Source organism: Moschus berezovskii, chromosome 2 (assembly GCF_049115385.1).
Source record: "Moschus berezovskii isolate FMDL1 chromosome 2, NW_MosBer_1.0, whole genome shotgun sequence".
Taxonomy (NCBI): Eukaryota; Metazoa; Chordata; class Mammalia; order Artiodactyla; family Moschidae; genus Moschus; species Moschus berezovskii.
In genome coordinates, this window is record NC_142461.1 from 42,168,829 (window position 1) to 42,313,007 (window position 144,179).

General features: G+C 41.7%; 2 protein-coding genes across 9 annotated transcripts; one reads left to right on the forward strand and one right to left on the reverse strand.

Moving 5' to 3' along the window:
• Positions 1 to 1,143: 1,143 nt before the first annotated feature.
• On the reverse strand, positions 1,144 to 3,466 carry LOC129538554 (uncharacterized). The gene is made up of 5 exons (XM_088841280.1): positions 3,257 to 3,466; positions 2,194 to 2,617; positions 1,933 to 2,034; positions 1,478 to 1,845; positions 1,144 to 1,381 (listed from the first exon to the last, which is right to left on the reverse strand). Exons 1-4 carry the CDS (start codon positions 3,464 to 3,466, stop codon positions 1,661 to 1,663), a joined length of 921 nt encoding a protein of 306 aa, XP_088697406.1. The 3' UTR covers positions 1,144 to 1,381; positions 1,478 to 1,660.
• On the forward strand, positions 1,968 to 73,333 carry INO80D (INO80 complex subunit D). 8 transcript variants are annotated; one of them, XM_055397540.2, is made up of 11 exons: positions 1,968 to 2,096; positions 23,240 to 23,332; positions 23,438 to 23,684; positions 28,350 to 29,092; positions 35,844 to 35,952; positions 45,829 to 46,053; positions 49,494 to 49,603; positions 51,149 to 51,282; positions 58,070 to 58,287; positions 59,016 to 59,173; positions 60,545 to 73,333. In XM_055397540.2, exons 3-11 carry the CDS (start codon positions 23,467 to 23,469, stop codon positions 61,723 to 61,725), a joined length of 3,096 nt encoding a protein of 1,031 aa, XP_055253515.1. In that variant the 5' UTR covers positions 1,968 to 2,096; positions 23,240 to 23,332; positions 23,438 to 23,466; the 3' UTR covers positions 61,726 to 73,333. The 8 variants fall into 8 exon arrangements, with proteins under 8 accessions (XP_055253515.1, XP_088684225.1, XP_088684226.1 ...); XM_088828099.1 differs by having other exon boundaries at positions 60,560 to 73,333; XM_088828100.1 differs by having other exon boundaries at positions 23,529 to 23,684.
• The last annotated feature ends 70,846 nt before the right edge of the window (positions 73,334 to 144,179 follow it).

A 144,179-nucleotide genomic window follows, 5' to 3' on the forward strand; every position in this document is an offset into this window, starting at 1 on the left:
TTTTTCAACTCCACTAGATTTCATTAAGGGAACGGATTTCCTTGTTAGGACCAAAGTGTTTGATTTCTAAACATTGAAAAAACAACAAAACTGTAAATAGAACACAACTTTAAAACTGAGGCTTCTGAGATGTTAAGAATCAGTTAATTTTACTTTAATTACTTTAGATTTTTCTAGCAAATAGTAAGGCAAAAACTCCAGAAAAAAAACAAGACTATTCAGGTACTGTATTCAAACTGAGATAATAAAGATGCGGGTGAGAATGAAAATAATTAATATCTTTTATATGCATTAAACGAACTCACTTTAACATTATGGGAATTTTGACACTTGGAAGCTCAAAAAATAAACATTTTAAAGTGAGTCATCAGTTATTTCTAAATGCTTTGTAGTCAATTTTAAATTAAAGGAATTAAATATTCTACTGATACAAGGCACTGATATTACAAATTCATTTCCACTATGTCAGGGAATCTGCATCAGAAAAATAACTTTTAGTACAAGAGTCATCATTCCCTGTAGAAATACAAAAAGATCTTTTGTTCATTTTCTAGTATTCTTCTCTTTCTTTACAAAAAAGCAAAATATCTCTGCAATTTGTTCTCCTCCAGTAAGATTTCTATGGAATTGTTGCAAGTGAGCAGCACCCTTCTGTCCTTCATCTCTCTGTTCTGTTCTCTCAGCTTTGATCCCCTCTATCTACTAACCTTTTGCTTATTGAAGAAAAGCTGATTCATGACATCCATTGCAATATATTAAAAGTAATTCATAGCTTGGCAACACATTGCAAGTTCTGAACATTTCAACTCTAACAAAAGCAGACACACTCATTCTCAATTCTGTGACACAGAAAGTGGACAGCAACATGTGCAATGCACCAAAAATCTAAATTTTAAAGGATATAAACTAAACAACAACAACAAAAATAAATACCTGGATATAATTGTAAGTAAGCAATTTTACTTAAAGAAAATCTAAAGCTGTCTTTAATTTGCAGTTTTCCAGTAATCTTTCTTCACAAGCAGACCATAAGAGCGTTAGGATTATTTCTAGAAACATGGTCAGTTATACTTGAGTTGTATTTAACCCCCCGGTGATCTCTGCTTAATTTACACTGTGAAAAATAAACAGCTGTATCTTGCCTTTCTGGACAGTCAATAGGTTTTATTTGCATTGCTTTGGGAAAAGGAGACAAAAGACATCCCTTTAAAATTGTCTTCCAGCAATCTCAGTTTGGAAGGGAATATATAGCACAAATTTTTTTATATAAGGAAACAAATCTCTATACACAAAAATGTATAAATAAGCAGACAAATAAAGTGGCTAGGAAGTCTCTCGAAGTTCAAATTTATAAACTGACCATCAAACCCAGAACTTACACCTGTAATGGAAAAAAAAATCATTATTAGTCTGAAAAATAATTCAAATACCGCTATCACGAACATGGGGAAAAAATTAAATAGAAAACAGTAATCACCGGAAAACCTGTGTCTTGTAAAAGATTTCTTTCCATCAGAAGATGCAGAAACATTTTCCCCCCTGGAGCAAACGCAAACGTTTCTCAGGCACCCCCAGTTTCTTCCCCGCTTTCTCCCCCAGGCGCCGGTGGAGACGGCCGGTGTGGACTTTTCTCCCGAGATGAGAAGTAGAAATTTGTACTTTATCGGGAGCGGGTGCACTTTTCCCCCCGGCCCCCCTTTGCTCTGCCTCCAAGATGGTAGGAAAGTTGTCGTTTCGGAGGGCAGAGGAGCGGGTCTCTGGTGTTATGTCCTCGCAGTGCCTGTAGTGGTGCTGTAGGAGGCTGCCGCCTCTTCTTGTGCAGCCCCGGCAGCCCTGCCTTCTTGGCTGGAGAGTATATTCAGGGATTTCCCCTTAATAATCACCGACCCTGGGAGCACTTTTTAGTTTCCAAAATAAAAATATGATCCTCACCCCTCTTGCTTGACAGGGAAAGGCTCTCGCCGGAGCCCAGGGGGGAGCAGTAGCAGCGGCAGCCGAGCTTCCTAGTCCATTGCCAGCGCCTCTCACTCTGATCTGTCAGCCCAGCCGAGGGAAAAGGGGGGAAGGAGGAAAAAAAAAAAAAAAGCAGCTGAAAGGTAAGCAGAAGCGGCCCCAGGCCCGGCCCACATCCCCGGGCTCCCGTAGGGCGGCGGGCTGGGCCGCGCAGGCAGGGCGGGCGGCGAGCACGCTTACGTGAGGCCGGGGATTCGCCAGCCCGCGCCAGGCCCCGGGCAGAGAATGAAAGGGTGAGCGGGCCGGCGCCGGGGTGGCGGGGGCTGGGGACTCGGGGGCCTGGGGGGCGCCCACGGGCAGCGACGGCGGGCCGCCGGCCAGGGGTCCAGCCGGGGCCGGAGCGGGGCGAGCGGCGCGGCCTGCGCGGGCCAGGGTAGGGGTGTGGAGCGGGGCGGGGGCGGGGGGTGCCGGTTAGGCCTCGGGCCGGCGGGCCCCGCAGCGGCAGCGCCCTGCCCCCGCACCCCGGGCCTCCCCGCGCCCCTTCGGGTCCCCCGGGGCCTCGGGGCGGGACGGCAGCGCCGCTGGGCCGAATCCTGCGCGGGCCCCCGGGAGGTTCCCCGGCGGGGCGGCAGGCCCGGGGCGGCCGGGACAGGGGCGGCAGGGCCTAGGAGTGGGGAATGGGCGTCCAGCCGCCCCCTCCCCCGAGTCTCTCGCCGACGTCCCCCACCCCCGATTCCGGTAATAGTTGGATTTATTTCTCCCCCTCCTCTGCGCTCCGGGCGGCCCAGGCCGGGGCGGGGCGGGCGGCCTTGCGGGCGTGGGGTGGGGTGGAGGGGCGGTGGAGGAGTCAGGTGCAGCCGCGGCCCGGAAAGTTTCCTTTTAGGCCCGAATTGGGGGCTGGCCTCCTTTCGGGGAGCCCCGGTCCTAGCTCTCGCGACCCCCGAGGGCGTGGGGGAGAGCACTCGGCTATTTTGAAACTCTTTGCCAGTTCCTGTCCGTGGAAGGTACTCCGCCCCTGCACCCCTCGCCCGCGCCCCACCCCGTTCCCCGGTGAGCCCTTCCAGGGCTGCAAACTCCAGCCCCGTCCCCGGGAGCCCCCCGGCTGGGGAGAGGGTCCTCTCTGCCCGTTTGCAAAAGTTTTCCAGGGATTTGTCTTAGCTGATTAGTTAGTGACTGGGCTTGTTGCAGTGGGAAAGGGAGGAGGTACATTCAGGTGGTATTTCTACTGGGCAGGCTTTTCTAATCGCTTTTTCAGCCCTTACCCCAGGAAGCGAGGGTGTTTATTTTCAGACCGAGCACCCACCCTTCCTCCCATCCCGGACTCCCTGAGTCCCGAGCCCCCTTTTCTGGAGAGCCTTGCAGAGGGAAAGATGCAGGGAGGGGGGAGGAGACTGTCAGGGAGGGAGCGGGGGGCTGGATGTCTGGAGCAGCCCCCAGATGGAGGAGTTTTCTGTCCTGTTTGGTCACTGTCCGGGAAAACAAACGCGGGGACTGGACCCAAGGCGGGGACCATGGTTGTCAGGACGGACCCCGCTGGGAAGCACTAAGAATGTGGAGGGAAGTGGAGGTGGGCAGGGCAGCTCGTGAAACAAGGTCTACAGTTTAAGGATCGTCCTTTTATTTTTTTCTGATAGTAACTATTTGGGTTTTTGTGATACTCTTCTGTTCGACCCTAGAAATAGAAAAGTGGGGGATTTTAAAGGAAACTTGTTATTGCCGCAACTCAGAAGGGTCTGTGGGAAGAGCCCTCAGGGAACTGAACACAGTGTGGTTTGGGTATTTTTCCCTCCCTCTATGTGTAAACGGATTTAATTTTAGCTATATTTTGGTGCCGTGAGTTTTGAAAGTTTTTTTTTTTTAATGTGTAAAACTTAAATTTCCAAATCTAGATTTCCCGGTTTTCGGGGATGGGATGTTTCCTGTGGCTCCATTTAACCTCCTGGTGTTCTTTAGTGTGTGGAAGTCAAATGTTAATGTGCCCTGCCCGCCCCCACCCCCCACCAGCCCCCAGCGTGGGATTGTCTGGGGAGGTGGTTTTTCCTCTTTTATTGGCTCTTTTCTTCTCAGCTCTTTTTAAGTGGACCTGGGGCAGGAGGCTGTGCGTAGGTATGCGTGCTCTGCCTGGTAGCAGGCTGTGGAGTTGGCTGGCAGAGGTGTTCCACACTCTGACCACTCGCCCCCAGAGTACTATTATCCAGGAGAAGCTGGCACTTGCAGGGCAGTGGGTAACCCACCACAGGATGAGTGCTGACTTCTGTTCCGCGTGGAAGGGAGATTCCTTCTGTGGAGTTTTACTAAATGTGTCTCCTTTTCCTTTTGTTTGCCTGAAACAAAACTGTTTCTCTACAATGACAGCCATCCAGCCATTTAGTATTTTGCTTAAGAAAGAAAGGCTTGATATTTGAAACTGTGTGGATTTCATACAAAAAGTGTAAATTACATTTAATGGTGATTTAACTTTATTGATTTATTGAAATTGCTTGTTGATTTGGATGTTTTCATATACTTGTGTACCTAAAATTGTTACTTATGTTATAGTTTGTCCTTATTTTTAGAGCATACTGTATGGAAGAAGACAGTCTATGAATCTCTTAGGACATTTTGAGGTTTTTTTAAAAAAATCTCTTTGCTTCCTAATTTGATATTTTTGAGGTATATTGTTGGCTTCATATTCCCAGACTTTCAAAATCTATATATGTACAATTCCCAAAAGTTTTGTACCCCACCACCCCTGCAGTCTTTCCTGATCTAATCATTCCATGGGCTATATTTTTGAAGGAATAGTGGGTTTGATAATTAAAAAGTTACATTGTATTTGAAACTAAAAAGACTTCCAAGGCAAGTACTGAATTAATTTTAAGTGGCTAAAGTAGTATACTTTTTCACTATTAAATATTTAGTTTCAAAAGTAGATGTTTATTTTCATTTATAAATCTGAAGTAATCAAGTTTTCTTTCCTCTGAAAGATTGTGTAAGGAAATTTGTATACCCTACCCCAAACCATTTTTCTCAGTAAATCATGTTAATAGTATTATAGAGAATTGAAGTTACAGTTTAGATGGATTTTAAAATTTCTAAGTCAACGCACCCAAAATTAAACATGTCACTTCAAAAAAAAAACAGAAGGCTGATCCATTCATTCTTACCTGAGTTGTTCCCCCAGAGTTAGCAGCTCTCACTATCCAGGTTTGGCACCATAGTTATGGGTAAGGAGAGGTCGTTTATATCTGGATACAGTTAGACTGCAAAGTTCTCAGACTGGTAGCACCCAGTCTCTTCCCACCACATACCCGGTAATGTGTAAACAATGGATGAATGGGTGATATTGGGTTGGAGTCAGCCAATTGTCCCCAAAGGAGATACTCCACTGCATATACAATGGTGTTCCATCTAAGCCCATTTAATTTGTGCTAATCAGCTCTGTGCTTTGCTAAACAAATAGCAGTGGAGTCTTCTTCTCACTTCCATCAGGTAGAGTTTGTCCCAGAACCTCAGCTGTAGTGACTGGTCCTGACTTTTTTGGGACACTCAGAGAGATACTCTTTTCCCACTTCTCTCTTTTTTCCCCTGATTGCACTTAGGATGCTCGGTTACTTGGTTCGGTTTCTTCCCCTGAATGTGACTTGGTTTTAATACAGATTTTTGGTTGCATTTTATTTGTAGCATAGTACCCTACAGTCAGCCACATTTGAACTGGGCCTTGAGTGCTGATCCCAGCCAGTTCTTGCACTGGGCAGGTTCTTCAGCTTTATCTGTAAAAAGAAAAAAACTTTTTTGATATAAAGATTAGATAAGGTAACTCATGTACTTGACTCTTATGTACTTGACTCTTAACTCACCTAGGCCACTTGACTCTTCTGTGCTCTATACTATTCCCCTTGGCCACTTTGGGCTTCCTTGTGGCTCACCAGCTGGTAAAGAATCCACCTGCAGTTCGGGAGACCTGGGTTCAATCCCTGGGTTGAGAAGATCCCTTGGAGAAGCTAAAGACTACCCACGCCTGGAGAATTACATGGACTGGATAGTCCATGGGGTGGCAAAGAGTTGGACTTGACTGAGCAATTTTCATTTTCACTTTCCGGCCACTTTACTCTTCTATTCTCTTTACTGTCTCTCTTGTTTGACTTTTTTTCTGATTAAAGGTAATATTTGAAAATGAAAGTGAAGTAGCTCAGTAGTGTCTGATTCTTTGTGACCCCATGGGCTGTAGTCTACCAGGCTCCTCAGTCCATGGGATTTTCCAGGCACGAGTACTGGAGTGGGTTGCCATTTCCTTCTCCAGGTGGTCTTACCAACCCAGGGGTTGAACCCGGGTCTCCCGCATTGCAGGTGGATTCTTTACTGTCTGAGCCACCAGGGAAGTCCAAGGTACTATTTACTTATATTCATTCCATTTAATCTGCCTGCAATACAGGAGACCTGGGTTCCATCCCTGGGTGCACAAGATCCCCTGGAGAAGGGAATGGCTACCCACTCCAGTATTCTTGCCTAGGAATTCCTACGGACATGGAGTCTGGTGGGCTGCTGTCAATGGGGTCACAAAGAGTTGGACACTTATTGCATCTAACACTTTCATTCTATTCAAGAGATAACCATGATTAGCATTTTGTGATCTGTGTGTGCATACCATGTGATCTCAGGATCTTCCATTTAACGATGTTGTTCTTTGTATATGGGAGTCAGTGAGGGACAGGGAAGCCTGGTGTGCTACAGTCCGTGGGGTTGCGAAGAGTCGGACATGACTGAGTGACTGAACTGAACTGATAGTTTGTGTTGGTTAAAAGCTTGGGCTGTGGAGTCACATTGGCTTTGAATCCTACTTATGTGACTTGGATAAATTACTTAATCTCATTAAGTCTCAGTTTATTCATCTGTGAAAGGGGGTGATGATAACACCTTCATAGGGCTGTTGTGATTAAATGAGGAACTGCACATAAAGCCTCATATGTGGTCTTTGTATAATATTTTCCTTTAAAGATTTTTAATATTCTCGATGTGAATTTTTTTCAGTGTGAATGAGTGCTTGACTCAGCGTATATAAATAATACTAGTAAGTATTTGAGTACAGATACAATATAATAATTACCTTCATGGGGCAAATAAATATTTTTGTGCCAGTAAAAAATTAGCAGTATATTCACAGAAAGTTTCAGCAGCTCGATGTTAGCCTAGTCTCTACCATTGAACTCTTGAGTTGGTAAATGTAAGGAAGTGGTAAGTAAGTTCACCAGTGGGCAAAGAAGGTGGATATTCTTCTAGCTCCTTTTAAACTTGAAGCTCTATGTGTGCAGGTGTGTGTGTTGCATGGCTTTGAAAAGCTGAATAGTCTGTGGCTGATTTGGTAGGCTCATCTTGGGAAGGTAGGATGCTTATGTGAGGTGATGGTAGGGTTTGCTGAAGCCTGTGCTGTTTCGTTCATTTATCACATCGGCTTCTTTAGTGGTAGCTCTAGGGTTTGGGAAAGATCGAAGGCAGGAGGAGAAGTGGTCAACAGATGATGAGATGGTTGAATGGCATCACCAACTCAGTGGACATGAGTTTGAGCAAACTCTGGGAGATGGGGGGACAGGGAAGCCTGGCGTGCTGCAGTCCATGGAGTCACAAAAAGTTGGATACAACTGAGCAACTGAAAAACAACTGGGCCTTGTAAGAAAAAGATACTTTGTTTGCCCTTGAGGAGTTTTTAGTCTAGTGGAGAAGAAAAATAAAGTTGACATTTACAACATTGCTTGAGGAGGGATAGTTTAGCTTGGAGGAAGGAAAGCCTATTTACTCTGGCCTGGGGCAAGAAATAAGGATTTTTTTTTTTTTTTTTCCAGGGGGGTGGGTTTCTGCCCAGAGCAAATAGGAGGAGTTAGATAGGCATTCCAGGAGGTGGGACCTGACAAAGGAGTATTCTGTATTGCAAATTGTAGGAATTGGGGGAGTAGGAATCTTTAATGGGAGAGGGAGTGGTTGGCTTGGTCAGGTCCTAAGGAGTCTGTACTTAGGTTAAGAGGTTTGGATTTCTCATACATTTATGTAGGTCTTTGGCCAAATAAATTATTTGTATTTTAGAGGATTCAGATCGTAAAAAAGTGGAACAAAGGAGGGTAAGTGGACAGCTGCTGAGAAGAGATTGAAGGTTTGGACCACCGTGATGGCAATGGCAATGGGCTTGGAGAGAAGTCAGTGAAGAGGCTGGTTACAGAGGTAAAGTGGTCTTCTTCGGGTAATCAGATGTGGATTTGGGATCCATCCTTGTATAGATAACTGAAGTTGTAGAAGTAGAAAAATTTGACTTAGTGGTTCTTAGTCTCTTTTGGGACTCTGATAAACTTTCTGGACCCTGCTCCAGTAAAATATATTTATAGATATTTACAGTTTTATATATTTAGCTTGAAACCTGGGGTAATGTAGAACGGACATTAAAATGGAAGCTGGTTAAAGTTTTTGTTTGACAGTCACTGTTTGTGTCACTTTTATCACTGACATTTTATAGATGAGGAAATAGACTTGTAAAATAACTTGCTCAGGATCACATACCTTGTGTTTTAATAGTTTAAATGAGCTACTGACATGGAAGATTTTTGTGAGAAAATTTGGATTTGTATTTTTTTAAAAATTGGAAGATCTGGAAGCCATAGGTCCGTGTGTGTGTGTGTTTTAATTCCAACAACTTGTTGAAACTGGTTTAAGTCTGCTGCCTTTAGATGGGCAAAGTTTGCCAGTCTGCCCTTGGCCCACCTCTGTGGCACATGTAGGCATTTCATCTTGCATCCCTATAAAACAAGATTGAAAGCATCTTTGGGAACATTGACATTTATGTGTGAGCACCACGAGAAAGGAAGCCACTGACTGAGAACCCAAAATAAGATTTTTCAAGAAAGAGAAAGTGGTCAGTGGCGTCACATGCCCAGAGAGGCCAAGTGAGACAAGGATGGAAAAGAACACCTGGGACTGAGCAACAAAGGGGCCATGAATTTCAGACTCTTAGAACAAAAGAACTGTAGCTACAACTTAATTTTTCTTTTTGTCATGCAATATAGGGTTTCTGTAACAATTGAGAGTGACCCCATGGCAGGGATAGAAACTCGGAAAGCATTTGTTGTTAGGGATTCTTAATTGGAGCTAATAAATGCCATAACCCAATCAAACACTGCTCATTCTGCTACTATTTTCATCCCAAGAATGCCAGTGTCTAGATGTTCTATAGAGTGTTGAAAACATTTTTAATATTAGATTTTTAATATGGATAATAATAGGAAACAGTTTTCAGTGGCTTCTGTTACTCTAGCCTCAAGAAGGTGGGAGGGCCTGATTTACTGGAGAATTACACTGTCTCATTCAGAGAACCACCAGCAGCTGGAGACTGCCTTTCAGCCCTGCAGATCTTTGATTAAAATGATAATACCAATAAACCACTACTTAACTGCTTCTAATAGTAGTTAACATTACGTGATTACTATGTGCTGGGTACCATGCATATTGAAATACCTAATTTAATTCTCCTAAGTGACTCAATGAGGTACATACTATTAGAATCCTCTTTACAACTGAGAAAACTGAAACCTAAATAACTTGCCCAAGGTCAGACACCTAGTAATGAGCTGAGCCCGCTTTAAGCCCCATCTCTGATACCCTCTGAAGCCAGTAAGTGCTCTCCACTGCTGCATGAGCTCTCCTTACCTTTCTAATAAATTAGGTAAGAAGCTCAACTAGCATAAAGGTCATTTTAATTGAAATTCATAATGCAGACTTATTTGCACAGTACTATTTGAGCACAGTATTTGGCACACAGTAGACTCACTGGAAAAGAGTCTGATGCTGGGAAGGATTGGGGGCGGAAGGAGAAGGGGACGACAGAGGATGAGATGGCTGGATGGCATCACCGACTCGATGGACATGAGTTTCAGTGAACTCCGGGAGTTGGTGATGGACAGGGAGGCCTGGCGTGCTGTGATTCATGGGGTCGTGGAGAGTCGGACACGACTGAGCGACTGAACTGAACTGAACTGAGACATTCAATAAGCATTTAACTTAGCTTAAAATACTCTCCTTTGCACTTTGTGTTGAATATTGTTTATATTTTGGGATGATAGGCAGATTTTCTCATTGATCTTTGAATCACAGGAGTTGATAGATTTTTATAATTTCTGAGTCTAACACTGATGTGTGGGATATTGCTTTTTTTTAAATTAATATTCTCATCTGTTTAGTTTCACGTTTCTATGCTGCATGTAGTCAAAACATTAAAAAAAAACAACCTTCAAATGGGACACTTTTTAAGTTTTTAAGCTTTTTCAGACTTTTTTAAGCTTTTTCAGACTTTATATGATCTGGGATAAGAAAAATTCTTTTCATTTGTATTAAATATATTAGCTAGTATTCTGAGAATTTAGGCTCACGTTGGATTAGGAAAAAATTGTAAGGTATATTGTAGGTCCGGGCCCTTAAAAAGGGGTAGACTATATAAAATTACAGATGGCAATTAGGAGAAAATAGTGTGGCAGTGAAATGAACATGCTTCTGAAACAGGAGACTCAAAAGAGCAGTAATGACACACAGAGATTTCACATGGAGGTGATACAGTGGCAGTCCCAAAGAGACTAATGTTCATATTTTGCAAATTGGTTTCTAGTTGCTGTTGGAAGACCAAAAGGGCTGTAGGTTGCTTTTGTTAAAAGCTTATCTTTCTTACAGTTTTTCCTACTAATGTCTTATTCCTCTGTATTTGCAAGAAGAAAGAAACTATGGAAGGGAGTTGTTTTAATTTTCTTTAAACTCAGCATATAATATCAAGGGATACCCTTGTAGTTCAGCTGGTAAAGAATCTGCCTACAATGCTGGAGACCTGAGTTCGATCCCTTGGTTGGGACAATCTCCTGGAGAGAGGGAAAGGCTACCCGCTCCAGTATTCTGGCCTGGAGAATTCCATGGACTATGTAGTCTGTGGGGTTGCAAAGAGTTGGACATGACTGAGCGACTTTCACATAATAACAAGGAGGATTTTTGAGAAAGATGTTACAGCTACCCATATTTCCTTCTCTTCAATTCTACTATATGGATATGTTTGCCATGAAAAATTTCTTTCTGTGAGTCTCTTAGGTATTTTTTGCTTTTTTGGTAATAATAAGGGTATATTAAAGGATATATTCTAGTGCTGCTGAGAGTGCTTAACTACCTTAATTCTCTTTAAGGAAGCATAGACTTGTTTGTATTCTTTTTCTAAGCAAGCTATTTCCACAGATGAAGATAGTATCTACTGTAGTGATAAATTTGGTCTGGTTAAGACTTTTTAAGTGATATTCATTGTATATTAAAAGGTGTAGTTCTAAATGGATTAGACAATGGGATAGTGTTTCGGTGGGATCATATTTAAATATAAGGGTCTATAAGACATTTGATTAAGATTACGTGGCCTTCATACATTATATGTTTCCTCAAATTTTATTTTACAATGAATGTCAATGAATGAAGGCCACGTGAACTGCGCCTTTGGTGGAGTAGCAGTAAAGAACTTCAGTGTTGGGAGGCTAGATATACATTAAAAAAATTGTAGGTTCCCTCCCCCCGAAATCTGTTTTAGTAATTTTGTCATGATTACTTCTTTAATTAAAAAAGGGGAACCTTTTTTAAGATAGAGAAGACCATATTAATGGTAGTTCCCAGTTTATAGACAAGTGATTTTGATATTAAATAATATCAAATATTATTTGATTAAACAATACTTCTTTTTTTTTATTTATTTATTTTTTATTTCTAAAAAAGAATTTTATTAAAAAAGCACAAATGCAAAGAAATGAACAGAGGAAAATTTATGCGTCGAACCAGGACTGGTCACTTATGATAATATGCATGCTACAATTCCATTCTCTCCAATCATTCCACCTTCACCCTCTCCCACAGAGTCCCAAAGACTGTTCTAAATGCCTGTCTCTTTTGCAGTCTCTTATACAGGGTTCAGGTTACCATTTTTCTAAATTCCATATATATGCGTTAATATACGGTATTGATGTTCTTCTTTCTGGCTTACTTCACTCTGTATAATTGGCTCCAATTTCATCCACCTCATTAAAACTGATTCAAATGCATTCTTTTTGATGGCTGAGAAATACTCCATTGTGTATATGTACCAAAGCTTTCTTATCCATTCATCTGCAGATGGACATCTAGGTTGCTTCCATGTCCTGGCTATTATAAACAGTGCTGCAATGAACATTGGAGTACATGTGTCTCTTTCAATTCTGGTTTCCTCGGTGTGTATGCCCAGGAGTGCGATCGCTGGATCATATGGCAGTTCTATTTCCAGTTTTCTGAGGAATCTCCACACTGTTCTCCATAGTGGCTGTACTAGTTTGCATTCCCACCAACAGTGGTAGAGGGTTCCCTTCTCTCCACACCCTCTCCAGCACTTATTGCATGTAGACTTTTGGATAGCAGCCATTCTGACTGGTGTGAAATGGTATCTCATTGTGGTTTTGATTTGCATTTCTCTGATGATGAGGGATGTTGAGCATTTTTTCATGTGTTTATTAGCCATCTTTATGTCTTTAAACAATACTTCTTAAGAAGGAAGTTAGATTCGAAGCAGAAAGCCATTTTCCCCGAACATTCTTTCCTTTTATAGTGTATAAAGTAAGTCTGAACACATCAGGGAATTGAAAATAGAGCTGTAAAGATTGAATTGGGCTTAGTAAAAGAGGGATTTGAAAATGGAGAACAGGTAGGTGATTATTTAAAAAGAAGATGGAAAGTTGGCTTTCAGTAGGATTTTTAAAATGCTACAATTCAAAGAAATAGAAAAAATAATCACAAGTTGATGTAAAAAACATGACATTTGGAGAGAAGTTGTTTTTAACATGTTGCAATTAAACACTTTGTAATGGCATAGAGATCATTAGCAAGAGCTTTGGCATCTTGTGGCAAATGCTGAAAGATGGACTAATGGATAAATTAATGAATTCCTAGAGTTAGAAGGAGGTTGAAAAGGCAGATTTTAATGCGTTCTTAAATTTATTAAAAAACATTATTTTAATGTTTTTTAAAAACCATTATTTGCTAAATAGACCTTGGGTGGCAAATTATATGACTCTATTTGGTGAAACTTTTTTTTTAAATATGTATTTATTTTTGGCTGTGCTGGAATTTTGTTGTGCAGGCTTCTCATTGCAGTGGCTTCTCTTGTTGTGGAGCTTGGACTCTAGGTTCACCGGCTTCAAGGCTCACAGGTTTAGTTGCCCTGCAGCATGTGGGATCTTCTAGAACCAGGGATTTGAACTGTCCTCTGAATTGCAAAGCGGTTTCTTAACCACTGGACCTCATGGGAAGCCCATGAAACGTTTGATGTTCATGAGATATACGGCGATATTCAAACATTTTAAAGCTTCTAAATTATACTTTCTCTTGGCCAATGGCTATGGCTGTTAGAAATCACTGTGTAGACTTAAGTACCAATTTAGTGATTTTTAAAAATTAATTATTGGTAGGTGAATCTAGTCACCTGTTTTGGGTAGACAACCTAGAATTGAGTTGCTATCACAGAAGCCATTTATGTAGGCAGTATGTACTTCAGTTCAGTTCAGTCGCTCAGTCATGTCCGACTCTCTGCGACCCCATGAATCACAGCAGGCCAGGCCTCCCTGTCCATCACCAACTCCCGGAGTTCACTCAAACTCATGTCCATCGAGTCAGTGATACCATCCAGCCATCTCATTCTCTGTCGTCCCCTTCTCCTCCCGCCCCCAACCTTTCCCAGCATGAGTCTTTTCCAGTGAGTCAACTCGTCGCATGAGGTGGCCAAAGTATTGCAGTTTCAGCTTTAGCATCAGTCCTTCCAATGAACACCCAGGATCGATCTCCCTTAGAATGGACTGGTTGGATCTCCTTGCAGTCCAAGGGACTCTCAAGAGTCTTCTCCAGCACCACAGTTCAAAAGCATCCATTCTTCGGCGCTCAGCTTTCTTCACAGTCCAACTCTCACATCCATACATGACCACGGGAAAAACCATAGCCTTGACTAGACGGACCTTGGTTGGCAAAGTAATGTCTCTGCTTTTTAATATACTATCTAGGTTGGTCATAACTTTCCTTCCAAGGAGTAAGCGTCTTTTAATTTCATGGCTGCAATCAGCATCTGCAGTGATTTTGGAGCCCAAAAAAATAAAATCTGACACTGTCTCCACTGTTTTTCCATCTATTTGCCATGAAGTGATGGGACCAGATGCCATGATCTTTGTTTTCTGAATGTTGAGCTTCAAGCCAACCTTTTCACTCTCCTCTTTCACTTTCATCAAGAGGCTTTTGAGTTCCTCTTCACTTTCTGCCATAAAGGTGATGTCATCTGTATATCTGAGGTTATTGATATTTCTCCCAGCAATCTTGATTCCAGCTTGTGCTTCTTCCAGCCTAGCGTTCCTCATGATGTACTCTGCATATAAGTTAAATAAGCAGGGTGACAATATACAGCCTTGACGTACTCCTTTTCCTGTTTGGAACCAGTCTGTTGTTCCTTGTACAGTTCTGACTGTGCTTCCTGTACTTACTAAGCTGCTATTTACTTCTGGACACTGTGCTAGGCTTTGGATATAATGAAGAACAAACAGTCCCTCTAGGAGCTTATTTCCTTAGAGGGAAGAGAGCAGAAGAACAAGCAAAGTAGACTCTAATGAGGGTTGAAACAGGTAAATGCACAGAGTACCTCAAAAGAGCATGGAACTAACTCTGCCTTTGGGAATCTGCATGTGGTGACAACTAAGCTGTATTCTGAAGGCTAGGACTGGCCAGAGGAGGGGACACAAAGAGGAAGACATCCATTGTTCTGGACGGAGGGCCTGTCCTTGGTTATGGTGAGACTGGGGGAGCCTGGGTGCTCAGAGCTGTGGGTAAAATCCTCCAGTTACTCACTTCTTTTCTTTTGAGTGCATCTCACTGCATAGATTATGGAGCTTCCCAGGTGGTTCAGTGGTAAAGAATCCACCTGCCCGTGCAGGAGACACAGGAGATGCAGGTTCAATCCCTGGGTCAGGAAGATCCCCTGGAAGAGGAAATGGCAAACACTCCAGTATTCTTGCCTGGAAAATTCCATGGACAGAGTCTGGTGGGCTACAGTCCATGGAGTTGCAAAGAGTCTGACAAGACTAAGCAATTGAGCACACATGCACTGCATAGACTGTAATCTTCTAAGGGAAAAAAAGTTGTCTTTTACTATTAATATTCTCTGTAGCTTCTCAGAAAATGATGGACTTGTCATAAGTGTTTAATAAATAAATGAATGCTTGCCGTTAAAGCTGGAATCACATGGATTTGACATAGTGATTATAAATCAAAGTTAGTACCTTTAATAGCATGTTTATTTGTTAAAATAAATTCAAAATGATCGCAAAAGAATATGTTTGCAAAAATTAGATGTTTGGTTTATGATTTTTTATTTTGGTATATTTTACTATACAGATTTTTAAAAGATATTTCTGGTTAATGATGGCAGAATACTGACATCTCTGTTCTCTCTAAACCAACTAAAAAGAATGAGGAGAATGAGAAACAGAAGAGAAACTCAATCTTTGATAACAAAACCTTGTAATTTGAACGTAAGAATTAGTATTATTTAAGTGCAGTACTATTGCCTGGAGAATCCCATGGATGGAGGAGCCTGGTGGGCTGCAGTCCGTGGGGTCGCTAAGGGTCGGACACGACTGAGCGACTTCACTTTCACTTTTCACTTCCCACTTTCACACACTGGAGAAGGAAATGGCAACCCACTCCAGTGTTCTTGCCTGGAGAGTCCCAGGGACGGGGGAGCCTGGTGGGCTTCCGTCTATGGGGTCACACAGAGTCGGACACGACTGAAGTGACTTAGCAGCAGCAAGTGCAGTGGGAGTTGAACCAGGGCAAGAAAGGATTCAAGGAGAGATGCTGCTGCTAAGTTGCTTCAGTTATGTCCGACTCTGTGCGACCCCATAGACGGCAGCCCACCAGGCTCCTCCGTCCCTGGGATTCTCCAGGCGAGAATACTGGAGTGGACTGCCATTTCCTTCTCTGCAAGGAGAGATGATTTCCTCTATATAACTCAAGCAGAGTGGTGGGAAACACCACGAGAATAAAACCAGTGATCCCCTTACTAGGGATGGCAAGGTTGGTATGCACATGGTGCTCCCTGAGTGGCAAGAGAGGTGGGATTGAATAACAAACTATGTGCGTGCTAAGTCACTTCAGTCATGTCCAACTCTGTGCGACCCTATGGACTGTAGCCCACCAGGCTCCTCTGTCCATGGGATTCTCCAGACAAGACTATTGGAATTGGTTGCCGTGCCCTTCTCCAAACAAGCTGGACAGTTGAACTATTTTTGCAAGAAGTTAAGCATAGAGGAGAAACTGGCAGCATGCAGCTATATAGCTGTGTAACTGGTCAGCTGAAGAGAAATAAAGCCTAAATGATTATCCCCCAAAATCTATGCCATGTGGGCCCTTGTGAGTAGGGGAGACTAGTCCAGCATTGAGTCAAGCCTTAAGGGGGAAATATTGAAGATGATTATTTTCAGAAAGAACTGAGAAAGTAAAAATTATGAATAAATAGTTCCTTATGGTGGGAGGCGGTCTCGAGAGTTGGTGTAAGACATGGCTCCTCTGAAACAGAAGTTTATAGGTAGATACAAAAGCTCAAGAAATAAATGATAAGAGAGAAGAGTAGAGCTAATGGAACCAAAGTATGAAATAAAAGAGAAATGTATAGTTATTATGGAAATGAAGGTCACTTTCAAAGCAGCACATATACCCAATAGCTGAGGATAATGGAGGTAAGCTTGAGAAATTTGAGCAATTCAAAATGGAAAAAGTAAAAATAAAGCCTAGAGACAGAGACAGATACGGAAGACAGTGAATTTAGCATGACTATGATTGATACTCCTAAAAAATACAATAGAATAAATAAAATAGTCTCAAGACATTAAGGAAGCATTTCCCACAATAAAAAAAATGATTTTAAATTCTAAAATGATTTCTAGACTTTATAAATTTAAAAATTAAAAAAAAATTTCCTTTGGCCACATGATGCAGCTTGCAGATCTTAGGTCCCCAACCAAGGGTTGGGCCCAGGTCCTGGCTGTGAAAGCAGCCACTGGATCACCAGAGGATTCCTATGAAGACTTTTATTGTTAGGTTAAAATACGGGGAAAATATGACCTAAGACTTTATGTCCAGGCAAGCTTTAGTTTAAGTGTAATATCAATTGACATATTTTTAAATAGAAAAACTATGGGTTATTTTCAGTAAGTCAGCCCTTGATGGGAAACGTGGAGAATGGAGGTAAGTAAATTATAAACTACTGAATCCAGAGATGGATTGAAAACTAAGTTAAAAGATTAGTGATTACCATCAAATAATTTTGAATATAGGACAAACATTAAAATGTCGTAAGCTATAACAATGTAGAAATAATATAAGGAAAAAATACTGAGTTGGGATAGGTAGTTAACAAAAATGGATTTTTTTCTCATTCATAGCAAGATCTGGAGAAGGCAATGGCAAGCCACTCCAGTACTCTTGCCTAAAAAATCCCATGGATGGAGGAGCCTGGTAGGCTGCAGTCCGTGGGGTCGCTATGGGTCAGACACGACTGAGAGACTTCACTTTCACTTTTCACTTTCACACATTGGAGAAGGAAATGGCAACCCACTCCAGTGTTCTTGCCTGGAGAATCCCAGGGACGGGGGAGCCTGGTGGGCTTCCGTCTATGGGGTCACACCGAGTCGGACACGACTGAAGTGACTTAGCAGTAGCAGCATAGCAAGATCAATCACAGAAATGCTAAGCATACTAACTTTCTTAGTTTGGAGTAAAGAAATGTGATTTAAAGGACTCAGACTGTAAATCTTCCAAGAAAACAGGCTATAAAATGAAATATGTAATAAAAAGAATTGAAAGCTAAACAATACAAAAAATAAGGTAGTAAAATTAAGATGAAACATTTGTCATGTAAGTAAATATTAAATTACAAATAGGATGAACTCATTAAAAGAAAATGACTCAGTTTGGAGGGAAAAAAAAAAAAAACACCTGTTAAGAGCTGCATTGAAAAAGGGACCAGCAAATAATATTTTAGTAAATAATTAGGCTTTGTGGCCACACAGTCTGTTAGAGCTACTCACTTCTCCTGTTACAACATGGAAGCAATCATGTACGATATACAAATGAATGAATAGGACAGTGTTCCAATAAAACTTTATTTACAAAAGCAAGCAATGGGTCAGATTTGTCTTATAAGCCAGAGTTTGTTGACCTGTTATCTTAAATAGTGCTTCAGAAAACTTGAGAGTAAAAGGATAGGCAAAGACTTAACCGGCGAATTCAGGTCCAAAAAATGAAGTCCAGATACTAATATCAGACAAGGTTGAATTCAAGACAAATAACATCAATTGCCTTTTCTAATGATAAAGAGTGACAGTCTAATGATCATGAAATCTCTGTATCACTCAAAAAAGTCCACATTTTTTTTGAGTTTTACACATTCATAAGTGAATGGTCTCTATCTCGTGCCTTTGTTGGCTTTCTGTGAGCTGTAGTTTCTGGGAAGTGAGCAGCTCTCATTCCTGTAACTCTTGTAACCCAGTCATTCGTGTGCCTCCTTCATGAGGATCCAGTGCGGCTGTGGTGCTGTTATCCCTCTGATAGGAACTCTAACTCAGTGTAAAGCCCCAAAGATCTGTTACTTATTTTTATTTTATATTGTACTATATTTTATTTATAGTGTTGTGTTTGTTTCAGGTGTATAGCAAAGTGATACAGTCATATATATATATATATATATATGAATTAACAAAAGCAGTTCCCGTCTTTTGATGGGGAGTTCTTGGTTTATAATATAAATGGCATTGTTTTGAGAGAGGGATAACTTAGGTAAGGCATTGGATTTTTTTTTTCTTTTTGCAGCTTGAGGCAGTTGTAAAATAACTTAATGTAGCTTTTTGCAACTGTGTATTCTGTAGTATTTTTTTCATTTGGTGATATTTTAACAGTTAATGTTTATGGCATTGTGCTTTGTACCATTTATTAAATTTTATAAATAAAAAAAAATCTCTATCAAATAATATAGCTCTAAAATTTATAAAATAAATACAAGGGAAAATAAGGTTATAGTTGGAGATTTTGTTTCATCCCTTGGTAGACAGAAAAAGCAAACTAAATAACAGTGAATGTTAATAGCATGATATATGGTGTAACTAGCAAGGTACCCTAGAAACAACAAATGCTTTTTTCCAGGAGCACCTATTAGTCCCCAAATAAAATGCAGTCAAATCCAAAATCAGAGATATATGCAGGTTATGCTCTTTCTTTTTCTTTTTTCCTTGTGAAATTTGTTTTTATTAGAATATAGGGGATGATTTGAGAAATATCTCCGTGGGTTATGCCCCACCAGGGAGGTGTCAATTCTGATCTTCCTGGGATAGGTTTTGGAACTTCTCAGAGCTGCTTTTCTTGCTGCCAACAGACTCTGAAGGCCCCCCTGCTTGAGTGGCTCCTCCAATGGAAGAGAATTTCCTCTTTTTCTTGGGGACACTCTTGTTTCTGACAGTTCAGGGTCACTAACTGGTTCCTCTTTGAGGAAAGATTTCTTCCTCTTGGGAAGACTTCCATGCTAGCTGTGTCTTCAAGATCGCTACTAACCAGCTTCTCCTTGGAAAAAGAATTCTTCTTGGGTTTGGAAAAAGAGATAGGTCTTTCATTCTATTCTCCCGAGGAGTCTCCTGGGGCTTTTTCTTCACTGGGGTCCTAGCCTCCCAGGAGGCAGCCGAGCCTAGGGAACCAGAGTGTTCCAGCCAGCTCTCTGGGCTCTCTGCAAGGTCCCAGCACTTCTCTTTCCTTATCCTCCACACAGCTGCTGTTTTCTGATGGTAGGAGGGTAGTTGCAGCCAGCTGTTTCCTTCAAGTGTTTCTTCTCCTGTTTCTCCAGCTTCCTAGTAATCTCAGCAGCTGCTCTCTCTGCCTGAACTGTTAACCTCCTTCACGACATCCAGATTCTTCTGTGGTATCTCTCCAGTCTCCTAGGACAGGCGTTCCTCAACTTGTTCGAGTTCTCCCCAAATACTCTTGTGCAACCCTCAGAGAAGCTATCCATTTGTGAGGAAGTACCTTATTTGTTTGCTAGGGGTCTGGAGAGGCAGCCTTTGTTCTTGGCAGTTGCTTGGTCAGTGAAGGTGGGATGGAAAATAAGTCCATGTTTTGGAGTGTTACCCCTTGTCTTCAGGGCTCTGGAAGCTTGGTCCTTTGTTGGGCCCAGGGAATCAGTCAAACACCAGTAAGCTCCTTTTTCTTGTGTGTGTGTGTGTGTGTGTGTGTGTAATCTTAGTTCCCTGACCAAGGATCGAACCTGGGTCCCTTGCAGTGGAGTCCTAATCACTGAACTTCCAGGGAATTCCCAGTGGTCCTTACTCTTAACTAGAACTAAAATGAAGGGAAGCATAAAACTCTGCCATCCGAAAATGTTAGATAACTCTTGGATCAAAGGAGAAATTAAAAAATAAAATCCAAATCAACTAGAAAGTATTGATAATTAGAATGTGTATTACTGCCTATGGGATATAATTAAAACACTACTCAGGAAAATTCATAGATGTAAACAAATTACTAAGCAAGAAAAGAATGAAAAAGAATTAAGCCCAAGAAGTTAAAAAAATATAATGAAAAGAGTGGAAAAAAAGCGGAAAGAGTTAACAAATACAAAAGCAGAAATTGATGAATTAGAAAACACGTAGAGGTGCTGATAATTCCAAGAGGTTTTTTTTTTTTTTTCTTCTTTTTGTGGGGGTAAGTATATTGGTAAAAATATTAAGCAGATAAACTCCTGTTGAACCCAATCATGAACAAAAGGGGAAAGCACACATATCACAAATGTGTATGGACATACATAGAATACAAGAATGAGTCACAGATATTTAGGAAATTAAGTATAAGAGGTCACATTGCTAAATTGTATACAGGTAAATTTGAAAACCTGATCTGCACAAAACACTGCCCAGGCAACCTTCTAAGGAACATTACAACTGCCATGCTTTTTAACTTGTTCAGGAACATAGATTTTAGAAATTGTTTTTTAAAATATTAATACCTAATTCTGCCAAGGCACACACATAGAAAAAATTCTAGACATTCTCAAAATACGAAAATCCTCAATATTAGCAAATATAGCCTAGTCATACATTAGAAGAGTAATGCGTGATGACCAGGTTGCTTTCATCCCAGGAGTGTAAGAAGAGTACAGTATCAGGAAGTACTAAATACTAAATATTTTTAGTACATATTTTTTGAAGTGCAAGAGAAAAATGATCATTTCCCTGAAAACTGAAAAAGAATTTGATAAAAATTAGCTGTCAATTCTGAGTTTGTTTTTTTCTTAATAAAGTAGGAATTGCTTCATACTTCCTTAACATAACACAGAAGTCAGCATTTTACTGCCATTGACTGGAAGCAATTCTTATTTAAAATTAGGAGTAACAGTGGCTATTAACATTGTTTCAATTGTTCTAGCCAATTCAAATAGGGAAAAAGGATGCATGAACATTGGCAAGCAAGGGGGAATCATCAATCTTAATAGACATGATGCCACCTAGGATATGTCAGAGTAAAAAGTGAATGTTACCCTTCATGTGATTTATAAAATATTCTCATACATCTAGATATATAGGCTGCTTTTTTTCATAATGGCAATCAAATTGATTATGTAAATTCCTTTTTTCAGTTATATCCAGCCTATTTATTTCCTGAAGTTCATATAGATTTACTTAACTAATTCATGAAAGATTTATGTTTGCCAGGTGGATGAGCAGGAGAAAGAGAGTGTAAAAATGAAGCCGCATGGGTTTGCTTTGAAATAATTTCCTGTCCTGAACATCCAGACCTTCAGGGCAGCTGAATTTAAATTTTTAGTCCAACTTTTCTTCCTTGCCTCCTAATAAACTGAAAAGGCAAAGTTCTTATTTTTCTTTTACATTGATGCATGATTAGGTTTACTCAGTAATATGTGATATATTTTTTTATTACCCAAGTTAATATTTCAGATTTTTTTCTACTGATGTAAGTGAAATGCTTCTTAACGGTAATATAAATTCTCTACCTTTATCATCAGCAGGTAAAATGTAGTAATAATAAGAACTTTATGAGTAATAACTTATTTGTTCAAGGCATGATACTTAGTATGTTGCATGCTTTGTGTGATTTGATCCCTGAAGCAACCTCATAACTTAGCTACTAATATTATCTCTATTTTACAGATGAGAAAACCACGGTTAAATGGTTTGTCCAAGGTAAATACTGTAGTTACCTTGGCAGATCTCTAACTTAAACAAACATATCTTCTGACTCTTCAAGGATTTGTGTATCTTGCCATTCACTGATATAAGGAGTTTTTTATTTAGTTTCGTAAAGGGGAGAGTGCTTCTCGAGGTTTTCTGTAGCTGATGTCTAAGCTGTTCATCATCTGTCTCTGTGACTTTTGGAGTGTAGAACAAGCAGGTTGGACCACAGCAGCCCTCTATGTCCTGATGTGACCGATTAGTTGTTTCAGTTTCATTGTAGACGGTATGGTGTTATCATAATGTTACTCCTAGACCATTTGTGTGTTGAGAGGTAGTGACTACTGTGTGATTTCTTCCTTCCGTCTTATTAAACTTCCAGAGACTCATCGGCCATGGTAATTATACTATCTGGTGTAACTGGGAGCATTCTGTGGTGCAGAGCACTCAACTGAATCGTGGAAATGTGGTGGTGACTAGTCTTTGGGCTCAAGGCTATAGTCTGGATGGGACAGGTGTGGGGGAGTATTAAAGGGAAAAATAACTTTTAAAAAACAGGGATTTGTTCTTTTTTAATATTTCATAGAAATGTTTGTTACAAATTGCTAAATATTTTGCCAACACATCAGAAAATGTAGAATTTCTTGGGCAAGTTTTGAGTCTGTAGAGCTCAGTCCATTGCCATTTTAAAGAGATTTGAGTTCTGAAAATCGGCATAAGGTAAAACCATCAGTAAAGGAAAAAAAAAAAAAGGACCCGCCACCTTATAACATGAGTTTGGTAGAAGAACCCTGCTATTTTGAGATATTTACAAGACTTAAAGCAAAAATTATTTAGTTCAATTTGGAGTGGTAGGTTAACTTAATATTTTATGTCTTATTATTTGAATTCAATACTGGGATGTTGGGTTACAGTGAAGAATCCATCCCATTAGGAAGCGTGATACCCTAGAATTTTACTTCCCAGGTGAGCAAGCTTTGCTTATTTCTATTTGTTAACTAGGCCTTTTGATATTTTTGTAGACAATCTGCTTCATCTTGATTCTGCAGCATTCCAAACTGTGGTATCCTTGGGGTTCTCTTAACATTGCTATGGTGCAGAAGATTTAAAATCAGGTATGGCTGTGGGGCCCGAAGTCCCTCAGTGAAATTCTCAACTTAAACCTGCCTTATACTCTCTGATTTATCATTTGGGTTTCTTTTTTTGTGGTGGTCTTTTAGCTGATGTTCACAAGGAATAGAGTCACGTGATGTATGAAGGGAAACATATACACTTCTCTGAGGTTGACAATAAGCCCTTGTGCTCATATAGCCCCAAACTGTGCAAGCAGCGGCGACTCAACGGCTACGCTTTCTGTATCAGACACGTTCTGGAGGACAAGACTGCCCCCTTCAAGCAATGTGAATATGTGGCCAAGTATAACAGCCAGCGCTGCACCAACCCCATTCCTAAATCGGAGGACCGCAGGTAAGCGCTGACAGTGGGGAGCAACCTTTGATTGAATCAGCAAGCTTGAAACTTGGTTCTCTTTTGTTTGAAGTATGATATGATGAATTTAAATGTTGAGCTCAGGGGTTAATCTAAGTAAACTTTAGAATCGTTCTAAAGATGAGAGATGGCAATTTTTAGGAAATAGAGTAGTAACTTTGGAGAATTCTTTGTGAAGTATGTTTAAGTGTGTAAAAATTTTTTTTTTGCTTGATATCTTGGTACTGATGTGCTTGGTTTACAGCCTTAGAAAGTATTTTCTGATTTTTCTACTTAGTATTTCATCAGCCTAAATGAGAAAAATGATAGGAACTACTTTGGTGTTACAGTTAATGATAATAATTTTGGAATTTTTATATCTTCACTTGAAAGGTAGCAAATGATATATACTTATTGAAAAAGCATTATTCAAAAGAATGATTACTTGAATCATTCAGAAGATTTATTTCCTCTCAGGCTTCTTTTGGTTAAAAAGAGTTCCATATAAACTATGTTTACTATAATTTAGAACCTGTATTTTCATAGTAAAGTAGGCTTTATGACTGGGATTATGAATTTATACTTTTCTGAGTTAAAGAAAATAATGAGATATTTTTAAAGGAGTTTTATGCTGATTATTAATTTTTCATATCCTTAGAAAAATTTATACTGTATTTCACATATAATCTCTTTTTTTATGTCTCCTTTTGTCAGTTCTCCAGAAACCATGTTGATCATTGTAGGATATTACAGAGAGATGCATGCTTCTTTTCCTGAAAGTTTCAAATACTTGTCTTTAGGTAGAAAATTTGAACTTTTTGCTTCTATAACAAATACATATACAACCTTTATTTTTTGTTTCTATATGTAAACAAATGTCACCTGTGTAAATTGGTTGAAAAGGAACCATGTATTTTGTATGTCATGGTGAGCAACTTATAAACTTTTAGGGTGAAATAAATAATTTGTGTTGATAAATATCCCACCAAAATGAGTACGGTATAATGTGGTGATTTTGAAATACTCTCTCAGAATATCTAATGAGCACTTTAGGTTTCAAATTACAATACCTGAAAGTTAGAAACAGCTGTTTAGTGAGGAAAGGGATAAAATTTTAATCTCAGGTGAAAAAGGTACCAGTGTATTAGGCTAAGCATGTCTGTCCAGTTGGTTTTAGCTGACTAAAAATAATTTCTTACTCTTACCCCTTTTTAACTTTAAGAATGAATGGACTTGGATTTTTTTCACATCAAGATCCATTATAATCACATTTCTATAATTTTGTCTTAAATTCAGTTTATCAGAGGTACAATTTTTGTCAACCTTGGTTTTTTTTTTTTCAATTCAGCTGAAGCAAGTATTATCTTAACAGCAAATAGCAAGAAGTAAATTAAGAGTCACTCTGAATTTCTCCAAAGTATTAATTCTCTGAATTAATGTCTTCACCTTTATATTCAAAGTAATTGTCTTTTCTTTTTTTTTTTTAAGAGTAAGAAAGGAAAGGACTTTTGTGTTGCTGTGTCAAGAGAATCTGGGCTTAAAAGTACTGAGTTATCTATTTTTTCAAAATTGGTCCAAGACCATATGAACACAAATGCTATTAATATTTTTGTGTTTTTGTTGTTGTAGGGCTGTTTGAAAACAGATTAAAGTAGATGTTAGTAGAAAGTAATATTCTTACTTAACCTCAAGAAACCCAGGTTGAATTCATGTCATAATATGTTTAAATCTGTATATAAATGTAATAGTTGTAGCTATACTATATGACACAATGTAGAAAAGATTAATATTCTTTTGAAAATAAGCTTTTATCATTGTTAAGGCAGTTACTCCTTGGACACTTAGGGATTTGAAATGGTTTCTTTTTTTTTTTTTTTTTTAATTGGAGTCTAATTACTTTACAATAATATATTGGTTTGTTTTGCCATACATTGACATGAATCCGCCCCGGGTGTACATGTGTTCCCCTTCTTGAACCCCCCTCCCACCTCCCTCCTCCCCATATTCTCCCTCCAGGTCATCCCCATGCACCAGCCCCGAGCATCCTGTATCATTGAAGTGGTTTTATGTATAGTTTTAGAAAACAAATTCCCAAGGACTTTTAATTGACAAAACTATCTGGTTAGTAGTCAGCTAGAATAAGTACATAACTTACCTGGTATATATTACAAATGCTGACTTATGAAATTCCATCTTTTGGATAGAATAGTGTTAAGTTCAGTTAGAAGTACTAGTATAATTAAAAAGTAATGTCCATTTTCTAATATACTTTTACAGTGGGAAGCTAAGGCCTGGTACTGTAGCCTTGATATTTCAGAGATAAATGGTTATATTAAATTGGTTATTTTTTATAGTATTGTAGATTTAAGTTTGGTGTAGTTTTTATATATATATTTATTTAGTAGTATGTATTTACCAAGAAATTTTGTTTCCTATATTTATTCTTTTCTAAAACAGCTTAAGATATAATTCATATGTGAATCAAGTCACCCATTTGAAGTATACAGTTCAGTATTCTCTAATGTCTTTACAGGAGTGTGTAACTATCAACATAGTCTAATTTCACATTTTCAGCCCCCCAAAGGAACACATTTGCAGGCATTTCCCTGTGTTCTTTTTGACTGGAAGTTCATATTTACATACTTACTTTAAATACATACTTATTTTAAATGCTGTTCATTAAGCAAACTGTTGTAATTCTAATTATGTGGTCACAGTGTGACAGTGGCTAGAGTGGGTTGAGGGTGGGTTTGAAGAAGTACTGTCCCTGTGGATTGGCCTCCGCTGGGTTAGATGATGCACGAATAGTAGCCTCATTTACCAGTCTAGACGGCCCATGTCAATGATCAGAGCAGCTTGATTTCTGAATTTAAAAATGCCCACTTCATTACTCCTCTCTAAAAGTACTAATCCTTTTGTTAATTTGAAAATGAGTAGAAAACAACAAAAACCGTCAACACTTTGTTGGGAAGCTTAATACAAGTATACCTGAAACCCTTTTCCTCATTAGCTGTAGTTTTATGAATCTTTTCTGTTTAGAGTAGGTAGGACCTGGCGCAAACCTTCTAGTTACACACACATACCTGCTCAGTGCAGAGTCTCTTTACAGTCCAGAAAGCTTTTTCTTAGTAGTTGTATTTACAATGAAAGAGTGAGACAAAGCAGCAAAACCATGTGTCCTCATTTTTGGTGAATCTGTTTTTAACAGTTACTAAAACACTTTTCTGTCGCAGCCCAGTGAGTTTGGGAATTTACATTATTTACTTTATTGCCTTTTTTCCCAAACTATGTTCTCTGGAGATATGCTGCAATAAAAATAGGTGCCATTTTAAATAAGTTTGGGAAACAGTGCCACATGGGTACATTTCTACCCTTGGAGTATAATGCACATATCATACAAGATGCTTTGAGAGATTGTTCAGCAGAAACAAATGATATAACTATTATCTCTGTTTAAGCCAGCATTTTCCCAAATTTGTTTAACCATGGCATACTGTCTTTATGGCATACTTGTCAGCATACCTTAGAACTGCATGAGGTATACCAGTTTGGGAAATACTACTTTTCTATTTCCTAGAGAAGGAAATGGCAACCCACTCCAATATTGTTGCCTGGAAAATCTCATGAACACAGGAGCGTGGTGGGCTACAGTCTGTGGAGTTGCAAAGAGTCGGGCATGACTTAGCAACTAAAGGACAAATGACTTTTCTATTGGTTAGAAATCTCTATAGGTTTTCAGTGTAATTTTATTCAAATAACATGCATTCTTAATAAGAGTCTTCAAGAGCTTTGATTTTTTTCTTCTATTTTTTTAATTGAAGTATAGTTGATTTACATGTTAATTTCTGCTGTACAGCACAGTGATTCAGTTATACATATATACATTCTGTTTTATATTCTTTTCTACTATAGTTTATCACAGGATATTAAATATTGTTCCCTGTGCTAAATGAGCTTTGATTTTTAGTTTTAAGTCTTAGCTCTGTCACTTTCTATATAGGTGGTTTTGGGTAAGTTAATTTATATAAAATTTAGCTTCCTCATCTTGTATAAAGGGCATTATTTTGGTACCTATTGCAGGTAGAACTTAGAAGAGATAATTCATGTACTCAACACATGGCTGTTGAGAAACTCATTTAATCTGTAATTGCACCAACTAGTTTTATTATTTTCTCCTCTTCTGTGTGTGTGTGTATAGAACACACAGTAGACATTTGATATTCTTAAGTGTTATGTCATAAGATGTTCGTGAATCTCCAATACTTGAATGGCATTGGGACATGTGAGTTTTTCTCTGGAAGAGAATTTTAAGTGATCCTTTAGATTCCTGATGAGCTACTTTGTATGCTATGAATAGGGAATAACAAAGCCATGTGAGAACCAATAGCTAGGTGTTTATCCAGGACCAGTCATTGTTTGAATGACTTGCTTCTGTCTGGCAGCCTCTTAGTATGTGCAGTTCATTTGTTTGCTTTTGCAAACCTGCACAAACTTTGCAGATTGCTTGAAGGTGATGGAAGTTGTATAAATTACATTATTATATTATTATTATAGTCATGTGTTTTGAGCATACAAGGATTCACATTTTATGATATGTAGCTTTGTATTCTACTTTTCTCAAGATGTATTATGAACAGTCTCCTGTATATGTGTGTATTTTTATAGGTACTGCAACAGCCACTTGCAGGTACTTGGCTTTATCCCGAAAAAAGAGAGGAAGAAAAAGAATGACCCTATAGATGAGGTCAAGGTCAGGCACCAGATGGATACCATGGCCTTTAGCCTGACAGTGCCCACGCTGGCCTTGAAGATGCCCAATGGACTGGATGGAATGTCCCTCTCTCCACCAGGGGCAAGGGTCCCTGTCCACTACCTGGAAACCGAGTTGGAAGACCCCTTTGCTTTCAACGAGGAAGATGATGACCTAAAGAAAGGGGCAACTGTGAGAAAGAAGTTGCAGAGCAAGTTGGCCCAGAATCGGCAGCGCCAGAGAGAGACAGAGATTTTAAAAGTTCGACAAGAGCACTTTAGTCCCCCTCCTGCCCCTTCTCAGCAGCAGCCTCCGCAGCAGCACTCCCACCTGTCACCTTTACCCACTTTAAAACCTCCAGCGCCACCGCAGGGTGTAGTCTGCAAGTCACCTCAACCTCAGAACACCAGCCTACCAATGCAGGGAGTGGCCCCCACCACACACACTATAGCACAAGCAAGGCAGTTGTCTCACAAGAGGCCTCTGCCCCTCCTGCCATCCAGTAGGGCTCCCGCCGTGGACCCGCCCAGGACTGACCGGGTCCTTATGAAAGCCACAGCCTTCTCTCCACACTTCTCTTGTATAAGTCGACTGCAGAGACTGGTGAAACTGTGCACCCAAAAACATCAGTTGGACACTGATCTGTTTCCCCATTTAGGTGAGTTACCGTTTCTTACACTGTGTCATATACGTAAGTAATATAACAAAATGTCCCTTTTTTGCACAAGGTTTTATTTTCATAGCCTTCTTCTACCCCTATGGTCCAATCAAGACTCTGTATTTAGATAAATCACCTTAACATAAACATGCTACTGGATAGAACAGTAATTGGTGAACAGGATACAGAAAAATAGGAGCTGGGAGTTTAGAATTCCAGTTACAGCTTCTAGTAGGGTAGTAGCAATATTGAAAGCAGTTGTGTTTGGTTTTGTACTTCTGTGAGCTCAATCCTTGTGTGTCTAATGAAGTTCTTGACATGTCTTATCACAGAACTTTGAAATAAAGATAGTATTGTTGGCATCTGCTGACAGTTTTCTAAAAAAAAATTCTTTAATGCCCGTTCATGATTTAAAAGCAAAAAGTTACAGGAAACTGTAATGGAGACAGGTATCCATCTTTGTTGCTTCTGAGTTTTCTATCTTAATCAAGAAAATCCTCTGATAGCAAGTTTATACAGATATTCTACATATTCTGTTAATAGTTTGATTGTTTTAATTTTGTTCATTTAAACCTTTGATATATTTGGAATTTATTCTTGTGTTGTGAGCTGTGATTCTAACTTTAGGAAAGATTGTTTGCATGAAATATGACAGCACTAGAAAAATGGGAAAAGATGGGAATAGGAGAAGAAAGATAAATGGTCAATAAACAAATGAAAACCTCAATCCTCCTAACAGATGGGGAAATGCAAATTAAAGTAACAATCAGTTACAATCAGATTAGCAAAAATTATATCCATTGTTAATATGGGATCTCATACGTGGCTGGTGAGTAATGCAACAATATCTACTAATTTAAAGTATATGTATAGCCAGCAAGCTCACTTTTGGAACTCTGTATATTAAAAAAAGTACCAGAATGTAAGGATATGTGTTCCAGGATGTTTACTGCAGCATTGCTTGCAATACTAAAAATCTGCAAACCACCTTTATAACGTGTGGGAAATTTTGAGTAAATTCTGATATGTATACATTTTATGAAGTATTACACAGCTATTTAAAAAAATAAATAAAAATAAAAAGAATGAGTGAAATCTCTTTTACCTGGATGTATCCATAGTATCTTAACAAGCAGAAAAATACCGTGGTATTGTACTGTCCCATTTTTTTAAAATAAGCAAAGTGAATAAACAAGGGACACCAGTATATCTGTTGATCAAGCATGTGAATAAATGTTTGTCTCTTTGTTACAAGCATAGTTAAAGTGTGAATGAATGTACACTATTAGGCTGTTAACATTGGCTGCCATGTGGGATGGAATTGGACAGGATATGTTTTTAGGGAGATGGGAGTGATAACTCATATAGCTTTATATTGTTTCACTTGTTATTAAGCAATGTATGACATTTGGTGGGCTTCCCAGGTGACTCAGTGGTAAAGAATCCACCTGCCAATGCAGGAGACGTAGGTTCCATTCCTGGGTCGGGAAGATCCCCTGGAGAAGAAAATGGCAACCACTCCAGTTTTCTTACCTGGAGAATCCCATGGACAGAGGAGCCTGGTGAGCTACAGTCTATGGGGTCACAAAGAGTGGGACAGGACTTGACTTCTGTTAAAGAAACTAGTGAAGCTTAAAGAAAAAAAATATAAGCAAATATAACACAGCAAACCTTATTAGTACTTATTTGTTAATACCTTGGCATATTCTTTCAGATATATAAAATTAAATTCCTGCTATATGTACAGTATTATAACCTATTTAAAAATTTTTATAATGTATTAAGTTAGTAATGTTTCATACACAACATAATTTGTCACAGCTGAATTCTTTAAATCATTTCCAATTTATTTAATTATAAAGTATTGCAGCTGTATAGCCCTCGCAGTAAAATAATTACCATCACATCTTTAATTTTTCCTTCAAATAGATGCCTGGAAGCAGAATTGCTGATTCCAAGCCTTTTCACTTTTTAAAAAGGTTTTTGATACGTATTGCCAAATTGGCCTTTCAGAATTTTTTCTTCAGTTTACTTTTCTTTCAGCAGTGTATGAGAATGAGTTTCTCTACATCTTTATAGACCTGGATATTAGATATTATTATTATTTTGCCTTTACAAATTTGATAGAAAATTTGGCAGTACATATAATAAAACTTCTGAGGTGTGCTTTAATACCTTAGACCAGTATTTCCTAAATTTTTGGCCTTAGAATCACTTTATTTGCACTTTTCAAAGTTGTTGAGGTCACTGTCGAGATTTGATATATGTGAGTTATATCTGTTGCTAGTTATTGAATTAGAAGTTAAAACAGAAATTTAAAAAATACTAATTCATTTTAAAATAACAATAAACTTACAGCATGTTAACATGTTCTTTTTATGAAAAATAACTTTCCAAAACAAGAACAAATATAATGGGAAGAACAGCATTTTTTGACCTGGTTTAGCAAATCTTTTTGGCCACACCGTGTGGCCTGTGGGATCTTAGTTCCCCGACCAAGGGTTTGAACCTGTGCTCCTGCATTGGAAGCGTGGAGTCTTAACCACTGGACCACGAGGGAAGTCCCTGTTTAGCAAAACTCAGTGTCTGGTATAATAGTAGAAGACAGCTAGATATCTGCATTCAGTGTGTCCTGATTCAATGTGGTTTTGGTTAGTAGATAAAAAGATGGCTTTACACATTTGTTGTAGGAAAAGGAGGGCAGGTATTTTAATAGTTTTTTTTCCAAAAAATTGTAGATATTTGTAATTGGTTCTTCACCATAACTTGACAAGTGGTAGTTTTTAAAGATTAGTTTCAGTGTGAAATCTGAAACCATATCAAGGAATTTTGTATACAGTTACATTAAAATCCATTGATTTGCCTTGTACTTTGAATGAATATCTTACCCATGGATGATATTGTAACATCGTATGTTGGTCATTTGGTAAATACTGGCTTACTGAATTACACACATGTCCCAAATGTTGACATATTTTGTTATATTAAAATTTTAGGTTGCATTCATTAATATTAACACTAATCATATCAGAAAAATCTGACTCTTAAGAGTTTGTCATACCATCAGTGATAAATTCAAGTTTTACTCCAGAATTGAGCTTTGGTTTGTTTTTTATCATTTCATTGTTAAGTCATTGTGGGGAACATATACTGACAACTAGTACAGTTTTTTGCCCCTCTTGATTCATGCTAAGGCATCAGCAGTTTGATCCCCCGTGGTTTGTTGTTGTTTTTACCAACAGTGCAAATGTCACCACAGTAAAAAAGACAAATAATATCTTAATATTGTCTTGAAGGTAGTATTGACTTGTCTCCCCAAAAGGGTTTAAGGGACCTCTGGGGATCTGTAGGCCAAACTTTGAGTAAAAGCTGCTATTCTAGATTAATAATGTAGTTTTGACTCTTGGTTCATACTGCCTTTTTTGGACATACGTATTTTCTATTTTATCTTGTCAATTTTTTCATCCATTTTTATTTAAGCATCTCTCTTTTTTCTTGATAGGTAAGGGCCTTTTACACATATTTCATGTTTGTTGCAAAGCCTCTTCTCCCTCCCATTTGTTATTTGCTTTTAGTACCCATTATAAAGGTTTTCCACTCCAGTACTGTTGCCTGGAGAATCCCATGGACGGAGGAGCATGGTAGGCTACAGTCCATGGGGTCACTAAGAGTCGGACACGACTGAGCGACTTCACTTTCACTTTTCACTTTCCTACATTGGAGAAGGAAATGGCAACCCACTCCAGTATTCTTGCCTGGAGAATCCCAGGGACAGAGGAGCCTGTTGGGCTGCTGTCTATGGGGTCGCACAGAGTCGGACACAACTGACGCGACTTACCAGCAGCAGCAGCAGCAGCAGCATAAAGGTTTTGGAATTTAGAGGTTAAAATTTTTTATGTAAATTCTCTTTCTCTCTCTCTTTTTTTTATTAAGATTTCTTTTTCAATCAGTTTTTTTCCCCTCTCCCTTTGTTTAGGTTGTCTTCATTCCAAGAAAACGTATATATATATGTGTGTGTATATATATATAAAATATGTACATATATATAATATGTATGTATGTGTGTGTATATATAATATGTATATATGTGTATATATATAATATGTGTGTATATATATAAAATATGTATATATATATATATTCACCAACATTTTCTTTAGTCCTTCTGTTATTTCAGTCATCTATTTGGAACTCATTAGGTATTAGTTTTGAGGCAGAGATCTAAGTTTTCTTTGCACATCTGCCTCTCATTCCAGCTTTTACCCCCATCATCTGCTAAATTTTTATTTGTATTTCTATTTATTTCTAGATACTGATAATATTTTAGCTTTTGAAATTTTACATTATGTTGAGGGCTGACTTTCAATCATTTTGAACAGAGCTAAAACTCATAGAAAAGTATTGTCTTTTTATTTTTAGAAAATGTAAATGATTAAGGAACTCAAGTTTTTGTTTTTTTAATTTTTTTTTTAATTGGAGGATAATTGCTTTACACTGTTGTGCGGTCTCTGCCACCAAGTTTTTAAAACAGGTTATTTTGGAGAAACCAGAAATTGTACTGTACTGTTACAACCAAGTCTGCATTCATGTCAGCAAAGAATACTTAAAGAAAAATGCAGTATTTAATTAGCTCCTCCCGTCCTGTTTGAGTTGTTTATCTCAATTAGTTACGTTGAAACTGGTGATAATGAAGCCAAGATCAAAGGTTTGCTTTATTGGACAGTTAATTTTACAACAGGAGAAGCACTTCAATCTCAGTTCTTATGACTTAGATCTTGACTTTTTCAGAGAAAGCATAGGTGACTTAGTAGACATTATTTTGACTTTTACAGAAACTTAAAAAATAACAATTCATGTTCTAATTTTTAAAGGTGCTTTAAGTGTCACTTTGTGTTTGAAAGATCTCACCTTTCAACATCCTGAAGCTAATGATGTCATCACTTTTTTTTTTAATTTACCCTTTAACAAATTGATAGTTATTTTAGTTAGAGAAAGTAACTTTTTAAGATGACCTACGATGAGTTGACTCACTGGAAAAGACTCTGATGCTGGGAGGGATTGGGGGTGGGAGGAGAAGGGGACGACAGAGAATGAGATGGCTGGATGGCATCACCGACTCGATGGACATGAGTTTGCGTGAACTCCGGGAGTTGGTGATGGACAGGGAGGGCTGGCGTGCTGTGATTCATGGGGTCGCAAAGAGTCAGACATGACTGAGCGACTGAACTGAACTGAATACTTTGAATAGTCATCTTGGAACTAGGTTTAGAGTTTCTTTATGCCGGTGGCAGTGTTATTTAATTTTAAGCATTTCTAATTTGCATTTCAATTAACCTTTTCTTAATTTCCTAGTTTGGCATGTGTGAACTAGTGGCTTAGACGATAAAGAATCTGCCTGCAATGCAAGGTTTGGTCCCTGCGTGGGGAAGATTCCCTGGAGAAGGGAATCCATTCCAGTGTTCTTGCCTGGAGAATTCCATGGACAGAGGGGCCTGATGGGCTACATACAGTCCATGGGGTTGCAAAGAGTCGGACATGACTAAGCAATTATATTGGACACTAAACTCATTTAAACTATGGAAGAAATCTGTGAGATCCTAATTGTGTGTAATAAAGACTGTCTCTGATTTTTGAGGGTCTCAAGAAGGAAGACATAGGATACTAGTCATCAGGGTGTCTAATTAAAGTTTCATAGTGGTTTTGAATATGTTAAGTAGTCCACACACTGTTGTATTTTAGGCTGTGCAGGATCAGTATTTATCAAGACCTCTTCAAGATACAAAACTTTTAAAAAGGCAGAACCTTTATGTTGGAAGCTAATAATTATCCAGTCATTAAAAATAATGCATTTAACAAAATGAATAAGCATTATTCATACTCTTATTTCTCTGCTTCTAACCTTGTTTTCAAAACGGAACTCAAAATGTGACAGCTTTTGTTTAACTAAAAGAAACTCCAGTAACATTAGAAATAGAATGTTGCTATCCTACCCCTGAGGACTGGAGGAGAATAGGGCAACAGGATGAGATGGTTGGATGGCATCGCTGACTCAGTGGACATGGATTTGAACAATCTCTGGGAGACAGTGAAGGACAGGGAAGCCTGGCGTGCTGCAGTCCATGGGCTCGCAAAGAGTTGGACACAACTGAGCGACTGAACAACAGTCCTGCCCTTCCCTCTTCCCCTGGGGAACAAAAGACTGGGCATGTTCCTGCCTTGTCAATGGAGTCCTTTCCTCCAGAGATGTTGTTGGGAGAGGGGGATGCAATGTGCCTGCCTTTAACAGTTTATTCTAGGACCCTTCTTTGTTGAGGTATAGCCTGAGTCCAGTGGTACCTTTTGACTTTTTCTTGCCTGAACGTACATTAGGCTTCTTTTCCCATTGTCTTGAATATCTCTTATGTTTTTCTGACATTATTTTAGTGTATATGTTGTGATACTTAAGAAATTCTACCCTTTATTTTTTTCAGACTTGAACTCTGTTGTTTCTTCTCCCTTTGTGAAGCATCCTATAGAAGAAGTTCACCTGAGCCTTTTTGTTACAATGTCATTGTTTTAAATTTGAGTGCATGTTGTACATTCATTATTAATATCTTTGCTAGAAACAGGGATGAAACTCATCAGGAGGCATTTATTCACACTATGGTAGTGTTCTACAGGTATTGGGTTATGTGTTTCAGGTAGTTTTTCATCTAAATTTTAAATAAACATGAATTTTTTCTATCTTGCCACATCCTTTCCCCTGTCCTAGGGTTGGACTGGTCTGAAGAGAGTGGAGAAGAACTTGAGGACTCAGAGCAGGCCTCGCCATACCAGGTGGCCTGGTCCATCCGAGAGACCCTCAGATACGAAAGACACACGTGAGACCTCCTTTTCCTTTTTATTCTTCAATTTCCACTGTAGTAAATGGGTTCTTCCTATATATGCTAATTTTTAAAATGTTACTGGATGTAGTTTTATTGTAATGGAGGTAAAAATAGATTCCACTTGAGAGGAGATGTACTATATTGTTTGAGGAGAGTGATGTTTATGTTTCCTTGGTAAATTTGTTTCAGTACCTTTTTCAGTTATGACTGAAGGAACCAATTGTAATAGATTTTAGAACTGAAGGGGACCTGAGAGGTTATCTGATCCCATTTCCTCATTTTATAGAAGAGGAACTCAAGGCCTTGACAGGTTAAGGAACTTGCCAGTGTCCCTGGCCTACTTGGAGTCCCCCTGTCTGATTTCTCCATGTTTTCTTTGGCCCTATCCACACAGTAGCTGGGAGTAGTTCTTTTTACTTCACCTCCATCTTATGCAAGATTGATCCTTTCTTTAATATTTTAACGTGTTAAAGTAGTTTCCAAAATAGTCTCATTAGCAGTTCTTGGTACCTGCCTTATCAGAAAGCTGTAGGTTGATGCCCAGCCCCTTCAGGTGGCAGTGAGAAGGGTAGTTCTCTTTCGGAGGACTGCCTCAGCATTGTGGGGCTATGCTCTAGGTGCAGTGTGAGAGGACTGAGATTCTTTTCTGTGAGGCGAAAAGGTGACTTACAGATTCAGCTAATTTTTTTTTTTTAAGTTCTGTTGAATAGATGTTCAACAAGATAGAGGGGAGACTATCTGCCCCAGGCCAGTTTAGAATAAGTATCCTTGTATGGATATACATTCTAGGGTCTGGTTTCTGAATTTATAGGTGTACAATGTGATTTGTTAGTATACCCAGATATGATTAGGCTTAAGAAACTGATTCACTCAAGACTAATGTATAAGCCAAAATGCCAGTTGATGGTCAGAAATACAATCATTAAGTGGTACGAATGTTCACTAAGCAAAACTATACGGGAAGCAAGTTGTAGTCAGAAGCTTATTTGGACGTGGAGTTAGAGCAGGAGAGTTAGCTGTATTTATTTATGGTCGTTGTCCTTAACCTTTAATAGCCTAATGTTTCCATTTCCACTCTCGGGACTTAAATCCCATATAGTTGTCCCTGTCTTTGCTGTCTCCGAGTTAGTATTGGAAAATGCTGTATGTTTTTTTCTCTCTCTGAGGTTCTGTTTTATATGTCATTCAAGACTATTTCCTTATCATTAGCATTTCTTGCTTTCAAATGGAAATGCAACTGAGCTTAAGCTTTTTTTCCACATTATAGATAATATCAAACATGTTTCCTAAGGTTGATATTCATATCAGCTTAGCTTGACTTGGGATATTTTGAGTTAATTTGACAAATTGCTCTAAATGAGGTAACATAAGTAAATGCTCAGCATAATACCTGATTCATGAGAACCGACTGGTAAATGATAGCCAAGAATCCTATTTTAATTCTGCAGGTGACCTGAACATTAGTATTGGCAGTATTTGCCTTTGATCAGGAGCAGTTTATATTCCATTTCTTCCTTAGTTGCAGAGTTCTCAGAATTTGTGTTAGACTTGTGACCAGTTGTCATCGTCTTTATCTCTGTAGCATTTTACTTTCTTGGCCAGTTTTGCTAACTTGCTTCTTCCTTGGCTCACCATGATATTCTGCTTTCCTGGCCCTTCTTTCCCTTCAGTATGTAGTTCTCCTTTTTACACGCTGTTGTCTTTAGTTCTTGCCCAGCTGTCCCTTTAGTCTTTTCCTCTTCACTCATTTGTTTGTTCACTCACTCAGCGTATTCTCGTTGAACTCGTATTATGCTTCAGGCAGTGTTCTGCTTCAGGCACAGGGCACTGCATTCTTTCCCTTGGGTGAAACTGGGGTTGCGTTGGTTGATCATCCCTCCTATGCCTGCAGCTGCACGTCTGCATCTACCGCCGTGCTTTCTCAGGAACTCTGTCCTGTACTGCAGATGACCTGTAGAACAACTTCCTTCCAGCTTCTGGTTGTACTCCACTGTAACAGCAAATGGAGAGCTCTAGGAAGCTGGTCCTGCCTAGCCTGTCCATTATATCTTCAAGAAATTTTTGCCCTGTGAGATTTCTCAAAAGGTTTTGCCATTTAAAAGCCCTCAATGCGTTCATTGTGTTTTGGGAAGAAAAATGGACAGTAGTTTGATCATCACATTCGCCTCTGAAGAACCTTTTCGTGAACTTTCTTCCTAAACTAAAATGCTACTTAAAGAAATTTGGGGAGAAAGTTTGGCCTTGTTTTGGCAAAGGTTCCTTGGTTACTTAGTTTAGTTGTAGATGTATATGCCAAAGTGGAGCTCTCAGGATTTTATTCAGAGAAGGCAATGACACCCCACTCCAGTACTCTCGCCTGGAAAATCCCATGGACAGAGGAGCCTGGTGGGCTGCAGTCCATGGGGTCACTAAGAGTCGGACCTGACTGAGAAACTTCACTTTCACTTTCATGCATTGAAGAAGGAAATGGCAACCCACTCCAGTGTTCTTGCCTGGAGAATCCCAGGGACGGGGGAGCCTAGTGGGCTGCTGTCTATTGGGTCGCACAGAGTCAGACATGTTTGAAGTGACTTAGGAGCAGCAGCATCTCAGTAGCAGAAGTAAGTTGGTATCTTAAATGTATTATTAAGGAACAGTAATTACTGCCAGGAACTACTTACCTTTTCACATTCCTAATGATGTCTTCCAACAGAATAAAGTTCTTAATTTTAATGAGTACAATTTACTAGTGGTTTTTTTTTTTCCTTTCTGGTTAATTTATTTGACTCACTTGAGAAATCATTGCTTATGCCAGGATTATGAAGCTATTTTCTCATAATATCTTTTAAAAGATTTATTGTTTTACCGGCAGTCTTTCTAGAATTTATTTTTGTATATATTATATGTGATGTGAGTTAGGACCAAGAATCATTTTTTTCCAATATGACTTTTCTGTTTAAGCAACACTTTGAACACTTGCTTTCCATTGCACTGGACCCCTTGACATATATGTGTTTGTCTATTTGTGCGTTTTCTAATCTCTTCCATTGGCCTCTTTGTCCTTGTGCCAATACCTCAAAGTTTTAATTAAAATAGCTTCATAATAGATTTTAATCTTTTTAAAGAAAGCTTTTGGTTTCATTGCTTTTTCTTCTGTTTTAACTTCTTATTTTTTATTTCATTGCTTTCTTTTCTTTTTTATTTGGCTCTACCAGGCAGCATCTTCCCTGATCAGGGATTGAACCCCTGCCTCCTACACTGGGGTGTGGAGTCTTAACCACTGGTCCTTCAGGAAAGTCCTATTTTGTTGCTTTTTGTTCTTCGTTGTTTTTTCTGTTTGGCTTTAATTTTTTGAAGTTTTTAAGATAATAGCTTAAGTCATGTAAATCTGAGATATTTCTGGCATAGATGCTTGGTGCTATTCATTTTCCTCTAAACACTGTTTTTAGCTGCATCCTACAAATTTTGGTATGACATGTTTTCATTTTTATTAAATTCAAAAGACTTTCTAATACCCACCCCACCTCCTTTTTTTTTTTTTTTTTTATTGCCGTGCAGCCTGTGGGGTCTTAGTTCCCTGACCAGGGGTTGAACCCAGGCCCTTGGCAGTAAGATCTAGAAGTCCTAACCAGTGGACCACCAGGGAACTCTGATACCCCTTCTGATATCTTGTTTGATCTGTGGGTTATTTAGAAGTGATATTTAGTTTACACATATTTGGAAATTTATCAGGAATTGGTTTCTCATTTAATTGATTTAATTGTACTGTGATCAGAGATCACATTTATTTATTTATTTTTTTTTCAGAGATCACATTTAGATTAGAGTGTTCTGTAAATGTCAGGTCAACTTGGTTAGTAGTGTTGAGGTTTTCTCTGATTTTCTTTCTTTTCATCTTTGGTGATTTCCTTTCATTTTGTTCTATCAATTACTGAGACTGGGATGTTGAAATCTCTATTTGACCGTTTTTGTTTTTTTTTTTTAGGAAAATTACACATCTTTATTTTTAAATTATCCTTAAAATTACTACGTTTGCCAATAGAGACAACATAGATATGCTTGAATGTGAAAGATGGGGTTAGGCAATGTAGATGGAGTGCAGGACCTCCAGCTCCTGAGTAAGACTGTTGGTATCATTGTTCGAAAAGTTGTCTTTTGCGGTCTTTTTTCTACCATGAGAGACTAAGCAGAATCCTTTTTTATTATTCAATTCATTTAAACTAAAAAATAAAAATAAAACAAAATGCCCTAAAACATAGCTTATCTATTTTTCCTCCTATATACCTCTGGCTCTGGCATCCATCAGTCGAGTCTTTTGTTAAAGATTCCACGTATAAGGAGAGATCATATGGCATTTATTTCTCTGACTTATTTCATTTAGCATAATGTCCTTGATGTCCCTCCATGTTGTCACGAACGACAGGATTTTTGTTTTTGTGGCTGAATAATATTCTATTATGTACATCTCCTGCAATTTCTTTATCCATTCATCCGTATGTAGGCATTTAGGTTGCTTCCACATCTTGGCTATTGTGAGTAATGATGTAGTGAACCTGGTCATGCTGATATCTCTTTGAGACAGTGATTTCATTTCCATCGATTATATGTCCCCAGAGGTGAGACTGCTGGGTCATGTGGTAGTTCTGTTCTATTTTTAATTTTTTGAATTGTTTAGACTGTTTCCCGAGTGTCTGCTCCAGTTTACATTCCCACCAACAGTGTACAAGGGTTCTCTTCCTCTATAGCCTCACCGACCCTTGTTATTTCTTTTTGATAGTAGGTATTCCAACAGTTTGGAGCTGACATCTTACTGTAGTTTTTATTTTTGTTCTGTTTGATTTTTTGGCTGTGCCCTGCGGCAGGTGGGATCTTAATTCCCCGACCAGGGATCAAACCCATGCCCCTGTATTGGGAGCATGGAATCTTAACCACTGGACCACCAGGGAAGCCCTCTAATTATTTAAACATTTTGTATAATTCACCAGTGAATCCATCTGGTCCTGAATTTTTTCTTTGTGGAAAGTTTTTGCTCTTTTGCTGTTTTAATAAATTAACGTGAATTTTATTTGTAAAATTTCTTGTTGCTCTGAGATTACAGACAAACCTGAAGTCTTAGGAAATCAGGTTCAGAATTTTACTGCTCTGTACATGGGGCTATTAATAGCATCTTAATACCTGTACTTGTATTATGATTTCACACATATTATTTCTCTTAACCATGGGAGATAGAGGAGCCAGCTATGTCTCTCATTTTACCAGTGAGAAAATTTAAAGAAGGAAGGAAACTTAACACTGAGGAATGCTGTAGGTTCAAGCTCTTGTCACTGCTGGTAAATGATAGGACCTGGCCTTTCTCTTCCTAGGTTGGTAATCTTCCTCGACAACTAGGCTGGAAGAATGTACTTGCATGCTCCATGCTGTCGGACTCTTTGCAACCCCATGGACTATAGCCTGCTAGGCTCCTCTGTCCAAGGGATTATCCTGGCAAAAATACTGGAGTGGGTTGCCATTTCCTGCTCTAGGGGATCTTCCCAACCCAGGGATCGAATCCAAGTCTTCTACACTGGCAGGTAGATTCTTTATCACTGAGCCATCTGGGAAGCCCCTTGAAGTATTACTCTCAAGCCGTCTTAGAGTGGAAGGCACCCTGAAGACTTTCTAGTTTAGGACCATACCAAGGATGGTCTGTGGACCTGTGCTAGTCTGCACACCGCCAGTTACTGGGCTGCTGCTGCTAAGTCACTTCAGTCGTGTCTGACTCTGTGTGACCCCATTGACGGCAGCCCACCAGGCTCCCCCGTCTCTGGGATTCTCCAGGCAAGAACACTGGAGTGGGTTGCCATTTCCTTCTCCAATGTGTGAAAGTGAAAAGTGAAAGTGAAGTCGCTCAGTCGTGTCTGACTCGTAGCGACCCCATGGACTGAAGTTATTGGGCTACAGCAAGATAAATATGAAAGTTATGAATAAGCTCTGAAAACTTTTATCACGACATAACATGCCTCTACATCCAGGTGCAGCTTCCCATGGTCAACTTGAGAACCATTCCTTCAGTTCATTTTCTGTGCAGTAATAAGAGTCTTTTTAAATAGCAGTGTTGGCAGTTGATTATTCACCCTACCTTTATTTTCCCTTTAAGACTGAACTGTTTCTCTCCCTCTTTCTATTATGACACTTCCGTTCTCTTAGTTATTTAGATTCAAAGTCATTATTGACTTTCTTATCCTTCATATCCAGTCACCGAATTCTTTTATGATAATGGCCCTTATGTGTCTTGTTCTTCCTATTATCTCTGTGGCCTTTTACTTTTAGTTACTCCAGTTGTTAGCTGTTGACTTTGAAATCTGTATCTCTGCCCTAAATGTGCTCAAGTTTATAATTTCCAACGGTTTTTCTACCACTCCCTTTGATGGCTCCTCTGCGTTTTAAATTATGTAGGTCTGAAATGGAATTTGAGCTGCTCAGGTGGCTCAGTGGTAAAGAACCCTCCTGCTAGTGCAGGAGATACAGGACATGGGGGTTCACTCCCGGATTTGGGAAGATCTCCTGGAGGTGGCAACACACTCTATTATTGCATGTGTGCTGAGTCACTTGAGTCGTGTCCGACTCTTTGCGATCCTATGAACTATATAGCCCACCTGGCTCCTCTGTCCATGGGATTCTCCAGGCAAGAATACTACAGAATCTTGTTGGTTGCCACACCCTCCTCCAAGGGATCCCACCAACCCAGGGATCGAACCTGAGTCTCTTACGTCTCCTGCATTGGCAGGAGGGTTTTTTACCATTAGCTCTACCTGGAAAGCCCTCCAGTATTCTTGCCATGGACAGAGGAGCCTGGTGGGCTGTAGTCTGTGGAGTTGCAAAGAGATGGACTTGACTGTGCATGTATGCACGCAAAATGGAATTTATTTCGTACCCCAAATTTTCTCTTGCTGCTGTTTCCTGGTCTTTGCCAGTGGAACTGCTGGGTGATAATTGTCCCTTCCTTCTTCCTTGCCCAGCTGGCAAATCTTTAATACATGCAGATGACCTCTCATGATCTTCAGTCCTGCTGCTGCCATCCTGGTGTGGGGTCTTTGTTATTTCTTACCTGAAATTTTGTTTGTTTGTTTGTTTTGTTTATTGGCTGTGCTGAGTCTTTGTTGCTGCTAGGACTTTTCTCTAGTTGTGGTGAGCAGGCACTACTCTTGATTGCACTGGCTTCTCTTATAGGTTCTCGGTGCACTGGTTCAGTAGTTGTGGCACATTTGCTTAGTAGTTGCAGTTTGCGGGCTCTGGTGCACAGGCTCAATAGCTGTGGCGCACAAGCTTAGTTGCTCAGAGGCAGGTGGGATCTTCCTGGACCAGGGGTCACATCCATGTCCCCTGCATTAGCAGGCAGATTCTTTACCACTGAGCCACCAGGGAAGCCCTTCCCGGGGGTTTTGTAATAACTTCTTCATTACTCTTTTCTTCTGTCTCTTTCTTCATCTATATCTGCCCCTGTGTAATCTTTCTCACGCACAGCTCAGTTATCATTAGCCGCATTCGTAATAATCTACAGAGTTCTTCATTGCCTGTGGAATACAGGGTAAATTCTTTAATCTGGCCCGTATGTTTGGCCTTACCATCAGTACTCTGCATACCCCACTCCTCAGCCCACCTAAGCTCTTCAGTCCTTGCTGTTCCCCACTGTCCGTCTCTGTATCTTGGCTTATTGCTTTATCCTTATGAGATCCCTTTCTTTTCTCATCTTCAGATTCCACCTTTTCTTCAAGGTTCCGTTCTGTTGTCATCTCTTCTACAAAGCCTTTCATCCAGACGTTAAAAGCATTTTATCTGTACCTCTCCTATGTTACTTCTTGTTCTCTATCTCACATTAAACATACTAACAGCATTTACTGGCCCTACCAGAACTCTCAAATGGAGACCTGCTGTGAGACTTAGGGAGCAGTTAAAAGATTCCTGTGTTCTATCCCATGGAAGTTCTGGGTCAGTAGATCTAGTGTGGGTTTCCCAGGTGGTGCTAGTGATAAAGAATCCGCCTGCAGTGCAGGAGACATAAGAGACATGGGTTTAATCTCTGGGTCCATAATCTCTGTGGCCCCCCCTGGAGGAGGGCATAGCAACCCACTCCAGTATTCTTGCCTGGAGAACCCCATGGATGGAGAGAGGAGCCTGGTGGGTTACAGTTCATAGGGAAGCAAAGAATTGGACATGACTGAAATGACTTAGCACACATGCACACATATCTAGGGTAGGTCTTGGGAAATTGAAATTTTAAATAACCCCTAGCTTTTCACAAAGCATGACAGACATAGAGCAAATATTGAATGTCAAATAGAGGAAAACATTGAAGTGAGATCCTTCAGTTGGTATATCTGTAATAAAAACTGTGCTGAAGAAAACGTGACTTAGGACATATACTAAAACAGAAGTTTACAGAGTAGCTGGTTATGGGCTATTTTGAAGGAAAGAGGAGTGATACCCCTCAAGAAGAGAAGAGAAACCTAGCAGGATTTACTGCAAATTAGTTAGATACTATATGTCGTTTGGAGTGTCACACATGTGTTGTTTATGTTATGATATAAGAGAAGGAAGGTAATACATAACACAGGTTGGTTTTCCAGTCTTATGTGCCTTATTCCTAATAATAAAAAAATAAAAAGAATGAGGTCACATTTGTTCCCTAGGAAAATGACTTTGTTAACTTCCCTGGTGGTTCCATTCCGTTCCGTTCAGTCGCTCAGTCGAGTCCGACTCTTTGCGACCCCGTGGACTGTAGCCTACCATGCTTCTTCGTCCATGGGTTTCTCCAGGCAAGAATACTGGAGTGGGTTACCATTTCCTTCTCCAGGGGATCTTCCCGACCCAGGGATCGAACCCGGGTCTCCCGCATTGGAGGCAGACGCTTTAACCTCTGAGCCACCAGGGAAGTCCTCTCTGGTGGTAGACATTGCTAACTAACCACCGTACTGTTTCTTTTTGAGCCTGATGTACTCTCAGCATCCTTTTCAACATAGTGCTCCAGCCAGGGCCACATCAATCAATCTTATTTTTTTATCAATTATCAGTCAATATTAGCATAAAGACAGAAAGCGCTCAGTTGCTCAGTTGGGTCTGACTCTTTTGCAAGCCCATGGATTCTAGCCCACCAGACTCCTCTGTCCATGGGATTTTCCAGGCAAGTATACAAGAATATTCCCTGGAATATCCTCCAGGGGATATTCCTGACCCAGGGATCGAACCCACATCGCTGGCGTCTTCTGCATTTGCAAGCGGATTCTTTACCACTGCACCACCTAAGGAACCCAAAGACAGAAAAGCCTCTGTGTAATTCCCTGGGATGTGAAATGTTTAGGATATTTCTTTAGTTTGAACAAATGCAGTAGAATGATTGTGATCCCTACAATCAAAAGTCTTTTAGTGCTTAGCAAAAGAAGGTAGTTAAAAACCAGTGCATCTGAAAGGGCAGCGCTTAGATGTATTCACTGCTCCATTTCTGGTATGACCTATCTTTTATGAAATTATGCTGAGTGTTTCATCATAACCTTCATGTCATTTATTCAGACTTTTTAGTAAATAGAGGTAAAGAAATCATTTTCTTCCCCCAGATACCTCCTCACTTAAAATTTAGAAGATACTGATGCATGGAATGTCTTAATTATGACAGACTAAGAAGTTCAAGCCTCTTAGAGCATTGGATTGTCTCTACTGCCCACTTAGTGTTAAAACACTGTACTCATTTTCAGCTGCTCTACTGAAATTCTGTTCCTCTCGTTTCATTGTGTGTGTTCATGAGCCAGCAGTTTCAGTCCTGTACATCCAGCCCCCTTTCCTCAACCTGCTTTTCCCTTTTCTAAAATGCACCTCCCATGTAATCAAGTTTTTTGCTTCTCTCCCTGCACTTTCTAGGTCGGATGATGATGACACGGAGAGTAGGAGCTCCAGGGTGACCCAACTTTGCACTTACTTTCAGCAGAAATATAAGCACCTCTGCCGCCTGGAGCGGGCAGAATCTCGTCAAAAGAAATGCCGGCACACATTTAGGAAGGCCTTGCTGCAGGCGGCTAGTAGAGAACCAGAGTGTACTGGCCAGCTGATCCAGGAACTGCAGAAAGCTACATGCAGTCGAGCCAGGTCAGAGCTCTACACAGCCACCTGTTTCTAAGAACTCACCTTGTCTGTTTTCTTTATTTTTTGAGAGGATAGTCAAGACACAGAGAGTGGTGGACATATTATCCTGAAGTACTTAAGCCCTGTATTTTGGTTTTGTTGCTCAAAGTTCTACAGTGATGGCAAAATAATCCTGCCACAAACTGGCCATAAAAAAAAGAAAAAGTATTACTAGAATTTTGCTGGAGTTCGATTAGAATTTATTTTGTAGAGAATTTGAGAATGCTACCTGTCTTTAAAAAAATACAATGCTTAGAAAATTTCTTGTTAAGTAATTTCTTGTAAAAGTAATACTTATAGTTTTTTTTTTTAACTACCAAAGTGGTATTTTATGTTTTTGACTTGTATAAGCATTTCCATTATATTTTCTGGTAATATATACATTATCCCAAATATCATATTCAGAATGTTTTATTACATTGGATTTCTCTGGGGGAAAAAAAAGCCCTTCTTTTTATAATGAAGATATTTGCTTATTGTGAAAGTTTGAAAAGTATGGAAAATAGCAGAAAATCTCCATAATATCACCATTCACAAAACAGAATGAGCACTATGAATATTTTTATTCTGTTTCCTTCTAGTCTTCTTTTCTGTGTGTGTGTGTGCAAATAAACATATATGTAAAACATTTTGGGGTTTATATACCTAAATATTACCGGTATTACCTCAAGATGATGGGATTATTGATAAAGTTTAAAAAAATTTGTAGTTTGTGTATTTTAATTTTTCAAGGACGATCATAAGTCATTTGAGGGAAAAGGGGTTTAAAATAAACCGAAAACTAAAAGTTAACCGTTGCTTTGTAGCTATTGCTCATATTCCTTACATAACTATACTGTAATTTTTGAAATTCCATATTCATTTTGTGTATTTTGATTTTCGTTATATTTGCTTTAACAAAGTAACCTATTTTCCAGTTGAGTATCTCAAAAAATATTACGCCCTTAAGAATACTCTGCTTCTTGGCATATTTGGAGTGGTTTGAAACTGTGTATGTGTACCTGATATACCTCCATAGTGACTGCGGCCTGCAGGATTTCCTCTCAGTGTTAGAACTCGCAGTCTTCTGTCACGGAGGTAGAGTCTGTACTAGAAGGTATTTAGGGCTTAACTTACTTCTTACGTGGTCAGAGACTCGTCTTCCTCAGAGAAACATTCCCAGATTCCCCTGACTATGTTTGGTCTCCTAATACATATGCTTTTGTGCTCTGTACTCTGCTTCATTGTAGAATTTTATACTTATATTATTGCCTCTCTGTCAGACCAGACGAGGGCAGGGACAATGTATATTTTGTTTCTGATGTCCAGTGTTGATGAATGAATGAACAGAATTGAACAAGTGAGGGTTTGTTTTCTATTTGTTAAAAGAACTCGCTCATTTTGGTATAAGTTTTAAAATAAAGATATCTAACATTTATATGATATAATGCTTTCAAGTGTATAATTTCAGTAGAAATTTTAGTTTTGTCCAGCGTGAAGCAATCTAGATGTAGATCATTGTGTATATTGGGTCTCATATATTGTTACAACTCTGTCAAAGATGTGACATATAAAGAGACTATACTGTGAGTTTGGGACAGTTTGCTATCTGTATGGAAATTGTACTTACGTATGATTTTTAACTGGCAGAACTGACCCCTTCTTATCATCTCCCAAACCACCTTTAGTGATGTTTTTCAGAAAATTTCATGATAACCAAGTGTTACAAGACAGACACCAGATGAACTCAATTACAGATCTCAAATTTATGTGATATCATTTGCTAATGTCCCCCATGATTAATAAAATGTTTTATTGCTCACTGCATTGCTGATAATCATATGCCAGTGTGCCATAATCATTCCTTGGTGATTAGTTCCTTACTCCTTTACATTACATATAAGGTCTTCAAAAATCAACTGAGTTGACGAACTTCCTCTGTATGTAATATTTTTGTTATCAGAGGCCTAGTTCCACAGAAAACATTTAAAAAGTTGCTGTTAAATATTTTAGAAATTGAAACTATAATGGCTACCTTCTAATAGGTATTCTTAAAATATGGTTTATATATAAACTAAACAACCGTAAAATATTCTTTATCTAGTAACTTTGTCTTACTTTGAAGTTTAGGATAAAGTAAGTGAGGGCTGTGTTGTAACACTAGGCCTGGCAGATGGTTGAGTAAATTACTAAAGAATTCAATGAAAGTTACCCATTCTAATTAGAGAGCTACCTTCTATTTAAATCCAGACCAAGAGAAATTGGGCTTCGCTGCCAAAATAGTAAAGCTTCAGTTTTTGGAAATTGTGAACTTAATGACCTACTTCTTCACTCGTGATCCTGACAAACCTAGCAGAACTCTTTAATTGAAGCAGCTTCTAAGGCAGCGCCTTTTTATATGAAAGTTACAACTGTAATAGAAACATTATATGTAACTTAGATTCTATATGACCTTTTCTAATTAATGTAAATCATCTCACTTAAATCCTTAGCAGTATACTAGAAACAAACAATTCAAAAGATTTTTCAATTTTTGATGCCTGACGTGTGACTCAGTGCACCAGGTAGATTCTTTTTCCATACTCAGGCACGTGTAAAGGCCGAATAGTTGATGACATTTGATAGAATTACATAGATAAAATAGTTTTTATACTTCTAAGAATTAAAATTTTTTTAAAAATTTAATGTTTGTATAAAACTATGGAAGGATTACAAACTAATAAAATGAACACATATTCATTAATAGAGCGAGTGGAAGCTGGCAAATTGAGACGGGGGTGGAAAAGAGATTCTTCATTGCCTAGTTTTCTGTTCTGCATCCCATTCCTCGTGTATTAGGTTCATTATTTTGCTGATGTATTGTTTAGATGCTTTCTGAGGTCAAAAATCTAACAATGTTGATAATAGTGGTGACTGACAACCATTTATTCTTTACTGCGTACCATACTCTATACTGTATGTGGTGTTTTAGGTGTGTTATGTCTTTTGATGCTTGCCTGTCAGCTAGAGTACTCTTATCTCCACCCCACAGGTGAGGAAGTTGAGACTTAAGCAAGGCTAAGTAACTTGCCCAAGATCACAGAGCTAGTAAGAGGCAGAGCCGAAATTCAGAACCAGGTCTGTCTGATCTAGTCTCATGGTCTTCACTATTAGTTCTACTGCTTCTTTGTGAAGTAAAAGAAACCAAAATATCACTTAAAAAAAAAAGCCAAAATAGATAGACATAGCTGAGGCCAAATTATAATGGAATTATTTGTTTTGTCAGTTGGGGAAATAGTAGAACTGGTCATTGTAATTCATACTTGCATATTAATTAATCTAGGTAGTTAAAAGTGTGAATGTTATAAAATAGTAACATTATTGAATAATTGCCCTAGATTCTTAAAGCATTTTTTAAAATTCTTATTATGTTTTTCATTCCTTAGCATAAGTCGGACCACGTTGAAGGAGATGGAAGCTGCAGCATGCAGTGGGACCGTGAAGGGTGAACAGTGCACCAACAAAGCCCTTCCATTCACCAGACACTGTTTCCAACGTATCCTCCTAACTAAACTGAGTGCACGTTGAAAAGTACTGGCTCATTGGGGTGATATATTTCATTCTTAGGCCAAGTGAATGATTTTTGAAATCATAGCTATTTAGTATTTAAAATAGTTTTTATATTACTTCTGATTTTCTTGGTGTTTACTCAAAGTTTCTTGCATTTTTTTTGCTCAAAAACTGAATAGCTTTTTTTTTTCCTGCTTATATCATTATAATTCTGTATTCAACAAATATATCAAAAAGAGCAAAATGGACAGCAAGTAGTAGGTTCTTACAGTGGCTATCATTTAAATAATTTTTTTTTTAAATAGGATTCTGGTCCTTCCAGTAGTTCTAGGTAGTTTGTAAGAGATAACCATGACACCCATTGACAGGAAAATCAAATCCCATTATTCAAAGACTGTCTTTAGTCTTCCAAGAAAGTTATACAGTTTTACAGCGTATTTTTGTTGTTGTTTTTTACTGTGGGATTAATATGCTCTTTTTATCGAGTACATTGCTGATCTGAAATGTATGAAAGATAACAGACATCACTAACTAGGAAAGAAGATATCATAAGGCAGAATATACATGAGGAAAACCTTTGTTAAGGAACTTCAGGGTGATCATGAAATCTTATTACTTTCCCTACTATTAAACGTGTTCTTGCCTGGAGAATCCCAGGGACAGGGGAGCCTGGTGGGCTTCCGTCTGTGGGGTCACACAGAGTCGGACACGACTGAAGTGACTTAGCAGCAGCAGCAGTAGCAGCATTTTAAAAATTAATATAGTAGCAATTACTTTTCTTTACTTTCTGATTTTTTCCTTCCGTTCTCTTGGTATTGTATTTTCACAGCTTTTTCAGCAACAGTTTCTATACAGTAAAGGCTTTTTCCTGTATGCTTAATTGTAAAAGCATAAAGGAATAAATGAAAGGTATTCCCTCAATAGATATAAAGTATATCTGTAGAAATGTAGTTAGTGGCTGAAAGTATCAATGCTTAAAAATGATGATGACAAAAAGCTGATGTTCCACTTTTAATAGTACAGTTTTAATTTAAAAATAATTTTTCATAAGTTAGAAGTTCAGGTTTGGTATTGGGAATGTGAAATGAAAAATTCAAATATGGATAGATGAGTTTTTTTGTCATTATATCTTTAACTGTTTATTCTTGATTAGTATCTTAGGCAGAAATTTTCCTTAAAGTTTTGTTGTTGTTTAAACCATCATAGTGTAACTTTGAGGAGTTAAGTGTGTTAGGAAGGAAATGACCCTGCTTCTCTAAATAACAGAAATCAGAATGGCCATAAGGGAGACTCATGTTAGGAGCTCATTAGCAAAACAGACTCCTTTAGAAGTATCTTCTGATAATTGAAGATGATAAATTCACCTGTTACCATTTTCTATAATAGTAGTTGGGTTGGTTCTTTAGCTTTTGTGGAAAACAAAATTTATGATTACTAAGCACAAGTAACTGAAGAAATAAATTTTATATAGAAATTGAAAAGTTAAATTATTTCAGTATATTTTATTCTTAACTTAAAAAAAAAACCCCAGATATCCTCTTAAACCGCTCTCAGCAACTCTTCTCAAGTTGCACAGCCAAGTTCGCAGATGGACAGCAGTGTTCTGTGCCCGTTTTTGACATTACACACCAGACACCTCTGTGTGAAGAACATGCCAAAAAAATGGTAAGTTCAGATTTTATTTTCTGCAATAGAGGCTTTCAAAATTTTTTTTTCATATTTGTATTTTAAAAATTTTATTGAAATATATTTGACTTATGATGATGTGTTGATTTTTTTTCTCTATAGTAAAGTGACTCAGTTATACATGTATATACATTCTTTTTCATATTCTTTTCCATTATGGTTTGTCACGAGATATTGAAATAGTTCTCTGTGCTATACAATAGAGCCTTGTTGTTTATCCATCTTATATATAAAAGTTTGAGGCTTTAAATGGTTTGATAGCTATCCACAGTAGGAAATGTTTTGTGACTTGGTACAAACTATGTGTATATATATATCACTGAAACATGTTTTATGAAGCTCTTTTAGTGCCTCATATTTTGTAGTCTGTTCTATTTCACTAAAAAAAAATGTTGATAATAAACTATTGATTAATTTTATACCCTCATTAAAAAAACAACTAAAAAATATTTAGTAGTTAGATATGGTCATTTTGCTTATTATCTATACCTAGTCTATACTTCTTAAGATACATTTTCTTATACTTAGGCAGATTTTCCAAGATCTTTCTTTACCTCATTTCTCTAGGTTTTTGCTTTACTTGAATATAACTCTGTGCATGTCTTGCTTATCTGGTGAAATTTCAGCCAAAAACCAAACCCTATTATAATTCCATTGAATTTAATTATTGCTTTAGTTAGTGCTGGTGGCATAAGCCCTAATTAATGCAGAATAATTGAGAGGAGAGACAAGTCTGAATCAGTGAACTGTCTGAATTATATAATCACTTAAGATAAAGGCAGTTCCCCATGAGACCACTCCTGAGTTGTGCTGTTTGCAAAGTATTGTGCTAGGTACCCGTGTGCTAAAAAACTGAGTAAGACAGCTCTTACTTGCTATGAGCATATTTCAGTTTGCAGGGCTGCATCATTGGACAGGACTTAGTATTGTAATACCATGATCCTGGCATGACCACTAGCTAAGTGCATATCAAGGATTTTTTAGATCTCATTCTTTTTAGACCTCAGTTGTCATACAGTAAGTTTACTGACTGCTGCTTCCTGAATGTCATTTGGTTTTTAGATTTCCTTTATTGACCATATATTTTGAAATGTTGTATACTAAACTACACATACAAATGTTGAGTAATTATTTTAACTAAAATAATTTAAAATAGAGACATTTTGTTAGCTCGTTGAAGCTTTATCATGGTTAAAGAATGACTTCCATATGTTTTTTGAACCACTTTTGAGGACCTTCATTGGTGGTCTCATGGACCCTTGGTAACATGGGCTCTGTAGCTTTCACACCACTGAAGTAAATGATCACCTTTCTAGCATATTTCTAATAAGACTAGGAAAATATTGTTAAATGGTGGGGGTCTGTACTTCAGAATCTGCTTTATTGATTCAGTGAGTTGATCAGTATAACAATTACGTGAATACTTCTAAAGAAATTGAAAGCAGTTTATTCTTTTCAGCTGGTTAAATATTCTACTTAGACAAATTCAGCTGGGCAAACATAAGGTTGAATTAGTATAATAAACTTAGTCATGAAATAATATTTATTTTATATAATAAAAATATAGTGTAAATAAAATTATATTAATCAGGTTTTTAAAAGGTATTTTCAATGCAACGTTTTTACAGTGATACAAATGGTTTTCTCTTTGGAGGCAGTGGTAGAATCAGACACTAGTTTGAGCTATTTTTAAGTGAAAAATTACATAAGAGAGTATAGCAACACTTGTATTCCATCAGTGCACCGGTGAGAGACTCTCGATGGTAAAAACCATGCTAATCTCATGGCTCTGCTTTCCAACTATGTTCCACTACTACATTATTGTAATAGTCTCCTAATTAGGCTCCCTTCCTTGTGCCATGCCTTCTGCACCCACATGTGTTGCTTGCATATCAACTAGTGTAGACCGTGTACATGGGTCCCACTGTCTTTGATTTACATATAATAAAGGTCTCTCTTTTCACTGTACAGTTCTGTGAATTTTGACAGTGCATACAGTTGCATAAACACCACCATAATCAAGATACACAGTAGTTCATCACCTCCCCCCCAAAAGTCTCTAGTGCTGCCCTTCATAGTCAGCCCTTTTTTATCCCCACTGGTCTACTTCTGTCTCTATTTACGTTTTCCAGTGTCTTATAAATGGAATCGTTCAGTATGTAGCCTTTAGATCGTTTTAGTTCCCTGCTCAAAACCTTCCATTGGCTTCACATCGCATCTAGAATCCAGTTCAAAATTCTTAATTGTGCCTATGAGGCACTTCCTCATCTGGCCCTAGCAACCTCTCCAGCTTCATCTTCCACCCTCTCCTCCCAGCAACACTGGCCTTCTTGCTCTTTCTTAAAACACTTTACGTATGCTTCCATCTCGAGAAGGGCATGGCAGCCCACTCCAGTCTTCATGCCTCCTTTTGCCATGGCAGGCTAGTTGCAAAGGGTCAGACATGACTGAGCAACTCAGCACAGCACAGCACAGCATGCTCCCATCTCAGGGGCTTTGTACTTGTTTTTGTCTTTTCCTGGAATATTCTTTTCCCAGATTCTCCATGTCTCACTCCTTCGTATCATTCAGGTTTCTGATCAAATGTAAGTTCATTTCCACCTCCCCTCTACCCTGCCACTTTTTATGCTTGTTTGTTGTTGTTCATCACTAAATCGTGTCTGACTCTTTTGTGGCCTCATGGACTGTATAGCCCAACAGGCTCCTCTGTCCATGGGATTTCTCAGGCAAGAATGAATGAAAGAAAGTGAAAGTCCCTCAGTCGTGTCTGACTCCTTGCGACCCCATGGGCTATACAGTCCATGGAATTCTCCAGGCCAGAATACTGCAGTGGGTAGCCTTTCCCTTCTCCAGGGATTCTTCCCAACCCAGGGATTGAACCCAGGTCTCCTGCATTGCAGGTGGATTCTTTACCAGCTGAGTCATAGGGGAAGCCCAAGAATACTGGAGTGGGTAGCCTATCCGTTCTCCAGTGGATCTTCCCGACTCAGGAATTGAACCAGGGTCTCCTGCATTGCAGGTGGATTCTTTACCAATTGAGCTATCAGGGAAGCCCAGGCAAGAATACTGGAATAGATTGCCATTTCCTTCACCAGGGGATCTTCCCAAACCAGGGATCGAACCCAAGTCTCCTGCACTGGCAGGCAGGTTCTTTACCACTGGGCTACCAGGGAATCTTCATACTCTATCTATTTTCCTTCCTAACATTTGTATTTACCTAATGTTATTTATTGAGCTTCCCTGGTGGCTCAGATGGTAAAGCGTCTGCCTACAATGCGGGAGACCCGGGTTCAATCCCTGGGTTGCGAAGATCTCCTGGAGAAGGAAATGGCAACCCACTCCAGTATACTCTTGCCTGGAAAATCCCATGGATGGAGAAACCTGTTAGGCTACAGTCCATGGGGCCACAAAGAGTCGGACACGACTGAGCGACTTCACTTTCTTTCTTCACTTAATGTTATTTATTAATTTATTTTCTGAATCCCCCTACTAGAATGTAAACTTCACAAAGGCAGGAATGTTGTTTGTTCATTGCTGTATCTGCAGTGCTTGGAACAAAGATACTCCATAAGTAATTGTTGAATAAATTATTGGTAGGCACGTGGCTTGTGGGGTGGGGGAAGATTCTGAACTAGACTCAGCCACTGGATAGGACAGCCATTGGTAGAAGAGACTCAAGCTGTACGAGGTCCAGGCTGGCAGACAGAACATGGTATTCAACAGGAATGAACTCGTAGAACAGAGGGTAAGGTATTAAATGGGTTGTTGTCCTGCAGAGAAATATTAATAGAAGGGGACAGTTGAGAATGCTGGGAGCGAATGGTGTTCGTAAATAGCCTAGGTAAAGGAACAATTGGCTTTAGGAACGCCTCTAGGACATGGGTGCTCGCCTTTCTGGAGGAGCCAAGTAAGGGGATAGATAGCAAGAGCCAGGCGGGGCCTCAGTCATGGGCGGTTCTATGTGGAGTGTTGCCAGGATACACAGCATAAGCTTAGAAGAGTAAGGAAGAAACCTCGGACCAGAACTAGTAGGGCTTATATATTTTTAACTAGAGCTCTCTGACTTCCTTATATTCAAGACCCACACTGGTCCTAGAGGGAGATCCTGGAGTGCGTGCCAGCTCCTAGTGGGGACTGACAGCTGCTTATTCACTGCATTCAGTTCAGTTCAGTCGCTCAGTCGTGTCCGACTCTCCGCAACCCCATGAATCACAGCACGCCAGGCCTCCCTGTCCATCACCAACTCCCGGAGTGCACTCAAACTCATGTCCACAGAGTCGGTGATGCCATCCAGCCATCTCATTCTCCGTCGTCCCCTTCTCCTCCCGCCCCCAACCTTTCCCAGCATTCACTGCATAGTGGGCATAAAAAATGGACATCAAGTGTTGAACCAAAAGGAATTACAGAGGCTGGAGAGCAGCCTCTTCTGTTGTTTTCTAAATTTGTTTGCAACTTTTGAGTTTGTAATTGTGTTTGGATTCAGGTGTTTGGCTGGGCTTCTTTTAGATTTCTTGGATTTATGTTTAATTTTATTCTTTCTTGGTATGTTTGTTGCTACTGATACTTATTCATCTTCAGATCTTTTCATGTATTTGGTTATAAAAGTTATTACTGAATTCATCAACTCAAAGGTGACATCAATCATAGAAACCACAATTATTTTATATACCACTCATATGGAAAAAATGTTGCACAGTGCATTTCTTATCACTTAAAATTTTTATTTTATACTTATCAAAATAGCTTTTTTTAGATTTAGACAGACATAAATATTTTTATCTTCTGCTTCACTCCTGATTTCAGCTAACTCTTGATATGTGAAAGGCAGTAGATAACATCTGCTATAACACAGCTTTGTTCCCTGTCATTATTTTCCTTTCTCATTTGGTTGTTTCTTTGCCAAAAAAAAAAAAAGGTAGAGGTGGGGATTGTGGTCAGTTGTTTAATAATGAATATTTGCTTCGCTAGTAACAATTTTCTACCTTGCTTTTTTTTGTGCCTTTCTGCATACCCATGTTTTTCCTCTACATGTAAAACCAACAATGCGTAAACCTCAGTTCAAACAAGGAAAGTACAGAGAGCTATGTCCAGCTTTGAACATGTAGGCAGCACCAACTGTAATGACCATCACCTGGCTGACAGAGATAATAATATGCCATTATTGTAAGATGCTCCCCGACTGTAGAGATGGTAAAATGTGCATCTGGGGATTGATGAAATACCGTATTCAGATTTGAGGGTACTAGCTGAAGAAAGCTAGTTGTATTGCAAGTTTCTTGTTTTTGTTGGTTCTTCTTCCTTTCCTTCCTCACTTAGCTGCAGCAGTCTTATGAAGCTGCGTCCCCGTTGTCTTCTCTCTTTACCTTGTCACCCTGGTCCGTGTGAATTATTTGCAAGACTTCCACTGTCGCGACTTCCGCGTCCGCACCTCCATCCTTTTCTTGCATCCTGTGTGCCAGATACCATTTTCTCCTGCCCCCTAGCCATCTTCACACCTCAAACTGTATGTGAGCCCAGCTGAATTCCTTAACTCTGATTCTGTTTATTCTGCTGTGTTCTGTATCCCACGAACGGCATCCTCACCTAACAATCAGCTCAACTAGAAACTCTGGAAACACCTGAGAGGTTTATATTCCCCTCATCCTCACCGCATCCACGAACCTGTCATATCTTGAGAGTTCTCTCTCAGCGAGCCCTTGCTCACTTTGCCCTCAGCTGTTGGTCTTCTAATATCTGTTGAAACCGCCCTCTGATTGGAATTTTTGCCTTCACTCACTTGCCTCTTCTCTTTATTCATTGAGATTGCTACTGCCAGGTTAGTTAATCCCTCTATTATTATTCCTATTATGTTTTGGCTGCTCTGGGTCTTCGTTGCTGCACACAGCCTTTCTGTAATTGTAGAGAGCAGGGGTGCACTTTTGCTGTGGTGCACGGGCTCTGACACATGCGCTGCAGTCGTTGCAGCTCGCAGGCTCACACAGGCCTACTTGTGCTCCGCAGCACACGGGGTCTTCCCAGACCAGGCATTGAACCAACGTCTCCAGAATTGGCAGGCGGGTTTTCATCTACTGTACCATCAGGGAAGTCCAGTTAATCCTTTTAAAACATCTGCTGTCATCAAAAATCATTCCCCATCGCCTATAAAATAAAGTTTAAAATCCTGAGCAGAGTATTCAGAGTCATACAGGATCTGGTGCCAGACTTCCTTACAGCTGACTTTTATATTTGACCCTCCATCATAACCCCAAGCAATAGCTCCATACCCAGTTATTTGCTGTCCTTTTTGTCTCACTTGTTCTATTTCCTTTAGCTTAGAGTGATCTTCCCCCTTATCCCAACAACTGAAAGTCCTGTTTATCCTTTAATCCCATATAACTACAAATAATGAATTTTCCATTTGCATACCCTGAGATGGTATTTATATCATCATTGCCCAGTTTTTCCTATAGTATTTATGTATACTCGTATTCATGTTTTTCCCATGGGATACCAAGTAAGTTCCTCTGGAGCGCAAATCAAGTTTTATTCAGTTCTTTTATACTACAGCACCTGTGACAATGCCTATAAGTGTGGATTGAGCTTTATGTGTATCTTGAATTGATGTGAATTAAATTTTAAAATGAATTACTTATTCATTTAATTATTGTTATACATAGTTTGGGGCACTGTATAAAATAATAAGCGATGTAAGTATTTTTTTCAGATAGCGGTTTGCTTTTTTCCCGAATAATCTGAGTTTGAAAATACCGGTTTATTCATTCCAAAGGATAATTTCTTGAGAGGAGATAGCTCCCGTAAAGTTCAGCACCAGCAGCAGAGGAAACCCAGGAAAAAAACCAAGCCTCCTGCACTTACCAAAAAACACAAGAAGAAGAGAAGGCGTGGACCTCGTCGACCCCAGAAGCCCATCCCCCCTGCGGTGCCCCAGGGGAACCTCAGCATGCCCACCAGCGTCTCACTGCCAGTGGAGGCCTCCCACCTGCGGTCAGTGACTGCGCCAGGACTCACGTCTCCTTTCCGTGTTCTGATTGTTCTCAGAACATCGGCTTCCTTTCCTGCTGGAAGTAGGCTAAAGGCACCCTGCGGTGTATCAGCCTAGACTCTGTAGTTTCCAGTAGGATTTTTACCAGATACCTGATGGGTTTAGATCTGTAGTAAAGTTTTTGATTAAAACCCAAGAGAGCAGATGCTGATATTGGGAATTTAATTGTCTATTCTCAGATTTTCGTGTTTCAACAGAAATTGCATATATGTTCCAACAGAAACAATCCATCAGAAATGTGATGCATTATTAATTTTGACAGGGGTAAGCATTTTGACCCGATGAATGATGCTTCTGTTTCAGCAGCAAATTTCAGTTTTATCGCTTTCATCTTTTTTTAAAAATTATTTTGGCCAGATTGAAAATTCTACCAGAAAGTAATGACACACTTGATAGACCAGATTGTAATTCATCCTACTAGTACACCAAGTTGCAATTCATTCTACTAATTTGCAGTAAAAATAGTATCTCAAAATGGTTCGCTTCTCTTAATACATGGGTGAAAAGTTGCAGAAATATGTGACTGCATATGGTGAGGTCTGCCATTCTGGTTTCAGATCTTAAAGTAGGCGAGGAGATTATTTTGAGTTAGAATATTCCATTACTGCTTCTGGTGACTTGGTGTGAAGGTAAAGTGGGAGTGGTGGGCCAACCGTGTCATCTTCCCCAGGAGCCCGTCCACACCGGAGCTGAGCGCTGATGAGTTGCCAGATGACATTGCCAATGAGATCACCGACATTCCACACGACTTGGAATTAAACCAGGAGGACTTCTCTGACGTCCTTCCGCGGCTACCTGATGACTTACAAGATTTCGATTTTTTTGAAGGTACAGTCAGTATTTTGATTCAAGAAAACTGGTTTTTCAAATGAATTTTTTTAAAAAGGGGAATAGTTTTTTTAAAATATGTTTAAAGTATTCCTCACATGTAACGTGGACAGAAAATATAAAGTGCTGAAGCTATTTTTTTCTCTTTAGAAGGTATACATTTTTTTTTTAAATGATAATATAGGCTTAGTAAATCAGTAGGTTTGGTAGCCAGGTTTATAACTTTATTCCTTTGAGTGGTGGTGGTGGTGGTGGTGTAGTCACTAAATTGAGTCCGACTCTTGAAACCCTCTGGACTATAGCCCACCAGGCTTCTCTGTCCATGGAATTCTCCAGGCAAGAATACTGAAGTGTATTGCCATTCCTTTCTTCAAGGGATCTTTCCGACCCAGGGATTGAACCCGGGTCTCCTGCATTGCAACTGAACCACAAGGGAAGCCCAAAATTAGTAATTTTAGTTTATTTTCTAACCTTTTCTTTTTGACTACGTTGCATGGCTTGTGGGATCTTAGTTCCTTGACCAAGGGTCATGGCAGTGAAAGCGCTGAGTCCTAATCACTGGACCGCCAGGGAATGCCCCTACTTTAGTTTGTTTTTGAATAAAGACATTTTAAACTTGAGTTTATTGAACTTTTCAGAACTTGTCTTCATTTTGATACCCAACCCTGTACTTGAGTTGAAGTGCACTTTTCCACAACAAAGTCTGCTTAACCCCACCAATTGCTTTCAAGGGAAATCTTTTCTACTCTGAGAATGTTTCCTTCACCATTAAAAACTGGCTGTTTTTATAGTGATTACTCTAGTTCCTAACAGTCGATTTTTTTATATTGGAAAGGAAATCAGTGTAACTGCCATTTTATGAAAATTCCTTAGAAATAGGAGACATGTGAGAGGGAAAGAGCAGAGAGTAACGCAGAAACATGGGATAAGGTAACCAACAAACTGAGCTGAGCACTTGCTTTTTTGCTGAGATATTCGTGTGAGTTCTGGGTTCTCGGCTGTCCCTCCAGCTGAAAGAGCCCAAGAGCAGAAGAGCTAACAGGGCTCCTCCTGCACAGCCTTTTATCTGAAATGTGAACCGATCTGGTTCGTTTTCTGTTTTAATGTCTTAATATATAACTTTGGGTAAAAACATACCTGTAATCAGATAGTCACCCCGGGTTTTAAATAGGTAATCCTTAGATTCCTGGGCACTGAACACTGTTGAGATGGCTGTGAGAGTGCTGCCAGTGACCCGAAGGTGTGGTTCAGGCTCACCTGCCCTGCCGTGAATATGTCACTCTTGCTCTCCAACCCAGTCCTTATAGAATGTCGTTCCAGTGCATGGTTTTTGTGGTCAGGATGGTAGAAGCCCCGCTAATTTGTTGATAGCTCTTGTTTACCCAGGAAAGAACGGAGACCTCCTCCCCACCACCGAAGAGGCCGAGGAACTTGAACGGGCCTTGCAGGCCGTGACTTCTCTCGAGTGCCTGAGTACCATTGGGGTGCTCACCCAGTCAGATGGTGTGCCCGTCCAGGAGCTGTCAGACAGAGGAATAGGGGTGTTCTCCACAGGGACGGGAGCATCGGGGATCCCATCCTTGAGCCGAGAGGTCAACACGGACCTGGGGGAGCTGCTGAATGGGCGTATAGTCCACGACAACTTCTCTAGCCTAGAGCTGGATGAGAGCCTGCTCCGTTCAGCTACCTTGTCTAACCCACCTACACCCCTGGCAGGGCAGATCCAGGGGCAGTTCTCTGCCCCCGCCAGCGTCGGCCTTACTTCTGCCACTCTGATGAGCCAGAGTGCCCTTGGGGAGAGAGCCTTCCCAGGACAGTTTCATGGACTTCATGATGGCAGCCATGCCTCCCAGAGGCCACATCCTGCCCAGCTGCTGAGCAAGGCAGATGACCTAATCACCTCACGACAGCAATACAGCAGTGATCACTCACACTCCTCGCCCCATGGAAGCCATTATGACAGCGAGCACGTGCCGTCTCCCTACAGTGACCACATCACCTCTCCCCACACGACATCTTACTCTGGTGATAACATGGCAGCTACCTTCTCAGCAGAGATGCCCGTCATGGCGCAGCACTTGCTCCCGACGCCACTTGAGGTGCCACTCGGAGGGGTCGTGAACCCCAGAACTCACTGGGGCAATCTCCCCGTCAACCTCGGAGACCCCTCTCCGTTCAGCAACCTTCTCGTCGCCGATGGGCATCTTCTTTCCACGTCCCTCTCCACGCCGCCCACCACTTCGAACTCAGAGACCACACAGCCTGCCTTCGCCACCGTGACCCCCAGCAGCTCCAGTGTGCTTCCGGGGTTACCGCAGACCAGCTTCAGTGGCATGGGGCCTTCCGCTGAACTGCTGGCCTCCACCTCCCCCAAGCAGCAACTCCCTCAGTTCAGCGCAGCCTTCGGCCACCAGCTGAGTTCTCACAGTGGCATCCCCAAGGACCTGCAGCCCAGCCACAGCTCGATAGCGCCTCCCACAGGCTTCACAGTAACAGGTGCCACAGCTACAAGTACCAATAACGCGTCTTCTCCCTTTCCCTCCCCTAACTGAGTGTGTCTGTGTGTTTGCAGGCAGGTGGGGAACCTGGTGTTTTCTATCTTCTTTTCCCTCTTTATCACCCACCCCCTGTCCCCTTTTTCCTAAAGAAGATTTTGAAAATAACAGACGGGGACTAGAGGAGAACTCCCCTTCTCCAGTTAAACAAGCTCCCCCTGCGGTGGACCTCGCGTCAGTGTTCACATGTGCTCCTTGGCACTGGTGCTTGTTCCCTCCTGGCGGGTCCACCCTCCCCCCAATGGTTTCCTTAGCGGCTCAGCACAGTGACTGGATAGAATCGACTATCAGCAGCAAGTCCTAGAAGTGGAAGATACCTCAGATTACCAGTGCCCTTTACTATTTCTTAGTATTGCAGATCAATGCTTTCCATTCTAATACCAGGTCTTTACACAGGTGGTTCTAGCTAGAATGAGCCTGTCCATCGAGTTCTGTGTAAGAGATGGCAAACGGTATGCAGAGGCAGATTTAAAGCCTCTGTCTTAGCACCAACTGCTCAACAAACACCACATGAGGCCAGGATTCCATTCCTAATTGTGATCATGTTTAATTAAAAAGAAAAAGAATTAGTCTTTTGACTGCCTGTGTGTATGTGTGCGCCCACGCGTGTATTTCTGTGCAGGGCAGGAAGCAGCTGTCCCATTGTTGTTGGTTTTTTTTTTCTTATTTCCTAATAAGTAGAAGTCTCTTCTCCTTTCCCACATCTCAGAGCCCTAATAAGGTTGGTCATTCTTTCCCACTGAGTTAGCCAACCTTGGTGAATGGGGAAGGGTGGCGGTCTGGCGGCATAAGTAGCACAACCCTTTTCTGCTAAGTTAGCCCAGAACACAAAAAGCTGAATTCACATCAGTGCCCTGCGGATGTGGTGAAGAGCTTGGCCAGAGGGACTGCACGGGTTGCTGCGATTCTGAGGTCTGGTGGTTGGTTGTATTACCTTTTTAGACATGCATTTGTTTCTGAATCCCTCTTCCATGGAATATATTCGCAAGATGTAATTAAAGAAAATATTTCGATGTGAAAAGCAGGATAGTTCAAGATTGGTTTGGAGAGATGGGATCTGTGAACTCCTTGATCCATCTTTTGCTTTGGGATTTTTCATGTTTACAGTAGTGATTCTTTGGTAAAGTTTGTAAAATGTTGATGACACTTGTAGAATCAATGTACCAGTTGTGAAGTGACATGTAATATCTGAAGGATACACATTTTAAAATTTTCTTTCAAAGCAAAATATGGAAATTAGACATAAATCTTACTCACCCTTTGGTACTTTTAAAATAATTTTTTAAGTATTTAGGTTTAAGTTTGGGGAATTTTTTTGAAATACCAGATGCTTGAAGGTTAAAAATCATATTGGATAGTTTAGTAAGTTGGTGACTATGAAATGAATATGTGAGGTTTCTTTTTAACCTGCCTTCTCCCCGACCCCCCACCCTCCGCCCAAGGGTGGAACTAGATTTTAAAGGCATCTGTTCTCTGCTTTTGCTGAGAAGTTTCACTGTCCCTTGAGATACCATTGGCTATTTATACCTGAATCTAGTCTAATTTACATATATATATTTTAAAAGATGCGTAGAGAGAACATATCTATTAATGATGTGATATAATAATTCATTTGTCAGGGAATATTTGATCTTAATTCCTTTTCAATAGGTAAAGATTTGGATGTATTTTCCTACTTCCTCTATGTATTTCTCTTTATGCCATGCTAATTCTAACCAGTCCCTTCTTTTGAAAGCTTTTCTTTCTCTGCTTTTTAAAGGAATGATGGTGATCAGCAGGCATTATGCAGATACCACGTGCCTGAGATTATGGAGGGGAAATGTCACATGACTGTATGAAATCATGATATGCCCTATTTTGTATTTATTGAAGTTTTCTTTTTGTGGGCCAAAAATATGTTTGTAATATATTTAGTTTTTTTTTTAATCATGATAATTGATTGGAAGATTTATTTTTTAATAGCTTTGCCTTTTTTGCAGATCGTGAACTTTCTAAATTATAAAATTATGTCACAAAGCAAAATTATATTTGGTAGCACCGTAAATTTTTATTCTGAATGGTGAGAACAGATAATTTGAATATTTCTCACCTGTGAACCTATGTTAGTAAGCTTTTTAATTTTAATGTACTGTAATGAAATGATTATGAGTAGTTACCTCTGCTCAAAAGTGTCATTTAGTTCACTGAACTCTTCACATCCCATTATAACCATCACACGCGAATTGTCCATTCCTAGTGATTCAGTTCCGTCTCCATTGTGTACTAATCACAGGCTGTAGCAGAGCAGCCCGTTGACTTTCTTTTTTACTGAGGTAAAAGTGGTACATACACATTGACTTTCTTATCAGCCCTTCTTTGACAGTGAAGGGAAAGTCATGGGATGTCGATTTGAATTTTTCTGGCAATTTGTCCCTTGTGGTAGCTGCTTAAAATTCTTCAGTTATCAAAACTGAGTTTGCAGTAAGTTGCACATTTTATTGTTTGCAATTTTCTGTTTTCTGTGCATTTTTAAGCCCTTTCCTGCTTTCTGGTATGGAGGCATGAAATGATCAGGAATGTTGCCAGTTACAGCTTCACACCAAAAACTTTTGAGTAAATTCATTTTTGTGTAGATGCCCACAATAATAGCTGAAGAAAGGGCACCCGTAGAAAGTACCCGTGTAGATTTAAGAAAGTAGCAAAAAAACAAACTTTTCTTCTCACTTTGTCTACTTCAAAAGGAATATCCGAACTTGCGATTCACTTTACTCTTGCTGTTTCTTGTGAGTCCCTTTTTGGAAAGAGAAGAACATCTGTGAACCCAGAGATAACCTTACGTTGTTGTTTTAGCTAATGGAGCAATTTAGTCTCTTAGTAGTAGGTTTGCTATTAACATGTAAAGAAAGGAATGAAATATCTTTTACTCCAGAAATATGAAAATTAGTGTCTTTTAAAATAGGAGTTAATGCTCCAATAAGGCAATACTGGAATCAGAAACAAATTTTATATAAGGTTCTATCTAATTAGGTGGATACTAGCTTTCATTTTAGTGTTAAACATGAGAAATAGTGGCAAAGAAGGTTCACTCTGTTTGTGCAGTTCTTTGGGACCATTTATAAAGGCCAGTTAGATTGTGTTAATGTGATTCAATTTACAAAGTTGCTGCAGTTAATGGATACATTCTGTGCTCTGAGAATCTGAATTCCATGCTAATGTATAATGCTCACGGGCTGTGATCTATAGCATCCGAAGGAAAGATGTATTTTTCTCCTTTACACACTCTACATTACTGTTAATATTATTTTAGTTAAAGTACTTAAGACATTGATTTTCTTCTGTACAAATGGCTTAGCAGTTTGCACGTCTGGGTAGATTATGTCGTTAGTAAACAATCCACAATAGTAAATAGCAATTACATTTAACCCACCAAGTGACAGACTATGCAATGGAAAAATTTTCTAATTATCACCACATAGCTTATATGGCAAAGGATTCTTTTCTCTAGTAACCTACCATGTGAACTAGAACTGTCTCATAAATGACTTCCTGAGCAATTTCATGTTGGCAGGCAGTGTGATGTGCCTAGAGTCCCTCCATGAAAAGAGTATAATTTAATGAGAAGCAAATAGTAGGTATGGACATAAAGTTGGAAAAAAATTTTTCTTTTCCTTAAAATCATAGTTATTGTCTTGAGTGGTTTAAGGCTTTATAAAGAAAGCCAATACTTTATCTTTGCCAAATAATTATTTATAATATTAATTTCTTAAATAAGCCCAATCTCTCAACTGCAAGTTCAGCAGCAGCATTTTCTGTGACTAACACTAAAGCTTTTCCTTATCAGAGCTCGTTCAGTCCATGATCGTAATCCACAGAGGCAAACCCATGATACACACAGCCTGCCCTACCTGTGTGATTTTCTTCTTACCTGAAAAAAATATTTCTATTGATCCATACCATTGGGCTTTTATCATTTGGCACTAGAACTTGAGCCTGTGTAGGTCACACCCATCCCGTAAGTTCACTGATACTTGCCTGCAGTCCTTCCTGTGCCCCTGCCTGGTGGGGGTGGTGATGGTTTTGTTAGCTTCATCCGCCGTGTTTGTGGGAGGCAAGTTGCCTTTTTCTCCAAGTTAGTTCAAAAGGTTGCTGTGGTTTGGTATTGCAAAGAGCTGAGGCTATTAATAACACTAAACTATCATTTCAAGCTAATAGGTTTGAAATTCGTTTAAAATTTGTTTAGGTATTTAGTTTCTGGTTTCTTCATCCTCTTTCTTTTTAGCCTTCTTTTAACACTCATATTAAATTCTGTTTTTAATCTGGTGTATATAGAATAATGCAGTGGTTGTGTAAATGGTCAACAGAATTCTGCAGTTTAATGAGGCAATTTAAAGGATTCCTTGGAAGAAAGTGTAGTCAGTCCGAATGTTTCATCACAGACAGCTACATTGCTCCAAGGATTTTTTTTTCCTGCCGTGAATTATATTTCTTGGAGAAGGGTGAGTGTGGGAATATATATGTGACAGAACATAGGTTCCCCTCCCCAATACATTGAAAACAACTGAATTTTAATGGGCATTCTATAGAAAAGTAAAACAATATAGTGACTGCTTAATACCTTGAACTTTATAAAGATTTCTAATATCATATATTGAAGTGAAGTTGCTCAGTCGTGCCCGACTCTGCCACCCTGTGGACTGTAGCCTACCAGGTTGCTCCGTCCATGGAATTCTCCAGGCAAGAATACTGGAGTGGGTTGCCATTTCCTTAGCTCCAGGGGATCTTCCTGACCCAGGGATCAAACCCGGGTCTCCCGCATTGCAGGCAGATGCCTTACCCTCTGAACCACCAGGGAAGCCCAATATCATATGTTGGAGGGACACAAAATCCATGTTTAGTAAATTAAAGCAACATTTTTTTTTTATAATACTGTCTTTCAAAAGATGCGTAATAAGAGATCAGTGAAGAATATATGTGAATATCTCTTAAGTGTTTTTTTCTGATCAGTGAGTTAGGAAAGAAAACATAAAACATAAATGAGTAATTATGTCTCTTTTAATAACCAGTGTCATTAATGCAAAAGTTGTGGGTCAAACTTAGCCTTATTTCTAAATAGCAAAAATTCTCTTTTTACTCCTACTCTGATTTTTTGTTAGCTTCCCTCTCTCTGCACTGTGATACAGAGCAAATAAAAGGAAACTTGGCATTTGAGAGAGAGTGAAAGAGCAAATGTGGGATGACTTTTTCCCCCCAGGTTCCCAAAGCTTGGGAATGTTTGGCTACTTTGAATGGCAGCGTTGTGGTGGTCTCAAGTGCAGTCTGGGAAAACAGTCTTCTAAGAGAAAACCTGTCTCACTCTTAGCAAAGTAGGGGAGCACAGCTTTCCTTCCGTTCTTCCCTTCTGCCTGCTTGCTCAGCCCACCCCCAGCCCTGAAGTGTGTGTACACACACACATGTATGATCTGTACTGCTCCTGGCCCAAGAGAACCTTTTCTTTCACTTGGTTCTTTTTTTTTTTAAGCTGGGGGCCACTGAAGTAAGCTCTGTATGCACCCAAAGTTCCCCGTGGAAAACTTTTCAACATGCAGTGCAGAAGGCTCCAATGCAGTTTAAATGCCACCCTTGCTTTTACTTGGACAATAGACTGATTTGCCCTGACATGGCTCCACCCTGCGTCACTGAAGTACAGTTGGCTCCAGCCGATGAGCCTGGAAAGGATGGGAAGGTTTGGTACTTAGGACGTTGTCTTCATCTGCTCAGAAGGGTTGAATCAGTTCCTCTCAACGGTGATAATTCTTTTCACTGTATAGTGTTGAGTATGTCTCAGGGATTCCTTGTGGAAATTAGGGCAGTTTTTAAAATAAGAAATTAGTTTTAAAAGCAACTAAAGGTGACTCATCATTGAGAGAGCGCAGGAAAGAGAAAACGTTTGGTTTCGTAGCCCATGGTGTCTTGCTTGGGACGCTTCTCCTTCTCCTTCAGGCTCTCATCTCAGCCTCAGCATACAGAATCCTTTCCCACCACGCACAGCTTTAAAACTTTTATTTAAAAATTTCCTTCCCCAATGAGCTTTCAGAATACTTATTGTAGATTTTAAGAGAAAAGGTATATTAATTTATGCTATTAACATCACCTCATAAATTATAAGTTTTATACTAAAGCTGTATTGAGTGTAATGAATTATGTTGCCTATGTGTTTAATAGCTAAAAAATTATATATGAGCTTTTTTTTTTTTTTTTTGACAAAACAAACTAGTGAAGCACCTTTTTACACTGGATCTCCGCCGTGTCAAGGTGTATAGCTATCCTTTGCTACCTTGCAGATATATAAAATAGAAGGATATCCTGGGGCCTCAAAATGTAGAACACCTTTAGACCATTTATTACTGCTCATAGAACCGTTGAGAAATCACGTTTCCTTAGTAAATGATCTGTGGTTTACACTTAAGATGGCTAGAAGCTTAGTTACAGGGTAAATAGAAATACATAGATCAAGTAAAAACTCCCAACTACGGTAGCTGGAATTTGTAAATTAAGTTTTTAAGACCTCTTTTATTTCCTATGGATTTATTCTTTTAATTACAGTTTATTCTGTAAGTTGGGAAGTAAAATAGGAAAAACAATAAATCTAGATGTTCTCAGTGTCTTATTCAGGAACTTTTTATCCCTCCTCACTAAGGAATTCCCACTGTGACTTAAAAATAGAATTACAGTACTTGTGTGCATGTATTTGTCTGTGTTTTTACACACATGCAAAAATATACATTGGGGGCACGTGTATGAGAGATGAATGTGTGCTTATGTAAAAAGAGAAAGGCAACAGAATGTATGGTAGAAATATGATTTATTTAGTTGAGGGCGTTGGAGTTTCTTTCTCATTGTCTCTTTTGTATAAATACACCAAATTCTTGATTGTGTTACGTTAAAAGGCTAGCTCTGATATCATGTGCATTTTATTTCAAACTTTTGATTAGCTTATGCTATGTTTTTAAAATAACACAAGAAACAGCAGGTTCTAAGACCAGCCTCTTGCTTTTGAGTGTAAAAATAAGAGAAAAACAGACCTGGGCATGAGCTGTGTTTATCTATTGGGGTGATGGGACCAGAGATCAGTTGAACCTTTTTTACGTTAGCAATATATTTCTTCATATTCTGAGTTATAAAATATGATTGATCACCTTTTCTTGGTGAAATAAAGAAAAGTAGAGGCCTTTTATAAAGAATGCCATTTTTAAAGGGGCTCCTTTGTTTAAAGAGTTGGTGGGATCATTTCACCATGCACATTTCAAAGCTGGGTTGATTTCAGTTATTTCCAAAATATTTCTTTTTAATTACTCAGTTGTGTTGTTATTTATGAAGTTAGCATGTCCCCAAACCACCATATTTTGGCTATAGGAAAATTATGCTACCCTTGACTTTTTACCTGGTTTATATGCAATTTTAAAAAAATGCATTCCTGTATTTTGAGTTTTGTCATTTTGCTATACATTCATTACTGGAATGTCTGGTGGTCTAAAATAGTCAAAGCTAGAGTTTTATTAAATGCTCCAATCACATTTATTTTTAATATTAAAAAATCATGTACTTTGAAACATGTTAAAACAACTCCTGGTAAATAACGTCTGGATTTGTCATTATCTCTGAAGCCTCATTCATTTTAGATATACTCAAGACCTAGGAAAGCTTTTTGTATGTTGTTTTTACAGTTGTATTTTTTGCAGCATCTCCCAGTTTCCTTCACTCTTGCTTTATGGTTTTTTAAAAAATCTGCGTATTCCTTGTACATATGCATGCAAATGAAAGAAGGGAGGTTGCATTGGTGCCATTTCTCCCTTCAGTTACTGGTTAATGGGATTTGCTAGAATAAATTCCCCCAATTGAAGGGTGAAACTAAGCCCTTTTGTGTATATCTGTACAGAGATGTGTATATGGGATGTGGTGGCACTTTGCTGAATGTGAACTTGCCTTGTCAATGGAAAGATTGAGAAGTATTATGTTTATTTATACATTTGTATAAATCTATATATACACGTATGTATATGTGTGTGTATAGATAAATCTATATACATATATTTCCCTAAAAGAAAAAAAGTGTGTGTATAATAGATAAACAGCCTTTGTTAAGCAAGATGATACGTCTTTGGAGAATTGTGGATTATTCTACAAGCAAGAAGAGGGACAGTCTAGTGTAATCATCAGAGCATACAAAGATGGAAGTCCTTAGGGTTTAGTCTTGTTTATGAATTCCTCTTAGAGTTGTTCTTACTTGCCAATCCCACTATTCTTCATTTTCATTGACTTCTAAGTCAGTCTCTCATCACTTAAAAATCACACCTCTTTGTGTTTTTTTTCTCCTTCATTAGGTCCTTTTCCCCAGAATCATTTGGCCTAACTGTGTTTCATTAACACTTCACTTGTCTCTGAAATTTCCCGGAAGACACAAATTTTGGCAATACTTTCTATGGTAATTTTGAGAATTGGGCATCATTTGTCTCAAAAACAACCAACCAATAAACAAAAGACCAACATTCAAACAGAACTACTTTGAAAGTTTTACCTAGATAATTTGGGGATGTTTTACCTAAATTGAAAAAACATAATTGTGCTTTTATGATTGACATTAATATTAGATTTATTTTGTCATTTATTGTCACTAATTTGTCATTTTAAAATTTTGTTTTACTTTGAGATTTGATTACACTTTTACCATTTTCATTTTAATGGAAAGCCTCTTGAATTCTATAACTCATTTTCTTCACGATGAAACTGCTTTAATGAATTCTTGTGTAATGAATTCTGCTATATTTCCTTTTGACTTTTCTCGTATTTGTGACATTCTGTTTTAACTTTGCTGCAGCTCTCTAGAAAACTTGCATCCCTATATATTGTGCCTTTAAAGCTTTTATGCACACACAGACAGAAGTGTATATATACATGTTGGAGCATGTGTACATATACTTTCCTATATACTCACACAGTATGTCTCTAGTATATATTGTGTGAGTGAATATATATTCAAAGGCAATGAAATGTTGCTCTCTAGATATATATGTATATAAATAGTGTTGATATATTGTATATACACATGTATATGTATGAGTTTTAAATGGCAATCTTTTACATTTAGCAAAATGCTACCCCTACTGGAATATTGTCACTGCGATAGCAGTTGTATGTAATGATTTAAAATACATTATCAAAAGTTATTTAAAGAACATTTAGAAGTCTCATCTAAAGAGGTCCACACATTATTTATTTCTCCTCCTTTTCCTTTTATTGTTATTATTTTTTTTAACAGAAAGGGAGACTGTCATTTTAAAAATGCCACCTATCCCAGGAGAGGAAGAGAACTGGAGACTCACTTGAGGACCCTCATGTGTCTTCCTGTCTCTGAAATGGAGATATACCACAAACCAGCCTGTTTATTTCAGTTGTAAAGCAACCCTAACATTTCCATTACCGTATGTCATCCACCATCTCCCAGATCAACTTAATTCACCAATTTGCCTCTTCCTTTCATTAATAATTAATGATCATTGAGATCATTTTGCCTGGGGGAAGTTAACTACTCTCTAGCTGCAGGGAAATTTATCACCTACTTGTTATTCTGCCTTGTTCAAAATTCAACTTTGAGAAGACAGCTCTCTGGTGAAACTATCTTAAGCAGGTTTTACATTTATTTAGTCAAAGTTCTTCCCAGACATTTTTTTTTTTTTTAAGAACTCCAAGTCTTCATGTACCTGACCTGGATTTAATTCTTACTCCCCGCAGCTTCAGGTATTTTTCCTTAGTATATCAATTTGACATGCTGAATGGAAGAATACTAAGAAAAAACTGGTCAGTATTTTATTTTGTGATGAGTTGGCAGCAGATTCCATTTCAAGACCTTCTAGAGAGAGGAGTGTAGATGGACAATCCTAAATTGTAAGATGTCAACAAAAAACAGATGGAGTAAGAATAGCCCTGAAGACACAAATAGAGAAGTTGGGGTTTGAGGGATTTCACAGAGTAGCTTAGCTGAAACTTGATATCAGAAGCAGCCTTTAACAGAAGCCTCTTGGCAGTTGTATGGTACTAACCAGAGTACTGAAGTGCACGCTGAAACCAAGTTGCAGTGGGAAATCAAAGGTGAGGTAACATTCAAAACCAGGAAAACAACAGGTTGCACAGTTTTGAAATCTCTTCTAACAAAGTAGCTGCACGGTAGCAAGGATGAGCCGTTCTCAAAGCCCTTCCTTTTCAGTGTTCTCCTTCACCTTGGCACACAAGTATGTTCAACAGGCCATACATTAGAATATATATACAAAAAAAAATTAAAGCTGCTTAAAGGGAACTTACAAACTGAGACTCTCCTCTACGTTAATAGTGGCTAGAAGCTTAGTTATATGCACAGAAGCTAGAAGCCGCTTGTTTCTACACAGATTGTAGGAGCAAGATGAGGTTGGCAGATTTGGGGACAGGGCCCCCACTTCTGAGGAAAGGCGTATCCATGGTATTGGGTGTGCTATTGCTGGTGGGGAGACCACATTTGGGGAAATGATGGGCTTTGGTTTGTAATTTCCCTTTAAACAAGAAGAGTTGGCTCACATTTTCCATGTATATCTCAATGAATGTACTGTATTACCATTTTAAAAATTTGATGAAATAATAATGGATTGGTCTCCTTTTGTTTTCTGGTCCTTGTTTAATTTGTTTAAGGGTTTTTGTATACAAAAGTTTACATTTTTATGTATATTTTTCTTGTGTAAAAACTGATGTAATATGTGTATAAAACACTGTATGTATTATCTGTATATAGTGTGACAAAATGATTTTTCTTTCTTTCTTTTGGATGTATTAATAAATCTTGCTGTGAAGTAGCCTTGCTCTTGGTTTAATTTCTTTTGCCTGGATGTTGATGGAAGCTGTTAATCCGGAGTAAAGATTTTTTTCCCCCTTGTTAGCTCGAGTATATATACATGTTTTTTATATCTTAAATTTTGGCAAGAACTCCAGGGGACTTTATTCATGGTTTGTGTGAGAATAGGGAGAGGTTTAACTTGACATGTACGTATAAGATGTATGAGGGAGGGTGGTGAGGAGTAGAGTGGAGAAGTTAATAGGGATGAGAGCATAGTGAGCATGGAAGGCTAGACCAGGCAGTGGAACAAGGGAGGGATGGGGACTAACCCGATATCACCATTTAAGAGATTCATGATAGAGAGGTGAGTTGGGATGTTGCTAGTGCAATGGTTAGGCTTGCTAATGAAATCAAGACTGTGGCAGTGAAAAGTGGAAAGAAGGAGGAATTCAAAAAAGCTTGGGAACACTCAGACGTCAGGAGCAAGGGAGGAGGAAGAGAAACTAAAACAAGACTTCATCTCTAGATTTCTGGAAGAATAATGGTACTAATGGTAAAAGTGGAGAGACCACTCTCAACACATAAGGGTTTTCAGAGTCAGTTATTTTTTCCAATGGTTTTAAATACATAAAGTTTGAGTCAGAAACAGGGGCATCCTCTCTGTTGGCATGGCCCACTGGTTATAGTTAGGGCTTGGAAGAGAGAATCAAACTGAAGTTAGAAATCAGAAGTTATGGACATAGAGTTGCTTGTTGAAGCCAGCTATAAATGAGGAAGAACGATAAGGACAAAATTTGGAGACCACTTCTACATAATCTGTTATATTTTACTTACAGGCCTAAACGAGCTTGAGTAGTTTTTCTAGAGTCTCTTAACAGAGTAACGGTAAGCAGACTGACTTGCCTAGGGGTGATAGTATTGAGGAAAGGCCCTCCCCACCCCTGGCCTCATGAGGGCCTGTAGACATTCATCCTTCACACTCCTTTCCAATGACTTGTTCATCCCACCTGGACAGGATACTCGGTGTCCGTACTATTAGCGCCTGAAGCCCCAGCCCCTAGCACAGTGTGGCTGTCCATAATCACAGGAAAGTATTACTTAATGAATTCAGTACTCTGAAGAAGTTCATGACTGGAAAGAATGCAGATTTGAAGAGCCTTAGAGGATCTGGTGAGAGGCAATGTGGCAACTGGTGAAGGCTACGGACTTTGGAGTAAGACTTCCTTTATTCTAATCTTGGCTCCAGTATCTACAAACCTTGTGATCTCCGGTAAGTCACTTAACCTCTCCCTTCTTCGCTTTCCTCAACCATTAAAAGCAATGGGAGGATTACATGACACAACCTGTGGAAAGCAGGTGCAGTAGTTAGTTCCTTAGTGCACACACTAAGTAATCACTCGGTTATTTTAGTTATGCTCATTTTATGACTAGAAGAAGATAACAAACAACATAGGTGTCTGGGGGAAAGTGGAAAGAAAATAGGAAAATGAACAAAAGTTAGCTGTGTAGAAGGAGGATGCAGATAGGCAAGAAGCTTGGGCAAGAAGTTTCTAAAGATAGAGGCAGTGCTGATTTTTGTAACACGAGGATATGGGTCACCAACAGGTAGGGTTACTTTTACTCAAGTTCCAAAATATTCTAGTATGTATTCAGTTACTGAAGCCCTGTTAACTATTATTTGTAGTTGCAGCCAGCGGGGGCTGCAATCTAGTTGTGGTGCTCAGGCTTCTCATTGCAGTAGCTTCTCTTGGTGAGCACAGGATTTAGGGTGCGTGGGCTCAGGAGTTGTGGCACGGAGGTTTAGCTGCCCTGAGGCAAGTGGGATCTTCCTGGACCAGGGATCAAACCCATGTCCCCTGCATTGACAGGCAAATTCTTTACCACTGGACCATCAGGGAAGTCCTATATTTACTCTTTCATAGTGCAAAGCATTATGTAGTGGAACAAAACGTATCATTATACCCTGACTTGTAGAATATAGTTTGGATTACAAAGCATTTTAAGAGGGCTTCCCTGGTGGTTTAGTGGTAAAGAATCTGCCTGCCAGTGCAGGAGACACAGATTCGATACCTGATCCAGGAAGATCCCACAGGCCACAGAGCAACTAAACCTGTGTGCCATAGCTATTGAGCCGGTGTTCGGGAGCCTGGGAGCCACAACTACTAAGCCTGTGTGTCACAACTACTAAAGTCCACGTGCCCTAAAGCCTGTGCTGCGCAACACGAGAAGCCACTGCAGTGAGAGGCCTGCATACTGAAACTGGAGAATAGCGCCCCCTCACCGCAACTAGAGAAAAGCCAGTGTAGCAACGAAGTACCCAGCACAGCCAAAAATAAATACATAAAATTATTTTTTAAAAACGAATTTAAGAAAATAGAATATAAGGAATTAGTAGAGGGTCCTTTATCAAAAGATGTGCATGTCAGCTGCTAAACTAAAGAGTAGAAATCAGATTTACAGAGCCAAACCGTGTATTACCCCTGCAATGCAGAGAGGTCAAGATGGTGCTCTGTGTCACAGATGCTTTTTTGAGACTAACATCTTTCCCTTTCTTTTCCCTTCAGTAGCTGTCATTTCTATTTACTGCTAAACATTACACTTGCTTTTTCCACCATTACTGTTTAACCATTGCACTTTAGCTTTCACCTTATTTTCCTGAAGCTATTCTTTCCAAAGTTATTGATGAACTTTGATTCCATTCTCTGTAACCTCTCTGACCCAGTCAGCATGGCCAGTGTTACATTGTCCTGTGTCTCCACTTAATTCTCAGATTATGTCATGTCTGGGTTCTCTGTTAGTTCCAAGTCCTCTTTCTTTTCCCTAAATTTGAACATGTCTCAAACTCATTCAACCTTTTGTTATTCTTCTCTGTACACGAGCTTCCAGTGTAGGATACTTCTACTGCCTTAAATGTTGACCTCTCTGAAGATTAACTCCAAACTTATGTCTACAGCTCTGATTGTGGTTAGACTTGAGCCTCCCATCTACTGTTTCCTGAGGATCTTCACCTATCTATTCAGTCATCACTATAAATTTAGTTTGTCTAACCCATTGGAGGGACTGATGCTAAAGCTGAAACTGCAATACTTTGGCCACCTCATGCGACGAGTTGACTCACTGGAAAAGACTCTGATGCTGGGAAAGGTTGGGGGCGGGAGGAGAAGGGGACGACCGAAAATGAGTTGGCTGGATGGCATCACCGACTCTATGGACGTGGGTTTGAGTGTACTCCAGGAGTTGGTGATGGACAGGGAGGCCTGGCGTGCTGTGGTTCATGGGGTCGCGGAGAGTCGGACACGACTGAGCGACTGAACTGAACTGAACTGAACTGAACCCAAACTTACCATCTTTCCCTTTAAACCAGCGCTTGCTCTGAATTTCGTCCCTTGCTTTCTTGTTCTCTTATTCATTCAGCGAGTACATCACCTGTAATGGAAGCTTCAGTCATCTTGATTTCTCCCAGCTTCCCAGCTTTTCATCACTGGGTGACTAGACCAGTAACTAAAGCATTTGTTTTCTGACTAGTATTCATGCTTCTAATCTTCCTCAAACCAACCCTTTACATAGCTCTTGCCAGACTGACCTTCCCAAAATACTCCCAGATTGGCCGAGAGTAATTTATGATTTCCAGTGGAAACCTCCTTCATTCAAGTCTCCTTGCATTCCCTCGTTGGAAGGACCCCACATAGCTTGGGTTTTTTTTTTTCTTTTTAAAAATTATTTATTTATGTATTTATTTTTGGCTGCACTGGGTCTTGGTTGCTGCACTTGGGCTTTCTCTAGTTAGCAAACTATGGCTGCTCTCTTGTTGCAGTGTGTGGGCTCCTCTTTTGTGGTGGTGCACAGGCTTAGTTTCTTCTTGGCACGTGAGATCTTCATGGATCAGGGATCGAACCCACGTTCCCTGCATTGGCAGGTGGGTTCTCAACCACTGGACCACCAGGAAGTCCCCCAGGTTGGTTTTCAAGGATCCTCATCTTGTCTCTTCTAACCTGTAAGAACCACATTGCACTGTGTGATCACCAACAACAAATGTGCTTCCCTTCACAGCTCCTCTCTGCCAGCCAAACTTATCCATACATACCTTAGTGCATGCACCCACAGTCCTGTCTAGACCTTTATAGTGCATACTGTGAAGCCCTTCCCTTTGCTTATCTAAGAACTCTCCTTCAAGCCATCCTACCCTCGAGAAGACGTCCTCCTCTAGAGAAATCCTTTGCCACTACTTTTTATGGGCTACATCTATTGCCTGTAGTAATAATTTGATGCAAAATATGTTTCCTTGATATAAAAACAAGTTTACTTCAATCCCTCAAAGGTTTAGGGAGGCCAGCCTCAAAAGAGTGATGAAATTAAATCTGTATTCTGCTAAGGTACTGTGATTATAAAATCTGTAGTTGTATGTATCCAGTTTAAAAAATACAGCCGAGAGAGACGCCCGGCTCCGGCGGCGCAGACGCGAGAGAGAGACACCGGGCTCCGGCGGCGCAGACGCGAGAGAGAGACGCCGGGCTCCGGCGGCGCAGACGCAAGAGAGAGACGCCCGGCTCCGGCGGCGGAGACGCGAGAGACGCCCGGCTCTGGCGCAACCGACCACGTGCAGAATCGTGGCTGAGAGGAGCTACCCCGCGCCCAAGGTTAGGGCGGTGGCGGAGAGGAGCTGTACCACGTCCAGGAGGCGGTGGCTGCTTGGGCACCGGAGGGCTGAGAGGAGCTGCTCCACATTCAAAGCAGGAGGGGCGGCCTTGAGGAGATACCCCTCATCCAAGGTAAGGTACAGCAGCTGCGCCTTGCTGGAGCAGCTGTGAAGAGATACTCCACGACCAAGTGGAATATAAGAATCCAGTGTTCTGGGGAGGAAGGAACAAGATGGCGGAGGGATGAGACGGCGAGACCACTCTCTCCCCCACAAATTCATCAAAGGAACATTTGAGCGCGGAGTAAAGGTCACAAAACAACTTAGAATACTGGCAGAGGACATCAGGCTCCCAGAAAAGCAGCCTATTGTCTTCTAAAGGAGAGAGAAGAAATCCAGCTCCACCCACCAGAACACCGAAACATGCTTCCCTAACCAGGGAACCCGGACAAGTCACCCGTCCAACCCCACACACAGCGAAGAAACTACATAATAAAGAGAACTCCACAAACTGCAAGAAGAGGGAAAGGCCACCCCAAGCAAAGCAATACAAGCAAGATGAAGAGGCAGAGAAATACCCAGCAAGTAAAGGAACAAGATAATTGCCCACCAACACAAACAAAAGAAGATATAGGGAATTTACCTGATAAAGAATTTCAAATTTTGATGGTGAAAATGATTCAAAATCTTGAAAGCAAAATGGAGTTACAGATAATTAACCTGGAGAAAAGGATTGAGAAGATGGAAGAAAGATTTAATAAGGACTTAGAAGAAATAAAAAAGAGTCAATATACAATGAATAATGCAATAGATGAGATCAGAAACACTCTGGAAGGAACAAACAGTAGAATAACAGAGGCAGAAGACAGGATAAGCGAACTAGAAGATAGAATTGTAGAAATAAATGAAACAGAGAGGAAAAAAGAAAAACGAATTAAAAGAAATGAGGACAATATTAGAGACCTCTGGGACAATGTTAAACGCTCCAACATTCGAATCATAGGAGTCCCAGAAGATGAAGACAAAAAGAAAGACCATGAGAGAATACTTGAGGAGATAATAGTTGAAAACTTCCCTAAAATAGGGAAAGAAATAATCACCCAAGTCCAAGAAACCCAGAGAGTCCCCAACAGGATAAACCCAAGGCGAAATACTCCGAGACACATATTAATCAAATTAACAAAGATCAAACACAAAGAACAAATATTAAAAGCAGCAAGGGAAAAGCAGCAAATAACACACAAGGGGATTCCCATAAGGATAACAGCTGATCTTTCAACAGAAACTCTTCAGGCCAGAAGGGAGTGGCAAGACATACTTAAAGTGATGAAAGAAAATACCCTACAGCCCAGATTACTATACCCAGCAAGGATCTCATTCAAATATGAAGGAGAAATCAAAAGCTTTACAGACAAGCAAAAGCTGAGGGAATTCAGCATCACCAAACCAGCTCTCCAACAAATGCTAAAGGATCTTCTATAGACAGGAAACCCAGAAAGAGTGTATAAACTTGATCCCAAAGCAACAAAGAAAATGGCTACGGGATCGTACTTATCAATAATTACCTTAAACGTAAATGGGTTGAAATTTTCAAAAAGGCTAGGAAACAATTCTCATAGCCATCAATAGTTCAGTGTTGAGTTCATGAATAGTTTTTAAAGTTTGGGACAAACTGTAGTATTTGCTATTTGAAGTACTATTTGTAATTGGCATATTTTGATGTAACATTGGCCTTCATTTCCAACTTAAAACGCCTAAAAATGCCTAACAGGTTTTTAGATTTGTGAATTTTAGTTGAAATGTATTTTACAATGTTACTAAACCTGCAGAAATATTTAAATATTTCAGAGAACTTATTCACTGTACATTTAATTTATTTTATTTATAAAAGTTATGAACTGTAGAAAGTTTAACTTGTTGGGTCAAATGCTTGTTGCTTCAAATGCTTGTTGCATTTGAAGTGCTAGTTACAAGAAAATCAAATACCTTCTAATGTATAAATGCTGTTAAGTTTTTAAAGTACTCTGGAGTATAAGTAAGTTTGTTTAAAGAAATTTAGTCTGTTCAACTTGAATCAGCTCTGTCAAACATTAATTAAAAGCCTCATTAAAAAAAAAAATAAAATAAATCACACAAAAAAATAAATTAAAAAAAAATATGAATGAAAAAAAAAAAGATGGCAAAGGACTCTTGCAGATGTGATTAAGGTTACTAATAAACTGAGTGTGAATTAATCAAAAGGGAGATTATCCGAGTGCATCTAATCACAGACTTCTTCAGTTTGGATCTAGAAGTCAGAGACAGAAGTCAGGGGATTTGAAGTAGGAGAAACCTTTAGAAGGGGCCACATGGTTAGGAACTGTGAGTGGCCTCTAGGAACAGCAGTGGATCCTGGCCAACAGCAAATGACAAATGAGGACCTCTACCCTACAACTTCAAGGAACTAATATCTGCCAACATCAGCATGAACTTGAAAGAGACCCTCAAGCTCCAAAAAGTAACATAACCCTACCAGCGCTGTGATTTCAACCCTCCCAGAGCTTGCAGATCCTGAACACAGTGCCCATATTAACGACCTGCAGAGAGCAGCAGTGGAGACACAGACGTTGAGAATAGACTTGTGGACACGGCTGTGGTGGGGAGAAGGAGAGGGTGGGAGGTGTGGAGAAAGTCAATGGAAACATGGATTTCCACATGTAAAATAGATAGCCAGTGGGAATTTGCTGTACGACTCAGAGAACTGAAACTAGGGCTCTGTCAAAACCTAGAAGGCTGTGATGGGGAGGCAGGTGAAAGGGATGTTCAAGTGGGAGGGGACATGGGTAAACCTATGGTTAATTCATGTTGATGTTTGGTAGAAACCAGTGCGATACTGCAAAGCAGTTATCTTTCAATTAAAAATAAATAAATCAAACAAGAAAAATAAATAAATAAATAAATAAAAATAAATAAATACATGAATACACCTAAAAAAAAAAATATGTGTTTCCTTGATTTATTTATCTTTCTATGTCCTATGCCTGCTCAAGAAGAACAAGCTACATTAGGATAGCTGTCTTCTAAAAACCCTTATTGTTTTGGATGGTGGCCCAATGCATGCTGCAGAACCTCAATAAATTGTTGCTCATTGTGATGCAAGCAGAAGCCAGCTAATACATTTGGTTTCTTTGAGTAGGGAGAAGACAAGGAATCTTCAAATATATCTTGATATTCAAAGTTGGTGATCTTGCCTATAACACTCATTTGTCACAGCATATGCTAGATCGTCAGCATTTCATTTATCCATGTCTTGCTCAAAACATGTGCAGAATATTAATCATTAAGAATGTGTACCGGTGTCTTTTTAATTTAATTTTCATATGATGATGGAATAGTGGTGCCAAAATTATATTTGAATTTTGGTATTGCAAGGATAATGTTTTCCTGTTCATGGCTGTTACTTACAACATTTCTCTCTGAAAATAACAAGAAACATGGGGCTATAACTTATTTGTATTATGATCATTTATTTATCTTATCATACTCCTATTTAATTAACAAGCTACTTAACAAAATACATTTATTCATGAAAAGTTGGCAGTAAATCTGATTTATATTAATTCATCATATTTTCTTGTTGACGTAACTTACAAAATTGGAGATGCTCTCCTTTGGGAAGTATTTTACATCTGAGACTAAACTAAAATATTGGTAGAAAATGCAATGAAACATTAAAGTCACATATTCTTTAATGTCTTATAAAATAATGCTTAAATTACTAAAAATAGAAGCTATTCTTGATGCCATGGAACTAGTCCAGTAGAGGAAAAAAGTAATTTTTATTTACTTATTTATTTCTGGCTGTGCTGGGTCTTCACTGCTGTAGGTGGTCTTTCTCGAGTAGAGGTGCATGGGCTTCTCACTGCAGTGGCTTTTCTCGTTGCAACTCCTGGGCTCTGAGGCAGCTGGGCTCAGTAGTTGTGGCGCAGACTTTGTTGCCCCGAGGCATGTGGAATATTCCCGGACCAGGGATCGAACCTATGTCTTCTGCATTGGCAGGCAGATTCTTAACCACTGGACCAGCAGGGAAGTCCTGTTCTTTTATTTTTTTAAGTGATCTATTTATTTATTTTGGCTGTGCTGCGTCTTCATTGCTGCACACAGGCTTTCTCTTGTTGCAGCAAGCGAGGGCTACTCTTTGGTTTGTGGTGAGCGGGCTTCTCAACTGAAGTGTTTTCTCTGGTTGTGGAGCCCAGGCTTTAGGTGGGTGGGCTTTAGTGCTTTTGGCTCGAAGCCTCAGTAGTTGTGGCAAACATGCTTAGTTGCTCCATGGCATGTGGAATCCTCCCAGACCAGAAATCGAACCCCTGTCCCCGGCGCTGGCAGGTGGATTCTTATCCACTGTACCACCAGAGATGTCCAAAAAAGTGAATTTTAAAAGTATAATTTCAGTCTCAGAACAATAGAATTCTAAAAGTCAGTTTTGCTTTGGAGCAATTCCTTACTGGTGGGATTTTGTATTACTAAATCAAGCTGTGTGGCCGTTTAGAAATGATGGTTTACTAGAAACAGCACTGTAGTGTGAAGAAACGCTCAGATATGCAAGCTGCTTCTCTAAACTAAAAGTTTAACCTTGGAAAAATAGCCTCACCCTTTTGGACCTTAGTTTTCTTATCCGTAAACTATAAGAATTCAGCTAAATCAGTGGATTTCTCTACTTTGCTCTGGAGAAGGCAATGGCAAACCACTCCAGTACTCTTGCCTGGAAAATCCCATGGACGGAGGAGCCTGGTGGGCTGCAGTCCATGGTATCGTGAAGAGTTGGACACGACTGAGCGACTTCACTTTCACTTTTCACTTTCACACATTGGAGAAGGAAATGGCAACCTACTCCAGTGTTCTTGCCTGGAGAATCCCAGGGACGGGGGAGCCTGGTGGGCTGCCTTTTATGGGGTCGCATAGAGTCTGACACGACTGAAGCGACTTAGCAGTAGCAGCAGCAGCTACTTTGCTCTGGGCATGTCCTCAAGGCCCCCCAGAGAGGTGGATGGGATTAGAAAATGGTGGAGTGGGATAGACTATCCCCCTTTCCTTCCCCTAGTGGCTCAATGGTAAAGAATTCACCTGCAATGCAGGAGCTGCAGGAGACACAGTTTCGATCCCTGGGTTGGGAAGATTCCCTGGAGGAGGGCATGGCAATTCACTCCAGTATTCTTGTCTGGAGAATCCCATGGAAAGAGGAGCCTAGTGGGCTATAGTCTGTAGGATTGCAAAGTCAGACATGATTGAAGCGACTTAGCACGCACACACTTCACTTCTCGTGGGTTTTTGTTTGAACAGTGAGTTCCGGAGCTAAAAACTTTCAATGTTTGGAAATCTTCACATTATATCATGTCTAAGATTCCTTCCAAATCTAAAATTTTAACAACTTTTGTTTTTGTTTTGAACACAGTGTCTTTACTGTGGAGTATAGGGTGCTAAGCAAACAACTGTTTGGATCTCTGTTTTAAACCATAGTTTTCCCTACTTGTTTCCAGCATTGTGTCCAGTGGGCTGTTTGTCAGTTCCTTGCTTCTGGTGGGTCCCACCTCCATGAGCCGGAGCTGCCTGTTTATCCTCTTTCCTCTGCTAACCAGTCAGTGACTCAGCTCTCTGATCAGAGCCTTGTTGACTATTTTCACTGACTTCTCACGTCACACTCCTCCCTCTTGTTCATCATCTTTCCCCAGAGACTATAAGCCCATCATGGTGGAGGGGGACGGCTCTGCCTTGGCGATCTGTGCATGTCTCCATGTGGGTCCTGGGATTGTCTCAGAACAGGAGAGATTTGTGAGAAGATGCTATCAGGCCATTTCTCACTTGCCTTCCAATCTTCCTGGGAAGCCAACTGGAGACCTTCCTCATTTCCAGCCTCTGATGAGGTCTGAGACTTTGTCCCTGCTGTGAGGGCACAGCTTTAAACTGATTAGCTCCGCTTGGAGATGACTTCTCGGCGACAGAGCTTCCTGTGATTCATATTGTAGTCACCTGATTCCTCTGTGAGACAGAGGACACAAGGACCTGGAACCTTCACTCCTTGCTTTTTTTGCTGTCTACATAAATAATAAACTGAATCTGACAGGGCTCCAGTGGAATCTACCAGCCTTGACACATGGCGGTTATCAGTGGACATGGTATATCTATCTGTCCTTATCATTCCCCCAGTTCTTTTCCAATATCCTGTAGAAAAATTTTAAAAGTACAATCATGCTATGGAGCAAACTGGATTGGAGAAAGCGTTCCCAAATTGTGTCTACAGACATTTTCTCTGCTGTGGCCATTCCTATTTATTGGACTAGCAATGTAGTTGTCCTTTCTTTACGGTGTAAATTTTGGAGCCAACTGTGGTTCATTTAGTTGATGCTGGGAAACGTTTGGGTTAGTTTTAGCACCATTAGAAATGCTTGTCAGATTAATAGCCTTGGAGCCTCAGTGCATCAATTATTCAAGACAAATTATCTGTCCTGTTTATTATTCAAGCATCTTAGGTCTCCTACCTCTTCTTCTGGCTGCTTGTTTTATGGACATTTCCCGCTGGATAAACACGGGTATTGTAGCATGCGTAGAGGAAATAAGGGGCTTCAGTCAGTTCTGTTATTTCAAAAGTTGTAACTGAAGAATTTAGGGGAGGAGGTTTTACGCAAGCTGTTGGCCTTAGTTATCCTCGTACTCTTGACGCTGCCAGTGGTGTGCTTTTTAGTGCACTGTACTCTTGAACACTTCACCTGAAGTGTAGAACATCAGAATTAGAGAGTAGGACTTCCCTGGTAGAGCAGTAGGTAAGAATCCATTTGCCAATGCAAGGGACACAGGTTCGATCCCTGGTCTGGGTAGATCCCGCATCCTGTGTGCCACAACTTCTGAGCCTGAGCTCTAGGGCTTGCAAGCTGCAACTACTGAGCCCATGTGCTGCAACTACTGAGGCCTGCATGCCCAGAGCCTGTGCTCTGCAACAAGAGATGCCACCGCAATGAGAAGCCCACTCGCCGCAACTAGAGAAAGCCCATGCACAGCAGTGGAAACCCAGTGCAACCAAAAATAAATACATAAAAATTTAAATAAAAAAGAATTAGAAGGGTAATTTAGACTAACTCCACTGTAATGCAAGAACCATCCTTCACAACACTTAAAACTCGCATCCTGTTATTGTATATCTCTAGCAAGAAAGTGTTATTTGAAATTGATACATTCTAGCTATTGATGTGTAGTCTATGTCTGGGGGAGACACCATTCAATTATTTATTCTTTTCCCCACCAAACAGATATGAGTTCTGCCACTAATTTGCCTAGGGACTTTGTTTAGCAAACATCTTAAATTCCCTGATCTCCTATTTTATTCCCTATGAAAGCAAGAAGTTGAATGATAGTATTTAAAGTATCTTCTAATTCAAAAAATCTAGAGTTCTATGATTTTAGTAGTGAAGTTAATATTTCCATTGATCTATTCATATTCTTTAAAAAGGGATTATAAATAGGGGGCCTCAAGCATGATTTTATGGCCACTGAATTCTAGTGTGCTCACCTTTAATGCTGCCTAATCCCAGGGACGGCGGAGCCTGGTGGGCTTCCGTCTATGGGGTCGCACAGAGTCGGACACGACTGAAACGACTTAGCAGCAGCAGAAGCAAATAAGCAATCCCTTTGCTCTTCTCCTTCTTCTAAATGGCACGTTCACACTCTCTCCTCTTTCCTCAAACCTGACCTCACACCTTATCTTCACCTTGAGCAGAAATTCTTGCTGCCTAAGGATAATTAAGCACACCCCTACAACACATGCTCCTACAACATGTTTCAGTTCAGTTCAGTTCAGGTCAGTCACTCAGTCGTGTCCGACTCTTTGCGACCCCATGGACCACAGCACGCCAGGCCTCCCTGTCCATCACCAACATACAGAGTCCATCCAAACCCATGTCCATTGAGTAGGTGATGCCATCCAAACACCTCATCCTCTGTCGTCCCCTTCTCCTCCCGCCTTCAATCTTTCCCAGCATCAATGTCTTTTCCAATGAATCATTTCTTTGTATCACGTGGTGAAAGTACTGGAGTTTCAGCTTCAGCATCAGTCCTCCCAATGAATATTCAGGACTGATTTCCTTTAGGATGGACTGGTTGGATCTCCTCGCAGTCCAAGGGACTCTCAAGAGTCTTCTCCAACACCACAGTTCAAAAGCATCAACTCTTCAGCACTCAGCTTTCTTTATAGTCCATACACATATACACATAGTCTCACATCCATACATGACTACTGGAAAACCATAGCCCTGACCAGATGGACCTTTGTTGCTAAAGTAATGTCTCTGCTTTTTAATATGCTGTCTAGGTTGGTCATAACTTTTCTTCCAAGGAGTAAGCTAGCATGCTTTGCTAGCATGCTTTTTAATCATTTAACATATATTAAAAATCTTTCAAGGTCAATAAATCTGCATCTCCATCATCATTTTGTAATGGCTGCATAATAATCTGCTGTATGGATTGACTACAATTTACTTAACTAATCCTCTTTCTGGACAATTATAATATTATATATATTGCTCTCAAATTGATATATAGGTGTTGGAAGACTTGAACAGGAAGAGATCTATGACAAGCATGCCAGAACATCTGTCTCCAATTATTTAAAGGATAACGATGACATATATTTTGCATAGTTCTGGAAAATGGGACTGGGATGAGCAGATGAACATTAAATGGAGGTAAATTTCAACATGATAGAAATAGTTTTGTAACATTTCTTAAAAATGGAAAAGGATGTCTTATCAAGATGGTGAACTCTTTCCAGAAATTCTCAAGGAAGGGCTGACTGGTCTTGTTTCTGAAAGAATTCATGCCTTGAAGGGAGTATGAAGTCAATGGTCCTCCAGTTCTATGACTTATAGAAGCAAATTCTGTAGAAGACTCAGGAGGGATCCTCTTATGCTGGTTTTATATGGCTCAGTGCTGTGGCAGCATCAAGTCTCCTCCTGTTTCTAGACCAGGGCAGGAAAAAAGTCTCCAAAAGTTATCTTCTTATGTATAGCCTAGGAACTAAGATGAGAAAGTGAGAAAGCAAATAGAGGTTAAGTGTTTAGAGGCATTTTTCTTTTCCTTGGGATTCTTTTATCTCCAGCTTGTCTCACTTTCCTTTTTCTCTGTATTTTATCCTTTGTATTTTTTTTTTTTTTGGCTGCACCATGCAGCATGAGGACTCTTACTTCCCCGTGTGTGTGTGTGTGTGTGTGTGTGTGCGCGTGCGCACATGTGCATGTGCTCAGTCACGTCTGACTCTTTTGTGACTCCACGGACTATAGCCCACCAGGGTCCCCTGTTCATGGGATTCTTCTGGCAAGAATCCTGGAGTGGGTTGCCATTTCTTCCTTCAGAGGAACTTCCCCACCCCGGAATCCAACCAGCATCTCCTACATCTCTTGCATTGGCAGTTGGGTTCTTTACCGCTATCACCACCCGGGAAGCTTCCCCAAAGTGAAAAGAAAGTGAAAGTCGCTCAGTCATGTCTGACAGTTTGTGACCCCATGGACTATACAGTCCATGGAATTCTCTAGGCCAAAATACTAGAGTGGGCCTTTCCCTTCTCCAGGGGATCTTCCCAACCGAGGGATCAAACCCAGGTCTCCCACATTGCAGGCAGATTCTTTACCAGCTGAGCCATAAGGGAAGCCCAAGAACACTGGAGTGGGTAGTCTAACCCTTATCCAATGGATCTTCCCAACCCAGAAATTGAAACGGGGTCTCCTGCATTGCAGGTGGATTCTTTACCAACTGAGCTATCAGGGAAGTCCAGCTATCAGGGAAGATTTCTCAACCAGTGATCAAACCTGTGCCTCCTACAGTGGAAGCATGAAGTCTTAACCACTGGACCGTCAGAGAAGTCCCTCTTTTTACATTTTTGAATGTAGCTACCAGAAAATTTAAAGTTAAGTGCATGGCTCACATTTTTGCCTTGCCTTACATTTCTTTGGAACAGTGAGCGCTGTTCTGGAACCTCATCGCTTAGTGTTGTCCCTGCTCAGGCAGCATCAGCGTTTCCAGAAAGCTCGTGAGAAATAGACCCTCAGAGCTCAGCCCAGACTTAAAGAATCAGAATCTTCACTTTCCTGGGGGATTCAAGTGTGAGAAGCTACCCTCAGAGGACTTCTGTAGGTTCAGCTGATCCTTCTGCTACCAGGAAGGCATGCTGGTGTGGCCACTGCACGGTGGCATACTGGACAGCAAGTAAGAGACTTGCAGAATGTTGCTGCCAATTCTGTTTTTCTTTTTCCCCTTCCCTGTCTCCCAGCATGGATCCTGGGGTTGAGGTGAACTTCCACAGGGAGTCTGTTGCCTGATAATATTTTCCAAGGTGGGCTGGGAGCTAAGGTGGGGAAAAGCAGGTGTGTCACCATAGAAAAGGGAAGCCTCAGACAAAAAGACAAAGTCCTTGTTTGGTCTCAAGTTAATGGTTAACCTGCTATGGAGAAAGAAGCAGTTGAGACTGTGGACTTTAGTTTCTGGCTGTTTCTCTACAAACTTCTGTGGCCTTGGTTTAATTATCCCCCTGTCTTGCAGAACAGCAAATGCTGGGAATAGACCGGACCCTTTGACACCCAAGTCTTGGGAACTAGGGGACAGAGCCAAGAAGAGTGAGGTCAGCTTTTCACTGTGGCCTGGTTTTCTTCTCTTTGGATAAGTGAGATAACTCATGGAGCTTCGTGAATGCTCAGTAAACCTCCTCCCTATAAATAATGGGTTAGTCTTTGCAAATAGTTTTGAATAAATAACTCTAGTAGTATTTGTAACAGCTTTCAGTTCAGTTCAGTCGCTCAGTCGTGTCCGACTCTCCGTGACCCCATGAATCACAGCACGCCAGGCCTCCCTGTCCATCACCAACTCCCGGAGTACACTCAAACTCATGTTCACAGAGTCGGTGATGCCATCCAGCCATCTCATTCTCCGTCGTCCCCTTCTCCTCCCGCCCCCAACCTTTCCCAGCATTAGAGTCTTTTCCAGTGAGTCAACTCGTTGCATGAGGTGGCCAAAGTATTGCAGTTTCAGCTTTAGCATCAGTCCCTCCAATGACTGCCTTAACACATTGGGCTGCTATAACAAGCTACCATAAACTGGATGGCTTATAAACCATAGGAATTTATTTCTCCCAGGTTAGAAGTCCAAGAACAGGGTGCCCGCATGGCTGAGTTCTTCTGGGTTGTGATGGGTACCTTCTGGTATTTTGCTATGGTGGGGAGCAGAGAGGGGAAGCAAACTCTCTCCTCACTCTTATTAGGGCACTAATCCACCCATGAGGACTTCACCTTCATAGCCTCCTCTTATCCTAATTGTTTCTGAAAGGCCACATTGAAGGGTAGGGTTTCAATATGAATTTGTGGAGGACACAAACATTCAATTTATAACATTGAGATATAGTTTATATGCTGTAAGATTCACCTAGGTTAAATTCAAACATAACTTTTATTGTATTTATTTAAGTAAAAATGTAGTGACACTCTTCTCAGTCCTCTTGTAGTTGATTTGTCATTGAAATTGTGGATGTTTAATTGTTTTTGACCTACAACGTGATTCAACCTTTACCTCTAAAATGCTTTTTGTTAAAATTCTTTCAAAGCCAAGGAGTATTTTTCCAGAGAGGATTCAGTTAGAATGATATCATCTATATTTCATATCTTTCTTCAAAGTCAATTGCGGTATAAGATATGCTACAGAAATCTAGATTCAATAATTCTAGCTTTTCCAAATAACTACTTTCCTATTAATTCATTTTACACTTGAAAAATGGATTTTTTCATCCAATAAACAAGTCTAATCAATTTTTTTTTCCTGAAAAGGAGATTTTTCAATATTCAGAGAAAAGAATGAGGAGACCTGAGGGAGAACTAAACGTGGATCTTCTGCTGTGCATGGAAATGATGATTTTCATAAAGAAAATAAATATACATGCAATAAAGCCCAGAGATATAAATGCAGAAATGAATAACAAGCTCAAGGTAAGTAGCAGATCCAGGCTTGCTTGGGCCCAGTGAGCTTCTTGGGCTGAAAACAAGATGTGAATATTAATGCTGTTTTAATCTCCTCTCGATCTCTTCTTAACGTAATCGAAAAATATGTTTGAGGGATACAAATATATATATACACATACACACATCTAGTGTAGTCTCTTCTTGATTAGAAAATATCTTGTTTCATGTCTTAGTTTTTTTAATTAAAAAAATTTTTTTTAAATTATTTTTATTTTTGGTTGTGCTGGGTCTTCATTGCTGCATGCCGGCTTTCTCTAATTGTGATGAACAGGGGCTGCTCTGGTTGCAGTGTGTGGGCTTTCACTACTGTGGCTTCTCGTTGTGGAGCACAGGCTCTAGGCTCACAGGCTTCAGTAGCTGGGATGCACGGGCTTAATAGTTGAGGCTCGCGGGCTCAATAGTTGTGGCACATGGGCATGTGGGATCTTCCTGAACCAGGGATTGAACCTGTGTCCCGTGCATTGGCATGTGGATTCTTATTCACTACACCACAGTTAACCTGTGCCCTCTGCAGTAGGTCTTTCTTTGAGTGGGTCTCTTTCTCTCTCTACACACACATGCCATTAGGCAGAAAGAAAAGAAAAAAAGGCAGGTTAGTTACATGGAACCCCATGACTCCAGCCAGATCAGCTTGTTGGTACTGAGGTGGTGAGGAAGCAGCTGCCTGGCCTTGGACATTCCCACCCACTCTGTCCGGGGTCAGTACTTCATCCCTCACTGGATGCTTTCTTAGTCTGTTCTTCTGCAAAGTGAGTTTGGGCAGGTATGCAGCCTGCCTCTCAGCACCTGTGTCAGCTGCTTGGACAGGGGCACCTCGAAAGGATTAGCAAAGTGGGCTGTTAACGTTTTGACCGGAGTGTAGAGAGTATAGGGGAAAAAAGTTTTAATAATAGATGACAAGTAGAAAAATAGTTTTCCTGAGAGCAAAAGGAGTTCTTAGGGGAGAACTTGACACTGTGTGCCTGGCCTCAGGCTGGAATGGAGGGGCTGGAGCAGTGCCATCCTCTCCCTCTCCCCTCCCTACCCCCACAACCCCCCCAGCCCCACCCCCCAGCTCTGGATTTTGTGTGTCCTTGGGATCACATGGTCCTGTCCTTCTCACCCCCTAACTTTGCTCTTCCAGGGAACTGCTTGGAATGAAATGTTGTTGCTTTTTTATTTCCTCCAGTTTGGCCTTCTTGGAAGAGGAGGAAACTTGCAAAGAGAAATTAGATTGTGGCCTGTGGAGCCTTTGTAGATTACCAGGCCCTGCCTGTCACAAATGCCAAAATTAAGTTATTTTTCCTTTTATTTCCCATGAATCAAGCTAAGGGAATGCCTTACTACCTGATGTTTCAGTCTGTGTCAAACAGATCTGCTTCGTGACTTGTGGATCTTCCCCCAAGAAGCCCTTAGAGCTTCATGTATGCTGAAATCTCAAAGGTGTGTATAATTAATTATAGCAAAGGCTTGACAGGACAATGCTCTCATTGTACATTCATACCCAATAAGGCATATCTGGCCATGTCTTCAGAGTGAATGGCTTGATACCATGCATCTTAATAGGCAGCTTTCCCCATTTTCCTGAAAAGAATCCCTATTTTCAATCAAAAAATTTCCTTAAGGTGTAACCCAAGAAGAGCTGTGTCATTCAGTAGTTGTATGGCTGCTGCAGAAAGAAATGTTGCTGAAAGGTTACATTTAGTTTAAATATCTCTCCCTTCTCCTGTCTCTCAACACTTTATTTTTTCCTCTCTCCTCCCTACCTTGCTTCACTGCCAGTGTCACAGATCACAGACGTCTGCATGCACGTGTATACACACACACGCACACACACAAACACACATGGAGTGGGAGGCTACATGTGTGCATCATTTCACCTTCTGCTGAAATTCTGATGATTTTTGCAAGGCTCTGGGTTGTCTTCGGAGAACAGGGGAGGCTGGTGGAAATGCACTTCACTCTGACATATGCAAATGTTCACCTGAGGCACCCCGCAGGGCAGAGCTCACTTCTTGTGGTCTTCAATATGCCTGGAGGATGTTGTTTCAATTATTGATAGAAAGAGACTGAGGCTTGAAGGAAGGGCTGAGGATGGCGAGTCCAGGGTTCTCTCTTTCAGGTTAAGTTTGGTGTTTTCCTTTCATTCATACCTTTTCATTGGGTTGTTTGAAGCCGTTGTTGAGAATTAACTCAGTAGAATTTAGTATTGGCTGTTGTGGTCACTCCCAGTGTTTTCTCATTTTGCTGGTCCTTGGTCTGTCTTTTTTGGCACCAAGCTTGAGTATTTTCACTTTGGCCCGTTCCTCTCCCTACTCTTCACATGGGAGCGCAGGTGTGTGTTTGCGCAAGTGTGTGTTTTGACTTTTCTGATTGTCTAAAGAATATTTCTTCTTTGAGCGTCTCATTCCTAGATCGCCAACCCTGTCCCAGGTTGTACCTTCACAGTTTCCTTTCCTCTTCCTTCCAGAACTTTCGGTTCCGTAATGGGAATGATTGCCTTGTCCTTTCCCAAGCTCCCACGTGCTCAGCTTTGGGGTCCAACAGAGCAAAATTTGAACCCTAGCCACCGTACCTGCTAGTCTTGTCCCATGCATGTTTCTTATCCTCTCAGAACTTGAGTTTCCCCTTGACTTATACCAAGGTGGAATGTGGGTCTGAATTTGGCCCACACTTACACATGTGTTTCATTTGCCCTGCATCTGTTAAGAACATTAAGAGGAAAAATATAAAGAATGTGTGTACATATGTATACATCCTGTTTATGTATGTGTGACTGTATATACACATTATATATATATATTTTATATTTTCCGATATATGTATGTTTATACACACACACACATATGTTGTCTAGCTTCTCTGAAAAGTCCCCAAATCTGACTGCTCTCACCTTCCTCCAGCTGGGCCAAACTGAGCAGTAGCAGTCTCCCTTAGGTGACAAGCGCTCTGTCACCACCCTGACCCATATCAATATTTCAGTTTCCAGTATTGACTTATCTGAATTGCTCTGATGGTTCTTGGAGCCCGGCTATTTCCTGAACTCCCTTCTTAACTGCATTTTTGAATTCCTGGTAACAAGAGGGAAGGGTAGCAGATGGGATGGAAGCCACGTGACCGAGGAGCACTGTGCATGTTAAGTGCCTTTCTCGCCAGTGTAGCGCTTCCATGCCGAGGACCTTTGCTCATAGTGGATGTTCAGCCTGGGCTGTTCTTTCCCAGTTCTTTACCAGAGAAGGCGTCTACTCCTCTAAAACCCAGAGTAAAGGACACACATCACTCCACTGGGGGCTTCCCAGGTGGCTCAGTTGTAAAGAATTCGCCTGCCGATCAGGAGACTTGCGTTCCATCTCTGGGTCGGGAAGATGCCCTGAAGAAGGAAATAGCAACCCACTCTAGTATTCTTGCCTGGAAAATCTCATGGACAGAGGCGCCAGGGGGGCTGCAGTCTATGGGGTTGCAAAGAGTCGGACATTAGTAACAACGAATTTCCTGCTCTCCCTCAGCACCCAGAGCCAGTCCCTCCTTGGCTTGGTGCCTGAACCTCAGGTGAGCACTGATCTGTCCTTCTGTGGCTGCCTTCCCCAGCCTGTTTCTTTTCTGTTAAGGCACGGTCCATCTAACCCACCCCAGACCCCATCTTCCTTCCTTGCTCCCTAGCCTTCTGGCCTTGAATACATGATCTGCACTAAGTTAAGGGCTGCTGCTGCTGCTGCTAAGTCGCTTCAGTCGTGTCCAACTCTGTGCGACCCCAGAGATGGCAGCCCACCAGGCTCCCCCGTCCCTGGGATTCTCCAGGCAAGAACACTGGAGTGAGTTGCCATTTCCTTCTCCAATGTATGATAGTGAAAAGTGAAAGTGAAGTCTCTCAGTCGTGTCGGACTCTTAGCGACCCCATGGACTGCAGCCCACCAGGCTCCTCCGTCCGTGGGATTTTCCAGGCAAGAGTACTGGAGTGGGGTGCCAGTGCCTTCTCCCAGTTAAGGGCTGCTGCTGCTGCTGCTAAGTCACTTCAGTCGTGTCCGACTCTGTGTGACCCTATAGACGGAAGCCCACCAGGCTCCCCCGTCCCTGGGATTCTCCAGGCAAGAACACTGGAGTGGGTTGCCATTTCCTTCTCCAATGTGTGAAAGTGGAAAGTGAAAAGTGAAAGTGAAGTCGCTCAGTCGTGTCCGACCGAGTTAAGGGCTAGGTAGATGTTTTTTGAATTTAGTTGAATTCTTTAGGGAAATTCAATTTTCAGATTTGGGGTTGTGGAACTAATACATGAAGGAAAGTACTGTTCAAGGTTGAAGAGCTCCATGAGAGGGGGGCCAGTTCAAGCTGACTTTCTAACATTGTGACCACAACACCTGACACGTCATCAGAGTTCAACAAACAGTGAACATAGGAGAGTGTGAATGAGATTTTTACAGCAAAGGCTAGAACCCCAGTGCCTTCTGCATCTCCTCTCTAAACAAACATGATACGTGTGAAGCAAATAGAATTCCTCGTTGGATGTGAACTGGCATCTCTCCAATTAATGAGGAGGCTGCATTCTGTCCCCAGAGAAAGGTTGTTCTGCCCATCCCTAGTCATAGGAACTTCTCTTAAGATTCAGACTCTGTGTTTCTCTACCTTTGGCCCCATCCCACCCCAAATGTTGGAAGGAAGTGGGAGAATCTCAAATAATAAAATCAGTATATTACTAAGTCTTTCCCAGGTAATTTGATACAGAACATCAGTTCTCTTTGCTTCACTTCTTAGACCTCTGTTAGAGAAATCACCACATCCATCTTTCCTGAGTCAACCTTGCTTTCCCCAAATGAGCACTGTTTTTATTCAAATGCTGTTCAAAGAGGAGAGGTTCACATGTGGGTTAGTGCCAGGTACCTGAGGACCATTTTCACCATACTTGCTGCTTTTCTGCCTTATAATTGGATGGTAGATACATCTGAAAGGGAAGCATTAAAGTTGAAGTAAAGTGTTAGGAAAACAGAATTCTCATTATAAAATACCCTTAGCGGACTCTTCTTTCTTTCCTAGTTGATTCTATATCGTAGGCGATGATTCTGAAGTCTTGGATAAAAGGGCGGCTTCTTATTTAGTGTGTACATGTAGCAGGTTGCAAATTTTTTGATGTCTTTAGGATCTAGGCATTCTTAGTTCATTTCTGGAAGAGTTTTGCTTTCTGTTATGGACTGAATTATGTTCCCCTCAAATTCAAATGTTGAAGCCCTAACTCTTAGTATCTCCCTCTTAGCCTTTCCCTCCTCCAGGGGATCTTCCCAACTTAGGGATTGCACCCAGGTCTCCCACAATGCAGGCAGATTCTTTACCAGCTGAGCCACAAAGGAAGCCTGAATCCTGGAGTGGGTAGCCCATCCCTTATCCAATGGATCTTCCCAACCCAGGAATCAAACCAGGGTCTCCCGTATTGTAGGAGAATTCTTTACCAACTGAGCTATCAGGGAAGTCCTTAGCATCTCAGAACAAGGCTTTATTTGGAATTTAAGTCATTGCAGATGTATTGGGTCGGCCAAAAAATTCATTTGGTTAGTGAATATGTTGTTCAATAAAGTTCTTGGTAAAAATTAAAAAAGCATCTTTACTTAAAACTGAATGAACTTTTTGGCAAACCCAGTAATTAGTTATGTGGTCAGACCCCTAACCCGACATGAACGAGCCCTTACAAAAAGGGGAAATTTGGAGAGACATGCACATTGTAAGAATATCATGTGAGCATGAAGGCAAAGATGGGGTGATATGTCCATTCACCAAAGACGCCCACGACGGCCAGCAAACCCCCAGTTAACGCCAGCAGAAGGCATGAACCCTGCCAGTACCTTTCTCTTGGATTGCCAGCCTCCACAACGGGAAACAATGCAATACTGTGGTTTAAGGCACTCAGTCTGGGCAGCCCTACCAGATAAATACATTTCCCTTTTTTACCTCCTTTCTCCCCAGAGAGTGGCTTGCAAAGTGGAGGTGCCTTCCTAAAGGTCTAGCAGGAGGATTCATGAGGGAAAGAAGATTCTAGTGTCTCTGTTCCCAGTGTCACCTCTCCTTTCTATACCAGCAGCAGGGCACAGCTGTTAAAGATGTGGGCCCTAAAGCTGGACCTGAATCGTGGCACCACCAGTTGCTTATCTCCCTCCCGCTTGGGTTTCCCAGTCCTGGTTTGTCTGGTGGTTTAAGTGAGATAAAACATTAAGTGCTCAGGATATGCTCTGCACAGGCTAAGGGCACAATAAATCGTGTTAGCTGCTACTATTTTTCCACTACTTGTGTTTTGCTTTTTTTAAAATTAATTAATTATTTTGGCTTTGCTGGGTCTTCATTGCTGTGTGAAGGCTTTCTCTAGTTGCAGTGAGTGGGGGCTACTCTTCATTGCAGTGTTTGGGCTTCTCATTGCGGTGGCTTCTCTTCTGGTGGAGCACGGGTTCTAGGCGCACAGGCTTCAGTAGTTGCCTCTTGAGGGCTCTAGAGCTCGGGCTTAGTAGTTGTGGTACACAGGCTTAGTTGCTTCGTGGCACGTGGGATCTTCCTAGACCAGGGATCAAACCCATCCCCTGCAACTGGCAGGTGGATTCTTATCCAATGTACCACCAGAGAAGTCCCTACTTGTGTTTTTCAATGGAATCTCTCCACTCGTTTCTCTGCTGCTGCTGCTACTAAGCCACTTCTGTCGTGTCTGACTCTGTGTGACCCCATAGACGGAAACCCACCAGGCTCCCCCGTCCCTGGGATTCTCCAGGCAAGAACACCGGAGCGGGCTGCCATTTCCTTCTCCATTGTGTGAAAGTGAAAAGTGAAAGTGAAAAGTGAAAGTGAAGTCACTTAGTCGTGTCCGACCCTTAGCGACCCTACGGACTGCAGCCCACCAGGCTCCTCCATCCATGGGATTTTCCAGGCAAGAGTACTGGAGTGGCGTGCCATTGCCTTCTCCTGTTTCTCTCTAGCCAGCTTGTCCCTGGACCTTTCCTTGTACACCTGTGTGTGTTTCCTCTTGTGATCCACCTGCTCAGGTGACTTGGGAAGACAGGTGAGATAGTTTATCTAGGGGGCTGGTTTTGAATACCTGGCTGCAGGACGGGCAGCATCTGCATCAGTTCATCCAGGGATTGTCAGGCTCCACCCCAGACTTCAGGAAGAGAGGTGCTGGGGGTGGGGCCCAGTTGTCTGTTACCGGTAATTCTGACGCTCGCTCAAGTCTGAGATGCAGGATGCTTTCCTGCTTCTGGATACATCAGTGTCTCCAGGTGTGCCTTCCTCTTCTCCTTCTTAAGTACCATTTCTTCACACCGTCAGTTGCATCTGCTCACAAAATAGGAGGTGGTGAGCCAGTTTAGGTTCCTGCCCTCCTCAACCTTCTTCTCTGAAGTGACGCTGTCCCAGAGTCTAAAGAAGGATGTCGTTCTCTGCCAGGGACCACCGAAAGAGCATCTTCTTTCTGACTCTTGAGTGTCGGTCTCTCCACGTGCCGCTGGGCCTGTCCCAGGTAGACACGTTTGCTTCAATCATGTTTGCTAACGCAGGGAAGTCCTGGCAGTCCGTCAATCAGAAACAGATTTCTTAGTGCACCTCCTCTTATTGAGGCTGGTGAGGGCCGGCCTGGTGCTCCCATCATTTGTGTTCAGTTTGTACAGAACGGAAGCTCAGTCAGAACCTGAGGTGGGGAGCGATTGAGGCTCATCATGCCTGTCCTGGTGTTGCTGTTTCAAGGTCCCGCTCCTTGGTTCCTGGCATCCCCTCCTACCTGGCTGAAGCCAGCTGGGCCCGCTCACACTCACCTTCTTGCTGAGTGTGCATGGGTCCATGGGAAGGAGATATATGCCCAAGGAGATATACGTCCAGGCAGCACTCGCTCTGCCTCTTGGCCTCAGATGCTGTGACTGCTGATTTTTTTTTTCCCCTACATCTGTCCTGCTCTGCTTTCACCGAAGCCTGCTTGAGATCTTTTTCAGTCTGTTCTCTAGTCCCATCTTGATGCGGGCAGCTGCACTGTCTCCTCAGGGAGAATGAAGAGTCCTGTTGGCGTGGGGTGTGTGGGCTTGTCTCTGTTGCTCTGACTCCCTGTGAAGCCCTGATGTTCCCAGGCTCCACGTCCTTTGCTCTCTGTTCCAGATTGGGGCATGCTTCATCCTTCATCTGCTCTCACCTGCTGTCAGCCTCTCTGCGTGTGCGCGTACACACACACACACACACACACACACACACGGCTGAGGGCTGAGCTGAGGCCTACAGTAGTTTTGGCCATACCTACACTAACACGAAAGAAGCCTCTTGATGAAAGTGAAAGAGGAGAGTGAAAAGCTTGGCTTGAAGCTCAACATTCAGAAAATAAAGATTATGGCATCTGGTCCCATCACTTCATGGGAAATAGATGGGGAAACAGTGGAAACAGTGTCAGACTTTATTTTTTTGGGTTCCAAAATCACTGTGATGCTGATTGCAGCCATGAAATTAAAAGACGCTTACTCCTTGAAAGGAAAGTTATGACCAACCTAGACAGTATATTAAAAAGCAGAGACATTACTTTGCCAACAAAGGTCCATCTAGTCAAGGCTATGGTTTTTCCAGTGGTCATGTATGGATATGAGAGTTGGACTGTGAAGAAAGCTGATCGCCGAAGAATTGATGCTTTTGAACTGTGGTGTTGGAGAAGACTCTTGAGAATCCCTTGGACTGCAAGGAGATCCAACCAGTCCATTCTAAAGGAGATCAATCCTGGGTGTTCATTGGAAGGACTGATGCTAAAGCTGAAACTCCAATACTTTGGCCACCTCACGCAACAAGTTGACTCACTGGAAAAGACTCTGATGCTGGGAGGGATTGGGGGCGGGATTAGAAGAGGACACCCGAGAATGAGATGGCTGGATGGCATCACCGACTCGATGGACATGAGTTTGAGTGAACTCCGGGAGTTGGTGATGGACAGGGAGGCCTGGTGTGCTGTGATTCATGGGGTCTGGACTGAACTGAACTGAACACTAACACATTTGAATGCAGGTGGCCAGCAGTTTCTTCTTTCACAAGATTGCCCTCCACCTTGGGGAGTGATTGCTATTTTATAACTCTCCCAGGCATATTTGCATGTTAATAGGAGGCTCTCAACTATCAAAAGCCTTCAAGTCTCAAAGTCATAAATAGCTTAAGGTGGAATACAGTTACCCACTGAGGCCGTGGGGAAGGGACTTGGGGGCTGGTCCTTCCTCTGGGCTGACAGCCAGCCCTGAGCTCTGCCTTCTTGCTTACTCACAATACATTCATCACCATGTCTTAGGAAGCAACTTGCACAGTCTGTTTATTTATTTATTATTTTTTATACCAGCTTTATTGGGATACAATTAATATACCATAAAGTTCACCGTTTTAAAGTGTACAGTTCAATTTTTAAAATATATTTATAGTCTTATATATATAGTCAGTTCAGTTTAGTTCAGTTCTGTCGCTCAGTCGTGTCCGACTCTCCGCGAGTTGGTGATGGACAGGGAGGCCTGGCGTGCTGTGATTCATGGGGTCGCAAAGAGTCGGACACGACTGAGCGACTGAACTGCACTGAACTGAAGAGACAGGAAACAGCTTGCCCTCCAATGTGCTTGTCAAAAACAAAGTAACTGATCCGGAGCCCACAACCCCAATCACCTTCACTGGGGCTCTCATACTCTGGGCCACTGTCCACCTGCCCTAGTCACCTGGGGCCAGGCACCAGGAAACTAGAGACGCCCTTCATGCCCAGCCTGTTTCAAGTATTCAAACTAGCCTGCTTACCCTGTCTCAGCCATTCCTTCCCATGAAGATCGCAATAAAGACTTCCCTTGTCCAGTGGTTAAGACTCTGAACTCCCACTGCAGTGCGTGTAGGTTCTGTCCCTGGCCAGTGAACTAAGATCTCACATACTGTTCAGTGTAGCCAAAAAAAAACAAGGCTCTTACCCCTGCTTCCCTCTTCTGGCTCCTAACTGACCCTGGTGCATCCTTGTGTGGCCCTGTGTGGCATGGCATTCTCTCTGCTCTTGAGAACTATGAGTCACAAACATCCTGTTCAATGGCTATCATCTCCTGATCTGTTGGCCTCACTGAATCTACACAGTAATAAAACCTAACAGAACACCTTACCCTAGCACATTGCCAGATTTTATTTCTGGCATGATATCGCAATTCTAACAATGTACCATTTCTTCCAACAAATGCCATGCTGCTATCTTGAAGCTTGTTTTATAGCATCTTAAAGTCTCCTTAATATTAGGAAACTAACACCTCTTACCTTATTTTTAGCATTAGACATCACTCATGAAATTTTTTTTTCTCACTAACTTTGTATACAGATTTTATTTTATTTTTTTACCATCTCCAGCTTCTTAAAAAAAAAAAAAAACATACCATGCAAAGCATCTTTTATGAGATTATAGCTGGACCTGCTAAAGAGAGGTGGCAATAGTGTGTGTTTTGATCCTACTGGGGAAAGGTTGAGTGATGCACCTGTCTGTAAATGGTTCTAACTTCTGCACATGGAACACGTTTTATCAAGCCACGTATTAATAGATAATTGAGCTTTATTGTGATAAAAGAAGACAGCTAATCTTTTTATCTTACTTGAATAACTGTATCACAATTTCTAGCACAAGGTTTGTCAATCTGGATTCTATTTACATTTTGGGTCAGAGCATACTTTGTTGGAGTAGGTAGTGCATTGGAGCTGTGCTGTGCATTGTAGGATTTTTAGCAGCAGTCCTGGCTTCTACTCTGTACGTTCCAGTGGCACCCCACCCGCTACACCCCAGTTCTAACAAACAAAAATGTCTCTAAACATCGTTAGAAGTCCTCAGGGTTGGATGAGTGTAGAGGGTTAGTGGGTGGTATGTTAAAGTGTTAATCTGCCAGACTCCTCTGTCCAGGGGATTCTCCAGGCAAGAATACTGAGGTGGGTAGCCATTGTCTTCTCCAGGGTGTTTTCCCAACTCAGGGGTCAAACCCATGTCTCCTGGATCTCCGGCACTGGCAGGCAAACTCTTTACCACTGAACCACCTAGGGGTGGTATGGGGGGAAGGAAAAGTTGCTGTAGGTAACCACCACTCTCAGGTTATGAAGGACCTTGAAATACGGCCACCTCCTGACTGTGGGAAGTTCTCTATGCCATCCCCTAATGGAGGGTTGAGCGGAGAGCTGTATGAGTGATGCTTGAACACTTTTACTTCCTGAGGGAATTTGCTTCACTCTGTTAATCTTTTTTCAGTTGAATTTACAAGCTGTTACTGCTGTTTTCCCGTGGTCATGTATGGATGTGAGAGTTGGACTGTGAAGAAAGCTGATCGCTGAAGAATTGATGCTTTTGAACTGTGGTGTTGGAGAAGACTCTTGAGAGTCCCTTGTACTGCAAGGAGATCCAGCCAGTCCATTCTAAGGGAGATCGATCCTGGGTGTTCATTGGAAGGACTGATGCTAAAGCTGAAACTCCAATACTTTGGCCACCTCATGCGACGAGTTGACTCACTGGAAAAGACTCTGATGCTAGGAAAGGTTGGGGGTGGGAGAAGAAGGGGATGACAGAGAATGAGATGGCTGGATGGCGTCACCGACTTTGTGGACATGAGTTTGAGTGAACTCCGGGAGTTGGTGATGGACACGGAGCCCTGGCGTGCTGTGATTCATGGGGTCGCGGAGAGTCGGACACGACTGAGCGACTGAACTGAACTGAACTGAACTGAGCTGCTGGTCTCCACCAAATGGTACTTTCTAGGAAAGTTCAAAATATCTCTCTTGCCCCTGTAGTTACAGAGTGGTCCCAGATGTTGTGAGCTGAATAAAGAACTGGGTCTTGAATGGACTGTGAGGTACAGGGACCAAGCTGGGAGCGCGCCACCATGTGGAATAAGGTCCTAGAGCTATGTTTCTGACATCACCCTGAGTTGTTGTTCAGTTGCTCAGGCATGTCCGACTCTTTGCTACCCCATAGGAGATCAGTCCTGGGTGTTTATTGGAAGGACTGATGCTAAAGCTCAAACTCCAATACTTTGGCCACCTCATGTGAAGAGTTGACTCACTGGAAAAGACTCTGATGCTGGGAGGGATTGGGGGTGGGAGGAGAAGGGAATGACAGAGAATGAGATGGCTGGATGGCATCACAGACTCGGTGGACATGAGTTTGAGTGAACTCCGGGAGTTGGTGATGGACAGGGAGGCCTGGCGTGCTGCGATTCATGGGGTCACAAAGAGTCAGACACGACTGAGCAACTGAACTGAACTGAACTGAGACTGCAGAAAACCAGGCTTCCCTGTCCTTCACTGTCTCCCAGAGTTTGCTCAGTCTCATGTCCGTTGAGTTGATGATGCCATCCAACCATCTCATCCTCTTTCACCCGCTTCTCCTCCTGCCTCAGTCTTTTCTAGAATCAAGGTCTTTTTCAATGAGTCAGCTCTTAGCATCAGTTGGTTAAAGTATTGGAGCTTCAGCTTCAGAATCAGTCCTTCCAGTGAATATTCAGGGTTGATTTTCTTTAGGATTTACTGGTTTGATCTCCTTGCTGTCCTAGGGACTTTCAAGAGTCTTCTCCAGCACCACAGTTTGAAAGCATAAATTTTTCATTGCTCATCCTTCTTTATGGTCCAACTCTCACATCCATATATGACCACTGGAAAAAATATAGCTTTGACTATGTGGGCCTTTGTCAGCAAAGTGATGTCTCTGCTTTTTAATTTGCTGTCTAGGTTTGTCATAGCTTTTTTCCCAAATGTTGCAAATGCAAATTTCTGTACCCCAGCTGGCACCTGCTGAGAGTATGAGCAAAGCAGAGGCATTTGCAGGGACACACACTCATGATTAGAAAATTGTCCAGTCTAGAAAGGCACTGTGTAAACTTCATATCTGTTGAATATGTACTATAGATTGGGTAATTTAGAAATTAAAAATATTTCCTGGCTTGGTATTGCTTTATATTTTGAACCATTTATGACACTTCTGGTCTATTCAGTGAAAGTCACTTAGTCGTGTCCGACTCTTGGCAACCCCATGGACTGTAGTCCATGAAATTCTCCAGGCCAGAATACTGGAGTGGTTAGCCTTTCCCTTCTCCAGGGGATCTTCCCAACCCAGGGATTGAACCCTGGTCTGCCACATTGCAGGCAGATTCTTTACTGGCTGAGCCACAAGGGAAGCCCCTCTGGTCTATTTGGAGCATCTCTTACGGTCCAAGATCTCAGAGGGTGAAGCCTCGGCTCCTGCATTGAAGTAACTCCCCAGGTAATGTCTATGCATATCAACATTTTGGGACTATGACTTTGGTATAAATATTTGTAAGTATGTTTCTTAAAAATGTTTGTTGGAACACTTCCTTTACAAACGCATTACATTTTTTTTAACAGAAAATTTGGAAAATGTGAAAAAGGAGAAGGAAGGCAAAGTCAGGCCTACAACCGCTCTGTCTGCTACACTTTCCCATGCATCTCGTCCAATTTCCTTTTCTTTTAAAATGTGTGTAAGGTATACGTAGGGCTTTCTACATGTCATCTTCAGTGGTAAAGAAACTGCCTGCAATTCAGGAGACGCAGGAGACATGGGTTTGATCCCTGGTTTCGGAAGATCCCCTGGAGGCGGGCATGGCAACCCATTCCAGTATTCTTGCCTGGAGAATCCCATGGAGAGAGGAGTCTGGCAGGCTACAGTCCATAGGGTGGCAGAGTCGTTCATGAGTGAAGTAACTTAGCACACACACAAGCATGTATTTATTCAAAGACATGTGTGCACTTAGCTGAAAAGTCAGTGGTATCAAAAGGCTTATAAAGAAAAGCATTCATTTCCTGCTCCGCTTGTGTCTGCTCGCCATAGCCCTGCACTGAGAACTCAATGGTTGTTTCTTCTGTATTTACTTCATATTAATTCATAGCATGCTTATGTCACTGTGTAGTATTTATCCATTTCAGACACCATCTCTTGGCTCCCTGTAGTGGAAGAATTAGCTCCTTACATGCTCCTCCCTTCTCTCTGCTTTTCTGTTCCCCATCCTCCCAAAATCACAGTTGAGGGGTAAATTAATGTCCCATCTCTTTACTGCTCGATTACACTCATGAAGTAAAATTCATATTTTATGGCAAAACAGGATAAATTTAAACATTTTTTTTCTCTGCCCTTCACCCCCCTCTCTCCCACACTGTATACTGTGTATCTGCGCTGTGCATCAACCAAACCTCCTCCGTGGCCATAAATACCCGCTCAACCATAAAGAGCAACATTCTTCCAGCATCAACAGGACAACTCCTTACAAGATAACATTCCTTCTTGATCTTTAAGGGGCCATGGTGACGCTCAGATCTGGATTGTGTAAACTGTCAATAATCCGTCATTTGATGTACAACCCTCTGTCTCAAGAAACTCATATAACCGTGCCTTGACTTCTAACGGGTGGAACAATTCCCAGCGCTTTCTGACATGCTCTTCCAGGGTTATAATCCTCAATTTGGCTCAAATAAAATTTTCCCTTTCTTTCTTAGATCGACTGATTAATTTTTTGCCATCACATAGTATAATGTTTTGCTTTTCCTGGTTTTAATCATCGTCTTAATTTTCTGTGGATCTACCACTATGTAAACATTTTTTTTTTTCCTAAGCACTGCAATAGAAATTTCCAACAAAATACTTTATAATGGAGTCTCCAAACGCTCAAGCGAATCACACAGCCCTCCAGCCCTGTGTTTCCTCGAGTCCCTGTCCTCTGTGGTCTGCTTCCATTGGTTGTGGGTCTCTGGCTTGGTGCACACATGGCTTCCAGTGCTTTCCTCTACTGCTCGACTATCTTCCATTTTCTCTGTTCTTATTTTCCGGAACTTGTATTAGAAGTGAGGCCGCCTTGATTGATCCCCTAAGTTTCTCCCTGCCTCCTCTGTTCCCTACTTCCCTGTAATTTTCCACTTCAATTTCTTGTCTTTTAGCTTTTTGGAAGATTTTGTCACCTTAATCTAATAATCCTTCTATTGAATTTCACTTTGTAAAGCTCTTTATTATTCCCTGTTTATTTCTGTTGATCCACCATCCTGTTAGCTTCCAATTCTTGTTATGTGGACACTCTACGCCTCTCTGAGGGTGTCAACTAATGCCTCTTTGAAGTTTTATTTTGTTCCTTATATTCATTGCATCCCCATCCCTTTTAAAATAATTTATTCATTTACTTATTCATCAAATATTTATTGACTATTTTTTACGTGCCAGGTGTTGTTCTGGGTGTTGGGAATATACTGGTTGATGAGATAAGGTCCTCTGACCTTATGAAGATTATATCCTAGCAAGGGAGATTAATAATAAACAAATGAATTAAATCATGGCTATGAATAAAAGTGAAGCAGGATGAGGGTGTTGTTTTAGATAGAATAGACAGGGAAAGTTGCTTCTCTGTCCAGGGATTCTCTATTCGCCTGTCTGCCACCTGGATTGGGATGACTCGAAGTCTGGGCTTAGCTGGACCTGTGAACCGGAAAGCCTACAGGGAACTACTTCATGTGGCTTGGGCTTCCTCACAGCATGGATTTGTTGGAGCGAGCTTTCCAAGACACCCAGGCAGAGCTGCGCGTCTTCTGTTGGTTATAGGAAAGTATTAAGGCCAGTCCAGATTCAAGGAGAGGGGAGTAAGACCACACTTCTTAAAGGGAGAATGGCAAAGTGACATTGCAGAATACATACAACAGGAGGAAAGGTTGTGCCATTTTTGGAAAACACAATCTACCACGTTATAACTTCCTCCATTCTGTTAAACCAGTTGCTATTTCCCCATCCATCTCTTATTTTTCGACATTACATGTCTTGGCTGTTTCCCCTTCTAGGTTTTCCTTATAAGTTAATATGCTTTTATTATTCCTTCACAGTCTAGTTGAGTGTGGAGAGGAGAAGGAACAAATATGTCTTCTCAGTTGGCTAGTTTGAAGTGTTATCACAGAATAATGGCTTCAGGTAATCCATCACAGAGACTGCTGAAAGTTGTGTGTGGGGAGACAAGGGCAGAGTCTAAGAATGGCTGAGATAAAATAATTTTTCTTTCTTCCTTTTTCTCTCTTGGTTTATATCTGAAAAAAAGAAGGCACACAGAGTTTAGGGAACTTTCAAAAATGTTGCTCAACTAGCGTAAGAGCTGAGACTGCATTTATACTTGTATTCCTCAAATTCTTTGGGTAATATTAAAAATCATAGCTATTAAAAACAAAAGACCCAGGACTTCCTTGGTGGTTTAGACTTCTTGCTTCCAATTCAAGGGATGTGGGTTCAATCCCTGGTTGGGGAGCTGAGATTCCACAGGCTGCATGGTGTGGCCAAAATAAATAAATAAATAAAACAGAATCACACAGCTTTAAAAAAAGTACCCAAGAACAAAAGTATAATAAGGAAGCCAGAAAATATATTCAGAAGTTCAAGAAACTTCAGATATTCTGAGCTAAGCAAAGCTAAGCACCTTTACTGCCAGAATTCTCTGAGGCTTTCATATGCTAAAGAACCTGTGGATCTCCTCGGAAGGATAAATGGTAGGCAGACTAGAGAAGGGGTGGTGGTTTTCCAAACATCTCTGACCAGTTTTGTAAGTTGTCTCTGGAACTGGTTTTTCACAGACCAGACCCTGGGAAGTGCTCATGCAAACCATAGCTGGGTAAATACACCCACGAGTGGTTCTCAGAGTGTTCTAGGTCCCTGTCTTGTATTATCAAGTATCCATTGATATCAATTATCAACTGTATTGTCAAAATGAGCTACTTGTTTCCTCCATTTGACCACCAATAGACATGCATGGCATAACAGGCGGTTGCAGACGTTTAACCAAAGGGATTTGCAGACTTCAATTTTCTTTTTTTTAATCTCTCTCAAATCTCCATCTCAGACTTCAATTTTTAACAGCAGTGTTTCTGAACCTGTTTGGTTACCAGTCAGGCTCATCCAACCAAGCAATGTAAGAGCCTGTAAGCCTTAGAGAAGATTCTTCACAATTGGTTTGTTTTCAGAATCCCAACTTCCTTTGCTCATTGATAAAGAACTTGAGAAAACCTTACTGTTCATGATTTATATGAAGTTATATGACTATTTTCAGGCTTTTGGCTGAGTTGTTGTTCAGTCACTAAGTCGTGTCCAACTCCCTGTGACCTCATGAACTGCAGCACGCCAGGCTTCCCTATCCTTCACTTCCTCTCTGAGTTTGTTCAAATTCATGTCCATTGAGTTGGAATTGGTGATGCCATCAAACATCTCATCCCCTGTCTCTCCCTTCTCCTCTTGTCCTCAGTCTTTCCCAGCATCAGGATCTTTTCCAGAGAGTCACCTCTTCTCATCAGGTGGCCAAAGTATTGGAGCTTCAGCTTCAGCATCAGTCCTTCCAGTGAATGAATATTCAGGATCTATTTCCTTTAGGATTGAGTGTCATTTCACATTTGACCACCAGATGGCAGAGCACTGTCGTACTATGATGCTTGGACTTTCTCTGGAAGGTCTGTGCTTTGCCTGGCAGAGGAGTAGCTCTAAGTGTGCCTTTGAGGAACGGTTTATTTCTAGAACACTTCGAACGTTAGAATCTATCTTGTTTCAGTGATACCTGGATGGACAAAGGAGCTTAGAGAGCTACAGTCCACAGGTTGCAAAAAGCTGGACATGACTGGAAGTGACTTAGCACACACAGGCACCCATGGGTTTATTTCTATGTCCGTACTTAGGATAGGATAATTGAGCCATAAATAGGACTCATAAAAATAACTTAATTTTTTCTTAATGATTTGTCAACTGCACTATTTACTTGTGGGCATTTGTTGCTTCAAGGTCAGTTTTCTGATAACACAACTATATATATATATATATTTTTTTTTAATTGGAAAATGTAAGTTGAGAAATTTGTCAAGATTTAAAACTCCCTCAATTCAGATTGCTAATTTTGGATATTGCAAAGACCCAAAGGGCTTAAAAACACTGCTACTTCTTGTATTTGCATCTCAAGAACAAGAGTGTTACTATAGATCTTCATGGGTATAGGAGTGCCTGCCTTTCTAGTCAAAGATGATCTTTTTCAAGAGAGATGAGAATTAACACACAGCTCAGATTCAGGAGGGAAGGGGAAGGGAGAGATCCCGGGACAGAAAACAAGAGAACTCCAGGTGGTCTGGCTGGAATATTTATGATTATGGAATCCATGAAGGGGGAAGGATGTCTCAAGAGGCCTTGAAAAGAAGAAAAATTAAACATAAGGATATTTACAACCAATTTGCCAGATATTCACCTCAAATTGGTTCTTGAAGATGGGAAATGGAAAGATAAGAGTAACTGAAAGCAAAGCTTCAGTTCTTCTCTGTACTTGTCCTCCATCGTTCATGCCCAGCCGAGATTTGGGAACTGCACTCTTCTGTCTGTCCCCACCCCATCTGGAAATACACTGTCCTTCACCAGGTGCCGTGTCGTGGAGGAGATGAGAGGTGAGGTAGAACTGGTTCACTTTGCTGCACAGCAGAAATTAACACAACATTGTAAACCAACTATATGCTTAGTTGCTCGGGCGTGTCTGACTCTGCGACCCCATGGACTGCAGCCTTCCAGGTTGTTCTGTCCATGGAATTCTCCGACTATATTTCAATAAAATAAATATTTTTTAAAGTTCCCTCTTAACAGCTGATTAGCAGCCAATGAAGATGAATCGACACATATGAAGTCTTGGTCTGGGCACCAAGAGGTGTGTCATTTACAGTGTGTATCCACAGTGTGGTGGGTCTGGGGCAGCATGGTCTGTGGCATAGCCGGGCTCCCCAGCATCTCCTCCTTCCTGGTGGCTGGAGTGGCCATTTCTTGCCAGGATGGTGCTCTTGGCCAGGTCCTTGGCACCAACTTCTCTTCAGCTTCCCCATCTCCCTGGGAGGGCTCTGGAGCTCAAGCTCATTGCATTCTCTGCCCTTGAGTCTGGAAGCTTCGATTTCCCTTGAGGCAGAGAGAAAACGCGTCCCATAACTCATGGGCTACATTGGTGTTCTCGCCAGCAGCACAGCCTCCCCACTGCAGTCAGAGGCCAAGTGCCGATGAGAGAGCGTCGTTTTAATCTGAGCTCTGGGTGAGAAGCTGGAAGGATGAATGAGGTGCCCTTTCCCAAGGTCTCTTCCTGCCCTATAATTCTAAGTTTCTGCTGTGTTTTGAGACCCTTGAATTGTTGAGGTCAAGAGAGTGAAAGGCATTACGATTATTTATTGTCACAATTGCCATCTGTCTGATTCTCTGCTGACACCCAGGGCTCCTCATCAATCTCTATGAACATCAGATTACCACTGCTTAAGAGGGAAAAACTGCTTTTATGAAAGATTCATAGAAAGATGTAGTTTGCAGGGACCACCTCCTTGGCACCTAAAACCGTCAAGAGGACCAGCGTAAAAAAGCCAGCTGCCCCAAAGCACATGGGGATGAGGAGAGTGGAGGCTGAATTTAGGTTCTTGTAGGAAAGGTGGGGTTTTTATTTGGGCGGGGCTTATCTTTGTGTACACACCAGCTTTGTTTGCTTATATCATGTCTCCTCCTGCAAGATACACTGCTTATACTTCTCGCAACATAGAGAATTTTTAAAAGCTTGGCTGAAAAGTATTGTAATAAAAATATATAAGCCCCAACTTTTACGTATTTCACTTTTATTGAACTCCTGTTAGTATAAAAGTAGCCTATTTTGCAGCATTCCGTCTCATGTCTGTCTGCAGATAGAACGCACTGAGACAGCTGAGAGACAGAAGGCAGATAAGCGGGAGAATGCCGGCTGGGGAAGTAGAGACATCACTGCCTGCTGAGTCAGGGCCACTCCTTTGTCTCTCCCGTTTGGTTTCCTTTCCGTGTTTGTGTTTTTCTATGGTGGTGGTTTAGTCGCTAAGTCGTGTCTGATTCTTGTGATCCCATGGACTGTAGACCGCCAGGCTCCTCTGTCCATGGGATTTTCCAGGCAAGAATACTGAAGAGGTTTGCCATTTCCTTCTTCAGGGGATCTTCCCAACCCAGAGATCGAACTGGGGTCTCCTGCATTGCAGGCAGATTCTTTACCGATGGAGCTATCATTCCTTGGGTGATTTTCTGACATGGCTTAAGGGTGTCTTCTGCGTGCATGCCAAGTTGCTTCAGTCGTGTTTGACTCTTTGCGACCCCATGGACTCTAGCCCACCAGGCTCCTCTGTCCATGAGTTTCTCCAGGCAAGAATACTGGAATGGGTTGCCATGCCCTCCTCTAGGGTATCTTCCTGACCCAGGGACTAAACCTGCATCTCTTATGTCTTCTGCATTTGTTTTGTCTTAAAAAAATTTTGACTCACCTCTGTCTATTAACCAAATAAATGGTAAAAAAAAAAAAAAAAAAGACATAGAAGGGACATAGCATCAAAACAGCTTTGTTAGGTTTCTTTTGGATAAAATTGTTTCCTCAGAGATTTACTCAGAAATCCAGGTGTGGAATCAAACTGTGAATGTGTGTCAGCTGATAACCTACATTTTTCGCATCTTAGTTCAATGGAAAGAGACTTTCCAGCAGTTGCTTTATCTGCTAGCTCCAGACGTTCCCAAGTCTCTCACTGGGTTCCCAAGTCTCTCACTGGCTTCTTTTTTAGCATGGTACTCCATTGGCACAGCCTCGATCACCAGCAGCGCCCAGAGCATTGGTGTCTAGTGGGACAGCATCAGCTCACGGGCATCTCTGAGTCACCAACTGGGCTGAGTGTGGAGTTCCACACCCACACACGTCCATGGCAGGGCCGTGTGCCTTGTGCTGACAGAGGAGGGTTGGGAGGGAGTGGGGGAACCAGGACTCAGCAGGACACCAGCTCCTCCCGCCAGGCACCCAATGCTGTGTCGTCTGACCACACTTCATCTTCTTCCCCACGGCTCAGCTCCAGCCCTGTGAGTCCTCCCAGGCTGGTTTGTCTGCACTTAGGAAGCTGGTCCTCACAGAACGTGAGCTTGAGAGTTGGTGTGTGTGGAGGGGCTAGCACGGCCCCTGACATGGGAGATGCTGGGAGACATGTCCAGACAGTGATTTCTGCTCCAAACAGCCTGCCCTCAGCCAGCCTGAACTGAATGGCTCGGTCCCACAGATGGACAAGTGGAGGTGAGGGTTCTCCTTGAGCTCCTGAGTTCTGCTTAGAGTCGCCACAGCGGGGTCGCCACGGGGGGAACTCAGGAAGGAGCAGTGAATTGCACCTTCCCTGGAGACAAAGTTCCACACTCTTGGCTGCTCTCAGGCAAGAGTTTGCCTGCTTTGTGCCATTGCAACCCCTTCTGGGCTGACCCTGCTCCCCCTGCATAAAGGGAGGGCTGTTACAGACACCGGAATCTGCTGCAGGCTTTTGCCTCCCTGCAGTGGGGACGCCAGCCCCAGTGAAGGCATGAATGTGCTCAGCTTTGTAGGATGGGGGAGCCTTTTTCACCCCCAGAACACACATGTCACACTGTCTCTCTGGGATCTCCCTAAATTTGATATTTTGGTACAATCTGTTTCCAGTGCTGAAAAAACACCTTTCTTCTACATTAGTTCATTATCACTCAGGATAATGTTCTCAATTATCCTGACAACTCACAAGCTTCATAGTCTTAGATTTTCTGCTTAAATCTCCATCTAGGTTTTTTTTTTTTTTTAATTCGTTAGGATGTCGGTATAATAACTCTTTTGTCTTTTTCTTTCCCTGCACCTAGTAGCTTTTCAGGATGCGGTGTTATCTTTCTCACCCATGCTGGGATATGCTGAGAATAGGCCCCATTGGATACTTGACGCTACCTAAACCAACCCCTGTTCTCTTCAGAGAAAAAGACTAGTCGGGGATGGCAGAGGAGGGACAGAACCTGAGCATTCTTTTTATTGTTGCTGTTTTTAAATTGAATGAAAGCTTCTTTACATTCTATTGTGCTTTACAGTTTTAAAAAGTTTCACACACATGATTTCCTGCAATCCCTTAATAATCCTTCACCCCTACTCCTGTGCTGTCCCTCCCCACTTCCCTCTCCCCACTTGTAACTACTAGTTTGTTTTCTCCATGTGTGAGTCTGCTTCTTTTTAAAAAATATGCACTAGTTTGTCCTGTGTTTTAGATTCCACATGTAAGTGAAAGCTAAAAAAAAAGGAAAGAATCTGAAAAAAAGAAAGTGTTTGTCTTTCTCTGTCTGACCCTCCAAGTTGATCCACATTGCTGCAAAGGGCAAAACTTTGTTCTTTTTTATGACTGAGTAGTCAACTGTGTACATGTGTGTGTGTATATGTACACACACGCATATATATATATATATAGCTCATATCTTCTTTATCCATTCATCTGTTGATGGACAGTTTCCCTCCATACCTTGGCTACTGTAAATAGTGCTGCTATGAACGTTGGGGTGCATGTATCTTTTTGAATCAGTGTTTTTAGTTTTTTTGGATATATATCCAGGAGTGGATTTGCTGAAAACTAGAGTAGTCCTACTTTCTGGCTTTTTCAAGAAGTCTTGGTTTAATTGAACACTATAAACTTAAAATCACCTCATCCCCACAATATGTCAAAATATCACTTAAAATACCATTTCAGTTCAGTTCAGTTCAGTCGCTCCGTTGTGTCTGACTCTTTGCAACCCCATGAATCACAGCACGCCAGGCCTCCCTGTCCATCACCAACTCCCAGAGTTCACTCAAACTCACCTCCATCGAGTCGGTGATGCCATCCAGCCATCTCATTCTCTGTCGTCCCCTTCTCCTCCTGCCCCCAATCCCTCCTAGCATCAGACTCTTTTCCAGTGAGTCAGCTCTTCGCATGAGGTGGCCAAAGTATTGGAGCTTCAGCTTTAGCATCAGTCCTTCCAATGAACACCCAGGACTGATCTCCTTTAGAATGGACTGGTTGGATTTCCTTGCAGTCCAAGGGACTCTCAAGAGTCTTCTCCAGCACCACAGTTCAAAAGCATCAATTCTTCGGCGATCAGCTTTCTTCACAGTCCAACTCTCACATCCATACATGACCACTGGTAAAACCTTTAACTAGGGTAAAAATACTACTTAACTCTTTCATCGGGAGGATAAAGTTATACATGAAATGTAACATTAAGGCAACTGGCACAGAATCATAGTGCTGGAAAGGGTCTCACATACACTTTCTTATGCCCCTCAGGAGAGGGAAAGGGAATGTCTGCAGAGAGGTAAGATATCTGAGCAGCTGTTGAGTGGTGGTGGGAATTAAACGGTGGTCCCAGGGGTTCCCCTTGTACTCCCCACTGAGGATGTAACTTTATGATGTGCTCCAAGCTTCTGTGGCTCAGACTTGGGAATGGGCTCTGGCCAATGGGATGGCAACAAATGTTACTCAACCAGATGATGGAAAAGGCTTCTCTCTTGCCTTCCTCTGCCACCCTGAGCACATGGCCAGGCTAGCCCACTGGAGGAGAGAGACAGGGGCCACTGAGCTGCCCCGGGGATCCAGTCCAGAAACAGCTGCCCCCGAGCTGGATCCCAAATATATGATGAGTCCGGATAAAATCAGTGAACTCATAGATTTTGAGAAATAAACCATTGATGAATGGCACTGAGGCCTTGTAGTGGTTGTTTTATGGTGTATAATTGTGTCATGGACTGCGTATTTGTGTCCCACATCCAAACTGATGTGTTCAAGCCACAAGCCCCCAACGTGATGGTATTTATTTAATTTTGCATATTAAAGATCTAAATATAACACACTTAAAAAAATAGTCTAAGGGGAACTGGGGCTTTCCTGGTGGCTCGGGTAGTAGAGAATCTGCCTGCAATGCAGGAATCCTGGGTTTGATCCCTGAGTTGGGAAGATCTCCTGGAGAAGGGAAGATCTCCTGGAGAAGGTAATGGCAACCCACTCCAGTATTCTTGCCTGGGGAACCCCATGGACCAGAGGAGCCTGGTGGGCTACAGTTTATAGGGTCGCAAAAAGTCGGATATGACTGAGTAATTAACATTTTCCCACTTCATATGGAATCAAGTACTCATGCATTGCTTTCTTTATATATATATATATATTTAGTTATTCATTTGTGGTTGTGCTGGGTCTCAGTTGTCGCATGCATTCTCTTGTTTGTAGTGCATGGGCTTCTATCTAGTTGTGGTGTGTGGATTTAGTTGTGGTGGTGTGCGGACTCAGTGGTGCTGGTATGCGGGCTTAGCTGCCCTGCAGCATATGGGATCCTAGTTCCTCGACTAGGACGGAACCCTCTTCCCTACATTGGAAGCAGATTCTTAACCACCTGCCCACCAGGGAACTCCCTAATCTTTTTTAAGAAAAATCGAAATATACTTGATTTACAATGTTGCATTAGTTTCTGGTGTACAGCAAAATGATTCAGTTTGTATCTTTTCTTTTTCATATTCTTTTCCATTGTGGTTTAGTTGAATAAACTAAATATAATTACCTGTGCTCTACAGTAGGCCCTTGCTGTTCATCCATTTGGAATGTAGTCATTTGTATCTGCTAATCCCAAACTCCTAATTTATCCCTGAGAGTTGGACTGTGAAGAAAGCTGATCGCCAAAGAATTGATGCTTTTGAACTGTGGTGCTGGAGAAGACTCTTGAGAGTCCCTTGGACTGCAAAGAGATCCAACTAGTCCATTTTAAAGGAGATCTATCCTGGGTGTTCATTGGAAGGACTGATGCTAAAGCTGAAACTCCAATACTTTGGCCACCTCATGCGACAAGTTGACTCACTGGAAAAGACTCTGATGCTAGGAAGGACTGGGGGCGGGAGGAGAAGGGGACGACAGAGGATGAGATGGCTGGATGGCATCACCGACTCGATGGACATGAGTTTGAGTGAACTCCGGGAGTTGGTGATGGACAGGGAGGCCTGGTGTGCTGTGATTCATGGGGTCACAAAGAATCGGACACGACTGATCGACTGAACTGAACACCCCCTTTTCCCTTTTGTAACCCTGTTTGTTTTCTACATCTGTGAGTCTGTTTCTGTTTGGTAGGTAAGTTCATTTGTATCCTCTTTTAGATTCGTTTCTGTGAGTGAGTGAGCCTGTGTGAGAGTTTGGGAGCTCTCTCTTACCTCCTCCTTCCAAATTCTGCATCTGGTGCCCCATCCTTGTCTGTGGGCTCTGGGCTGAGGTCAGGGCCCATGCACAGCAGCCTGCCATCTGGACATCACCCAGAGCTCCCTGTTCTGCTGAGGGGTGCCTCTTGCCTTCTGACCATCACTCTTGTGGCCAGTATAACCAGCATCCCGTCTCGAACTGCTGTACACCTTACTTTCTACTCAGAACCATCTTTTTTTCTTTCTGTTGCCCATTTCAAATAGTAGCCTGATTAAAAAAAAAGATAAGGGAGAGTTTGAGATGTAGTCACAGTGTTTTCTGCTTTCTTTCTCTAACAAGTAGATAAACTTTTAAGGGGAAGCCCCTATTTAAACACAGCTGGTGCTAGTGGTAAAAAACCTGCCTGCCAATGCAGGAGACAAAAGAGACGCGGGTTCGATCCTTAGGTCGGGAAGATCCCCTGGAGGAGAAAATGGCAACCCACTCCAGTATTCTTACCTGGAGAATCCCATGGGCAGAGGAGCCTGGCGGGCTACAGCCCAAAGGGTCACAAAGAATCAGACATGACTGAAGCCACTAAGCACACAGATGGACCAAGAGATTGTCATACTGAGTGAAGGAAGTCGGACAGAGAAAGATAAATATCATATTACGGTATTGCTTGTATGTGAAATCTAAAAACATGGTACAAATGAACTTATTTACAAAACAGAAATAGAGTCATAGATGTAGAAAACATATTATGGTTACCAGAGGAGAAAAGGGGGGATAAATTGGGAAACTGCAATTGATATAAACACAGTACTGTATATAAAATAGATAACTAATTAGGACCTACTGTATAGCACCAGGAACTCTAGTCAATACTGTAATCACTTATGTGGGAAAAAAATCATAAAAAGAGTGGATGTATGTATACACATAACTGATTCACCTTACTGTACACCTGAAACTTTGTAAACCAACTATACTCCAGTGAAAAAAATGTTTTTAGAGGGAATCCTTAAAAAGTTTTTTAAAAACCTAAAACAAACAAAAAAACGTAACTAAAACTGATGTGGGAAATGAAAATAATTTCTTAGCAACTGGTAAAAATGACTAGAGCAAAGGACTCCCTGAGGAGGTAACTTTAAACTTTAGGCTTTAGTGTTCACTAGGTGAAGAATTCATAAAAATGAGAGGAGGACTTCCCTGGTGGTCCAGTGGGTAAGACTTGGCACTTTCACTGCAGGGGGTGTGGGTTCCATCCTTGGCTAGGGAAGATCCTGTATGCTGCCTGGCACAGTCAAAAAAATAAAAAAAGAAAGAAAAAAACAAGCAAAAGAAGAGAGGAAATGGTCCCTGTCTGAGTTCAGATAAAGAAGCCCCCTATGGAGCTAAAAAATATATTAACCCTATTTATAATTCACTTGAGAAAAAAATGAAATTACACATTATACTATTCAGACTATGCATATGGATATTATGAAGCTGTATGTTTATAACATTTGTTTCATATTTCAGTATATTTTAAATAATTACTTCTAAATAGAAATATATATATACACACACATACATGCATACGCAGATACACCATATTGAAATGCAGTAAGTGGAATTGAGCGTAAAGAACTCAACATTATGCCTGTAGCCTTGGGGCTAATTTAGATTATGCTACTGAGGTTGCAGTTGCAAGACAAGGACAATCAATGGGAAAGCTCAGGAAAGAAAAGGCAAAGATCACAGTTTTTCGTTACTATGCTTTGTGGAATGTATTTGTGCCACCCTTTCCCCAGAAAGGATTTAGTTTTCTCTCTAGAGTTTGCATGAGAAATGGGGAACAAGAAGCAGCAAATTGATGAAAATAAAGGTGAAGGTTGGAAGCCATGGTGGGGCGGGGGTCGGGTGGGAGGGGGAGAGCCTATTTGATTTCAGCTGGGTGACCCGAACCATCCTATACTATTCAGACTCTCAGATGAAAGAGCTTTCATCTAGCCCGTGGCTTTAATCGCCTCTACCTCCCATCACGAAGAGGCCAGGAGGAATCTTCCCTGGGACGGAGTGGGGAGGGGGTCTCCTAAAAGCTTCAGAATAATGTCAACAGAAAACTCTTTCATGCATTCAGCCCACTTGAGTAAGAACTGCTGGGCTCCATCACCAATGAACCTGACCTTAGACACTGGGGCAAGGCAACAGCTGTTAGAGCAGGAGTATGGAAGCCGGGAGTGGGCATGTCCGTGAAATTTGTGTATCTCCTCAAACATGAGAAATAATACAATGATTTAGTCACACAGGGAATCCATTAGGCGTGGCAATTTAATTTCTATATCCTTAAGATCTTTTCTTGAGGGCTCGGGGCAATAGCGTTTTCATAGTTAGCATAATAGATCTGATTAGATTCCCCAGGGATTCTTGACTTGTTCTTTGGGGCAATTTTAAGAATTTGATTTTTTTTTTTTAATGTCAGTCTTGACTGAAAAGAAAATAATTTCTGAGCCTTGATCACTTACTGTTTCAGATTAACATTGAAATGCTAGAGGTTGGAGATCTGTCAAATGGGGCAGCAGAAAATCTGGTTATCTCCAAACAGGGGAAGTGCAGATTAACAAATTTCATATCCAATAATATTTATTGAGCGTTTGCTTTGCTAAACTGAAAATTCTCCATTCTGAGTCAGTGAGTGTTCAAAGCATCACAGGATAAATCTGTATTAAATGAAAAATAAATCAATTGTCACGCTTGTATAGCCCAGAAAATTTACAGCTGAAGTAAAACAGAGCGCAGTGATCTGCCTTCCTCTCTCCTGTGGCTTCCCCATCACTTCCTACCTGCGCTGTCCTGGGCACACAGCAGTGTGTCAGCTCAGGGAGGGACACAGGTGCATAGGGAAAGGGCTTCACTCTATTGTGTTTTCTCAGGAGCGGTCTGACTCTTGAGGGCTGGAACTGGAAGCTTGGTGGCTTTATCCAGCCATCCCCTGGCCTCCTTTTCCCAGCAATGCTGTCTTTCTGTTGAAAACTTCATCACTGTAATTTAGAAACACAAAAGAATCAGACAGTAGTCTTTTTCCCCATGTGCGCTAATGAATTCCATATAAAACTTAAAAGAAGCTGGAAATTTCTCAGCACCATTCTCAACCACTTTTCAAGGCTGGGGCGGGGTGGTGAGGGTGGTGAGGGGAAGATGATTTCTGTTTCTAGAATTTGAGGCGAGTGGCACTTTACTTCAATGACTAAAAAGTTGTCTCGCCGGGTAGCTCCTGTCTGGAGAATTTAGGGGTTTCGCTAGCAAAGGTCTCAAGGTGCGGGGGACAGAACACTAGTTTAAGGATCTAGACACTGTGTCCTTGATTTGGAGCGGTCCCGTAGGCTTAACCACTTTCTCCAGTCTTCCTGACTGAAGCATTATGGTGTTGGCTTTCTTAGGTATCTTCTGGCTCTAATTGTCAAGTAAATGATGCTCTTTCCATAATCAATACCTGAGCTAGCAACTCATTCTAGGAGGAAGGTGCGGCCAGCCCCAGTGTCTGAAGGGGAGCTAGCCTATAGAAGCCTAAAGGTCTCAGAAGCTTTTCCTCTGTGGGTGCATGTCCCTCCTAGGATGAATCTGAAAGAATGTTCTCACCTTTCAGGTTCAGAAGACTTTCCTTGTGGAATTAACTCTTTTATATCTTGTGGATCCCATAAGACCTCTAATTTGAGGTCATGATATAATCCTTGGGCTAGAAGCACTGGCTTTAAAAATCTTATATATGTGTTAATATATGATATTTGTTTTTCTCTTTCTGACTTATTCATTCTGTATGACAGACTCTAGGTTCATCCACATCACTACAGATGATCCAATTTTATTCCTTTTAATGGCTAAGTAATATTCCATTGCAAGGGCTTACCAGGTGGCACAGTGGTAAGGAATTCCCCTGCTAGTGCAGGAGATGCAGTTCCGACCCCTGGGTCAGGAAGATCCCCTGGAGTAGGAAATGGAAACCCATGCCAGTATTCTTGCCTGGAAAATTCCATGGACAGAGGAGACTGGAAGGCTATATAGTCCATGGGGCTGCAAAGAGCTGAACACGACTGAGTGACTCAGCATGCCCTCAATATTCCATTGTAAATATGTACCACATTTTCTTTATCCATTCATCTGTTGATGGACATGTCATACAGCTTCCATGTTCTGGCTGTTGTAAATAGTGCTGCAATGAACATTGGGGTACCTGTGTCTTTTTGAATTGTGAGTGGCATTGACATATATATACTACCATGTGTAAGATAGCTAGCTAGTGGGAACCTGCTGTGTAGCATAGGGAGCTCAGCTCGGTGCTCTGTGGTGACCTAGAGGGATGGGATGGAGGTGGGGGTGGGAGGGAGGCTCAAGAGGGAGGGGATATTTGTGTACATATAGTGGATTCACGTTGTTGTACAGCAGAAATTAACATGACATTGTAAGGCAGTTATACTCCAATTAAAAAAAAAAAAAGAATTTAAACCACCCCGTGCAAAAAATCTTAGTGCCCATTCTGCCACTATGATTGAGTCTTTTCAAGCCAAGTCAGTAGGGGAATAAGAACCATTCAAGTCCTTTGGGAGAAGCTTTGAGGGAAAATTAGTTTCTCCTTTTTTTCTAATTGTCAAAGGTTGGTGATGGACAGGGAGGCCTGGCGTGCTGTGATTCATGGGGTCGCGGAGAGTCGGACACGACTGAGCGACTGAACTGAACTGAACTGAATGGCAGTGAGATAGTGTGGCTTCTTGTGACATATATTCATGGAAAGAGAGTCACTTAAGGCCCAAAGTTCAGCTCCAGCAAAAACCGAGCTTGTCAAATTCCTGTTTGGTGTGTATAGCAGGAATGCCCTTACTGTTTTATAGATAACAATGATGGGTAGTTAACTAGTTAATAAAAAAACTGGTTGAAGTGGGGGAATGATAAAAAATGTTACATACATGCCATGAACATTTGTTCTAACTTAAAATGTATGCCATACTTCATGGATGCACATTATTTTTACATTAACTTGTCTGAAATTGGGATTGTTTTGCAATCACTGTCTGTGAGGCAAAATTCAAGATTTAGCTGTCGTTGCTGGCATAAAAATGTTAGTTTGCTCTTCTTGATGGCAAAACTAGACATCGAAGATCCTCAGTGTTTTGAATCACAATCTAAGGGACTCCTTGAGGAGTGAATGTGAGTCCTAGCTGTTGTTGGCAAGCATTGCTTTGACACATTCTAGTAAGATCAAGAAAGGGACAGCATGAAAACTTGAATATGTGTCAGGGGCTGGGGAGAATTCTTGGAAACAATCATGGAGTACTATTCTAAGAAATGCTGCCTTACCATCACCCTGATGGTCTATTGAGCTGAAAGATACAGACTTCCATGACTCTAGAAGGAAAATGATGTGTAAATCAGACACTTCATGTCAAGTTTTAGGAATGCATTAACCGATTTATTTTACATATATATGTATATTTCACGTATGCACAAAACTGATGAAAAACTATGTCTTCTATGTCTAAAATAATGTTTTCAAGAAGTGTAAGATAAAGTTCTAACTGATAAGAAAGTTTTGATTATGGCTTTGGCTGTATTTTGTCTTTCTTAGTGGCACACATAAAATAATATATATCTTATTAATACAGTCAATGGGATCTTAGATTTGATGAAACACAGTAAACATAAATTAATCCTCCAATCTGGATGCCTGATAAATTTTCTTTGAATATTGATTATCTTGCACATTCTATAATTTTTCAGTTGCAATATCTTTAAAGTAGTGAAAGTCACTCAGTTGTGTCCGACTCTTTGTGACCCCACGGACTATACAGTTCATGGAATTCTCCAGGCCAGAATACTGGAGTGGGTAGCTTTTCCCTTCTCCAGGGGATCTTCCCCACCCAGGGATCAAACCCAGGTCTCCTGAATTGCAGGCAGATTCTTTACCAGCTGAACCACAAGGGAAGCCCCTTTAAAGTAGACTAAGAACTTAAAAATGGTGAAGAAGAGCAGATACCAGAAATGTGTAAGAGGTAATAACTGGCAGGCTCATATGTTGATTGGATGTATGGAGCTAGAGAAGAAAAGATGGTGATTCCCAGGTTTCTGGTCTAAAGGATTGACAAATTACGACCCTAGGGCTCCAAATGGACAATCCCCTGGTTTTGTAAATAAAGTTTACTCGGAACATGGCACGCCATTCACTGATACATCCTCTGTGGCTGCTTTTACACCGCAGGCACAGAATTGAGTAATTGTGACAGAGACCGTATGGCCCCAAAGCCTAAACTATTTGTTAACCGGCCCTTTATAGAGTTTGCCAACCCCTGGACTAGGTGATGGCAGTGTCTTTGAATTAGTATAAAGACTGTGAGAGGAAGACCAGATTTATAGGGAGAGACAATGGGTTTGTGATACTGGGCTTCTTTTATGGGTATATCTACCGATGAGCAACGTTTTTATTTAATGAGAAATCTGGAATTCAGTAAAATAAAGAACTGAACTGAAGGTACAGATAATTTTTTAATGGCCTCGAAGGAGAGTGTTAACATGGATTACAGATGCTTTTGACACGGATTCTGAACCAGAAGCATGGGGGGAGAGAAAACCTGATCTTTCATGGCTTTCATATGCAGTCCCCTATGAGGCATAAGGGGCTTCCCTGGTGGCTCAGATGGTAAAGAATCTGCCTGCAATGCAGGAGACCCAGGTTCGATCCCTGGGTCAGGAAGAAGGAACTGGCAACTCACTCCAGTATTCTTGCCTGGAGAATCCCATGGACAGAGGAGGCTGATGGGCTACAGCCCACGGGGTCACAGAGAGTCAGACACGACTGAGTAACACACATGGGGCATGATGTGCACCAAACATATACACAAAGGACTTCCACCAGGAGAACGGAAGACAGAAAGGGGCAAATGCCTGCGAATGTGGAAACGGGGGTCGTGGCCTTATCTCCAGTGGCTATTTAGGGTAGTGCGGTGACAATAGTATGCTTGACAGAGCTCTCAAATTAAGCATGGTCTTGATGAATGTGATCTAATCAACACATAGAAAATTAATTCTGAAAGTTAGTTCTGTATCCACTTCATTCTCTGAAGGTGAAACCAGAAGCTTTATTTTAGTTGGTTTTTACTTGGAACCTGGAAAAAAAGTAATGCTAAAAAAAAAACAAAACAACAATGTGAGAAAGCAATTTGTAAGAAGCGAGATGATCAGTTTAAAGAACTCTGCCTTCCGGTCCCTCAGAGTTAGGGTGTAGGAGTGGATTTTATGCATAACAAAAGGTCAGTCATTTCTGGGCTCCAGAAGGATTAGAGAACTGTCTGATGACATCAGCTCTGTGCTTCCTGCTGACCACGGCCTTAATATTACAGCAAACGGGCTTGTGGGGGAGCGGGTTGGGGGGAGGAAGGGCAGGCACAGTGGGTAGGGGGTGGGGAGTAGGGGTGAAGTGGGAGGTTGAAACACTGAGCTTTAATCCCAGTTTGGAAATTGCTTGGAATGTCCGGGGAGGAGAGGCCAGTTGGAAAACTAAATAAACCGACAATTGAAATTCATTAGACAACTTGAGTGCGTTCTGATCAAACAGAGTAGAATTACCTGCATTGTGAAAAATCAAAGAATGCCAGGGAAAAAAAAGAAAACACAGATGAGATAAAGAGATCAACATTAACCCTCTTCTGGGAAGGCTTGCTAGGATATTAATAACCTGCTTGAGCTTTTGATTTTCGTGACTGCCTCCGAAATGAACAATCTGTTCACTGTGGGATGAGGCTTTGCCAAATCGAGTTCCCCAGTTCACCCCAGATAAGCGGCTCCACGAGCCTCCAAGGCTCTCTGCTGCCAGGGTGGGCTTTGCCGGGGGAGGGTCCGGATGGACACTGTGGTTGCTTGAGCTCTTTGCAAGTTTTGGATAAGAAAGGAGGTGCCAGGGACGTGAGACCTATCATGACGGCTGGGCCTCTGGGAGGCACCGTGAAGCTTCTAGACAGATGCCAACTGTGTCTTCATATCATTTATTTCTTGGGGCTGGTTCTCAAAGATAGTTCTAAATATTTGACATGGGAAGGAGATAGCTAGAAAATGCAGCATGCCAGCCAGCCATCTTTGTTAGACTAGCGGGAGGCTGTGATCTCTTCAAGGTGACCTCCGGATGCAGCTTTATGGAAACGTAGAGAAATTCCAGGGTGCCTAGCAGCACCCGTTCCTGTGTATGCATGGCATGTCGCGGGCAATTACTGAGCGTGGGGAAAGGGACTGCATTATTAATATATGAATTATTAATTATTATAATTGCATTTGTCATTTATTGAGCACAAGCCATGCACTAGAAGCTTAGCAGACCTTAAGAGTCCCTGCCCAGTGGGGGGTGACTGAGGTAATTACATTTGAAATAGCTGCGATCACAGGCTCACAGAACTGGTAGCATCGCCTCCGTTCAGGGTGTAACTCCTGTTCTTTTGCTCTCCCTAGATCCATATATTCTCATTTGGTTTTTCTAATTTGTTTATGTAAAGATGGGGGACGAGGCTATTTGTCAAGATGAAAGATGCTGCATCAGGTTATTTTAATTAGTATTTATTACATCTTCCTACCTGTGATAAGAAACCAACTGAGAAAACGCTTCTGTAACAAAACACAGGCAATTCTTTTTTTTCTGACCAGCCTTCTCTCGGTTGAGGGCTGATGGTCAGAAGGTGAGTCCACACAAAGGTGAAGGGACCAATTTTGCCACCTTGGGAAACCTCTTCTGGGCTCACCTGAGCCACAAGCATTGTATTTGCATGGTACAGGTAGCTCATCTTAATAGTTTATTTTTAACATTTAATACGTAGAGTTTTAGATTTAAGGATGAAAGCCATTTAAGAAATTATCTTGTCAAAACTTCTTATTTTGTAGATTTGAAAATTGGGATTCTAGATGTCATGCAATGTGCCTGAGGTTATACGTTTAAGGGCAAAACTGGAACCACAGTGGAGGCTGGTTAGTCCCAAGTCAAGGATCCCACTGCTTGCCCTTCCCTGTTTTGCTTTCTTTGGAGAAGCACCTAGTATAGAATCGGACTCATGAATCTGGGAAGAGAAAAGCCAAGTTCAAGTCATGAGGCTCATTGTTTAAGAGTTTCCCATTGTTTAAGAGTTTACTGGGGCTTCCCTGGTGGCTCAGATGGTAAAGAATCCGCCTGCAATGCAGGAGACCCGGGTTCGATCCCTAGGTCAGGAAAATCCCCTGGAGAAGGGAATGGCAACCCACTCCAGTATTCTTGCCTGGAGAATCCCATGGACAGAGAAGCCTGGTGGGCTACATACAGCCTACGTGGTTGCAAAGAATTGGACAAGACCAAGTGAGTCACGTATGGATGTGAGAGTTGGACTATAAAGAAAGCTGAGCGCAGAAGAAGTGATGCTTTTGAACTGTGGTGCTGGAGAAGACTCTGGAGAGTCCCTTGGACTGCAAGGAGATCCAACCAGTCCATCCTAAAGGAAATAAGTCCTGGGTATTCATTGTAAGGACTGATGTTGAAGCTGAAACTCCAATACTTTGCCCACCTGATGCGAAGAGCTGACTCATTGGAAAAGACCCTGATGCTGGGAAAGATTGAGGGCAGGAGGAGAAGGGGACGACAGAGGATGAGATGGCTGGATGGCATCACCTACTCAATGGACATGGGTTTGGGTGAACTCCGGGAGTTGGTGATGGACAGGGAGGCCTGGCGTGCTGCGGTTCATGGGGTCGCAGAGTCAGACAGGACTGAGTGACTGAATGGAATTGGAGTTGAATAACACTAGGGATTTTTAATTACTAGATCCTTATCAGTGATTTTTTTTTTCTTTTACTGTGTTCACCAAGCAAATCTCCATCAATACATTTATTGTATACATTGATCCTCCACCAGGGGGCACCTGGTGCCATTGCCTTTCTGGGGTACCTTGGCTCCATATCCCAGAGTGGATTCATGGAAGAGCTTGTGAAGGTTTGAAAGTCTGTGCCCCACCCAAGTGAACTCTATCCAGACAGAAGAGCAGGTTTCCCACCCATTGTGTCAGGAAGATGGTCAGAGACTCTGGTTGGCAGGGTTCAACAGTGTGACTCCCTCTAGACTGCAACTTTGGCAGTCTTCCTGAAAGGCTCAGAGAAGCACATGGAATCCCGCCATATTTTAGTCTGAATTTGCACAAATCACTTTGAGGCCCCCAAATGCAGCCTCGTAGGATGCATTTGTCTTTTCATGCAGATGCAGCTGGGGATGGATGTCTGTGTGTTTCACCTCCTTCCTAGGCTGTCTGTAGACTGGCATGGAAGAAGGAGAGCAAAATGATAATCTTCACCTGAGGGATGTTCTTTTTCTGAAAATTAGAGCAACATAGACACTACGTGTTCCTATTAGTCTTATTGAGCACTCTGCTGGGAATGGTGGACAGCCTCCTGGGTGAACATTAACTGATTTCCTCTTCCTAAAGGAATGTAGTGGGCTATTTTCGTAAAACATATGCAGCCTTCAGTAGGTGAGTTATTTATTTTCAAAGAAAATTATGACATGGGAATAAAACCTATAGCAGGGCTTTACTGTTCATTTCTGGGAACACTCTGCATATGTCTCTAGACTCTTTATCTTCCACGCAAAGAATAGTCAAGAAATCTCTACATGAAACTGCTCATGTAACCTGGAAATGCTGGTATTGGTGGTGCAGATCCAGATTCAAGCCTGCAATGTCTTTACACTCGAGTGCTACTTTCTTCCCAATTAGACTTTAACAATCTTAGTTTGCCTGAATACCAGGCTCATGTCTGCCATGTTGAATGTCTGTTTCTTTATGCAACTGTGACTTATCACCAATGTCAGCTAAGACTCTCCTTTCACGGTTGTATAAATGACCATGTTCCCATCTATTTTTGTAAGTGCTTTTGGCATTCAGACGGCATATAAGTTTTATTGAATTTTCCCATATTATGGCTTTTCCACCAGGGAGTAAGAGGCTAATTCAGAGTCATGTGATTACAGGACGATGTGTGAGGAAGGCAAGAGGGATATGATTCTATAAAGTCCACTGAGCCCAGACCAGGAATCCATATGTTTCCATTTTCTTAATAGGCAGAGAAAATAAAAAACAAAGAGGCCTAGAGATCTGCACCTGCATAAGCAGCCCAGCAGAAGTAATCTATAAACACATGAAAAGCAGCTCTCGAACAATTCCATCTGCACTTTATTGAAAGAAACCTTTGGAAAGGAGAAAGGGAAGGTACAATTTACAAGAACTGTGGTATAAATCCTGCCACAGTGCCAACTGCTAAAAGCATTGGAGCCTGGGAAGGAGGGAGAGATCCATTCATTCATTGCCCCTAGAAAATAGGCATTCAGACCAGCCACACACCTCATGCGTCCTGAGGGATTTACACCTCTGACTGACCGATCTCGCGAATCACCTTGGATTGATTGCTTCTATATAGAATGTGCCTTTATAGCGTGTATGCTTTCTCATTGCAGAGTTCGGCTCAATTCCATTCTGCCAGAGCCTCTTTGGGACACTTTGCATGAGAGATGTGGGAGAAGGGAATATTTTGTTTGTTGGTTTCTCTAGTACATTTCAAGACTGATTTACTCTTAATCCGGGTGCAGAGGGAAAGTCCATCAACCCCACCTCAAGTTGAGTCCCAAATCAGTGGCCTCCTCCCCGTTTCTTCAGAGGACCTTGCATTTTCCTCTTTCCAGTATTACTGCATGCATACTAAGTCATTTCAGTCGTGTCTGACTCTTTGAGACCCTATGGACTATAGCCCACCAAGCTCCTCTGTCCATGGGATTCTCCAAACAAGAATACTGGAGTGGGATACCTCCAGGGGATCTTCCTGACCCAGGGATCAAACCCCTGTCTCCTGTGGCTCCTGCACTGCAGGAGGATTTTTCACCGCTGAGCCATGGAGGAAGCCCCGTGGTATTGTTCAGTTCAGTTCAGCTATCACCATTTAAAAAAATCTCTCCTTGGGCACATATGTATCTTTGTTTCTTTCCTCTTCCTTCTTTTTTTATTTCCATGGGAAAATAATTTTGTTCATTGGATCTATCTTTCAGCAGTGGCTGGTCTTAATGATGTGTTCAGGGCAGCTGAGTTCCATGCTTTTCTCTCTGTATCTGCTTTGCTTGGCTCTTCCTGAAACATCGGGTTTCTCTCCCATTCTGTCCATCTGTCTCAGCCTCTTAAGGGTTTTAATAACTCTTGCAGTCATTTCGCTCCGTGTCGTCCTCACTCCCGGTAAACGTGTTCAGGCCAACGAAGTCCCCTTTGGAAAACCTTTCAGATCGTCTGAACTGGCCACGAGGGGCTGAAGATTTGAGAGAAACAAGAGTCTGAGATTGCTGCAGTGTCTGGCTGGCAGGAACCTAGGTCCTCTCGGCGCCAGCTGCGCTCACCGGGATGTGTTGGTGCCGGCTCCGAGCACCAGGGGGCGCTGCCGGCTCGCGCACGAAAGGGAGGGCGTCCCGCGGCTCCGGGAGGCTGCCGCGGCGTCCGGGTCCATCTCAGGCTCCCAGTCCCAGCCCCGCCAACTGCGCAGCCAGCCCCGCTCTCCGTGTCTGCGAGACTCAGGGGTCGCCAGTCCTGGGGCTCAGACTGTTAACCCGTATGGACCTGGCAGGGACCCTCCGGGATAGTGGAGGACACGGGCCGGAGCAGGCGGGAAGCGTTTTAATAAATGTGGGTCCGGCCGCCGCACCTGCAGAATGCCTTGAGCTCAGCTCCATCACCGGCCCATTCGTGTGGATTGCTTCCTCCTTCTGCAGTGACTTATTCTGACCATAAGATGTAGTTACAGTTTTCATGACTAAATATGTGACCTAATGAGCCTAAGATCTGCTCTGTGGGAGGCAGCCCTGAGGAATGAGACCTGAGCTGGACTGACACTGAAGACCTGGGTTGGAGGCTTGTCTCTAAATGAAGAGCCTTGGGTGGATTGCTTACCTCCTTGACTCTCTGATCCTCAGTTTTCTTCTCTGTGAAATGGGAACGATGATGCTGCGGTGAGAACACATCAGGATCCAGAGAGCTTGAGGCCCCTTCCCTTCCTTCACTCTTTTCCTGGCACCATTCTCCTGATTTTCCCCCACCCCCACCCCCAGGCTTTTATAAAGCCTTATTTGTGGATTTCCCCTTTTCTATAGTTTCTAAATTGGTGTCTCGCAGGTTCAGTTCCACACCCTTGAATCTTTTGCTGTGCTTGTTGTTTAAATAATCCTGTGTGCTTTCTTGGGGCAACATGGCCCAACAGGATTCTTCCCCTCCCCCCACCCCCGAGGTTTCCTGACCCCAGGATCCACAGCCAGTCCTTGTCCAGGGCTCCAGAGTGGAACTCAGTGCCCACAGTTTCCACACAGACCAGCCCAGGGTGTTATGCAGGCCCCTAACTGACTTGATGGGACCTCCCTGGTGGCTCAGTCCATAATCTGCCTGCAGTACAGGCAGAGTTGAGACCCAGGTTTAATCCCTGGGTTGGGAGATCCCCTGGAGAATGGAATGGCAACCCACTCCAGTATTCTTGCCTGGAGAATCCCATGGACAGAGGAGCCTGGTGGGCTACAGCCCATGGGGTCACACTGAGTTGGACATGACTGAGCGACTAACATTTCACTTTTTCACTTGACTCGATGGCCACTTCCTTCTCTAACTCTTCTCCCTGCTCCTGAATTTCCAGCATGACAAATGACCCCAATTTATGCCAAGCTTCTAAGGCAGACTTAGGAATCAGCCTGACCTCCGGCACTCATCATGGTCAAGGGGTCACTGAGAGCATTACTTTTCCTAACCATCCCTCCACCTGTGTCCCTTCTCCATCACCTGACAGCCACCCAGCGTGTGGCTTCTCGTCCCTCCCACCTGCTTCCCACCTCCAGCCTCTTCATACCCAGCCACATCTCCTTCCTCTCCTCTGTGGCAGAAAGACCTTCCCCAAATGTGTGTGCAGGTGTGTTATTCCTCTGCTTCAAATCCTGCCGTGATTTTTCCAACAAAAGCCAGGCTCTTTGCTTGGGGCACAAGCCCTGTGAACCCAAACCCCTGTGGGTCTTGTGCCTCCACTCCTTCACCCCTACTCCCTGCTTCCCAGGGTGGAGACATTGATGCTCACAGCCCCTGCCCAGCCACCCCCTCAATGCTCTGTGCTCACTTCCCTCTCTGTCCAGAATCACAGCCAGGACTGGGCTCAGGGTCACCACCACGAAGCCTCCTCAGCCGACCCCCTCCCAGTCTGGGCTTGGAAGGGGGTCTGTCAAGCGTTCATCACACCGTATTCTAAATTTCCGCGCTCAGCATGGAGTTCCATGGGGGCAGGGGCACCCGTGTGTTTCAGTGCCTGGCACACACTAGGTGCTCAGAGGGCATCAGGACAAATGGCTGATGGGGAGGGACCCGGCCAACGTGAAACGCAGCGCATGTGGAAGCATGTTGTTGTTACGTGGAGCCGCTGATGGGGAGAGAAAGATGAATTAGACACAGAACTGGCCTTCGTGAAAACGCATGTTGAAAACCATCACAGAAGGCAGTGAACCGTTGACGCGGCTCTTGTGCAGGTTTTCAGATCCTTTTGAAGAGCCATGTCATGTTACTCGCATCCTCATTTACCTCTGCTCAAGTCATTTTCATGCTGGGAAGCCGCCGAGGAGCCATCTGTTTCGCGGGGATCAGCCTGGGTCTCCAAGGACACGAGGGCCTCACTGACCTTAAATAGCCCGATTGCCCTGCTCAAGGACACCCAGCTCAGTGGGCACGGAATTTCTTCGGGAGAAGAGAGAACAGAAGGGGGAAGAAGATTCTCAACTCCCGGGAGACTCTGAACCTGGGGATGGAGGAGATGTGGAGAAGACCTGCCTGCAGGGGCCTTTTCTATTCACTGTGGATCCAGGAGGGAAGAGGTGCTGGGAGTCTTGGCGTGGGGGGCAGCTACAAGGTGGCTACAGGCCCACTGCCCTCTGGGATCTCGGCTATATGGGGGCTGGGTTGTTCTCACTAAAGGGATGTGATGCAAGGTCATCTTGCAAAAGGGTTGGTGGGTTGAATGACCTCCACCCGAAGCCCAGGGACTCAGCATTTGTAGACAACTTCCTGGGACCTCCTGCCCACCACCTGCTGATTGTGGGGAACTCCTCTCGCCCCACTCCGTGGATGCTTAACATCTCCATCACATTCCATTAGAACTGTTTGATTTTCTGGCAATGTCTCCCAAGTGACACAGTATCATCTATAGTTCAAGACTTTTCTTTATGCTCAGGTTCTTTTAATCACAGCCAAGGGTCCCCTAGTTCACCAGGATCAATATCCTGACGGGATGCAATCCATCAGCTTGGGCAGCCTGCCGAGGGGAGGGCTCTAAGCGTCATGGGGGCCAGGGTGGGCATGGCTGGGCTTGGCAGTGGCCTGTGTAGCCTCACCCAGCCTTGGTCAGCATGGCCCATTAGGCTAGGGGGAAGCTAAGGGTGGTTATAATAATGATGTCTGGTCCCCAGGGCCCACAGTAGCTCGACCTTCTCTGTGCGCCTGTGGGGTGTGAGATGCCTCTCCTCCAAGTGCTGTGTGCCTGAAGGGCTCCGCACTCCTGGGTCATCTGGTATCCCCTCCCACCAGTCAGCGAATCCCCCAGAGTGTCTGTTCCCATCTCTCTCCAGCAGTTATACGAATCTTATGTACCAGAGTTATACGAATCTTATGTACCAGAGTTTCATCTGCTTTCCTTGAGGGAATAATTCCACTGGCATACACGGTTGATGGTTTCAGAAAGTCTACAGCATCATATGATAAATGCTGTGTGGGGCAGAGAGCATTCCCTGGTTGGGTATTTTGCTTTTTTAAAAAAAACAACACTTTTTTACTCTCTTTTTAAAAATTAAATCGAATAGCCTCGAGCAATTGCTGACTCATTCCTAAATTGGCCTTTCCAGTCTCTTGCCTTGCTGTTCCTCTAAACTGTGGGTCTTCTGCAGTTTCAGGTCTCTTTCTAAAAGTGCTTTCCTCTCTTTCATGCTTCATTATGATGAATCTAGCAAAAAGAAAAAAAAAAAACCTTCGGGAGTGTTCCTTTTTACTTTACCCCAGTTGATCTAACTTGAAATTAGACTGACCTAGGTTAGAATCAGAGAACTCTTCCTTTTTACTGGCTGTGTGATCTTGAGACACTTATTAACTTCCCTGAGAGTCAAGTTCTTCACACTGTAAATGAAGGGGACAATGTGGAGTTGAGATTATTTCACTGGGTGGTTGTGAGTTTGAATGTGACATTGCACATCATATGCTTAGCAGAGAGCTCAGCACATTGCAAAAACACTTCTCCTTAATATCTACTTGATATATTACTAAAAACAGTAACAGTAGACAGGCCCATAGAGGCATCTACTGACCTTTCTGGGACTGGGCTGATGTTATTTAAGGGGAGAGAGATTCTAAAGGAGGAGGAGTTGGGAGCCCCAGCTCTGCCCCTTACTTCCCTCCTGGTCTGGCAAGTTACATCACATCCTCAGACTATTTCCTCCCCTAGAACATGGCGGTTCATAGGGATTCAATGAGGTAGTGCCCACAGGAGCAGGTGATTCTGTGCTTGGCGCTTCCTAGGCTCTTCATTTCAACCACTAAAGAGCTGTGAACCCAAGTGCTCGTGCCTCCTCTTTATTCTCTTCATTTCCTCTCTTTCTTCTGGAATGAGGATGAATGACAGCAGCGCAACACATTGCATGTAGGCCTCAGCACCATCCTGGGAGGTGAAGGAGATGCGGAAAGAGCCCTTGGCTCATATGCAATAACTTTATGGGGTCATCTCCACCACATCCCGTGATCCCGAGACACCCCAACTGCTGGATTTCGGCAGATGAGTCTTGAGAGCTGTAAACACTTTGAGAGTAGGTGGGGGAAGAAGGTCTGAAGAAGGGCCCATCTTCTTGCTGTAGACATACAATGCATTTCACTATTGCAGCTTCAACTAAATGCTTGGTAATGATAAGTATCAGTATTTCATGAAACCAGGACAGACATTTTGGAGAAAGTAAAAAGAGATAAATTAGAAAAAGACATGAATTTGGGCTGGAAATACTTGGACTCACTCTGCAGGGAGAATCAGTGAAAACTCCCAATCCATGACTTCAGACAGGTGAGCCCTTTCCCACAGAGCTAAGGAGCACAGATCAAGGTGCAGGGGACTGCTCTCTTCTTTCCCCACTTCCTCCCACTTTATTTATTTGTTCTTAAAATCGAGGCAAAATTGACCCATACCATTGTATTAGTTTCAGTGTACAGCATAATAATTCGATACTTGTATATATTGTGAAATGATTGTCACCATCCATCTAGTTAACATCTGTCACCAATACGCAGTTGCAAAAAAATTTTTTTTTTCTTGTGATGAGGACATTTGAGATGGACTCTCTTGGCCACTTTTTTCTATTTATTATTTTTTTAATTGGAATAAAAACTTGGCAACCTTGAACTATGTAATACAGTATAGACTGACTATGGTCACCAGTGCTGTATGTGACATCCTCCTAACTGACTATTTTATAACTGGAAACTTGGACCTCTTGACATTTCCCCTCTTTTACCCCTACCTCTCTTTTGAGGATCCTTTCTCTTTCATTGAAGTAGCATTGGTTTATAATATCATATAAGCTGCATGTGTACAACATTATATTTCAGCTTCTATACACCCAACCTCATGCTCACCACCAACAGTTTAGTTTCCATTGGTCATCCTTCAGTTGATCCCTTTACTCATTTTTCTCTCCCCCTCTCCCCCACACCCCTTCCCTCTGGTAATCACAATTCTGATCTCTGCGTCTATGAATTGTGTTTTGTTTTAATCATTCATTAATTTGATTTATTTACCAATATTATGCATATGAGTAAAATCATATGGCAATTGTCTCTCTCTGTCTGACTTATTTCACTTAGCGTAATGCACACCAGATCCACCCATGTTGTCACAAGGAGCAAGATTTCATCTTTTTTTATGACTAATATCCTATTGTATGTATATTCCATATCTTCTATGAGCACTTAGATTGTTTCCATATTTTGGCTATTGTTAATAGTGCTGAAATGAACACAAAGGGATGTATATCTTTTTGAATTAGCATTTTCATACTCTACAGATCACTAGGCAGAAAGGGAATTGCTGGGTCATATGGTAGTTTTACTCTTAATTTTTTGAGGCGCCTCCACACTGTTTTCCACAGTAGTTGCACCAATTCTTCTGGAGGAAATTTTCAATATAGTAATGAGCAATAGTGATATAAACATATTCAAAAGATTTCAATATTTGTAAATGCAAGGCAAATAGATATTAGATACATCTGTGAATATTTAGTAAACTGTTACAGAAAATGTTAATTCTAAGGAAAATATGTAGTATAACATAATGAAGATTGGCAAAGAAAAAAGTCTCTCCCCTTAAAACTCTACACAGAATTTGTCTTGTCCAATCTGCCACCTTGATCTTCTGATATCTGCCATATCACCAGGCAGTACTGCAGTTACAGTGTGTGTGTTACTTGCTAAGCTGTGTCTGACTCTTTGCGACCTCATGGACTGTAGCCCACCAGGTTCCTCTATCTATGGAGGTTCTCCAGGCAAGAATACTGGAGTGGGTTGCCATTCCCTTCTCCAGGGGACCTTCCCGATCCAGGGATTGAACCCAGATCTCCTGCTTTGCAGGCAGATTCTTTACCAGCTGAGCCACCCGGGGAGCTCCGGAGTTACAGTCGTTGCACCGCTTTAGATTCCCACCAGTAGTGTGTGAGGGTTCCCTTTTCTCCTCATGCTCACCAACACTTGTAATCTATTGCCTTCTTGATAACAGCCCTTCCAACTGGTGTGAGGTGATATCTCATCAAGGTTTTGATTTGCTTTTCCCTAATAATTAGTGGAGAAGACTCTTGAGAGTCCCTTGTACTGCAAGGAGATCCAACCAGTCCATTCTAAAGGAGATCAATCCTGGGTGTTCATTGGAAGGATTGATGCTAAAGCTGAAACTCCAATACTTTGGCCACCTCATGCGACGAGTTGACTCACTGGAAAAGACTCTGATGCTGGGAGGGATTGGGGGCAGGAGGAGAAGGGGATGACAGAGAATGAGATGGCTGGATGGCATCACCGACTCGATGGATGTGAGTTTGAGTGAACTCCGGGAGTTGGTGATGGACAGGGAGGCCTGACGTGCTGTGATTCATGGGGTCGCGGAGAGTCGGACACGACTGAGCGACTGAACTGAACTGAACTGAATAATTAGTGGTGTTGACCATCTTTTCATGTACCTTCTGGCCATCTGTATATCTTTTTTTTTTTTTTTAAATGTCTATTCAGATCCTCTGCCCATTTTTAGGGCTTCCCTGGTGGCACAGACAGTAAAGAATCTGTCTGCAATGTGGGAGACCTGGGTCCAGTCCCCAGGTTGGGAAGATCCCCTGGAGAAGGGAATGGCTTTCCCACTCCAGTATTCTAGTTGTTCTTGTGAAGTTGAGTTGTATGAGTTCTTCATATATTTTGGATATTACCTAGAGGGTCCTTTGTTGAAGTATAGTTCAGTTTAGTGCTCCATGGATTCCATGAAGGAAGTCATGGGGTTAGGAATAGAAAGGAACTAAGAAACAGTTCAGCTGATAAAATTGATGGAAATGGATGGTAGAATGACAAGGCTAGCAAATATTGAAGATGGAGGATGGGGCCATGAACCAAGGGATGAAGGAAGCCTCTCAAAGCTGAAAAAGTCAAGGAAATGGGTTCTCTCCTAGAGCCTCCAGATATAAATGTAGCCCCTTTGATGACCTTCATTCTAGCCCAGTGAGACGCATTTCAGACTTCTGATCTCCAGAAGGGTGAGATAATAAATCTGTTTTGATTTAAAGCACTACCTTCATGGTAACTTGTTACACACACTTTTGTGAGCTCACTGTTTTGCTCAGGGCCATCTCTGAAAATTTTGACATCAGCTATTTACATGCATCTCCCTGTAAAGTCTTAACTTCTTTCATCGAAAAATGGAGCTGGAGCTTAGATGCTTTAAGCTTTAATGAAACAAAACTAAAACAATCCTACAGGTAATATTTCTCTGCTCATTTAGAAGGCACTAGAGAGTCCTAGATGTCCCTGGATCCCCATCAGGAACGTTGATAGCCAGTGGGCAAGCCTGCCAGCTCACAGAAGTTTCTGTTTGAAGGGATGCCAGGTGCACATGCATTCACAGATTCAACCTTCCATGCAAGAGCTGCTAACACACAGAGAAAATGGGCACTGGGTCTCTTTTCGTGGAATGTAAACTCTGAGAAGTCGAGACCCGCATCTTCTGAGTCTCAGGCTATGCTACTAAGTGGCAGATAGACCTTCTTGAATTGGTTCATTAAACTATCCAGAAGATCACAGCTTCCAAATGCAGGCCTCTGAAAGGTCTTCTCTTCAACCTTTATTTCTTGATTCATGGAGAAGGGGAGGCATTAATTTGGGCTGGTTCTTGGGTCACCCCCACTCACCACCCTATGCTCATGCTCTTCCATGGGGCCAAAAGAGCAGCTGTAAAATCAGCAGCTGCCTGCAGTACACGCGCAGCCTGGGTTTTTATTATAAATACACAGTTCCTCCTGTGTTAGTGCATTATCTGGCTGACCTGTTAATTAGTCCTCTGGTCCCGGTAAAGTCTTTTTACTTACAGACCAGAATCACTATTAGCACTGTCACAAAAACAGTCACTCGCTTTTGCCCATGATGTTTTGCTGTGAAAGAAAAAGCATAGGTTTTTTTTTTTTGCCATATCTTCTTAAGGGAAAGGAAGAGAAAAAGCACATACACGAATAGTGTAGTGCTGGGTGTCAGCTGTGGGCCATGTCTTGGAAAACTTGATTAGGTCCAGTGGATAAGTGACTCGCTCACGAAGTGACTGTAAAAACTTCTGTTTGAGCTTCCCTCGGGGGACTTGCTGGCAGAGAGAATGGAGTTTCTCAACAGTAATACATTTTGAGGTTATTATGCGAGGAGAGGAGAAATACTGGGATTCGAGAGGATGTTTTTATGACAGGCCAAAGCGCTAAAAAATAACTAAACTCATGCAACCTCCAGACGCAAATGACATTTCAAAGTCTGCTGAAATTTGTTTGACAGCAGAACAACTGACTGACTTAGGTTGTATCCAGAGACAGAGATATGAAAGGATGTCTGTTGACACCCAGGAACAGAGGTGGTGCGGGTACAACCTTCTAAGAGGATTTCCTACATTTTGGAGAAAGGTTTGTCACGTGTCTTTCTCCTCTGCTTCCACTTAGTGCCTCTTCATTTTTAAGGATGTGACTAATTGTCAAAATTAGTGAGTCACAGTGTTGCTGGGAGGTCAGAGTGTGGGTTTGTTGGGTGTTTCTTTGAGCAAGGGGAACGCTAAGTGAGCGGAAGCCCCCTCCCTGAAGGCTGGGCAGACAGACTCACTGGGCACCGTATGAAGCATCTGATTGAGGATGCACGCGCACCTCCGTCCACAGGGCAGGAAAACACAAACGCAAAAGCTTCCGAGCCTGAAGTGTAGAGGTTTGCGTCCCATCCTGTTGAAGGACATCTGAGGAGAAGCTCTCCAGGCTTTCTACCTGGCTGTGGAGGTGGGTCATTGAATGGTTTGACCTTTTCTGAGTCAGGATGTAAGGCTGGTTAGTTTTATTGACCTGGTCATTAGCCATTGTTGAGGACTTAATTAGGGTTGAACAAGTCGTGGCTGTGCTCCACAGGAAAGATGAAAACGCTTGAGGAGTGTCATTCTGCTCTTTGGCACCAGGTGCTCCAGCTCTTTGTGGCTTTCCCTTCTTTATACATTTGTTCCCTCCTCCATTCATTCAACAAACATTCAATTTTCTCTTGCAAATCTTGGGTCACTGTGGCCCTCAATTGCTGAGTTGTCTAAGCACTTCAGAACCTGGGCTTGCTTCTGGCTTAGGTACAAGAGCTCAGGACGGGAGCAGGAAGGAGACGTTAGGAAAGGCATAGGATTGTTGGGCTGGTCTCCATTAAAAAGCCGAAGGGCTTCAGATGGGATTTCAATTAACTGAGTTGTCAGTGACACTATGCATTGAACCTTATCCCAAGCACTTTGGTTGAACAAAAAAGTTATTGTGACCTAATGAATGGAAACAAGATGTTTCACCCTGTACTGGGGACGTGATTAAACGGTCATCAACATTAATAAGGCATGCAAAGGGGCAGGGCATGAGGCCCTTTTCCACTGGGGAGTTAAAAATATATTCCTTCAGCTTGGTATATTTTATTTTAATTAATTTTTTTTTTTTTTGGCCTCACTGTGCAGCATGTGGGATCTTAGTTCCCCAAGCAGGGATTGAACCTGTGCCCCCTGCACAGGAAGCATGGAGTCTTAACCACTGGACCACCAGGGAAATCCCAGCTTAGTATATTTTAATTTTTCATTGCACCTGTTACCTGATCATGTTCTAATTTCTTTACTTATCTTTTTTGGGTGGGGGCATTTGTAATGGAAGTGTAGGTATATATGTAATATGTTCTTCAGTTCAGTTCAGTTCAGATCAGTTCAGTCGCTCAGTCGTGTCCGACTCTCGGCGACCCCATGAATTACAGCACGCCAGGCCTCCCTGTCCATCACCAACTCCCGGAGTTCACTCAAACTCATGTCCACAGAGTCGGTGATGCCATCCAGCCATCTCATTCTCCGTTGTCCCCTTCTCCTCCCGCCCCCAACCTTTCCCAGCATCAGAGTCTTTTCCAGTGAGTCAACTTGTCGCATGAGGTGGCCAAAGTATTGCAGTTAGGGACTGGGTAATATATGAAAGTAGTTAACACTTCTGAACTCTATACTTAAAAATGGTTAAATGGTAAATTTTATGTGTACAGTTCATTGCTTCTAGCCACAATTTAAAGATATTGAAGGAGATGACCCCGTATTTCATCCAGGTGATAAACTTGTGATGAGACTCTCATCCATCCACCTGTCCATCTGTCTGTCTACCCACCCATATACCTGTCTATCCATCTTTCTACCCATGTATTTTAGAATTATAATCCAGAACAAAGGGAATTTTTGTGAATGCCTTTATTAGTACATTTGTTTGAGGTAAAATTAGACCTTTTCTGAGTGTGAGAAAGTTTGATTTAGTAGTTGTTTTGATAAGGTTTTTGTTTATTTTTAAACTTTATTTTCCATGTTGGTTATTTGGAAGACATTTTTGCACAAATTGGAGCTAAGTCTTTAGCTCCATGCTTACAATAAAAATATATTTAAAGCAGAAATTAATATATTGAAAAATATCTCTTTTATAACTATTTAAAGAATATAGTATAAATTTGGAGTATTAATCTAATGATGTGCAAGAGGAAACTCAAACATGACACTGTGACTTAGGGGAAATCTCTTGGTCATCCCAATGACCTACCTTTTTATTTAATAACTTAGCTGAAAATTGAGGGAGATTGTTTCAAACCTGTAAGAATTTTCCAGATATTTCTTACACAGGAAGAGCACTCCCAAGCATGGTAATGATGGTTTGAGGTTTAATTTCCATGCTTTAGTCAATAGAAAATGCTTACTAGGTAGCCCCCACTGGCAACGGGGAGAGTATGAGACACTGCTTGTTCATTCTGCTAGTCTGCAGTTATCGAGTTTAGCAAAGCACCCCAGTAAGCTGCTTATATCTGTCCTCCTTAGCCTGAAGCCTTATCTTTTAGGCCATGAAGCCAAGCCTGAGGGAGCCGCTGGCCATGCTAGTTGCCCATAGTTTAAGCCTATTTGTTCAATAACATTTGGTTCTGGTTAAATGGCAGTGCCTCCTCTTATTGGACCCAGGGGCTTATTCCCTGGACCCTGCCTGGTTGCTCAGTGGCATGGTCTCCACCTGGAAGACAGGTTCCTGGGGTGCAGAGTAAGGAATCAGACGTCAAACGTGAAAGACTGGATCAGAACATGGAGGAAGAGTCCCAGAAAGCCCCCCACCCACCAGCTTCACTGCACCCTCTCTGGGAGGTTGTGTGGGCTGGGTGGTCATGAATCCTGGGACCCTGGAGTCAGACTTCCTGGGTTAGAATCCTAGCTCCTCCAGTTTCTACCTGTGCATCCCCGGGCAAGCGAGTTAGACATATTTGATTCTGCCCTTGCTGTGTGGAAGTCAGGGCAAAGATTTCTAGAAGAGGCTGGACTCTCCAGGATTGCCAGAGTTTTGAAGATGTAGGCAGAGTCTTCTCTAGGTCTGGAACAATCTCGGCTCATCCCTTATTTCTTAAACAGTAACCCAGCAATGCCAGTTCCACAAACCCATCCACCACCCTCTTCCTTATTTTTTTGGGGGGATGGAGAAACAAGGGGGAGATCAGGATAGGGGAGATGCGAGGTTCCGGTTCCGACTTCAGAGAGAGGAAAGGTGTGCAGAATGTTCTAAGAGGGTGACAGTGAATTCACACCCCAGCACCTCAGCCATTAGAGAATGGAAGACCCCCGGGGTCCTTAGAGGAAGCCCAGAGGAAATTTCTCAGGCGCATGGATGCACCTCCCAGTAAACACGAGCAATGTCAATAGGCCCAAATATCTTGTTCGTTTGTTTGTTTTATGATGGAAGTTATTTCCCCAGGGCCAGTCCCTGAGTGAACTTGACATTCTGTCTTCTTGCCAGAGTCACTGCCACTGGCTGTGCAGTCTGTGTCCCCCACAAAGGGGGAGCTGATCCCTGAGCTGTGTGCCCTGCTGCAAGACTGAGTCTGCTGGGAGGAAGGGGGAATATCTCCCCACTCACAAAAGCATCTTCTACTCTCCCAGCCTGGATCCCTGAACCAGATCCTGAACACCTGTCCAATTTTGGGTGGCGCCTCCATACAGACCAGCGGCGGGGGTGGGGGAGGCAGGGATGGCAGGGTCTGGCTCTGCCCTCCATTTCTGTTGCCCTTGCTCCTCTTTGTGACCTTAAATCTTCTTGATTTCTCCTTTGCTGAGGAATTTGAAAGTATCATGCCTACTCGGGAAAGTATCATACATGCAAGGGATTTGACATATGACCTCTGCTGGGAAGAGACTGTATTTTAAGAGAATTGTCCAGGAGAAGGCCTTTCTCAACAGACAGATATAAACAGGGATGGAGGGTCATCAATCATCTGGGGAGGGTTTTTTAGGGGGGAGGAAGGATCAGATCTGCCTTTTCTGCATTTGTAAAAAAACACTGCATTGTTTATAGAAGGCCAGGTCTGGCTCCTAGACTTAAAAGGGTGTGTTCTCTGTATAAATGTGCACATGTTTAGGATGAGAAGAATTATCCAGCAAAGGCCAACATAGTTAGTCAGTAGCTTCATTGAGACTTTTGGTCTTTTCTTTCCCCCACTTCTCCTGCTGGTCTCCGTCTCTCTCCCCTCTCTTCTTTCCTGTGAGTCCCTGCAGGAATACAGTGTGCGGGGTGAGCACCATCTTCCATTCTTGGTGAAATGTAAGGTCCCTTTATTCACATGATAAACAGATGTGTGTGCATGCTAAGTTGCTTCAGTCGTGTCTGACTGACTCTTTTTGTGACCCCATGGACTGTAGCCTGCCAGGCTCCTCTGTCCATGGGATTCTCCAGGCAAGAGTATTGCGCTGGGTTGCTATTCCCTTCTCCAGGGGATCTCCCCAACCCAGGGGTCGAACCCAGGTCTCCCTCATTGCAGGCAGATTTTTTTTTTTTTTTACCATCTAAGTCACCAGGGAAGCCCAGATAGACATGACCAAGAAAGAACTAGAGTTTCATGTTCTCCAGGAGAATGATGAAACCCTATTTTCTCCAGTTCCAGTGAGTGAGGATATTAATGTTAATGAATGGAATTATGAATTTCAGACCATACTTTTATTTTTTAAAATATATATGTATTAAAAATGTATTGTCTACTTCCTTAGACATAGCTGGTAAAGAATCCTCCTGCAATGCAGGAGGTCAATTCCTGGGTCAGGAAGATCCTCTGGAGAAGGGATAGGCTACCCACTCCAGTATTCTTGGGATTCCCTTGTGGCTCAGCTGGTAAAGAATCTGCCTGCAATGCGGGAGACCTGGGTTTGATCCCTGGATTGGGAAGATCCCCTGGAGAAGGGAACGGTTACCCACTCTAGTCTTCTGGCCTGGAGAATTCCATGGACTGTATAGCCTGTGGGGTGGCTTGAAAGTCAAACACGACTGAGTGACTTTCACTTTCACTTTTAATCCTTCTTGTCTTCCACAGAAGTGATGCCAAACATACAAGGGGGAGACAAGAACATCTTGTAGATTATTCCTAAGGTTAAGGAAGCCTAGTGTCTCAAAAACCGATGGTTAAAAGAGGCATTTTTAAGAGTCTAAACTCTAGATTTATACTATCAAGGTTCAACTCCCACACTTCCTCCTTAGGGCTCTACATTCTATTCCAAGCCAATTCATTTTGTTTCCCCATCTGTAAAGCTGAGGATTGTAATAGTATCTAGCTTAGAGGGTTGCCAATAGGATGAAACAAAATATACCATAAAAAGCACAGCCCCTGAAATTTAATGAGTTTTATCTGTGCTGCTGCTGCTGCTGCTAAGTCACTTCAGTCGTGTCCGACTCTATGCGACCCCATAGATGGCAGCCCACCAGGTTCCCCTGTCCCTGGGATTCTCCAGGCAAGAACACTGGAGTGGGCTGCCATTTCCTTCTCCAATGTGTGAAAATTAAAAGTGAAAGTGAAGTTGCTCAGTCGTGTCCGACTCATAGCGACCCCATGGACTGCAGCCTACCAGGCTCCTCCATCCATGGGATTTTCTAGGCAAGAGTACTGGAGTGGCTTGCCATTGCCTTCTCCGTCTATCTGTGCTAGACTTTTATTATTTAGTTATTGTTAATATTTTACAACTATTATTCTAAGGAATGTAAAATCATTATTAAGATATTTAAATTGTTACTGTTATCATCACTACAGCTTAATGGTGGAGAATACAGATTATAGCTGCCTGAGTGCAGGCCATAATTCTAAACTGCTGAGAACATCACCTTTGTTCTTTTAACTAACAGACATTTGTTTGATGACTCTAAAGGTAAAAATTTAGCATCCTTGAATTTGTGAGTTTTAATGGAGGGGACAGTGGAAATCTCTGCTTTCTCTCTTATTTGTGCTAAGAATGAATTTGGTTATTTTGTTAACTCTGGGTCCTTACATACTGTTGTTCTAAACCACAGGTTGGAGAAGAGAATTGCCAACATGCCAAGTGCTGTAAAATATAGCTCTATCCTAACCGAAACCTTCTAGGGATGCATAGATAAAGGATTTGGGAGAAATACCCTGTGCTGTTTCAGGCTTGTCAGGCAGATCCATGTTCTGTGTAACAGTTGGACGACAGTGTCCCTGGAGAGGTGTCATGGTTGCCGAGCTTCCCCCAAGAGTGACATTGGAAGAGAAGCCGGGGCTGGCTCCTGATCAAAATGGCCATCCAGCCAGCAACCGCTGAAATCTGCTCCTGGAGGGGGACTTCCTGCCTGACCCAGAGGGTCTGCAGGGAGCGTGTGCCTCAGCTCTGGCTGCGTTTACTTAGACTTCCTGGACTGTGAGTCATAAACGTGGTTAACTGCTTGGCTGGCCAGTTAGTGCCAACCCAGCAGAAATAAAACAGAGTAGGTTGAGCTGTCACCAAGAGAAGAAAGCTTTCTAATTCTGTCAATTTGATTGAGCTGATTGAAGCAGAGAATGGATCAGAAAGGAGCCCCCCTCCCCCGACCCTGCACCCCTGGCTGCATCTCCATGCAGAGAGAGAGATTTGGCTCATAAAGGCCAGTGCCCGTCACTGGGGGCCAGTCAGCTCACACTCACGGTTGCAACTGAATTTTTAACGCTCAGCAGAGGTGGAAAAATCATGATGTTTCCTCCGCATAATGGAGCAGTGACAGAGAGCGTGTGTGTGTTTATGTGTCCAAGAGCTCTAGAAGGAGGGAGCAAATGCACACATGACATACAGAGGTTGGAAGGCAGGGAAGCTGGGTGGAAAGAGGGAAGCTTAATGGCTATTTAATTGCTTTTAAATGAACTGTAAAATCATATTGACAAAGGGCCTACTGGGCATTGTCCATGTGTGAACATCTCCATGTGAAGTTGTTTCCCAAAAGATAGATTCGTTTGCTGAGACTCACGCACCAGGGTTGTCAGAGGCTGGCGGGCTCCACGTGAGCATGCGATTTCAGATCCGTCCTCGTTCAGATGCTTCTGTAACCGTGGCTAACAACAGCTGTCTGGGGTTTCTACCCAGAGCCCTGGCATGTTTCATGCTTTGTGCTCTGAGATTCCCTGGGTCCCTAGCAGAGGGGGAGTGGCTGGTCACTGGGGGGTGATATACTACCCCTGCTGTTAGCACAGGCAACCTCGAGCTACATGGGAAAGAATTTTCCAAGACACCAGGGTAAGGAACGGGCCACGTCTACTTCCCATCTTGGCAGCAAGAGTGTTTCTGAAATAGTTTGTGTTGCCCAAAAGTGTAGTTTATGGAGGGCAGTTTGCTGATTCAGTTATAAAAATGTGACCCACAATATGTTTGTCAAGGGGAATGAGCTCTGTTTGTTTTCTATTGACGACTATACTTTTCATGGTTGGAACCCAGCTTCTCCTAAAGAGAGTCCTTTGTGAAGTTGTGGTTGTTTTTAGTGTTTCTCTGCATTTCAGGGACTGAGGAAGTGGTTCCTGCAAAGTCTAATTTCAGTTTGGAGTGTACTAGCTTGTAAGATCAGCTGCTAATGGACACCTATGACTTAGGAATGAAAACCAAGGTTGCGTATTACCCTTGGGGGAACAGAGACTCCCAAAGTAGCATGTTCTAATCTCTGGAAACTGGAAACTGTCTGGTTTGAGGGGGGAGGAAAAAAAGAGGATCTTCGTAGATGTGATTCATTAAAAAAATTTGAGATGATGACATTATCTTGGATTATCTGGGTGAGCCCTAAATGCAGTCACAAGTGTCCTTGTATGAGCAAGGCAAACAGAAAAGGAGATGGCCATGTGACTGGAGCGACTGGAGTGATGTGGTCACAGACCGGGCAATGCCAGCAGCTGGAAGAGGCAAAGCATGGATTCTCATCCAGAGTCTCCGGAGTGAACCTGGCCCTGCCAACCGCTTGATTTTGGCTCAGTGATGATGATTTCGGGATTCTGTCCTCCAGAATTGTGAGAAAATCAATTTCTATTGTTTTAAGCCACGAAGCTTTCAGTAATTTGTTACAGTAGCCACAGGAAACTAATACACATTCTTTTCATTAAGAAAAGATATATATCTATATCTAGTTACATATCAATATAAAATATTTATAAAAGATAGATTGTGTGTGTGTGTGTGTTGTGTATGTGACTGTTACTGATAGGGAAGGCACATCGTAAGGTCTATAGAACTGTTCTTCTTAAGAGCTTAAAATCTGGTCCCTCAGTTAAGCACAAGAGTCAAACTGCCTTAGGTTCAAATCTATGACTTATTAGCTCTGTGATCTTAGACAAGTTAAATAACGTCTTTGGAACGTAGACAGTTCTTTGAGGATTAAGTGCACTAATCCATGTGAAAGCACAGTGCCTGCCTGAAGGTCCTCTGACATGTGAGCCCCAAGGCAATGGCCATCTAGGCTGCTCCGGCTTCAATCAGGGCAGAATCTGACAACTTCCATATTTATGGAATGAACTAAGTGCTTTAAGAAGAAAAGAGAAAGGAATCCCTTTGGGCTGAGGGATTTACAGGAGCATTAAAGGCTGGGGGGCAGTCAGGTCTAGGACTTGGAGGATGGACAGGTTTTTGGTAGGCAAAGATGGTGAGGTGAAGACCAAGGAGACAATCTAGGTAAAGGAGATGGTGAAAAAAGGAGCTGCGGGAAGAAAAACCCGTGGTGGGGTTTCCAAGATCTGGAAGGAGAGTTTGAAGGACACAGGAGATCAGGCAGGTGAGACAGGTCAGGACCTGGTAGAGAAGGGTTCTGGAAGACTCCTCAGAATATTTGCTGCTCTACCCAGCTACAGCATGGTCAATTAAGTCACAGGTAATTAGACCTCCTGCCAGGAGCCTAAGCAAATTCTTGGCATGGGATGCTTAGGGGAGT

Bases quoted from the DNA above. Each gene is read 5' to 3' on its own strand.
- LOC129538554 (XM_088841280.1), bottom strand. From the start codon at position 3,466: ATGGTCCCCGCCTTGGGTCCAGTCCCCGCGTTTGTTTTCCCGGACAGT. The intron at 2,618-3,256 runs GTGGGTGCTCGG...CCCCACTCCTAG, and splicing joins AGTCCGGGATGGGAGGAAGG to GCCCTGCCGCCCCTGTCCCG. The intron at 1,846-1,932 runs GTGAGGATCATA...TATACTCTCCAG, and splicing joins TTCCCTGTCAAGCAAGAGGG to CCAAGAAGGCAGGGCTGCCG.
- INO80D (XM_055397540.2), top strand. From the start codon at position 23,467: ATGTATGAAGGGAAACATATACACTTCTCTGAGGTTGACAATAAGCCC. The intron at 35,953-45,828 runs GTGAGACCTCCT...TGCACTTTCTAG, and splicing joins CTCAGATACGAAAGACACAC to GTCGGATGATGATGACACGG. The intron at 49,604-51,148 runs GTATCCTCCTAA...AAAAAACCCCAG, and splicing joins CACCAGACACTGTTTCCAAC to ATATCCTCTTAAACCGCTCT.